The 101,111-nt window shown below is 39.4% G+C and overlaps 8 protein-coding genes and 1 long non-coding RNA gene across 17 annotated transcripts; 4 read left to right on the top strand and 5 right to left on the bottom strand.

The window, feature by feature from the left end:
- Positions 1 to 3,245: 3,245 nt before the first annotated feature.
- Positions 3,246 to 20,251, bottom strand: fxyd6 (FXYD domain containing ion transport regulator 6). Of its 4 annotated transcripts, none has more exons than XM_085379603.1 (8): positions 20,019 to 20,238; positions 8,275 to 8,328; positions 7,913 to 7,939; positions 6,836 to 6,868; positions 6,592 to 6,666; positions 6,332 to 6,368; positions 6,164 to 6,213; positions 3,247 to 4,927 (listed from the first exon to the last, which is right to left on the bottom strand). In XM_085379603.1, the coding sequence occupies exons 2-8, from the start codon at positions 8,321 to 8,323 to the stop codon at positions 4,890 to 4,892; spliced, it is 309 nt and encodes a 102-aa protein (XP_085235729.1). In that variant the 5' UTR covers positions 8,324 to 8,328; positions 20,019 to 20,238; the 3' UTR covers positions 3,247 to 4,889. The 4 variants fall into 4 exon arrangements, with proteins under 4 accessions (XP_085235730.1, XP_085235732.1, XP_085235729.1 ...); XM_085379602.1 differs by having other exon boundaries at positions 8,275 to 8,331; positions 20,019 to 20,237; XM_085379604.1 differs by lacking the exon at positions 7,913 to 7,939 and having other exon boundaries at positions 3,246 to 4,927; positions 8,275 to 8,331; positions 20,019 to 20,251.
- Positions 20,252 to 20,322: 71 nt separating this feature from the next.
- tmprss13a (transmembrane serine protease 13a) lies at positions 20,323 to 32,990 on the bottom strand. The gene is made up of 13 exons (XM_085379601.1): positions 32,810 to 32,990; positions 27,954 to 28,128; positions 27,701 to 27,808; positions 26,986 to 27,156; positions 26,515 to 26,641; positions 25,826 to 25,921; positions 25,693 to 25,736; positions 23,929 to 24,091; positions 23,493 to 23,668; positions 22,729 to 22,827; positions 21,331 to 21,473; positions 21,061 to 21,213; positions 20,323 to 20,978 (listed from the first exon to the last, which is right to left on the bottom strand). The coding sequence occupies exons 1-13, from the start codon at positions 32,825 to 32,827 to the stop codon at positions 20,964 to 20,966; spliced, it is 1,488 nt and encodes a 495-aa protein (XP_085235727.1). The 5' UTR covers positions 32,828 to 32,990; the 3' UTR covers positions 20,323 to 20,963.
- An 8,053-nt stretch (positions 32,991 to 41,043) lies between these two features.
- il10ra (interleukin 10 receptor, alpha) lies at positions 41,044 to 46,685 on the top strand. Its single transcript, XM_085379600.1, has 7 exons — positions 41,044 to 41,750; positions 42,255 to 42,378; positions 42,613 to 42,782; positions 42,880 to 43,025; positions 43,181 to 43,346; positions 43,648 to 43,760; positions 43,916 to 46,685. Exons 1-7 carry the CDS (start codon positions 41,663 to 41,665, stop codon positions 44,822 to 44,824), a joined length of 1,716 nt encoding a protein of 571 aa, XP_085235726.1. The 5' UTR covers positions 41,044 to 41,662; the 3' UTR covers positions 44,825 to 46,685.
- Positions 46,686 to 47,925: 1,240 nt separating this feature from the next.
- LOC146654077 (uncharacterized) lies at positions 47,926 to 50,403 on the bottom strand. The gene is made up of 4 exons (XR_014907196.1): positions 50,195 to 50,403; positions 49,360 to 49,494; positions 48,474 to 48,501; positions 47,926 to 48,356 (listed from the first exon to the last, which is right to left on the bottom strand). It is a non-coding gene; the product is annotated as an uncharacterized LOC146654077 (long non-coding RNA).
- A 4,921-nt stretch (positions 50,404 to 55,324) lies between these two features.
- Positions 55,325 to 72,972, top strand: tmprss4a (transmembrane serine protease 4a). 4 transcript variants are annotated; one of them, XM_085380328.1, is made up of 13 exons: positions 55,325 to 55,469; positions 68,118 to 68,172; positions 68,465 to 68,605; positions 68,714 to 68,866; positions 68,950 to 69,076; positions 69,184 to 69,303; positions 69,878 to 69,921; positions 70,191 to 70,353; positions 70,490 to 70,656; positions 70,872 to 70,967; positions 71,080 to 71,222; positions 71,332 to 71,484; positions 71,627 to 72,972. In XM_085380328.1, the coding sequence occupies exons 3-13, from the start codon at positions 68,494 to 68,496 to the stop codon at positions 71,636 to 71,638; spliced, it is 1,290 nt and encodes a 429-aa protein (XP_085236454.1). In that variant the 5' UTR covers positions 55,325 to 55,469; positions 68,118 to 68,172; positions 68,465 to 68,493; the 3' UTR covers positions 71,639 to 72,972. The 4 variants fall into 4 exon arrangements, with proteins under 4 accessions (XP_085236454.1, XP_085236453.1, XP_085236451.1 ...); XM_085380327.1 differs by lacking the exon at positions 55,325 to 55,469 and adding an exon at positions 57,771 to 58,154 and having other exon boundaries at positions 70,493 to 70,656; XM_085380325.1 differs by lacking the exon at positions 55,325 to 55,469 and adding an exon at positions 57,774 to 58,154.
- A 1,946-nt stretch (positions 72,973 to 74,918) lies between these two features.
- On the bottom strand, positions 74,919 to 83,343 carry mre11a (MRE11 homolog A, double strand break repair nuclease). Of its 2 annotated transcripts, none has more exons than XM_085380281.1 (19): positions 83,256 to 83,343; positions 82,734 to 82,797; positions 82,510 to 82,642; positions 82,254 to 82,414; positions 81,044 to 81,131; positions 80,315 to 80,456; positions 80,082 to 80,196; positions 78,722 to 78,907; positions 78,378 to 78,630; positions 78,174 to 78,300; positions 77,949 to 78,049; positions 77,688 to 77,858; positions 77,551 to 77,610; positions 77,310 to 77,481; positions 76,039 to 76,125; positions 75,842 to 75,903; positions 75,677 to 75,738; positions 75,485 to 75,581; positions 74,919 to 75,282 (listed from the first exon to the last, which is right to left on the bottom strand). In XM_085380281.1, exons 2-19 carry the CDS (start codon positions 82,751 to 82,753, stop codon positions 75,250 to 75,252), a joined length of 2,070 nt encoding a protein of 689 aa, XP_085236407.1. In that variant the 5' UTR covers positions 82,754 to 82,797; positions 83,256 to 83,343; the 3' UTR covers positions 74,919 to 75,249. The 2 variants fall into 2 exon arrangements, with proteins under 2 accessions (XP_085236407.1, XP_085236409.1); XM_085380283.1 differs by lacking the exon at positions 83,256 to 83,343 and adding an exon at positions 83,152 to 83,172.
- A 168-nt stretch (positions 83,344 to 83,511) lies between these two features.
- Positions 83,512 to 89,933, top strand: cep57 (centrosomal protein 57). Of its 2 annotated transcripts, XM_085380697.1 has the most exons (11): positions 83,513 to 83,784; positions 84,141 to 84,330; positions 84,609 to 84,809; positions 84,952 to 85,073; positions 86,721 to 86,849; positions 87,635 to 87,712; positions 87,793 to 87,888; positions 88,095 to 88,172; positions 88,272 to 88,501; positions 88,607 to 88,751; positions 88,862 to 89,933. In XM_085380697.1, exons 1-11 carry the CDS (start codon positions 83,737 to 83,739, stop codon positions 89,045 to 89,047), a joined length of 1,503 nt encoding a protein of 500 aa, XP_085236823.1. In that variant the 5' UTR covers positions 83,513 to 83,736; the 3' UTR covers positions 89,048 to 89,933. The 2 variants fall into 2 exon arrangements, with proteins under 2 accessions (XP_085236824.1, XP_085236823.1); XM_085380698.1 differs by lacking the exon at positions 88,095 to 88,172 and having other exon boundaries at positions 83,512 to 83,784.
- LOC146654073 (guanylate cyclase soluble subunit beta-2-like) lies at positions 89,144 to 95,031 on the top strand. Its single transcript, XM_085429284.1, has 15 exons — positions 89,144 to 89,194; positions 90,548 to 90,621; positions 90,781 to 90,875; positions 90,968 to 91,128; positions 91,234 to 91,333; positions 91,438 to 91,637; positions 91,716 to 91,803; positions 91,922 to 92,025; positions 92,161 to 92,377; positions 92,448 to 92,768; positions 92,867 to 93,015; positions 93,175 to 93,321; positions 93,553 to 93,707; positions 93,835 to 94,016; positions 94,312 to 95,031. Exons 1-15 carry the CDS (start codon positions 89,144 to 89,146, stop codon positions 94,665 to 94,667), a joined length of 2,400 nt encoding a protein of 799 aa, XP_085285410.1. The 3' UTR covers positions 94,668 to 95,031.
- A 131-nt stretch (positions 95,032 to 95,162) lies between these two features.
- LOC146654072 (coiled-coil domain-containing protein 195-like) lies at positions 95,163 to 97,025 on the bottom strand. Its single transcript, XM_085380957.1, has 3 exons — positions 96,595 to 97,025; positions 95,973 to 96,195; positions 95,163 to 95,766 (listed from the first exon to the last, which is right to left on the bottom strand). Exons 1-3 carry the CDS (start codon positions 96,923 to 96,925, stop codon positions 95,637 to 95,639), a joined length of 684 nt encoding a protein of 227 aa, XP_085237083.1. The 5' UTR covers positions 96,926 to 97,025; the 3' UTR covers positions 95,163 to 95,636.
- Positions 97,026 to 101,111: the final 4,086 nt, after the last annotated feature.

The following is a 101,111-nucleotide window of genomic DNA, read 5'->3' as shown; positions in this document are numbered from 1 at the left end:
CTGTGCCTGGGTTGGGCGTTTCCTTTCCGAGCAGACTTGTTTTTGTTCTTCAAGGTGTCAAATGTCAGGTGATTCTTTTAACTGGAAGGCTATCATCCTCTGGATACAATTTACTTGTTTTTATTCAGTAACTGCCTTTGTTGTTCACTTTAATATGAACACTTTAATACTGTCAGATTATACATTTTGCTGTTATGTTATTTTTTTAATTGTATAATTAGTTACTTTTATATCTTCTTCTTCTTATATCAAGCACAAACAAAGCGTGGTGGAATACACTTTATTTTTACAAAAGCCTTACATTTTTACACACATAACAGCTCACGGCAATGCCATGTATCGCAAGACATTGCCACAATGGTTCTTCTCGGATTAGTAATCTTCCTCATCACCACGTCTTGGCTGTTGACAAGAAAACAAATGAGGTCATTTTTCATGTAGGGGTTGCATCCATTAATGCCTTTTTCATATCATGTTAACATTAGCTTTATGAAGATTTGCACTATGCAGAAGTTAAAACAGAGTACTGTTTCATCATATAACGAGTTATTGTTTCATAATGACCAGCAGATGTCACTATAAACCCATCCAGCAATATCTTACCTTGGATTTGCCACAGTTTCTGATCTTGTTTCCTTGAGAAAAAAGCAAAACCAAGTGATAGTTAGCTCCTATCAAAACGTATGGATAGTTAAACTACTCCATTATTATTAGGATGTCCTAAAAACTCCAAAATCCAAAATACTTCAGTGAGAGTACTGACAGGGACTAGAAAAAGAGAGCATATTTCTCTGTATCTTCATTGGCTGTTCACACTCAGCCAGCCTTTCCAGCCATGTCCTCGGCAATCCTCACCTTAGGTGTTCCATTTGTTAGGGCCTTTGTTTCTATTTTCCTTTCTTTTCCATTGAAACACATATGAAATCTTATACAAACACAAAACACAGCACATATAGGATGGGAATGCTGTCTTACCTGCCAACAGAATGATGGAAAGGAACACAATGACCCCGGCAAAGATCAGACCTCCAATACGTAGCTTCTCATAATCTGCAAATTCACAAAGCGCTCTGTCACTACACCATTACTTTCCACCCCCTCACCCCCCAGACCCCTAATCCTAACGACAGAAACTGACTGTATCTTGCTTTCTACACACTATGATGAGATACACTTTTTTAAGACGTAGTTGCTTACCATATACAAAGTCTGCATCAAGGTCAACATCTGCACCTATTGAAGGACAGCGAGTGGAAAGAGATACAGAGCCAGTAAAAACTGTTTTCTACAGACACATAACTGCAAGCTGCATCAAGCTCAAATATTGAAGCTATTTTTCACTGTGTTGTGATTTGGACACATTCAAGGCTCAATTCATTGTTTTATTTTGTGCACGTTGTGAAAACAGGGTGACAGTCTAAATTGGTCCATTGTCTGAAGTTGTGCACAGACAACAAGCTCTTCTGGCAGATCGTAAGTGACTTTAAAAGTCCAAATGTTTCTTTAAATAATGATTCTGTATTCCATTATCAGCCTCTAAATTTGTTCTCATTTTACTGCCTCCACAAATGCACTGTCATATAATTTATTATATCACCTTATTACCAAAAAGCCAGAGGCATAACTAGTAATGCAGAAATTCTAAGTAAGCATGATTGACTGTGAAACAATGCTTAAATGCTAGAAGGTCATATTTTCCATGACCAGTGTTAACCTTTGTATTGTTGTTCATAATATTAATAACAATAAAAAAGGGAACTTTACACTCCCCTGATATATGACTAACATGCTCACTTGTGGTTCTGACTCAGAATCACAACAGTAAGTTTAGCTATGACCTTGCGAATGTTATGTCACTCGAATGCGTCTGTTTCCTTGCCCTGGCGTTTGTTCATAATGAGCAGTTCAGCTGCTGTGTAACTCACCTTTAGGAGAAGACATGTTGTCTTGTCTTGTTTGTGTGTTCAGCTGGTCAAACTGCAAAAAGATAATACAAATAGGTTTTTTTTTATTTAAAGTGTGCGTGTGTGGGGCGATGGGGGGTTGCATCTACCAACCGGTGATCCACCAAGGTCCACTGTTTTAAATTATTAAACACAAACCTTTGTATTAATAGCATTCCCACCATTGGGTCTGGTATGTGAAAGCGTGTGTGGGTTAAAAAGTTTGTGGGCATTTTGTTTCTACAGCCCCTCTCTTGTAATAAAGTTTGACTGTTCTAGTAGCTAATTTAACTGGGCTTATTCACTTTAGATGAGAGGCAGTTGAAAGGCTTGGAAACTTTATATGTCCTGAACAAATTGCCCTGTGGGTTGCCTACTGCAGTCTTAATGGCAAAGCGATTGCCTTGATCTTCACTGAGAGGTTAATGGCAGTATTGATTCTTCTTCCGCACCCATTCTGCCAACATCTTTCACCACCCCTCCCCACCACCAAAACCACACGCATTCCCACAAACAAGCGTTTCTTGTTTGATCTCCAAGTCTTTAATTGTTAACTTAAACAGATTAAAGAACTGAGACTTTCCCTGGCTCTCTCCACTTACTTCAAGCATGCCATTGTGTGCATTGTGAACTTCAGTTCTTTAATCCTTTATGTGCCTGGGCCTTTTCAATGCACCACTGAGCATAAGGGCATACCAGGCAGTTACTCATTAATATATTACAGCTCCAATATTCATTAACCTTGAACCTTGCACAGTCTGATAGAGGTTATAGATAGAACATGGAAAAGAAGCTGCTGTGACGACTGCCTAATTGATATATAGTGATTTTGGCAAATAAAGACAGCATCCCTAAAGTCAAGCACTACATCACTGCTATGAGATTTCTTTAAAAGTGGGCATCTAGCAGGATATTTAGTAAACAAACTACTGTCCTCTAAACCCAGCTTTACAACACATATTAACTGAGCCATGAGAACATGTTTTGGACTATTTGGACAGCCTGCATTCAAAGGTTAAACTTTTCATTGCAGGAATGCCGGTAATTCACATTTAATACAGAAATAAACACAGAGATTAACTTAAACCTATTAAAACATGTATCTTCCATACATGATCCAGCTCTAACATTTATTTAAATAATTTTAAGGTAACAGATTATTGTGCCACATTTATTTTAATATTTATTTTAAGAGAGCAGTCACTCACCTGAGCTGCAGAAGGCTCTGTATCATCACTGTCCAGGTGTGTCTGCGGGTGGCCCTGTCTGCATTTCCAGACCAGACTCCCACAGTAGAAATCCCCACCCACTAAACCACCCCTCCACGCTCAGGCATATTTTAGTTCAGCCGCTCAGTTACATATTTATAGTCTCATAAAATTTGCAAGCTGGTGCCAATAAACAAAAGCTGCTTCAACCTTTGGAATCGTAACAGAAAATGCGGCATGTTATAGAGTCTTCAGGTGGAGAAATCTTTCCCTGACACATGGTTTCATAGCCCCAAGTGACAGTATTATAACCTTGACTGACATTGATTGGAAAACAGCAGAGTGATTTCAAATGCTGTTTGACGTTTGCATGTAAATGAATGTTTATAGAAAGTTCCCTGAAGAAAACAATAAGAATCCAAATTCTACAACAAAATCAGGTTTTCAGCAAGATAAAAACAAAAAAGAAATAAACATAAAAATACACGTTTTGTGTTCCGCCACTTTTATTTATGCCAAAGCACAACAGGTTGCCACATAACAAGGCTCTTGTGTGAAGAATGAACATATTTACTTGTTTAGCTGTCATGTTTAATTTCAGACTTAATACTGGTTAAAACCCGACCTGGCAGCAGGGTGACAACAAGGACTAGTCATCTATACTCTCTCTATAATTTGGCTTACATTAGGCTACTATTAATGTAGTCTGGCAAACAAATAATATCAATATCACGACTCTCAAACTCCACAGACAAACTTAATCTCTCTTCCGGCAGTGTAATGCATGTCTAGTTATTTAAAACATCATGAGACTGACTAAACAAATAACAAAGAGAAAAGAACGATACCCTGGCTCGACAGATTTGTGGCACCAGTGAGTGTGTATGGGAAAACTAATTATAGCCTGCTGGAGACTAGCTAATCCTGACGGAGCCAGTGACAGAGCAGTGGAGTGGATATGTGGAGAAGGTGGCAGTGAGATAGCTGATGCAGAAGCTTCCTCCACTATGAACTGTTAAACACTGCGGTGGAGGGGCCCATGCAGGCACCTGCACACTACTGTGCTCCCTCAAGAGAGCTGTGGCAGTTGAGATTGTCTTATATAAGGCTCATCACACTTGCATGTAGAGATGCACATGCACTTGTGATGTACACACAATCATACACATACAGGATATGCATGCACACATAACTACACTCATGTGGCCACACAAACACACCCAGCCATTCACACTTAAACGTAAATGAAGATATTCATATTTCTGTGAACTGTCAGTACTACTTATACACATATCGTATTGATACATATATATATATACTGTATATATATATATATATATATGTATGTGTTATATTCTAACTGTGGCAAAATATGACGCTGGACAATTAACAAAACAATTAGGAACAGCAGGTCACACAAGATTTGAAAGTCTTCTTTTCTTTTAAAGACAATCTTGCATTAAAGGTGCTACTGGCTACGACAATGAAGTGGAGACACGGTCACAGAAAGGCACAGGAATGGACAAGAGCACAGGCAGCGAGGGAGGGACTGGCATGATCACAACGAAGAACAGCAGGCACAAGAATTATGTACATATCAGCATTACTCCTCTAAACATATACCTCCCCTCTTACCCTATCGCATGACCGGTTATAATAATCACCCACACCTTCACTATTATTGTAGACAAGTATCAAATAAAATCTTCATTTCAGAAGGTAGTTCTTTAGAGTTGCCTCAGTTCTCTGGTGGAGTCTCCTTGGCAGCTGCTGCAGCTGAAAAAGGTCAATGATGAGTGAGTTAGCTGAAGCGAACATGCAAAACATTAAACTTGCCTAGAGTTATTTCTTGTTAAATATTCCTCTCCTGTGCCAAAACATTCACTCACTTGCAATCACTTGAAGGTGAAGGACAATGCTCAGGGCTCTGCTGCTAATTGAGGGCCATTAAGTATGCAAGGAGTACCTGGATTTTGTACTTGTGACCTTATAACAAAGAGCACTACTGTAGAGTATATGTATTCACTCACTTAATGTACAAGGTATGCACATTTTAGAGTGGAAGATACTCTTATAACTCACACAAGTTAACTCATGCAATTCAGTAAAAATGCTATAAATATCATATCAAAATATTCAATTAAAACACATAGTCCATATGCTTTCTTGAAAAGGTGTACTTGAATTCAAACCTTGATTGTTCCCCAAACCTAAAGTAGTTTTGTTGCATAAGTTTAACCAATTTTCACTTTAAAACTAAAAATAATATCTTAAAGAAAAACTTTCTGGTCTAAAGCCTAAAGACAAACTTTCTCCCTGCTACCTTGTGAATCACTGAGCTCTTCTTGAAGACGGCATGAAAAGAAGCTAAGATTCACTAAGATTTAAAGCAACAGGTGCTGAAACATCTCTTTAAAACATGGGTTATATACAGTGGACTAAATCCACTTTAAAATGAAAAGTCTAAGCAATATTTCTAAGCTAAAACTTGAAAACCACATAATGGGGAAATACACGGTATACACCAACTTTTTGTGGGGTGTAAGAATATATGTCCTCTTCAAGATGTTATTTAAAAATATTTTGAAATATATCAAGCACTGTTATGTAATAATGACAGTAATAACACTGTTTATATTTGCACTTTTTCTTTTATAGCATATCGTAAAGTATATTTTTTGCTGTGATTTTTACTGGTTTTATGTGACCAAAGGATCACAATGCATCTTCCATCAGTAGCTTTAGACAAATGGATAACATGAGAGCAGAAACACTGCAAAAAATGATCCCACATTTGACTGATTGTTTAAAAGCCTTTTAACTGTAAAAAAAAAAAAAAAAAAAAAAAAAAAAGCAGATATTGCAGATATTCTGAAATGTAGCCAAAAGGAGCAGATTTCCCAGTTCCTGTGTTCTATGGGCTCTCTCAGAAGGAAACTTAATTATGGATGTATGTCAGAGGGTGAGCTTGAGGTGAGGAGGAAATGACAAGAGTTAAAATGTGCATCTTACCCTTGGAGACAATCAGATTCTCCTCCTGTGCCTCTTCATCTCCGGGGGCCCTGAAGAGAGGATCCACAGGTTGTCATGGTAACTAAATCAAATAGTATGACCCAAAAAAGCTCTTCATGCAGCAAAAAAAAAATCATTTCTGTACATCAGAGAGGGACACTGACATACCTGGGCTTCTGTTTAATACCACAGCGGCATCGCCGACCTGGAAACACATTAAACTGTCAGCTGTATTGTTCTGTTGTGAACGAAACATCTGTGTCATCACTATTAAAGTGTTATGTGAAACAGCGCGTAAGAAAGGTCATGGAGTAGAATGATGTGAAAATTCTATGAAAATGCAGTTTTTTATAATTAAATTGTAACATTTGGTTATAGTGGAGAGCGCGTGTAGACATGATGAAACGACACACACAAGGTTAACTTACTGAGGATTAGAAGAATGCCAAGTGTAAACAGCACCACTGCAAATGCCAATCCCCCAATCCTCAAGGTCTCATAGTCTGCAGAAGAAAGAAAGCAACAGCAGGGGTGTAATTTAATCATTGTTTATCGCAAATAATGCTTTATAAAAATTTTAATTTATTTATTTTTAGGGATTTACAATGAGTCTATGTCTATGTAATTACTTTCAATGTGCTAGTTATTTCAGAAGGTTTTGCTTTAACTTACCATAAATAAATGGGTTTTCAGATGTATTGGTTGCTGCAAACAGGGAAACAAACACATTTATAAAACCACAATGAGAAATCAAAACACATTGTCTCAGTTGCAAGCCTGTATCACTATTATCAATACACTTTTCTGAGTGTTTTGTGACAAAATCCATGTCTTTCTTCTTTTGTAATCTATATAATTATTTTTATGACTCATCTTGAAAATTAGTCAACTAAAATCAGCTTTCCTAAGGGTATTGGTAGTCATTCAGGAAATTATTGCTCTGTTAATGAAAATGAAATGGATATAGAAGACCACTAACTCAGTGATCTGTCTCTCTCCTCAGCTAATACAGACTGGAAGAGCATGTGTTTAAAAAGATAAATACTCTTTGTTTGTTTTTTCAGAAACAAAATGTTATTGTGAACAGGATGTTTATCTCAATAACAGTATCTCAGGATATCTCAGTATTTTTGTTTGTGCTAAAATGACTATACTAAGCCTAAGTCAGTGTGTTTCTAGTTTCAGTCTGGAGTGGCACTGTAAGCTGAAACTCTAATGTAATAACGAATTGTAACTTCACACATTATCATATCCAGCTTACATAAATATACACAATATAAAACACATGGTACTTATTTAATAGATTCTTGTTATTTATGTACAAATATTTATAGCTTTATATGTCAATAGGAGATAAGCTGGGGAAAGCTGGCATGAAACAATATTGCATATAATAATATCACATATTAAATAGATTTCATATAAAATGTCATTTACTTCAAGCAGTGATTTTTCAGTAATAGCATTATGATGGTTTGACTTTGAAACAGTGCTCTTTAGATGCAACACTTTAGATTTCATAGATTTTGAAATCCTATATATTTATCCTACTTTATCAACTCTATTTCTTGCCAAATTACTGCTCATATGTCTTCAAAACTAGAATCTGTTTGGGTTAATAACTTGGTCTGGTAATTTTAAGGCTCTATCAGTACATCCGAAGAGTCTGATCTAAACATGAATAGATCATCAGTAAAGCACTTAAGATCAATGTTTGACCCCATTAGAGACCACAGGAAGAGTACTCACCCCCCTCTGTATCAGTGTTTGTTGCAGCTGCGAGGCAGAATGTTAAGTGGTTAAAGTGAAAAGGTGGAAAGAAAACAGAAAGGGGAAAAACACAGGAAATTAGAGGGCCATAAGTGAAAGATGAAAAACATATCTTTGCAAATTCAGTCCCACACAATAAGAGACCAGGCATGCAATCAGTAAAATCCACACTTAAACTGATGTTTTTCTATGGATTTGACTTGTCCACCCCCAGTCCTTTTCCATGAAATGTCACCGCTTGCACCAACACTGCCTCCCTATGGACAATCGGCGAGTGTGCATGCATGTGTGTTTGTATGCATGGATGCACGTGTGTGTTGCATGAGCAGGGTTGTACTTACCAGTCATATATACAAGGAGTGAAGAGACGATGAGCAAAATAGTTTCCATGGCAACTGCTGACACAGAGTAATGAAAAAGAAAGGGGGGGGGGGGGGGGGGTGAGAGAGAATTGAAGAAAGACAAAATAGACAGTCAGGGGGATTTTTGTTGTTTGTTTGTTTGATTGTTTGTTTTCCCCACTCCACTCCAGCACATTCATGTCTGCAGTCTGGTACAAAAACAGCAACAATGAACATGCATTCAAGGTATACTGCGCAAGATGATGACCACACAATTACGCACCTATTGAGTGAGAGGAAAGAGGACTCACATCACGCACAACACTTGCTCTGTCCAGCCTTTTGGCGTATAGCAGATGTCAAATGCTTGTGGATACAGCTTTTATCTTGCACAATGATCTGTGTTCAGAGCCATACATGTTCTCTTTTTCTGGCAGAGACTGCTTCTTCGTCTCTGTGGGCATCACACAACCTTGACCTATTTTTATGTAGGCTATTCAGTGCGCACCCACGTGCAGACACACACCATGTCTGCTACAGAGATATCTCTTATGTTCAGGCAACTATAATGTTGTTATGTCCAGGCAAACTATAATGAGCTAAAATATTTTATGTATTTATTAATATTCAGTTTATTTAATTAATCATTTTTTAGACATCCAAGGTATATGGCTCCACAACTCGCTATGTTGGAGTGTCAATCAGCCGGTGGGTTCCCCACTTTGACCCAGATTAAAATATCTAGAGCGTTATTACGTGGGTTGTCATGACATTCTGCACAGGGAAGGGACGTTTGTTTTTCACAATATCATTAACACAATTCACGGTAACATAGAAATGAAAGGTATTACACATATGGATGGATGGATGGATGGATGGATGGGAAGTTTTAGCAGTTTCTAGACATTAAATGCTGCCTCATGTTGCTTGGTTTAAATCCACTGAGAAAAACTTGTGTGAATAATGTTGGGTGTCCCGAAACTTCTCAGTGTTAAAGTAAGATTTTAGAAAAGTTGTGAGATTGTAAAATCTGTCCTTGAACACAGTGCAGTAATCCAAGGACTACAGAATTGGGCTCAACTTTCAAGTGCTGAAAAAATATGCATCAAGTTGTTCTATACCCTCAATTAACAATATTTTTTTTTTTACAACAAGTCAATTTATGAAATTTCTTCCCTCCTAGTTATTCTGTGATCAGTTGTAAAGGGAATTATAGTAAAATTGAAACTCAGTTAATCAGTTTGCATTCTGACATCATCCAGACCATCTGGTGATAAAAATTCAGGTGTGTGAGAATGTGTAAAATGAACAGATTTGGTCTTTTTTGGCTGTGTTTTAGCATAATGAATGAGTCTCACCTTTGACCTCTAGTGTTTGAATCTCTGAGACCAACTTAGACCACTTTCTTGATTTTATTTTGTAGCATGTAAACAAACAAAACATATGGCAGGTTCAGTTAATCTGTTTATGTTTTTTGTCACTCTAATATCATGATACCACTGTACATGGCTGTTGAATGCAAATACGTGTCATGGATCAGTGTTTAGTGAGCAGTCCAAAGCCCTATCAAATTAGCTTGTGCAAATAAAGTGTCTGATAGATTGTTATACATCAGCTGACAGTGACTATTGACTATAATCCTTCACTCTAAATGAATATAGATGGGAAACACAGCATGACAGCAATGGATTTGATGGAGCAGAACAATGCTCTGTGTGAACTAATAAAACAAAACAAGTCTGCAGTTCAACATGCATGATCTATAAACAAACCATGGGATGTCTGCACTGCACCTTCCAGAGGTTTTATAACCCATACTTTAGTACTGTTAACGGAGAGTATCGACTACTAATTCTAAGAGAACTGAACTGGTCCTCTGATTGACTGGGTCTATTTATGTCCATCTAGCCATCTGTCTATTTGCCTGTGTTCAGCTGCATCACTTGTATAGGACATAATGCATTTAAGCAAACAAATTATCCCATTATGGTCATTAGTTGTAGTATGAACAACAGCATTCTTGCGCACTTGCAATTTGTATGTTGTGCTCCACTTATTTGATTTGTGAGCTATAAACAGATCTAAACAGCACAATAGTAACTGGGACATTTCTAAAATGATGTGACATAAGATGACGATGGAGGAACAGATGAAGCTGTCCCATCCAATAGAATGATACATCTGAAACAAAAATCCTTGCATGTGACCTTGAACAGAAGAAATATTTTTTGTTAAATGCCTGTTTCACACACAAGTACATTTCTATAGATTCCACCTTGTGATTCTCAAATCATAAGGTGGAATCATCAGTTAAAGATATTATCAGTTAAAGGTAGTGACATTTGGAATAATATTCCAGCTGTAATAGGAGAATGTACTACCTTCAAATCATTTAAAACTCATCTCAAATAATGGCTAAAGGGGAATCAGATTTGTGATCATGAATTTGATATTAATATATGTTATTTTTAATGTATTTTAAAAATTACAACATTTGTTGTTCTGCATTTTCTTACAGTCCTATGAAATTTTATGTTTTAAATTTGTTGTGTATGGACTAGATTGGTGTACATTGTTTGATGGTGTGTTGAATTTCTTATTTATCGTTTTAGTCCGACCTGCCAGGGACAACAGATGAAAAGTAGCCTTTTGGCTAACTCTGTTTATTTACATTGATATATTCAACAATATGCACTGTCCCTTTTAAATAAATAATATCAATGTATTCATTTATATGTTGCATTATTAAGACCTTTAAAGTTCTATGTAACATCCCAGTGATAGAAAAGAAAATAGCTTCCTTTAGCGCAGGACTTTTTTTCCCCACACCTGTTACTAAGCAGACAAGACAGAAAGCTCTGTCCTCTTTTTTCAAGGTGTGCATTTGAGAAGATTAACATGCAGTTCAACTTTATTAATAAACACTGCATCTGCTCACGTGCAGCATGCAACAGGCATAAAAAAAAATAGGTCATTCATTAGCTAAGCAAGTCATCTATGTTTATTTTGTCAAACACTCCTTGTTTCATGGACAATTGTTTAGTTTCTTTTTTTAATCTTTAATGCTTCATCTTTCATGCTAGTTTTACTGTGGCTAAAATCACAATAATCAAAGAGCTGACAGCCGTGATGATGGTTACAATAAAGGAAGGTATTTGACCGTGAGCCACCTGCAACTCCCTTTTCAATGGTCTTTCACTTTCATCTTTCACTCTTCACATGCTGTTAAACTGCTGTTGGAAAAACACTATCAAGGATGATAAATAAATAAAAAGGCAGATAGCAAGAAGCAACTGTGCTCTAAAAGATGTTGGCTGCTTGATGAGCCTTTATCAGAAATAATCAATAGTCAGTGAAAGTTTTTTTATCCTCCTGGGCCCACCCACAGATCAGATTTCCATTAAGCCTTTAATTGGTGATGACATCACAAAAATTACATTTATGAACATGATAGAGGGAGAGTGACCTGAATGCTTTTTAAAAGGCTTTTTAATTATAAAAGGAGAAAATGGGTTTTTTCAATGATTTGTTTTTTTGTTTTTGTTTTTTGCAATACCTCAAGTGGCTATTAGTAAATATTAGCACTTACAAGGTGGCATCATTCCTCCCTGAATATGTTACATTTGTTGATGCATTACCACCGGCTGTGCATCAGTAAACATTATGAGGAAAATGTATCATGTCACCTGTGTGTGTGTGTGCATACACAAGATTGCTTTTATATCAAATAGCATAATCTGAGGTCATACTGACATGGGGAATTGTTCACTTATTCATGTGAATAATGTCTTGGCATAATATGTCTCAACATAATACAGCAAGAGCAATATGGCGTAATGTGTGTCAGCCAGCTGCTCTCTTGCACTGGTAATCTAAAGCTCGATCTGTCACTTTGGTGCTAATGGAAGGAGAGAATTTTGAAAAAGTAGACAGAACCATACCAAGGCTGATGGAGAGAAGTTTGATGCTCTTTTGTGTCCTTCTTACTCAGGCACTTGCTAATGGCATAGATATGACAGTAAGTGCCCAGGGTTAAGTGGCCAGCCGGACAACCTCAGCTGATTTCAGAGTAGCCAAAGATAGTCTGAGGTTAAAGGGCACGCAATCAGCGTCACACAAAATATAGCAAGTTTATTCAGACCGCAACACTCATCCCTCTTTGTAAGGACATAGAGAGCTGTCCCTTGACACTGGGATTTCCAGGCTTCTACCGTTCTACCTTTAAAAGCCGGAGAGCAGTCAAATGCTGGAAGTGGAAGCTAAATTGGCTAGTCATTCATATGTATATTAGGTCGTTACCTAGGAATTCTGGAGGGAGGGGAGTGGGGGTGAGTGATTGAGGGGGTGGGGGAGTGGAGTGTTTCAGTTTGCCATCTTAGGGAGAAATCAACACATGTCCTTTGTATGTCCTTTGTTGCTGACATTTATTGATGAAAACAGTACAAAAAACCAACCATTTGTACACATATTTACAAATAATGATAAAAAGTGAGTGAGTACATTTCAACATTTTCAGCAATCACTCACAATCCTGGCACTGCCACGGTATCTGTCGTCTGCATTTACCACATGTGTACCTGTAGCAGTGAACACATCGCACAGTGGCCTGATTTTTTTTGCATCTGTGTTTGACCTGACACGTGGCCCTTTTTCCAGGGCTCGGTGTGGAGGGTTGTGTCCGAAGCAACTGATCTTTTCTTGCCTTCTTCGCAGCTACATGAGAGCGAGCCAACTCCCTTGCAAGCTCCACCAGGAAGTCCACCCGTCTTTCCTTCGTCCCGGTGCATGCTTGATACAGCACATGTGCATTCAGTGCTGCCATGTCAATCATGTTATAAAACACGGCGACTGGCCAGCGCCGTGTTCCTTTGCGGACAGTGTACTCCCGAACCATCTGGTCCATCACATCCACGCCACACTTTGTTTTGTTGTAAAGGGTGACAGTGTTTGGCTTCCTTTTGGTAGTGTTATCAGTCTGAACCACGCTGTGCATGCTGCTAAGAATATAGACTGTCTTCTTCCGTTTGGCCGCATACGCCGTCAGCGTGGCAGCAGAGGTTGAAAACACCTAAGAAATAAGATAAATTGTTATTTCCATAGCCCTTTTACACACAATGAAACACATAAACATAGAACCACAAAAGACCTGCAACATACCTGAGTGGTGAATTCATTGCGATCTGTCTGTCTAGTGGATTGAGGAATTTCCCTGCGAATCTTGTTGACTGTGCCGAGGATGGTGGTTTTCCGTCCAAGAAGTTTTTGCGCAAGTGAAAGCGATGTGAAGAAATTGTCTGTGGTAACATTTCTGCCCTTGTCTAGGAATGGTTCCATCAGCCTCATTACTACATTTTCAGAAAGTCTCTCCCCAGTGGGACGATTGGGGTCCTTGCCAAGATATGGGAAGACATTGCAAATGTACTTGGATTTTAGGTCGCAGGCCACCCAAAACTTGATCCCAAACTTGTCCGGTTTACTTGCAATATACTGCAGGAAACAGCACTGAGTCTTTGATGGGAAAAGCTGTTCATCAACGGTGATATGTAGACCAGGGTTGTAGCACGTGATGCAGTTGGTGACAAATGATCCCCACACACTGGAAATTGCAGCGAACTTATCAGTCTTTGCTCGATCACTGCGGGTGGACTTGTCATCAAAGCGTAGGTGTTGCATGATGTCTTGGAAGCGGTTTCGTGCCATAGTTCCAATTATCTGTGGGTTTCCCAGGTTTGCTGACCAGCAGTCATTTACCGATGGAACCCTGTAAACCCCCCGCAAGATGACAATTGCAATAAATGCCATTAGTTCAGGGAGGTCCATGAACCAATGAACATGCTCCGTTTGCTGTGCATGTTGAATAGTCCATTCTTGAATGCTATGAAGCATGTCAAGAGTGATGAAACACAGGAAGCTCTGAAGGCGACTCGAGATACTTCTCCTGGCCTTAGCCGTTGGCTCTCCATCTGCAGTGTACGGTTCTATTGGGGTGAAAGGGAGACGGGTCCCCACATGTTCTTCACGCCACACTGTGCCATCTTTCGCTGTCTCAGTCCCCAAACAAGCTCTCTTTTTCGGTGGAGAAGCAGTCTCCTCATCTGCAGTGTGAACAAATTCAAATTGTGAGCAATGGGAAGGTCAAACAAACTTACTAACTACATCCACTATGATTGTGCACCAATCAGAGCACTGGGTGTTTTTTGTACTGGGTATATATATGACACAATCTCACTGCACTTAGCCTAACCCTTCATTGCCCTGAAGAATTCTGTGGTGTACGGACCTCCTCTCCAAGGAAAGAAAATGCAGAGAAGACTCACTACTCAGCAGGCGTTGGAAATGATCCTGACGGAAGTCGACCCTTGTGACTCGGATGGAGAAGACCTAGAAGTTCAGCCGGATTCGGACTCAGAGCTGTCTGATCAGTCTTCCGGTTAGTTTCATTTCATGTTATTTCCTTTTTCATTTCAAACAAGTAAGTGGATGTAGTTAGTAAGTTTGTTTGACCTTCCCATTGCTCACAATTTGAATTTGTTCACACTGCAGATGAGGAGACTGCTTCTCCACCGAAAAAGAGAGCTTGTTTGGGGACTGAGACAGCGAAAGATGGCACAGTGTGGCGTGAAGAACATGTGGGGACCCGTCTCCCTTTCACCCCAATAGAACCGTACGCTGCAGATGGAGAGCCAACGGCTAAGGCCAGGAGAAGTATCTCGAGTCGCCTTCAGAGCTTCCTGTGTTTCATCACTCTTGACATGCTTCATAGCATTCAAGAATGGACTATTCAACATGCACAGCAAACGGAGCATGTTCATTGGTTCATGGACCTCCCTGAACTAATGGCATTTATTGCAATTGTCATCTTGCGGGGGGTTTACAGGGTTCCATCGGTAAATGACTGCTGGTCAGCAAACCTGGGAAACCCACAGATAATTGGAACTATGGCACGAAACCACTTCCAAGACATCATGCAACACCTACGCTTTGATGACAAGTCCACCCGCAGTGATCGAGCAAAGACTGATAAGTTCGCTGCAATTTCCAGTGTGTGGGGATCATTTGTCACCAACTGCATCATGTGCTACAACCCTGGTCTACATATCACCGTTGATGAACAGCTTTTCCCATCAAAGACTCAGTGCTGTTTCCTGCAGTATATTGCAAGTAAACCGGACAAGTTTGGGATCAAGTTTTGGGTGGCCTGCGACCTAAAATCCAAGTACATTGCAATGTCTTCCCATATCTTGGCAAGGACCCCAATCGTCCCACTGGGGAGAGACTTTCTGAAAATGTAGTAATGAGGCTGATGGAACCATTCCTAGACAAGGGCAGAAATGTTACCACAGACAATTTCTTCACATCGCTTTCACTTGCGCAAAAACTTCTTGGACGGAAAACCACCATCCTCGGCACAGTCAACAAGATTCGCAGGGAAATTCCTCAATCCACTAGACAGACAGATCGCAATGAATTCACCACTCAGGTATGTTGCAGGTCTTTTGTGGTTCTATGTTTATGTGTTTCATTGTGTGTAAAAGGGCTATGGAAATAACAATTTATCTTATTTCTTAGGTGTTTTCAACCTCTGCTGCCACGCTGACGGCGTATGCGGCCAAACGGAAGAAGACAGTCTATATTCTTAGCAGCATGCACAGCGTGGTTCAGACTGATAACACTACCAAAAGGAAGCCAAACACTGTCACCCTTTACAACAAAACAAAGTGTGGCGTGGATGTGATGGACCAGATGGTTCGGGAGTACACTGTCCGCAAAGGAACACGGCGCTGGCCAGTCGCCGTGTTTTATAACATGATTGACATGGCAGCACTGAATGCACATGTGCTGTATCAAGCATGCACCGGGACGAAGGAAAGACGGGTGGACTTCCTGGTGGAGCTTGCAAGGGAGTTGGCTCGCTCTCATGTAGCTGCGAAGAAGGCAAGAAAAGATCAGTTGCTTCGGACACAACCCTCCACACCGAGCCCTGGAAAAAGGGCCACGTGTCAGGTCAAACACAGATGCAAAAAAAATCAGGCCACTGTGCGATGTGTTCACTGCTACAGGTACACATGTGGTAAATGCAGACGACAGATACCGTGGCAGTGCCAGGATTGTGAGTGATTGCTGAAAATGTTGAAATGTACTCACTCACTTTTTATCATTATTTGTAAATATGTGTACAAATGGTTGGTTTTTTGTACTGTTTTCATCAATAAATGTCAGCAACAAAGGACATACAAAGGACATGTGTTGATTTCTCCCTAAGATGGCAAACTGAAACACTCCACTCCCCCACCCCCTCAATCACTCACCCCCACTCCACTCCCTCCAGAATTCCTAGGTAACGACCTAATATACATATGAATGACTCCAGCATTTGACTGACTGCTCTCCGGCTTTTAAAGGTAGAAACGCAAAATGATGACTCCGCGGGGGTCTAAGGTAGAAAACCAAAATGACTGCTCTCCGGGGGTCTAAGTGTTGAGCAGTAAAAAAAAATCATCTTGGAAAAAGTTCTGCAACGGTTTCAGCAATTGAGGCATTGATTTTAGATTGATTCTAGATTGATTTTAGATTGCCTGCAAAAAGTCTTGATTTTTAATGGCTGAAAAGCAGAAGAATATTTATTTAGAGTGCTAGACATAAAGATGAGATGTGTAGAAAAATAGTTGATGCCTGTTATTTTACACTACCTTTTTACGATATTGTGTTTGAAGGAATGAAATTCCTTAGATTTGAGTGTTTTATATATAACACTATATATAATCTAGTCAGTAGTGGAGTTTTTATACTTTGCTGCTTACTGTTTCTTTTCGGTTTCAGTCACTGTTCAGTTTAACAGTTTACTCACTGTTAGGTAAGGTTTAGGCACTAAATCCCATATGGAAAAGAAATAGTAAAAACTTATATGATTTACTCATGAAAGTGGCCACTTTCTCATTACTTTCATATATTGTTTTAGTAAGTATCCAAAACATACAAGTTTCATTATATAATTTTTCAAGGGATCTTATATGTGTTTTCACTCTTGTATGTTTTTCATACAAGTTTCACACAAGACAGATACAAACTTTATAAGATTTATATATATCTTTTCCATATGGGATAACTTGGTTATATTTAAGAAAATATCATAATTTGGTTTACAATGTACTTGTATATGACATAAACCAGTAATCTACCAAGTCCTATCAAATATCCCACAAAAGGATGAAGACAAAACATTTATACACCAGTACTAAAATATCAGCTTCATAGGTTTAGCTTAAAATTACTTACTTCTCTGGCCAATATCCATGACCATCAGATGAGTACAAAAATTACAATGACTTTTGTTTGAGTTCAATTTGGCTTCCTTCTGAAGTGTAGAACTTTTGACCTTGGGTGGGTCAGTGTCATATTTTTCCTGTGAGAACGAGTTAGACATTTGGCACAATTGTACTTCCCCATATAATGTATCGTTTGATTGTTTCTGCCAGCCTTTTTCTCCCTGTGTGTGAACATGACACCTGAGCAGTTGCCTTTCCATCTTTCCTCTGTCTAATCTGCACCATTGTTTGGTAATATCAAGTTCCTCAGCCAGGCTTTCTATTTTCTGAGAGTACAGAACTAGAAAAGGGCAGACGTGGTGATGATATCTGTTTGGAAAAGGCAACAACATTGAATGGAGGCTGTTTCCTGTAATGTTGGGACGAGGAAAGGGCAAGCTGAAAGCCAGTGAGACTGGGAGACAGGCTGACAGGGTTAGACATTGTCTGGTAGTACAGGTGAAGGGCATGCAGAGGAGACACTGTCTGAGGGGAGAGGACTGTGGTAGGGCAGCCTGTTGTACTGTAGTGACATTTACAGTATAACATGCAAAGAGCTTTAAAAACAAAGGCCAAGGAGGGACAAAGCAATAACAGCAGTGAGATAGTGAAGTACACAAGGGCAGCAGAGTGCTCCAGAATCACAGAGACATGAAAAAAAATAATGGTTTAACCTTTGACATTATACTGCTTGGCAAATGTGTAACTCTCATGCAGGAGTTGTGGGGGGGGGAAACAACAAGGTCATGAAGGAAAATCCATCCTAAAATGACAGTGTGTGTTTTTACAGATGACCACACCCCACTAACACCAACACTCAGTCAATTCAATTCAATTTAATTCATATTAGTGCCAAATCACAATAGCAGTTGCCTCAATGCGCTTTATATTGCAAGATAGAGACCCTATACTGTAATAATAGTATAGTAGTTCTATCAATAGCCTATCATGTACCAAATGAAACAGAGGTTAGGTGATATTTGAAATTATCACATGACAGATGTTTTTGTTCTTGTTGTTGTTGTTTTCCCCCACTGGCATTTCCTGTGTGCTTCAAAGTCAGGGAAGTGCAAATTCGTGTAGTTTTCATTTGCACCTCAATTTGCACTTCCCTGACTGATACCACACTATTTGCTTTGTAGATCTATTGGTTAGCTATCAGGCGTACCTTTTAACACAGTTTTAAAATATTGTCTGGGATAACTGGGCCATATCTTCCTGTTTCACTTTACACTTTGGAGTAGTGCGGGTGTCTGAAGGAAATTAGTTTGGGTGACTAATAACCCTGAGGCATTATCTAAACCCAATAAATCCAACTAAATATGAAAAGAGCCCTATATATTAACATCAATACAATGTGGGGCAGCTGTACAATGCATGAATCCAAAAAACAAAACAAAACAAAACAAAAAACAGCCTTGACCTCTATATCTACCATTATAATGATGTTACACCACTATGACAGCCATCGTAATTTAGTGTCCAGTTATCGCCATGGTAACTGTCTCCAACTGACAATTGTGGCGCCGAAAGAGAAATGGGTTAAAGCAGAGACAACACTGACTCCACTTAAACAGGAATAAGGGGTGTGGCGTGCATCTTTAAGGTCGAAATCTCTGGCCTACATTGAGACGATTTCTAAGATAACTGATTTATAAATAAATAAGTAAATAAATAAATAATGAGCGTGACCGTACATTCAGCGGTTGTTTCCAGATAAAGTCGCCTGTCGGGGACAAAGGGAGACCTCAATCACACACACTGATAACCTCTCTATTACTCGTGACGATCCATCAAGGCTCTGAGCTAAGTTACGTGTTGTTTGGTTTGACTGACATAAAACAACAACAAAAAACACCTTGCACAATATGCCTCAATATCCGATGCGTGACGTCTTCGCATTGATCCACTTTTGCGTCTCTCAACCTGTGGATTATCTGATGATTGAGAAAACCCGAGCCATCATCCGCCTGGTGATTTTCCTTTTCACGGAAACAGCTAAACAGCAGTGTCATAACGAACGAGTTCATTTTACTTGAAAATGACAAGTGGATTAATAATGGTTTTTATCCCGTTTTTGCAATATCCGCGTAGCCAGCGATTAGTGCCAACAGACACACCCTCGTGGTACATGTTCGCGTGGTAAATAACAAGCAGCCTTGAAAATGCCAGCTCGATTAGTTATTGTGACCATGTACACCAGACAGGTGGTTATTATTGAAAACAATAATAATAATAATAAATGACACCGCACGTTTGCCTAAAATAATTCCACAAAGAAGTTTGCACGAAAGACACAATTTATGCACACTGGAGAGGCGTTATGAATAAAATTGCCTTGCCTTACAGTCCTATTGCACTCATATTCTTTTTAGACCACTGGATCCCTTTTTGTCTTTATATGAATAACACAATCAAATATGTCGCTTATTAACTTACCTTTTGTTTCTCCAGCGGACCGTTGGTTAACAAACTGATATCCACCTGCAAAAATCAATCAGTTTGTCTCACAAGGACTCTGCTTCAAGTATTCTCATCTGTCAATATGTGCAACCTGCTCATATGTACTTCCCCTGGAAAAATAGATGTGATGACGACAACAGTGTGACTCCTGGAGTGACTGCTTATTTAGTGCGTGGAATCGTCCCTGCCGCTCCCTTTCTGCATCTCTCCCTCTCTCACACACCAGGCACGCTCACCACAGACCCTCCTGCTCACAAAATCATTAAACACCACAACAAAGGGGAGTGGATGGTTCCTTCTTTATCTGATATATGTTGTGTTTGTTATTCGCGCAATCCTTCACAAACTTATGACATGAACATAACAAAGAATACGGAAAAATGGCATACAATCAAGAACAATTTCAAGAAAAATCCCAACATGAGTAGTGGCTTAAGTGCACTGCTTAGTGACTCAAGTGCAAGGTAATGCACAAAATGTTTTGATTTTAATATGGTACACAACAGTTAAAATTGTGTTCCTGGGAGAAAAAAACACCTTCATAATAATTAATCATACACAATCATACATTAATCAACCACAAACTGATTAAGGAAATCTCAGTAGAACCTCAGTAAAGCCTTTCATTGAATTACAATAAGATACAATTGAAAAAAAAAATCTGCTTTTAAAGCTCACTTAAATTAAAAATAAGCTTTAGTACACACAAAAGAATAAAATCAAAATTGAAAGACTGAAGTCAGTGCACTGATTAGCTTGTATACATGTGGGTAGTGTAAAATATATTAAATCCATGTGACCTGGGATGAGTATAGATGATGAGCACAACATTAATGAATGTATGTGGGCATTTCTGTCATGCTGCTACTCCCTCAAGACAACTTCATTGGGAGGAAAACACCAGCAGGAGGCAAAGTGATGTCACACCATAGCTCTCTGCAAGAGGCAAAGGAGGAGTTAACATAGAGAAAGCCTTCCCCTTCTAGTTCTTATTTATTCTTTTTGCTTTCACTCTTACATGCATGCTTGTGTAGATCCAGGGCAGAACACTACTGACTCTGGTGTAAACCCCGGGTTTGTTTTTTTCACCACAGCCAGCTCCCCAGCTGGTAATCCCCACCAGGTAAAAGCGACTCTCTCCCTGGCATACCAGAGGTCCACCACTGTCACCCTGGAAAAATATATTATACTTGATTAACAGAAATGTTACTCCAAAGTTTGCTAGATGGTCAAATCCATGCATACTTATATGATTTCTGTTAGCTGTTCCTTAATACTGACTGCTCACCTGACAGGAGTCTTTGCCTCCTTCGAGTTTCCCAGCACAAAGCATATTATTGGTCACCAGACCTCCATAAGCATCACGACTGTTACACACCCGTGTATCAATGATGTCCACACTCACTTCCATCAGATCCTTCGAGACAACACCTTTAAAAAAAAAAGAAAAAACAAAAAAACGTCATTGTTTCCTTTCCATGGCAATATAATACCCCACAATAGTAGCTTGATGTAAATATTATACATTATTGTGAGTTGCACCGTCTAAGCAACAGAAATTGTGCATTGTTTGTTTTCTTCATTTTTCTTCAGTTTTTATGATTAATAATTTCGCAGTCTTTTGTTTATTGATTGAGAGTTGTCACCCACCCATCAGTCGTTAACATTATTTTTTCAAGCATATTTTTCATCAGATGATTATATAGACAACAGATACTGGTTACTTTCTCATCATTCCCTGATGTTGCTTTCTTGTAATCCTTCCCCAGTCTTTCTCAGCTTGCAGATTTTTTTTTTTTTTGTTTTTTTATTGCATCAGCAATGTTTAATAGTTTGCCTTTCACTGAGGAGTGGGTTCCGTCTGGTCATTCTGCCTTACAGGCCTGACTGGTGTAGTGCTGTAGAAATGGTTGTTCTTCTAAAAGGTTCTCCTATCTCCACAGAGCAAAGATGGAGCTCTGTCAGAGTGATCATTGGGTTCTTGGTCTCCTCCCTAACTAAGGCCTTTCTTTCCCAGTACCTCAGACTGGCCAGACAGAGCCCTGATGGTTTCAGACTTCTTCCATTTATGGATGATGGAGGCCATTATGCTCACTGGAACCTTTAATGCTGCAGAAGTTTTTCTTTTTCTTTTTTTTCTGCACCTTTCCCCAGATCTATACCTCCATACAATTCTTTCTCAACAATTCATTAGCACCATCAACTATGGGACCTTATATAGACGATGTGTGCTTTTCAAAATAATGTCCAATCTACTGAATTTACCACAGATGGACTTCAGTCATGTTGTAGAAACATCTGACATATTTTGAGTGCCATAGCAAAGGCTGCGAATATTTATGCTCATGTTTTGTTTTTTTTTTGTTCTATCAATGCTTTGGGTGGGTGCTAACTTCCTACAATTTAAGGCTTTAGTTTCAGTGAGTAAAATGGCTAAACGTCACTCATAGACCAAACCTAAACTTTTAAAGCCTTATCTACAGTAAAACAATCAAACACTACTGGAAACAACAGCACTTAAACATGTAATGCAGACGCAAGGCAGACTGTATTGCCCAACACATTAGTATGGAAATCATGGGAATTCAGTAAAATAAATTACATTCATGAATAACTAAAACTTGGTCATTTGCTAGATTTCTAGTCTAGATTTCTAGATACTTAACATTTCTGAATTTCTGCTTACCTGAACCGGCCTGTGTGGTGCCAAAACCCGAGGTCCAGCACTGAGTTCCTTGGACAAAGTTCTGGTTATATGCTGGCAGACAAGCAGGCTGAACTTTATCTGGTTAACACAAAAATATGTATTTAAATTTTGCCAACACATCAGCCGCCTTGTGTGCTCAAAAGGATAGTATTGTAGATAGATCTGTACATATACGGTAAAACAACTTCACTATGTAAAGCAGATTAACAGTTTGACTGTGAACTCACAGGCTTTCAAAGCTCAGACTGAGCAGCAAAGGAAATATTTTCATTGCTATTACTATCCTGCACATTGTTTTAGTGTCCTGTTTTTGTTAATAATCTACACAATCTACTGTAGACTATATACAGCAGAGAGTAAGAGAAATACTTATTTGATCCCCTGCTGAATTTGGAAAAACTTTATGTAATGTGTATGGTTGCTTAAAATAAATCTACCATAAAAATTAAAGACTGTTCCTTTCTTTGAGCAAATTCAGCATGGGATCAAATAATTATTTCCCCCACTATACTGTGCAGAATATATATGTATAACACTCTCCATAGTGCTATTAAACACAGGTTTCATCATCGAAGGATTTCTGTGCTGGATATTTCCATGGAGGAAGCAATTAAATCCTTCACACACTCTGCTTTCCAACATGATGCCCACACACATGCTTATGTGATTATTAAAATCTGAACACAGCTATAGAGGTTGGATGACTACACACATTTGTTAAAGAATGTAAAGATGCAACTAACCATTGAAAGTGACTGGGGATGTAAGTTTGAGAAGAACAACATCTTGGTCATTTGTTTTAGTGTTATAGTTCTCATTGACTATGATCTTCTCAACAAAGTACGGAACAGGCAGGTTGTTCAGCGACACCGTTCCACCATATACTCTCCAGTTCTGAGGGGATAGAGCCGAGTTGTCTCTGAAACCCCGAAAAACACTCTTCAATGGACAGCAACAGATTAATGTAGATTTCAGTACAGAATAATTGGCATTATGGTTTTTAAAATGTATGAATTTTGAATTGTTAACTGCAGCTGGACCTTAAAATATCTACAATTACAATGTACAGACTCTAGGAATCAGAGAGTTTATTAAGGTAGACTATGGTCAATTTAAGAGAGTGTGATAAAACATTTACAAAGGTATGTTTGTTTTATTTTATTTTATTTTTTTTGTCACCTTGGGAAACAGTGGGCAGCAGAAAGCACAAAATCAGGGGAGATCAGGACTCCTCCGCAGACATGGGATCCTCTGAACTGTAGTGACAACTGCCAAGGCCAATGACCTATTTTAGCTATGGTGCCACCAATGATCCGGGACGTGGCCTGCTGCTTACCACAATCTGGACAACAATGCAAGATACCATGCAAAAGAAAGAAAGGGAAACAAAACTATTGTCAGCATACAGTTTTATCCTTGATGAATGCAGAAAAAAATACATTGTATGTGCCAGCGTTGCTGCTGCAGTGCTGTTAGATCTTCATAGGAGTCACAATGTTTTATGTTATCAAGGTCACCTAACAAAACACCTTGTGGCCATAACTTAAGAACTCTTTGAGTAATTTTTACACAACTTTAAACAAGTCTTAAGATTTTATGAGGCCAAATTTTAGCCAGTTAAGTAGCAGAGGGGTTTTCTTAACTGCTTTGATGAGGTCCTAACATCCACTATTGGCCCTGTGCTCACTACCAGAAATTGCAGACCCACCACTGGCACCCTGTGCTTTTCGCAGGTAAGAGCAGGTTCACACTTACCATATCTGAGAGACATGAAAGGGTCTAGAGAAACCTGTATGTTATGGTGATATGATGGTTTGGAGAACCATATCAATGAGAGGATGAACAGACTTCTGCAGGCTAGACTATGGCCCCCTGACTGCCATTAGGTATTGGGATTAAATCATTGGATCCACTGTTGCACCCTACACTGGTGCAGTGGGTCCTGGGTTTATAGTTCATCATGATCTATAGAAATCTATAGAAATCTGGAATCGAAGGTATGGCAATCTGGAGATGTTATTGAAGCTCAAGTTACTTTGCTTTGGCCTTCAGGTCATCTGTATTTTGGGGGTTTTCTTCCTCTTAAATGTCTAATAGATTCTCTTTGGGATTCAGATCAGACCGGTTGGCCAAATGCAGTAATGATTATCAGCATTCTGATCACGATTGGTAAACCATTTAGCAGTAGTTATGGCATTGTGGATAGGTTTTTATTCCGTTAGGAAAAGGAATCGCCAACTAGAAATCAAGTCCTCATGAAGTTCTCTCTCCTGGTATATGGCTGCATTAACTTTTGATATGATAAAATATCACTGACATGATTTGGTGCCCCAAATCATCATAGACAGCAAAAGCACACAGGACTTCAAACACTTTGGATTCTGTCTCTGTCCTCTCTTTCCTCCAGACTTCAGGACCTTGATTTACAAATGAAATGCGAAATGCAATTTGATCTTTTAAAAGGACGTTGGACATAAAGTCCAGGTAAGACATTTTTGATATTGTTTCTCACATTCCTAATATCAAGATGTATTTGGTGGCTCTTAATGCTAAAATAGCAGCCTCTTTCCCAAATTCAAAGCTCTGCCAAGTTCTTTGACAATCCTTTCAAAGCTTCATCTTGCCTGTTAAAGTTAGCCTTTTCAGCAGTGACCTTCTGTGGCTCACCCTCCTGGAGGTTGTCAGTTATCATCATCTGAATAACCGTACAGCCAGCAATCATCCCCATGATTGCGACTGTGTGTACTGACCAAAGCTATCAAAAATTCTAACAGAAAAATGCTTGAACCTTGAAATTTTCAGAAAATGATTCAGATACTTTTGTTAGTATTGCACTGGCTAATAACTGCATTTCAGTCATAGGTACTGGGTGTAAGGCAGACATAGAAAAAGAAATAAAAAGTGTGTGACATATGACTGTAGGAACAGATGGAGGCTCCTTACCCACACACTGCAGGGAGACAGTCTGCTTGTTCGGACAGGGAGAACTGCATGTTGCCACAATAAGGGAAACATGTTAAAATGGGTACATGCAGTCAACCAATGCTAATGTTGTTAACCAACAAATCATATGTACCTGACATTTACCCGAGCCTGGATTGGAGCAGATCTTGTACTGTTGTTCAGTGTTAAACCTGTGGAATCTGATTGAATTGTAGCTGTCATATAGACGCTGGAGACAGAGAGAAAAATGATTAGATAAACGTGCACATATAGAGACCATTTTCTGCAGTCAATATCTGAGTGAATCTGTAAACTAATTGCGCTTCTGTCATACTGAGATGCCCCACTGGTAGTCATTCCTGTGGAGAATCAATTCAACCCTAAACACAGCAGCAGATCAGGTGATGTTTCATGAACCTCTGTGGGTAATTACAGGTTGGGGTTTGAAGCCCACGTGTTTAAGGGCTGTTGTTGAAATCGACCCTTCCAAATGACAAGCTAAATCACTCATTCATGAAGCCCGTGCTAGGTCTAAATGATGATAGATAATGGTAAGATATATTATGAAGATTACCTTTGATCCAAATTTTTTCTCAGCTGCCTTTAAACTTTTTAGCCTTTATTTATATAGGGCACTAGAGAGAAGACAGCTAGTAAAGGGCCTCAGGGTGTATGCAAACCCAGGCCTCTGCAATGGTCTGGGTTGCCTGTTCTACTGAACTATACCAGCACCCAGCTATCTTTAAACTTTTTTATACATGATGTTCAATACATTTTAGGTGAGCTATGACAATAATAGGCAGGGTAAAGTGGTGATCATACTTTCTGAATCCTTGCCGCTTGCAGATCTGCTTGGCTTCATTGTCATCCCACCCTTGGTTACACACTGGTAGGAAGCGGCCATCTGTGGCTGTTCTGACCTGCAGACTGTTTCCCTCACCAAACCTCACTGGAGAAGTAATAACAAGAAGGGATAACAAAAAGAATACACCTTAAATCTCCTAAGTCCATTATGTGCACATGTGATTATTAGGCAATTTTAGCTTTCATTTTGCAGAAAATGTTTAATTTGCCAAGACCTTTCTTGTGCATTCTTCTAATATATTTACCTTGTTGTTAGGCATTACATAGAGTGTATAATATGAATAAAGCCAATACAATTATACATGATTCAGATTTAAGTTGGATCCCCTAAGAATTCTTACATATATTGATACATATTCCTTCCATAGATTATTATTGTTATTTTCCAATCCTACTTCATCTTCTTTCTTTATGAGTGTGCTGATTTACCACAGTATGCTTCGTCAGTGCCATGTTGGCAGTCCTCTTTTCCATCACAAATTACAGTATTGTTTGGGCAGTTGTCCTTTGGCAAAACTGCACTTTGGGTTTTCTCATCATTGCTCCCATCATGCTCATCGTAGTGGATCGCTGATGTTGCTCTCCTGGTGCCGTACACAACTGTGGTTGGAGAGTATGTAGTAATGATTTTAAAGTAAGTAGAGGTAGAGTGTGCCATTATTGTTATCCTTCACACAAACAAAATAATGAAATAAAATAAGAACAGTAATATGCATCTTAAAATTGACTTTCCATCTCACTTAATAAATATCAGCAACTATTTATACGTACTCCAGTTAACATAAATGATTTTCAAAGTGAGCACCGCATGCAACGGACCACACAGAGAAAACATTTTGTCAGTGCCAACAAATCTCTGTGGAAGTAAAAAAATTCATATAATTCCATTCCATTTTTATTTATAGTTGCAAAATAATGTGTTATATACTGGTAATGACATTTAATAACTGAGTTTATGCTTCATACTGTTTTTAAATACCAACATACACAAAAATGAGCAAATGAAAATAGATAAATTCTTACACTCTTAGGACCACAAGGGCACAAAAATACTGTAAGTAACTGAGATTCACATGCAGATACAACAGGTTCAAATAACTTAGTTCACAAGTTTTGATGACACTGTTCAGTGATCAAAGTATACCTCCAAGCCAAATGGCCACCCCCAGCAGAGCAAGCAACAGTAGGACTGACACCGACACACCAATGCACCTTTTCTTGCTCTCACAGCATCCCTTTTTCTTCTTTGGAACTAAACACAGTCAGAACAAAAGCATATAGTGACACACATATTAATGATCGTTGGAGCGACTCTGACTCAGCATTTATTTTGTTTGTACATTTGCAATACGTGGATTTTATTCCTAGAAAATATGGGAGGAGCGGGTATAACTCACTTGTGATGGGCTGTGAGACTTGGGGAACAGCCACAGATGATGGATACCGAGGGATGTAACGTGGCTGGGTTGGGGGCATCATCCCTGGACCGAAGCCATACACCACCTCTTCATAAGACCTGAGGGGTGGCTGTGTGTGGACAGCAACAGAGTAGTAGGGAGGAGGGGGGGTGCCCTAAGAGAAAAAGACAAAAACAATGAGGGCAAAACAAATACTCTGCAAGATTTCAAAGATAAAATCTCTAACTGGAATAACAAACAATGTCATGTGAAGTCTATGTCCAATATTATGTAATCACTCCTTGGGCACAAGATGTTGTTTGTTTGCTTTCTATGTTTGCTCATCTTGAGAGTAGTTTTATTTTAATGGGGAGAACCTGAACGTTCTGAATTTCAACCAAATTAAATCAAAGTTATTAATTGTTTTGCATGTCAATGAGGGAAATTAGTATTTGGTCCTCTACAGCCTAGCTAGAAACCTGACTCTGACCACCACCATGTGCAAGACCATGGTCAAGGTCATGCAGGGGCATAGCCAGAACTCACTCATATAGAAAATCTGTGGAGAGAGCTGAAGTTTCAAATTGCCAAGCAGCAGCCAAGAAAACTAAAGGATTTGATTCTGTAAAGAGAAGTGGGCCAAAGTGGGCCTTCCTGAGATAAGTAAAAACCTGGTGACCCCTGTGCTTGCCAACAAGGATTTTTCCAGTACTAAGTCATGTTCTAAGGCATATATATTAGGTATAATATATACAATTAGACATACATGAGCTAAAATGGTAAATCATCCATATGTGTTTCTTGTTGTTAAGACTCTGCACATTTGTGGTTGTCAAGAGTCTGCATGTAACCTATTGTCCTCCATGATATCCAAACACTGTTATCAAGTCTACACCAGCTCAACAACCTTATAGGCACAAAGAAAGACGTGATGTATCCTGGCAACAGTGTCTAACAGATCAGATTTAGGAGTATGTTCCTCATTTCTCAGTGATATCGTCTCTGCTAGTAGCCATATCAAGAATTTCAAACAAAGGTCTTAATCCATATTTGGAGACTTGCATGGGACAAGTTGGTGCAAAATGATAGTGGGAAAAATGCACCTAAGAACAAGTTTGTTCGCTGGGTTTTTCTTAGAGGAATAAGTGGCTCAAATACTTTAATCCACATGGGTTAAAGGTCTACCATGTGTTCATTGGGAGTGACTCATGGCACAGACTACTGACTAGTTAGATAGCCACCTTAGTAAAAGAATGGTGTCTAAGCAGCTGTCAGCCGTAGTGCGTTTCCCTACTGTATCTACCAAATAACTGGTTTTGGTATCACTTCGTTGTTAGCAAGTGTTACTTTAATAAGTTCTCCCAAAAGTGTTGGAGGTTAATCTGGGCAAAACAAGGATGTTGCAACACTTTCTAATGCATTTTTTCTTTTTGTTTGTTTTAAGAGGGTGTGGTATTGTTTTTGGTCAACAAAAAAGTTCCAGTAAGCATTTGTCAACCTTAGGGTGTCATTGACTGGAATCACTGCATATAACAATATCTCTCTGATTGCCTTTCTACTACGGAACAATCCAGCAATCCAGCACCCTAACACTGACCCGGTGTCTCGTTTTCTTTTTTCCTAAGATGATAAAGTTAGTCTGTGGGCCATACCTCCCCATTTTTATCAATTATTAACAATGATCACCCCTGGCCCCCATCCCACACTTTGAGAATCACTGCACCAACACATGCTGTGTTTATTCTGAAAGGAATTTGGCCTGTGCTGCTAGTGTTTCAGTGTCACATGCACCATTTCCTTGAAATAGTGTGCAATGGCATTTTAGGTATGTTTTCTCTTACTGGCTAGGTGATTCAGGTGATTCTGCTACCCAGTCAGGAGCAGTAAAAAACCCTGTGAGTGTGCACAATGGACTATAATTGCCATAGGTGTAGCACTTGTGTAACATAGCATGGTGTTCATTGCCCATTGTTTCGCTTTAAAAGATGTTTGTCTATTTTTTGTCAGGGATAAATCTGAATCTGTTGGTTAAAGAAAACCCTTTTTTCTTTGTTATTTAAAATATTATTTTTTTCAATTGAATTCGGTCATAAATAATGTTGAATCTTAATTAAGCTTTAAAATTAAGATACATTTATTTATTAGAAGACTGCACTGGTTATAGACTGCAATTTTGTTTTAGAGCAAACAAGTTAAAAAAGATTCATCCTCATGTGTTCACACCAGGTATGCAGATAGAGTCAATCTTTACCTAGTTATATGGTTACAAAGTACTTAAAGTCTTATAAATTATGTCCACTGTGCTAAATCAAATTTGGGCAGAAAAATGTGAATTTGATTTGTTATTTTCTTCATCAATAACAGCATGATCTTTGGTTTTAAACCAAGTTTTCTGCTGATTTCTTCAATATTCATGTTTTCTTGTTTTAATGACAAATGGTCTGATTAATTTATTAGATTAATTTCACCGGAAATTAATCTAATAAGAATAACAACACTGGTCAACAAGCATTTTCCTTCTGAGACTCTTTCACCTGTATTTTAGCAGATTTTACTGGCTGACACCAAACTGGAAAATTATGTTCCAAGTACTCGCCAACTTCGATGATGTTTCAGCATTTAAGAAATAAGTTTGGTCTCAAGAAAAGTAAAACCAAAGCTAAGGAAAGCATTTTTGCTGGTCCTGAAATCTGTGAACGGATGTTTGATGATTGGTTCCGAATGAAACTGAACCCAGCTCAACTAGGTTGTGCAGAATTTTCTTAGCAGTCACAGAGGAAAAAGTTTTGCTGAGCTTGTGGATAACACACTGAAAGTGTGTGAACTACTAAGATTTTCCCATGCTCATTGCTGGAGCATGGCTCATGGATTTCATCAAAATAAAAAGCCAATATCAACTCTTGGTCCCTACAAAGACAAACAGATATGCTGTACAAGTGAAAAACCAAGAGCTAAATTAACAGAGATTTGCTTTAACATATCTCTAGGAAACAAATTAAAACAGTCTTGGCAGAAAATAGCTACAATTCCAAACATTGTGTTGATATATTGATGTTCAGCAGTATCAAAACATGAGTGATGTGTATGTCACAAACCTGACACGCAAGCTTTAATTTGATTACATATCTGAAATCACTGTAAAACAATGGATAAAGACCTGGAATTTCCTACTAGCAAATAAAAATATATTTTGTAGATCAGTCTAATGAGGCAAACCTTCTACTGGTGCCTGGTTGTGTCTAAAGGTAACAAAATCTACCAACCAACATGTCACTAACTTACATGTGAAACTATTTTCAGCTAAACTAAGCAAAAGTATTTTTGTACAGCAATTAAAACGTGTGCTAATTTTAGTACTGTGCTCTTTATGCGACATGTGGGAACGCAGCTGGTGATATCAACGTTTGCAAATGCTAAATGCTCTGTGGCTGTACCTGTTTGAACACAGCATGCCTTAATCACCTGTTTCCATTATCAACTAAGCCTCTGTAGAAAGTCATACAATGTGAAAAAACAAGTTTCTGATGAGTCATTTGACCTCCTGACATTCTTATAGCATGAAAGAGAAACATTTGTTTGTTTTCACATACATACATACATTATTTAAACAGTTTTTGTCACGTTGTAAGTGATTTCAATCCTGAAACTGCTGCTATGAGCAGTTTGCAGTTTGTGTATGAACCGCACCAAGAAATTGAGAAAAAATAAGATGTGCTATTAGGGTAGGGTCACTGGTAAATAACCCTTAAAGAAATACTTTCCTTTATGCAGTCTAAATTTTGGGCTTGACCATTGCCTTTCCTCAGCTGTTGAGACCTTTTTCTAATATCAATGTGATCACACTTCCATAAACTGGGGAGACGAGCATATAGTTCTCAAAATTTAGATTTGCTATTAAACCTGTTTCAAGTTAAGTTCAGTAAAAGTGTGAAACTGTGAAGGCAAGCATTACTCACCAACAAAGATGTATAGTTTTGGTTTTTTTTAAAGACCTATAGGCAGCATAAACCTTACTTTATTGTAATCAAATGCCTTAGCAGAATTAGGTGGAGGTATAGTCATATTTCTCAGCATAGTGCACACGGTCATATTTCACAGTTTGCTCTCAAGCTATTATTATAAATAAAAGGTGGAAAAATTAGAGGATCTATGCAACACAAAGGACAGCATCACTCACACAAACCATGTCATCTAAAATTACAAAATCCATCCATCCATTTTCTTCTGTTAGCACAGTTGAGGGTAAGCTACAACATAATCTGATATAAAATGGTAAACTAAAACTGTCCCCCTTTTTTAATCTGCCAGCCTTGTATGGGCAAAATTAATAATTCTAGATTCAAACACAACATCCAGAACATACAATGAAATGCAGAAAGGTGCAATTACAGGTATCTCTCTCTTTATTTTATCTAAAAAGACAAGAGTTAGTACAATGAAAATGTGAAGTTTAATAACATTATTTCCTCCATCATCACATCAGGAATATACACAATTTCACAGACACAGGGATTTGTTTATGTGTTCGTGCATCTATACCATATCTCTATATTACACAGTCTAAAATTGAATAAAGAATACAAATAATTGCCCATATAGACTATATAAGCCAAGACAGAAAGCCTCTATAACACCTGAAGGAAAGTGAAGTCAAATCTTTCGCTCTGTAATCTCTTTACTGAACAACATTCTTCAGCCTTCTGAAGAATGCAACATATACTCACAAGCAACACAGTTCTCTAAATTCAAAACAATGCAAACTGAAGCAGAAAACACAGCCATCATTCAGGTGAACAGTAATTAAGTGGGAAGTTTGACTATTGAGTGAATACACGCCAGCAAGAATCAGAACCTACCGGGTCATGTTTATCCATTGGACTCAGGAAAGCAAAGTGTGTAGAGTGGAGGTGAGAGCAGGTGGGTGGAGCTTTTTCAGTGCAGGTTTACACAGTCTGGAGCATGGTGGTGAAACATTAAGCACGTTTGTTCTCCTTCCTTTCGTCTCCTCTGCTTTTTACTCAACTGTGTTTCCCACTCAACTTAAACCAAGCAATAGGTAGGTAGGCCTATCTTCCCCCTCCCATCGTAATACCTCCCATGTAAATCCTTCCTTCTTTGCTTCACAGAGACGGGCGTGTCCAGTGCACCAATATCCTACCTGTCAGACCAGTTTTGTAGCAGCAGCATACTGAGATTGATTCACAGTATGAAGCTCAAATAACCTAAGCTGAGCTGTCAGGGCCCTGGACTCAACTGGCCTCTTCTTCCAAGAGTATGACATGATTTCTTTTTCAATCTGGAATTCATGGATGTAGAATTCACCACAGTGTATTTAAACCCTGGAGACAAGCAGACTGCCCGGCCCCACAACAACAGAGCAGCCCATCAGCCTGGACCCCGAACAGACGACCAGCTCCTCCTGGCTATCTGGTCGTCTGGTCCATGACTTCTCTTGGAAGACAGCATCTCGTTCTTGGCTGGGGAAGAGAAACTCTGGGCCTTCTTTCTGACTGTAGCGTCGAAGCACCAGTCAGTGTATTCCTTCAGAGCATCCAAATTCTCCTTGTTGTCCTCCAGGGTGTTGGACATTATTATGCAGATATGTGTTGTTGTCTGTCAATTTTCTGGTGTGTTTTAAGCTTCAAAAAGTGTCTGTTTAATCTTTATTCCCCCAAGTCTCCAGCGTCTGACCTCACCTAGCATTTCCGTTCCACCTAGCATCTACCCAGGAAGACTTCTACATTATTAGTGCGATTTCTCCCTCTGAAAAATATAGGGGGGTGGATCGATACAAATATTGATAGTTTATTTGTCAGGATCTGACGGCGCCCTGACCGGTCGACCTGCCAGTGTGTGTATATCTGTGTGCGTGTGTATGTGTCTCTCCTATCGCCCTGTCTTCCCCTCCGGCTCCGCTGAGATGTGTTAGGAGGTAACCTAGCAACAGGCTACCTCCGACCCGGAAGTGCTGTCGCCCGGAGCTGCCACACCTGCAGTCAATCCACCAGCTGCTGCCAATCAACTACTATCTTCAGCAGGGCTACTTAATGGTGTGGCTGAGCGACAGACAGCGCTGGAGTATTGCACTAAGCCTGGTAGTGTTTTCGAGTCGCTAACGTTATTGAAGTGCTGTCTGATCTTCGTACTCATTCTGCTGTCGTGTGTGTGTGTGTGTGTGCACCCAGGGATTGACGGAGGATTTACGGACACTAAGGAAGCACTTGGAGGAGAGACGGGCACTCACTACCACGCACGGGCTTACACGGAAGGAGGGACGCACTATCACCATTGTTGCACATTTGAACTGTTGTCACCTTGCTGCACTGTAAATAAATGCACTGTCATTATTTCTGAGCTCCGCGCCTGAGTCCACTCTTTAACAACCGTGACAGAATACTCCAGCCAGCCATGGACTCAGCGGACTCAAACCCAGTTCAACGAGAGCTCTCCGTTCAGGGCGAAGTTTTGGACCGCCATGAGAGCATGATGAAACACATCATGACGGAACAAACAGCGATGCGACAGGTGCTTGCAAACATTCAAGGTATGTTACTCACCGCGCCCGGCACCTCAGCTAAAAATCCACAACCCACTCCATCAGTAAGTGTGGCTGCAGCTTGCCCACTACCCCCTTCGCCTCCACCACCTCCACCTAGGCGAGAACATACATTACTGGTTCCGGAGAAGTTTGATGGAGATATAACAAAGAGTCGAGGCTTTCTGATGCAGTGTTCATTGATTTTCAGACAACAGACACAGGCTTACGGCTCAGATTGTGCGAAGATCACGCTTATGGTGGAACTGATGACTGGCCGGGCGCTGCAATGGGCACAAGCCGTTTTAAATGTTCAACCGAATATCTCCTACCAGGATTTTCTGACCAAGTTCCTCTGTGTGTTTGATAAAGGAACGGATGCAGATGGCGCTGCTAATCGTTTGTTTACCCTAAAGCAGGGACATAAGAGTGTCGCGGATTTCTCCATTGACTTTTGGATCCTGGCCGAGGAGACGGGCTGGGCAGAAAACGCACTCCGGGGAGCCTTCCTGAACTGCCTAAACGAAGAACTCAAACATGAGTTAGCTACGAAAGAGCTACCTAAACCCCTTAGCACTTTGATTAATATGTGCATTCAACTGGATAATCATATGAGAGAGTTTGGGAGACGGGCAGATGAAGAACGACAGCTGGCAGGAGGCGCCGATGCGCCTACCGGGTTGCTTCCTTCTCACTGGCGAGAGGAAGAAGAAGACCCAGCGGAGGATGAGGAACAGCCGATGCAGCTGGGCCGGGCTTGGTTCGGTGCTTCCCATCGGAGGAGAAGACAGCGCACGGGTGAGTGCTTCGTGTGTGTGGGAAAAGGGGACACTGGGCTGATACCTGTCCGAAGCGAGTAAAAGACTCCGCCCGCCAGTAGCTGTGGGGATACTGGCGGGTGCTACGGCTAACTCTGTTCCCCATCTCAGTTGTCCGGCCAAGCTGATTTTTCATTCCCTTACTCACCCGTGTAGCGCGCTGATTGACTCTGGAGCTGAGCAGAGTTTTTTGGATGAATCACTAGCTCATAAATTAGCCGTACCCATTGTTCCTCTCCCTGAACCTCTCCAGGTTTCGGCTCTTGACGGCAGCCCTCTGACTACGGTCACTCACCGCACTCGTACCATCACACTCACCCTCTCTGGCAATCACTCGGAGCAGCTCAGTTTGTTTCTTTTTAAATCTCCTGATGCTCCCCTTGTGTTGGGCTATCACTGGCTGCGACAACATAATCCGCAGATCGAAAGGGCCACGGGCCGTATTTCGGGGTGGAGCAGTCAGTGTCACGCTTTGTGCTTGCGCTCCGCGACTTTTGGTGCGACGGTCGCTGGCTCCGTGGAGCCTGTTGTGCCTCCTGATTTGTCTGGTGTTCCGCCTGAGTATCATGACCTGGCCCAGGTTTTTAGCAAAGACAAAGCCTCCTCACTTTCTGCCCCATCGCCCGTACGACTGTGGCATTGATTTGATTCCCCGCACTCCCTTGCCCACCAGTCGACTTTATAACATCTCCAAGCCCGAGCGGGAGTCGATGGAACGGTACATTAATGACTCCTTGGCGGCCAGCATCATTCGACCCTCCACTTCCCCTTTGGGCATGGGATTTTTCTTTGTGGCGAAGAAGGACAGGTCGCTCCGGCCGTGTATCGATTTCCGGGGTTTGAATAAGATCACGATCAAGAACAAGTACCCCTTGCCCTTGCTGGCGTCCGCCTTTGAGCTCCTCCAGGGCGCCACGGTTTTTTCCAAATTGGACCTCCGCAATGCTTACCACCTGATGCGGATTCATGAAGGGGATGAATGGAAAACAGCATTCAACACTCACCTTGGACATTTCGAGTACCTGGTGATGCCTTTTGGGCTCACCAATGCCCCTGCTGTTTTCCAGGCTACGATTAATGATGATCTCATTAACCACTGTGTTTTTGTCTACCTAGACGACATCCTTGTGTTTTCCCGGAGCCCAGCAGAACATGTGGAGCATGTGAGGCTCGTACTGCAGCGCTTATTGGAGAATCGCCTGTTTGTGAAGGCTGAGAAATGTGAGTTCCATGTTCCAACTGTGTCTTTCCTGGGCTTTGTGGTGGAACAGGGGCGGCTGCGTGCGGACCCAGGTAAGGTCAAGGCGGTGGTTGAGTGGCCAGTGCCCAAGAATCGCAGGGAGTTGCAAAAATTGCGATTGTTTTGGTGGCCCACTCTGTTGCAGGATGCTGGGGAGTACGTGGCGGCTTGTCCTGAGTGTGCTAAGAACAAGATGCCGACCTCGGCGCCTGCTGACCTCCTACGCCCTTTGCCTGTTCCCATGCGTCCCTGGTCGCATGTTGCTCTGGACTTTGTTACGGGACTGCCTCCGTCCTCAGGTAATACTGCTGTACTCACTATTGTTGACCGGTTTTCCAAGGCTGCCCACTTTATAGCCCTGCCACAGCTTCCTTCTGCTCTGGAGACGGCTCGCCTTCTCACCCAGCATGTTTTTCGGCTCCATGGCATTCCTCGGGACATCGTGTCTGATCGTGGTCCCCAGTTCACGTCCCGGGTGTGGAGGGAGTTCTGTGCGGAACTAGGGGATCAGGTCAGCCTGTCCTCGGGTTTCCATCCCCAGACCAACGGCCAGACGGAACGGGCTAATGAGGTGCTGGAGGCTATGCTGCGCTGTGTAATCTCCTCCAACCAATCGACGTGGAGCGAGCAGCTCGCATGGGTGGAATATGCGTACAACTCCAGTACGTCGGCGGCCACCGGTGTGTCCCCGTTTGAGGCGTCCTTGGGCTATCAACCCCCGCTTCTTTCCATCTCTGAGGGAGAATTGGCCGTTCCATCTGTCCAGCTCCACATGTGGCGCTGTTGGAGAGCGTAGCGCGCCGCCAGAGCGGCCCTCTTGAGAACGGCGGCCCAGAACAAGAGACTGGCCGATCGCTGCCGCGTCCCGGCACCGGACTACCAGGTGGGCCAGCGGGTGTGGCTCTCGACCAAGCATGTTTCTCTCAGAACTGAATCTAAGAAGCTTGCTCCTCAGTTCATTGGCCTATTTCCTGTCCAAACTGTGTTGAATCCAGTGACGGTTCGGTTGAGCCTGCCTCGTAACATGCGAACTCACAATGTTTTTCATGTCTCTGTATTTATAAATGTCATAATAAGGAGGGGTAATGCTATACAAAATTATGAATTAAGTACATGTTAATGATTTACTAATATCTTAACAGTAGTTAATACTTTGACATTATTATAAAGTGCTACCAATTTGAATTTTATGGTAATTATTTCATTGTTTGGGCTTTAAAACATTAAGAAAAATGAAATACTGGTGGCAAAATCACAAGGAACCAAATCGTGGTAATACAAGTAATTTTGGATGTGCGAGAAAGCATTTTTCTCACGAAATTGGTGCCTTTCTGCACAGATGTGGCTCCTGGGTATTTTTGATTTGCACCTGCCAGATTCACTTTATATATGATCTCTACTTCCTCTTGCAGCCACACATTTCTTCACTTGTTCTTTTTTACCCCTTTCAATTTGAAACTAAAACATAATTTTCATCGCTGTTTTCACTTTGACCGTGCAAAATGTATAACTGACAAGTCAAGTCAGGTCGGAATTTATTTCTATAGCAGATTTTAAACAACCTCAATTGTTCTACAGGTTATAAGAGATATACGCTACGCATAAAAATCACTAAATCAAAAATAAATATACACTAAAATCATGAAATGAAAAATACACATAAGTCTGTGTTTGCATAATAAAAACTAGTGAACTCTGCTCAACTAGAACTAATAGCAAGCAAGAATAAGGTTTTAAGCAGTGTTTTGAAACGACTAAGAGAGTGGGTGGCTTTTATGTGAAATGATCGGTTGTTCCTTCAATTAGGAGCCACAAATGAAAAGGCTCTATCACCTCTGCTTTTAAGGTTTGACCTAGGAATATTGAGGAGCAGCTGGAAATGCAGCGACACAAAAGTCAGTTGAATAAGGTGGTGCCAAACCATTGAGACTCTTGAAAATCTGAAAGTCCCACCAGGCTGATCATCCTCAGTATTTCCCACTTGGTTGGGAAATACTGGTAGGTTGGTGAAAATTAAAGAAAAAACTCAAATCTTCCCTACAGTGATGGAATCCAGCAAATGTTTTGCTTTGGGTGGCATTTTGCTGGAGTGTCTTTTGAACTTTTACACTCTTCATTACCCTCCCGATGGAATATCTTTTAAGCAAAAAAAACTGCTTCTTTTCACCTGTAGAGTTCCAGAGGCTTATAGCATCAATACAACACACAGTGAAGTTGTTATGGCAGCACATACTGGTCTAACACAATGTTAATACCAACTTTGTCTTAGTTGTGGCTTTAATTTTCTCACTCATCTGTAGTTTAGTGTAGTGGATACTATTTCTGCAAACTCTTTGCATCTCTGTTGCTCATCTTTGCTGAACCGTTGTTGAGCATGTTGCATAATATGTATCTTACAAACTGTAAACATGAATGTCTTCACGTATCCTCAGTCATCCAGGCAAGGGAATCACAGGAAGCTGATTCTGTTCATCTGGACGTTGAATTTCCTTCGGGATTAATAAAGTATTCTGATTATGATTATGAATTTACAGTTTCAGAAATGTTTCATGACTCATCCAGGTGACTTCTTCGGGCTCTGAATGCAAAATCCAGATGAACAGAATCAACTTTTTGGAAAACATGAATGTGAGACATTCGCAAACTGTAAACACAGTTTTAGATCTGAATCTAGATGATTTGTTATACGTCATCTGCCTGTTATCTTCCCCCAAGTTTCCTTTGTTGTGACTCTGCATGACTGTAAAACTGATGCATAAAAGATAATGACCTTAAAGGAAATGTGCTTAAGTGTAATCCAGGTGTTGTAATGTAGATCTATATTATGAGACCTGATGTTCAGCATTTTAATTTGTCTGCTCATTAGTGGTTTATTCATGGCTGATATTAATGAGATACTTAATGATGCACTGAGTTTGTGATACACACTAGAGAGTATATTCACTGTTATGATGCACCTTTTCACACCACTAGAGGGTGATCTTATTGTGCATGAAGCCAAAGGGCACTTATAACTTAAAAAGTGACTTGCAAGAAAGTCCCTGTTCTGAACAACAGCAGTTGATCTTGTGACCTTTTAAAAAAGACTCCCTCCCCCAAAGCTCACATTTAGTCAGCGGCTCTCTGTCCACCTGACATTATCAAATAGAGATGTGGTGTGCTTTGCAGAGACCCTGTTTGCATTTACTGGGAAGTAAAACTAAAACGAAATCACATGAGAGGAGGAGGTGAGAGAACATGGGGGTATATATGGCTAACTTTAAGAGAAAGCTACTTCTCAGAAATGGAAGGCACTCTTTACTAAAGTATATCTAGATAAAAGCTCCTTGAATAAATCAACATCCCAATGTATTTCTCTTTGGTATAATTTAGATATTGAGGTTTGTGCTAGATCCAACCAATCCTCTTTCTCATACAGTTTCAGTGGACTAAGCATAAGTCACATGCAATCACAATAAAAGAAAGAGTGTGGTACTCCCATGGGCACCAGACTCGTTCTCTTGTTGGAAAAACTGGGTAAAGCCTGAAACAGTTTAAAAAGATGAGGAAGGCTAGATGACATTGCAGGTTCAGCAGTCTATGTCCTATTTGTTTTAGGGAACTTATGTTAAGCAGTAAATCAATACCCTTTACACATTTACAGTAACGAATGAGCAGAATCCAGCAGACAGAGGAAGAAAAGTAATTTGTATGTGACGCTTTTAAACCTTGATATGCAGCAGAGACAATGATGGACACAGTGAAAAATCTGAGAATTATGCAGGAATAAGTGATTGTTAACGGTTTAACAAGGGGTATTTTTATGAGTCATTTCTTAACCAGAAATCGATATATATCTACCCATAACACACATTACGCCGTCAGCTTTCTTTGTTAATCTGCAAAACAGGAGTAATGAACTGAACTACTGAAATTTTGTGTAGGATGAGGTGTAGAGATAAGGCCTGATAGTCACTGTGGTTTCTTGCGCACATAGATAAAAGTATATACTTTATTCATGTGATATTTAAAGATATAGGTTGCCTTGCATCCCTCATGTTAGATAATGTAAGTTTCTAAAGAACATGGAAAAATATTGCTGCCTAATCACACATAATAACTCGCATGCCGGCGACATATTAATATGGCTTAATGTATGATGAAGCTATATGCCTGTTATCCACACAAGCTAATGATTTATTCTTATCATCAAGTGAAGTCTGACATTCAAGACCTTTATTTTTGATTTATTTAAGTGTTAGTACAGAAAAGTAAGCACATTCACCCAAACTGGGGCTATAATCAACATAGATCTTTAGTTGTCTCTGTTCTTCTATCTTCAGCCATGGTTAAGTGCAAAAGAAAAAAAAAGAAACAACATATGCAATGCATCAAACCACAAAGGAGGTCGTGCTGAACAAAGTGTCACAGGAAAAGGTAGACAAAGCCTAAAAGAGGAAACCAGTGATAAGACGAGTTTCCTGAGTTTAAATTTTATATTTGTCAGTGAAAAAACAGAAATTACATAAACAAAAGAGTATACAAAGTGAACTGATAAACACCAGAATGAGTCTTTGATAGTAACTACTGCCTACATTTAAGGGAGGGAGGAAAGTGAAAGGGGAATTCCTGAAAGCTTCCTCTTCTCATATCTGGTGTAGACACACTCCAACTGTGTTTTTTTCTGATAGTGCTCAACACTAATTACATTATGAGCCCGGTGAGAGCATGGAAAGGGGAAAAGAAAAAACAAAAGAGGAAGAAAAAGGCTCTCTTGTTGAGAAAGGCAAGAGCAAGCGAGAGATGAAACTAGCAGCAACGTCACGGATATAGTCACAACAGGAAACTCATCATCTGAGAGGGAGGGGAGTTAGGCGAGCGACAAAGGTACTTGGTGAGAACTATGTAAATAAAGTCATTTTCGAAAAACAAGGGGCCTCTTCTTCTTCGTACCGCAGATGTGTGGGCAGCACAGTATCAGCAGAAAACAGCTGCTTCCTCCTTGTTAATATTAATCAACAGTTTAGTTTAGCTCTTCTGTACAGTTACACAGAGCCACTGTGGAGGCTGGATGTTTCTGTCGGTGATGATTGGAATAAGGGACTCTGTTGGCGACTACTAACCGGATTCTAACTAAATGGTGTATTTCCAGATACTTGAAATGGATATCAAAGCCAAATTGCTGGGTTTTGTCTTCTTAATGATCTACATGAGCCTTGTGTCAGGTAATTAAAAGCTTTTCTTACGCTCTATTTGTAATCTTACTTAGTATGTCCAGTTACGGAAAAAAGTCACAGTTGATCATTTACTTAAATAACAATTTAAAAAGTATTTAGAAGGTACTATATTTTTCCTTCATGATCATTTATAATATTTGTATTATTTCTATGATCAGATGAAGCCAGTAAATGAGCTGAACGGCAAGAGTGGAAATTCTGTTCCCTTTCCAAAAAACCCAGAGTCACTTAGTTGGAGATCCCATAAATCAAAGCTTGTCAGCATCTTTTTCTTCTTTTCTTGACCACAAGTTTCACACAAAAACGTCTGGCAGTAACACTTTCGGAATATGTTCAGAGGGTTTTACATTACCATTGACTTTATAGCTCATTCCCTATATACAGGAATTCGTGTTTGAAAAAGATATGTGTGTATATATATATATATTTTTTTTTAAACTTCCATTATTGTAACAGTTAATGTACGTCTTAACCTCTTTTTTTCTATATCAGGAGCCGAGGGCATTCCTGGTCCTGCCAAAGTGATGGTGAATATTTTGGATTGCGATGTAACACTACATTGGGACACACCTGAAGATGCACCTTCAAACTATTACTACAATGTGGAAATGGCAAAGTAAGTTTAACTTACATATCAGTAAGAATCCTATTACAGACTTACAATATGCCAATCTCTGAACTTCCTTATCCTTATTTCTTTTTAATTACATTTTTATTCTCTGTGACTTCATTTTGATTTTGTCTTCAGTTCGTTTTTCAAGCATTTGATGTTAATTGTTTTTCAACTAAGAGTTACTAAACCTTTTTTTAAGTTCATATTTTTATTTTGGTGACTGTTTTCTGTCCTTAGGTACCAAGATGACTGGGCCATGTTGGCAAGTTGCACACAGATTAGTGATACCTACTGCAGCCTTAACAGTTTTATAACTGATTTTGAATCTGGCTACAAGGTCAGAGTTCAGCTGGTAGCAGGGGGCGATGAGTCTATTTGGGTTCGTAAGAAATTTCTCCTGAATGAAAGTAAGCACAATTTGTTGTGTTATTTTTAGATTAAAATGCTCTAATTAATAATTCAGACACATAATAAGATTATTTCCTTTCCCTTCTCTGATCATAGGCAAACTGCAACCTCCCTCCTTCACATTGTGGGCTACATTCAGCACTATAACCGTCTCTGTTCACCCAAAACCCATTTTGAAGAAGATTTTTCCTTTTGGTTTAAAGTACACCATCTACCTAGAGGAGAAAGGACAAGATAATAAGGTAGGTTAGGATTAGGTTAAAGCAATAAGGTTTTTACACCTTTTCCAACAACTTCACAATTTAAGACTGGAAAATATAATGATGAATTGCCCTTACTTTTATTATTTAAAGCTTATTTAAAGAAAAAAACAGCTGACTATGTTCTTGCCCTACAGAATACCACGGCATACTTGAAGGATGACATGGAAGAGGATCAGAAGACTACTTTCACTTCTCTCCATTGGGGTAAAGAGTACTGTGTCAGCGTCAAGTTAGAGGGCAGTGGAAATCTCCCCACCAGCAGTGTTTCCAAAAAACAGTGTCTGCTGTTGCCAGAGCAAGGTAAAGAAAAAATGGTAGATTATTTAAGAAGATTATTAAATATGTCACCTATAAATCACATTTACACAGGGCCTGAAAACAGGGATGGCAGCTAAATGCCAAACATTTGAAAATTTTTCAGCATTAAAACAAATCTTAATAAAGCATCTATCGTCCACTGCGTGTGGTAGATTTGATTAGATTTAGATTACACCTTTATGAAGTATCATTGTTAGTATGATAAAAGCTCAGCTATAGCCTTGCTTTTTTTCAGCAAGACACTCACATTTGGTAAATTCTTTGGTGCTTTTGCTCTTTTCAGAGTATTACATTATTGCCGTATCATCCCTATCATTTGTGGGTGGGCTGGCATTAATTGCAGTCATCGCAGTGCTGTGTTACCTGAAACGTCCAGAGAAAACACCTGCTGCACTGGTAAGTACAGTAAACTATAGACAACTGTGCACACTTGTAGTGTCAACTATTTGGAAAACAGAAAAACAGTATTTTGAAAAGAGATCTTACAATGTGCACTAATCCAATGTTTCATAAATCAAATCTAATTTTCTTTTTTCTTTGACTCACCTTAGAAATCCCCTGCTAGTGGCTGGCTTCCACTCTATGTTGAAGATGGGACTGTGGAGGTGGTTACAGACAAAGGATGGTTTCTGTCACCATACAGAAAAGACATGAAAGATGGTGTGAAAGACCCAATCAGTCATCTTACAGTAACAGAGGACAATGAAGAAGAGGAGAGGAGGACCAGCATGGATAGTGGGCTCAGTATGGAGTCTAACTCAAACATTGAAGAGAATCCACCAATGAGAAAAGATGACAGTGGCTGTGGAAGCATGGGAGGACCTGAAAGCACAACTAGCAGCCAAACAGATTACCCACTTGAGAATGAGCGGGCTGATTCCATTCGGAAAAGAGAGGACAGTGGGGTGGGTCTGGGCTGCCAGATGATTTCTTGCATTAACCTGGATGGGCAGGACAGTGGGCCTCTAAAAGAGTCTGCTGCTGGAGGCAACTATCACAGCCAGAGTCCTTCAGATGTGCAGATGCAAGCTTCTGATGATGAGGAAACATTTAAACAGATGCTTCCCAACTTGGTTTTGGCCGAGGTGGTCACGGGCTACAGAGCTGGGCCTCAGTCGTGTATCTGTTCAGGAGCTGGTCAGTGCATTTGGTGTCATCAGCAAGGCCACGATGAAATCAAAGTCATCAAACAATATAGAAAAGTGTCTATTGAAAATGGACTACTTGTAAGCCAATCTGATTTAATAGACTCTTACAAAGGAGATGTTACACATCCAGGTTACTCTAGAGAGAAACAAACTGACACACACATGATGGATGACTTAGAATCAATCTTTCCACTGAGGGATTTTCCTCTGCTGACCTCTCTGTCCCCGCTGCCGTTAATGAAGTGTGGGCAGGACTTCAATATGAACAATGTGTCCCTTTCTCTCTGCGATGTACAGCTGAAAATTGACTGATAAACTGTGAGATGTGACAAAACACTTTATTTAAAAAGGAAAAAAAATCCTGCCACCGCATGTTACAGTGCAATACTGGAGCAATAAACTCACATTTTCTACTTAATGAAACAGAAGCACTAGAGTGAGGTAAAATGTTCCAGTGCCAGAAACTGAAAAAACATGCGGAAATCTTGGGGATAAAACTGAGTGGTTAACAGGCAGTTACTGAACATACTGTAGGAAGGAAACAGAGGTTAGATTACAGAGCTACTGACTGGTAACTGTTGGAAGGAGTCTTGGGAGATTATGAAGACTGAGAAGATTCTAAGAAACGCCCTTTTTAACCCTGTTTCACTGAGTCTATTTACAACTGACTAATGTGTTGTCTGCCGGAAGTGAAACTGTGTGGGGAGCACTGAAGAGAAACGGCTTGATAGTTATGTGCTCTTGGACATTTTGTGATTTCATCGCCGCCAACAATGAACTTTATTGCAGTTGCCCACATGAGAATGTTCTTATTTCTCAGCAGTGTGTTTAATTCACACAGTTTCGTAATACTTAATCAATCCACAAACTTTTTACAATAACAAGTGGTTTCACCTTACTTAACAAGCAAACTTTGATATAAAGAGCATTTTGTGTCTGATTCTCTTTCATGTTTTCTTACATGGCAAAATATTTTCATGTTTGTGCTTATAAGACCAGCTACTTCTTTGTTCAATCTATTTATTAGTCTATTTATTTAATGCCTTTGTTGATACATGTGCTACTCATGATTAAAACTTGGACTAGTCTGTAAAATTCATATGTTGCCAAGATTCCTAAAAACAATGCCTAAACCTAGCTAAACAGTGAGTGAAAAGTGGAAAAAGTGAAAGTGGAACATGAAAATATTTTTTGAAAAGAATTATTAAATTAAGTTAAAAAGTCAAACTCTTTTCATTTGAATTTAAGTCTTATCCAGTCACCTGCAACTTTATGTAGCATTGCAAAGTATTTTGTTGAAAGCAAACGTTTTATCCAATTTAGATTTAAGCGAAGATTATTTTTAGACATTCACAAGTCAGTGAAACCAGCTGACAGACGACATGCTGTTTTCAGAAACTATGACTAAAGAAAACCCAAGGAAAACCCTGAGACAACAAAATGATACCTTCTTTAAAAAACCATTACACAAGACAATCTGTAGGCTACTAGGGATCTCCATATGCAAATTATGTACAGGAACCAGGTCAGTGGTTTTGAAGCTTCTAAACTGAGAAACAAACACTTCCTCTGTCAGGCCTTACCCCATTTCTAAAAAGTCCCGAGAAGAGAATGAATATTGTCAATATGGGTTGATTTCCATACACCAAACACAGCATTAGGGAAATCCTGTGACAAGTATAAACTGCATACAGGGAAGTAAGACAGTTTCATGCAACTTATCATAATATTTTTACATATACACTGATGATTATTGTAGAACGTTAACATGTTGGGAATTCCTGTGGTAAAACTTTCTTTTTGCGCTCCTACTGTTCCCCTACTTTTTTGAATGTCTGTGCATTCTCCAGGTTGGTAATTGAACTTGAGGGGAACTCCCAATTCAATTACCAAAACTGGAAAAATATTTGGCTAATTTTAAGACAATTAAAATGCAACACAAAACTTCCAAAACTGGGTTTTGTCCTCTGTATGATTTCAAAATATGCCTACACCCACATTAGTTAACAAGGAGAAACATGTCACTTTGTTTCTCCCATTATTGCTAGATTAAATCCTTCTCTGTTGAGAAGTTACTGTACTTACAGTACTAGAGCAAATGCAGGGTTATGGCAGGTATCACAAGAACTATAGTGCAGCTTATGCTTTATCTTATGTTGCCAGCAAAGACTAACATCACAGAAATAAAACACGTTAAAAGAAGAGTCTCTGTTTTCATCTTTTCATCAAAAAACTGAAAAGCCTTCCTCACATGATCGCCAGCTTAATTCCCAATGAAATAACGAAAATATGGAACTGTTCTCCATTTAATAATAAAACACTGTCACTTGAATCACTGAGTCAATAAACTACTATCCTACTATAGAAAATCCTTAACAATACAACTGTTCAGTGCTGAGAATCTAATATTCCTGCAATAAAACAACAGCAAATCTAAATCTGAACCCAAGTAAAAAAAAAGAACAACTTTTATTTACCTAGTTTTGGTGGTGTTTACCAATAAAAACAATAAATATTAAATGTTAAATGTTAACCAGAGTATTCGAACTGTTTCAGAATTACTATTAGAAAAGACAGTTTTGCATGTAATCTTATATTTACTCTTTGCTGACTCATTTTTTGAGACTTGTTAAACTACGTGAAACATCTTTATCTTAAAAAAAAATATCTGAGTGATGTTGTGAAGATATAAGACCTCAATGTCTAAAACCAGAAGGTTTATGCATTGCCCTGGGGTTTCATAGCTGATTTTTGTCAGTTCAGTAATCCATGCATATCCAATGATCAGTGACTGCAAATATCTTCACATGCAAATTTATGTGCAGTCAGTGAAATATTTTGGGCACTGAAAAGTTAATACATTATATTTTCTATTTTAGAGCTTTAGTAGAGAATGTAAGTGTATTGTTGTACAGATATGAATGTTTGTTTTTACAGTTTGAGTTAAAAACCATCTAAAACTATTTCAGTTGTGAAAAACCTTTGTCTTTTGTGAGATATGACTCATTTTCACTGAATTCAAAAGATGACATTTAATCACCCCCACCTCAGAGAGGTCATTGTTTTTTCAATACATGAGTTAGACAAGGTTCAGTTTCATTATGGGAAATAAAATGATGAGACTATAAGGACTCTACCAACTATCACAAGTATCAGAAAGGAACCATTATGTGCATGTGCATTAGGAGGGAAGTCACCTGCAGCTTACCAGAAAACTGCCGTGTTGCTGTGGTTGAGTTGTTGATATTCTGCCTTCAATGCAAAAAAAAAAAAAAAAAATCTCTGCAATACAAGTGTATATATGCTTCCTCCCATTGGTGTGTGTGCATATGTGTGTGCATACTCAAATCTGTATCACGGGACACCGCAACATCTTGTCAGTTTCTCATGACACATAACAAAACTGCCAGTGCGAAATTGGACGCAAATATTTATTTCCATGTATAATTTTATATTCTTAAAATCACATGATATTAACATAGTTCTGCATATACAGAAAAAAATGCAACACCTCTCCTTGTTTTAAGAAAAAGTTCGCATTTTCATAAACATAACTATAGAATAAAGTTGTTGCATGATACAAATATAATCAAAAGGAATCAAAAAGTAACATGGTAAACAAACTCCTCAGTCTGGGTTTTCCTCAGGCTTTTACACCAACATAAAGCAGCAAATAACAAGCAGGAACAGAGCCATACATGTTGAAAAAAGGTAGGTGGTGTGTAGGAAAGTGACAAACGACTGAATGCCTTCCATCAAGGTGATGATCGAAACACAGACAAGATGTTATTTCATGCTTTTGCTAATGGAGAAGGGAGGGGGAGCCTTCTTCAGGCCGACTTTGCTGTGAAGCATAAAATCAAAAGCACCCATGTGATCATGAAGCAAAGGAGGAAATAAAACTTTTAAAATGATGTGAAAGGTCTACACTCAAAGGTCATTGTGGAAAAAATCTACTTACGTGAGCACTTTGTCTTTCACCGACGGAGCTACAGAATAAAAGGAGACATAATAAGTAAGGTTTCTAAAGCACAATAGTGTGGTGGCTTTATCATGCTGTAGCATTACTGCTGGGCAGTGATGCAGTCAAGCATTTAACCACACATATGACAGTTTCAGAAGGATATTTAGAGAGTTGTTTCAGTCAAATTATTACACCATGTGGATAGTTTCTTTTATTTTCCTTTTTTGTGCATGTTGAAAACGATGTTTCTGAAAAATAAGCGGGTTCATTCCACTTCTGTGGAACTGACTCTCTCTTGCCAATCCAGCAAACAATCCTTTGCTGGATTGTTTCCTCTTTCTTAAGAACGTGACTTTCAGATTCTAAATTTATGCTATGTCTCCATACAACACTGGCTCATCCCTTGAGTTAGTTGCTTTTTTTATGCTTGAATTACTCAGTGTAATTTACTTCAGTTTGAAGTGGCTTAGCAAACAAAACGAGCAAACAAAAAAATCTGAAAATGGGAAGGCACAAGGACTGGAGCTAAAGAGCGGATATTGTCCAAAGAAAAACTTTGAAATTTTTTCAGAAAGCCTGGGGAACTATCCCCGAAGGCAACTTTAAAACATTACAAGAAATTCTGGCTCTTTGGAAGCAAACTATAAAGAAATGAGAATTTCACAATTTGTGATGCAAATTTGTGACGCAAAAAAAGTTGATTTGTGTTATGAATTTAATACCCTTACTCACAGTCAGCGGTTAGTATAATGACTTATAATGACTGTTAGACTTGACTAAGTGTACGTTTTTTAATTGGGGAAGCAGCAGAGATGCTGTAGACACAAGCTATATTCTTTGTGACCAAAAGGAGACAAGAAGAAGTATGCTTTTGTTATCTCACCTTTTTTCTTGCAGCAATTTTTACACTCTTTACATTTGTACTTGCAGCAGAATTGTACAATCCCTATGGTTAATAGAATGAACAGGATTCCAAAGCCAACAAGAATCCCAACGGCCGTTGAGTTTACTCTGCTTTCTGCAAATAGAAAATTAGTTAATTAGATCAATACTACAGACTAATACATTTTCCAATAGCCTTACAGGCATGTAAATAATAATAAACAAGGTTTTAAATGACACGGAAATTGAATTTCATGGGGTATTTCTAACAAAAATTAATTACCAAACAGCCTGTCTGGTTTCTTGGGCCTAATTAGATCAATATATATATGTGTGTGTGTTTGTTTTGAATGAATATTGTCCCTGATTCTAATTGGAAAATCAATCTGTAGCAAAAAATAAAACTGGCCATTGCCATTGTGGTTCTCTTTGATGCAAAACTGAGAGACCAAGCGTACAGACAGTTAAGAGTATTGCTTTCAATAAAAACAAGTATCACACCTTAAACTTTTTATAAACTTCCAGAACCGTTAACAGCTTTCAAGAAAGATCTCTGTAAGTTAAAAGTTGACAGCTTGTAATACATAATGCATGTAAAACGCTTAGTCACTGTATGAAACAGAAAAGCAAAACCAGCAACACATTTAAAGGCAGTGTATCTATAGAAAAAACAAGAAAGAAAAGAAGTTTGAAGAAAACTTTCTGCGAAAGTCCAGTACGTGACAAGAAAGATAAATCTGACTCATTACACAGAACAGTTTTTGATACTTTCTCGCGTGTGTCACATTTACTGTAAACAAAACTAAAAAAAGGTATCTCAGCTTAAAGAGTCTTACCACCATTCCCCATAGTTGATTTCTCAGGATGACTGTTGTTATCACTTTTCTTTCTTTGAGTCTCCCCTGTCTGTTTGGAGTTGAGCTGTGTCACTCACTTTCTCGACTTTACATCAGCCTTTTTTAAGTTATTTGCCTCAACTGTGAACTAGACCAAAGGTTCTCTGTCGTCTGCTCTCTTCGCCTGCGTCTGCTTTTCCATGTCCCCATACCAGTCATGCTTTAAAACCAGTTCATCTTCTTTCTATATTCTCCACCTCTTCAACCCTACCTTCATTAACATTTGCTAGAACAATAGAAGTGGTTCTACTGGCCTGTCATTCCTTTTGCATTGTCACTCTGCGAGCAGGGGAAAACCTTTTAACAAATCAGTCACCAGTTTGATGATTAAATAACCGGACACGCAAACTCAAAAATAGAAAGTTAAGCTTTAAGAATACTATGTTGAACATAGAGCCTTACATTTGTGATGAGACTATTTTGTGACTTTAAATCAGGACATAGAGCAATCTACTAACTGTAAGATTGGTAGTTAAATCTCTGGCTCTCTTTGCCATTAAGATAAAGACTGCAGTCCCTGTATTTGCCCCTGTATCAGTATCTTAGGCATGAGACTGAACCCCAGGATGCTCCTGATATAAAGTACTTAAATGTAGGAAAAAGTGATTGTATGAATGGGTGAATGAGGCATGTTATACAAACTGCTTTAAGTTCTCAAGCTGAGTAGAAAAGTCTTCTACATAAAATCCTGTTCATTTACTATCCATCTATTTGACACCTGAATTAGGTGATGCATTGGGACTCCTGCTGGATGGCTGAGTTATCACACATCTTTGTGACAGCAAACAGTAAGTGAAACCAAATTTTACCTGGGTGAAACAGCAAATGAATGGATCTGAGTCAAAAGGCAGTATTGGTATTGAGTCACAAGTTGCATACAAAGAAGTCTGAAAATACAACATGCTGCAAAGGTTTTGTATAAGTGTAAAAAGTCACAAGTTTAAAATAAAAGTTTCCAGCCAGAAGAGAATTTTTTTTTATTGGCTAGTTGTTTTTTTTATTTTCAGTTTTTTCTCTGTGAAAGTGTCACATAATAGGTGGGCTTCTGTAGAATATACAAGGAGAATCCAGTGCAGTGACCCACCAGCTCCATGACCTTAAAGTGAACCTTTTGGGATTCATTTTTATATTTTTTGTCCTTCACAAGTTTTCTTGATACTGAGCCTAATATGTATATTGTATGTTGTTGTATTATATTGTGCATATTTTGTCTATCTGTGTGTTGTTGTATATGAGAATAAAAAACGGTTGCTATAAACTCACCACAATTTAACAAGTACTGTGCAAAACAAGTCTAAAAGACGTGCTGACACTTATGCACGAGCCATTACCAGTGGTTAAATGTTTCCTGTTATTAAAACTGTCTGAGTGAATCATATTCTGACATCACGAGCCTAATCACAAAATGCAAACCACAACGCTGCACAGCAAGTTAAATGCCTTCCCTAACTGCATATCTTAAACTGATAAATGTGACACATTCTCTTGCTGCTGACAAATCCAGATCAAAATGTCTTTAACACCTCCACATTTATCTGGAATTTGAGCTAAATGTGTTACCTCAGTAACACATAATGTGTTACCTCAGTAACACATTTAGCCCTTTTATTTTTCTTTCCGTTATTCAACTTTTCTACCCTTAATGCTGTTTCATCTCCAGGTATTTATGACGTGGAATCGTAGCATTTACTTGTGGGAAAATTCCTGCTTATTGAAAGGAACCAAAAGAGAGCAAAGAAATTGGTGTTGCAGTTGTGCTCCACTTTTGAATTATTAGTTTGCGTATTATTTATCTCGCTTAGCCAGTCTAGTTTGACTCAACCAGCCACATTAACAGTATTTGTCCTCAGTTCTGTCTCCTGGGGGTTTTTGTAGTTCACTGACTTTACTTGCGCAGCATCATAAGGTCACAATTTTAAATCATCCAAAATTTTAACCATAATGACATTTACTTCCTGTTGTTCTTAAAATAAGATAATCATCACAGTAAGCATTAGCTTTTAACAGTTAAATAAGTATTGAAACTATAAGACATTCACCCGCACTTCTTACCATCATTGATCTGCTGTGGAGGGGTGACAAAATATCTTGCTCTACTGGCTTGTTGCTTATATTTTTTTTGCACAAATGTATTTTTGGCACTTTGCATGTGAACAGTAAACAAGAAAGTTCACATGTATCGAGACTAACAGTGTAACCTGTAGTCCCAAACCATCTGTATGTGCACAGTGATACTGACTGCAGTTTTATCTGTTTTTGACCTCTGGCAACGTATTTTCCAGTCACTGCATTCCTGTGGCTGCACGTTGCTGATGTGCTGCTGCTTGCTTATTAGAAGCTTGGCTCACAGAGCAACGCTGCCGGGTGCAGTACCTACACCCAAAGCCAGATGTCTGACTGAAATATGCAGGCAAAACTAAACCTGATATTTGAGCACTTAACTTTGCAATTTCTATCAAACAGAAAATGTTAGTTTGATGTTTATTGTTATTTGTAGTAACATGATTTACAGTATTTTTTATTTTGAGCCTTATTTTTTTATCTTTCTTTTTTTTTCTTTTTTTTTTCTTTCAGTAATCTTTTTGCAAAACTGTAGTGCATATATTGGTTTTCCTAACAACAATATGGTGACTGTTGAGGCCTTTCTTAAGTTTTGCATCTACAGGATGGGCCATTTATATGGATACACCGTAATAAAATGGGAATGGTTGGTGATATTAAAGTCCTGTTTGTGTCACATTAGTATATGTGAGGGGGCAAACTCCTCAAGATGGGTGGTGACCATGGTGGCCATTTAGAAGTCGGCCATCTTGGATACAACTTTTGTTTTTTCAATAGGAAGAGGGCCATGTGACACATCAAACTTATTGGTGATGTCACAAGAAAAACAATGGTGTGCTTGGTTTCAAGGTAACTTTATTCTTTCATGAGTTATTTACAAGTTTCTGACCACTTATAAAATGTGTTCAATGTGCTGCCCATTGTGTTGGATTGTCAATGCAACCCTCTTCTCCCACTCTTCACACACTGATAGCAACACTGCAGGAGAAATGCCAGCACAGGCATCCAGTATCCGTAGTTTCAGGTGCTGCACATCTCGTATCTTCACACCATAGACAATTGCCTTCAGATGACCTCAAAGATAAAAGTCTAAGGGGGTCAGATCGGGAGACCTTGGGGACCATTCAACTGGCCCACGACGACCAATCCACTTTCCAGGAAACTGTTCATCTAGGAATGCTCGGACCTGGCACCCATAACGTGGTGGTGCACCATCTTACTGGAAAAACTCAGGGAACGTGCCAGCTTCAGTGCGTAAAGAGGGAAACACATCTTGAGGAGTTTGCCCCCTCACATATACTAATGTGCCACAAACAGGACTTAAATATCACCGACCATTCCCATTTTATTACGGTGTATCCATATAAATGCCCCACCCTGTATTTTAATATCTATATATATAAACATGATGTTGACAAATGATACAATGGCCATCAGTAAGTTTCAGAAGTTACAGAGACTGTGGAGGCCATTTGAGTACAGTGAACCCATTATCAAGTTCAAGAAACAAGTTTGATACACCCATCAGAAAATGGGTACACTGTAGTCATAAAGGGAAGGGTATGATCAGCAGTAATGATCACATAGGCTGTGGCATTTAAATAACACTCAGTTGATGCTAAGGTGTCCAAAATATACCAAGAAAATATCCTTCATAGTATTATACTACCACGATCGTGGCTCAAGAGTTGTAATCGGAAGGTTGCCGGTTTGAGCCCCGGCTCCAACAGTCTAGATCATTGTGTCCTTGGGCAAGACACTTCACCCATTGCCTACTGGTGGTGGTCAGAGGGCCCGGTGGCGCCAGTGTTCGGCAGCCTCGCCTCTGTCAGTGTGCCCCAGGGCAGCTGTGGCTACAATGTAGCTTGCCATCACCAGTGTGTGAATGTGTCGATGACTGAATGTAATGTAAAGTGCTTTGGGGTTCATAGGGACCAAGTAAAACTCTACACAAATACAGGCCATTTACCAGTCCGATTCATGAGTTCATGTTGTTTATTCTTAATTCTGACATCTGAATGCTGCAGCAGAATTGACGGTCATCAGACCAGGGAATACTTTTTCATAAATTTCAGAAAAATTCCACAGGCATCAGCAATCCAAATCTTCAAATGTAACCCTTGTTTCTGTACTGCAGGAAATAGTTGATAGAGTGGGAATCCATTCGTTTCTTGAAAAGAATCTTTTAAAAAAAAAATTATTGGAAATAAGTTAGCAAATTTACAGTAAACTATTTTCCTTTACTATTACATCACACTGAGAAGTGTCACTGATCCTCTGCAATGACAGTAATCATAGGAAACCAGGCTGCGCCGCCCTGCGTCTATAAAGATATAGTCTTTCACAATCAAGACTACCTGCTTGCGGCACACATAAGTACCGTAAAAGAGTACACTTCTCGGCATAAGGCAGTAGTCCTTATACTGCGGGTGGGTGGCAGGTGACACAATAACACAATTGAATGTGTTCCCGGTAGAAATAGATACCAGAGTTATGATCATAGTTTCTGGAAAATCTCCACAATAAACCACACAGCATATTTTACTTTCCACGGCTCACATATTTAGAGTTTTGTTGAGATAGACATTCATATTCCAATAAGAAAATGATTTGTCTATTTGCTTAATCCAGTCCACTCATGTTCCAAAATAGCACTATTTATCTTAAAATATAATAAATATCTAAACTGATTTATCTGTTTGTGTCTTTTCAGTAAATTTTCTCTTGAGCTAAAACAAATTTCAGTTTTATTTAATGATCCTATTTTTACAAAAGGATTGATTTGAGATGAAAGTGGAGAGACCTGGGAACTTGAAATGTGAGATTGTTAATCATTAACGGTTTATTTTTTTGAGTCTCGCAGGTTTCTTGAGGCCGTATCAAGTTTCACAAAATACACACCTGTGTGGACAAAGGAGGGCTTGCGCTAACTGGTGGGGAGGTAGTAGTGAAATAGCTTTGATGGTACATTGACCAGGCATGTGAGGGCGAGAGAGAGTGAGAGACGGAGAGAGAGAGGGAACATTCAAGTAAGCGGGCTACAGAGTGGAAGTTTGCATACCAGGTGTCACTTCCAACCAGGCTGCTCCCTGTTCTATAGATGCTTTACTGAGAACTTCACTGAGAAAGACTGACAGCAACAACCATTTCTCAAGTAAGGAAAAGCAATATATGTTTATCTGTGTTAATGTAATAAATTCTCTCTTTTTTTCTTTTTTTTTACAACTTTGCAATCGTGATGGCATCTAGGTCATGTCTACGTCATTATACGTGTTTTATTGTATTCATCCAGAAAAGGGAGAACTGAGGAAAGAACAGCATCCTGTATGAGTTACCGATATGGGGAACTTCACCAGCTCAGAGAAAACTTTCATAATTCTGTTTCCAAGTTTCGGCTTTACTAAACTCTGATAAGAGCATGCCTGATAAAGATGTCTTAGCTTTAAAGGGGATTCCCAGATTTTAAATTTCTGTAGTCCCACACATTTTAAAGTTCTTCATATGAACATTCTTTCACTGAAATTTCATGGAATGATAAGATCAATCTCTGACGTCATTGAAAAGAAACGGAAAGCTGTGCGGAATTAACGTGTATGCGTTGCGTCCATTCGTGATGGGCTAAAGTTGGACATAGTCAAATACAACATTATCAGCTGTTTTAACAGGAGATTTTTGGAGTTGTTTCTGCAAGCATATTTTAATTTGTGCAAATTTGGCATTGTAATACTCGACACCATTAATATGTTTTTAAACGACCTAATATGTGAAACAAAATCACTCTGCTTAAATTCTTCTGAGGTTTGCACAGAATTCAAATGTGCTGCTAAAATAATTGTTGCTCAACAATGCTTTCGTAGAATAAGCGATACAAACGCTCGAAAATAGGAAGTTCTCTTATTTGGTTCATGTTCATCATCATTACGTTTGAGTCTCAGCAGAAACACACATGTATTTAAGTTAATATGTAACTTATTACCAAGATGTTCATGCCGTCCTTGAGCTTTGCACACAACTAGATTTAAAAGAAAACAGAAGATACAAACAACAGGTGGCTTCCACAAAGAAGTTAATTAATTTTATCTGCATTAGACTGGATGTCACGTCACAGAACTGATAGGATCATCAAAAAAAAAAAAAAAAAAAGAAGCAGTCTTTTAATGGAATCAAACAAGGGCGTACAACAGCTTTATTAGATCACTGGCTTTCTCTCATCTTCTCTTTTATTGTGTGTGCAAACATTTTGTCAGCTGTTGTTTAATCATGTCAGACTGTTGGAGAGGGTAAATACTGTGACTGCAGCATTCACGCAACTTACATTGTTTGCCTGTGAGAAATGTAATATAGCAAAGGGGATATAAATGATGCCTGATTTTCTTTGGTAAAAAAAAATGTGGTAAAAAAAAGTGGCAGTGTGTAATGCTGCTTGATGACAATTTTCCACAGGCTTCAATGGGTAAACTCACAAAAAGACTTCATGCATGTAATTCAGGGTGGAGGCTCTAAATGTCTTATTAATTCTACCCCAGCCTGAATTCCAACAAAGTAACAGCAGTTATTGGCTGAAAGAGACCTAAGCAAAAATGATTAGCTTCAAACTGATTCACTCCGGCAAGTCTACCTGTATACTGTAGCAGCACACCTGAAGTACTATCAGTCCCTCCATTTTCTTATATAGTGTATGCTGTGAGACAACTGATGATACCATATGAGAGTCCAAGTGATGAAGGGTTATTTCTTTTAGTAGACCTGGTCAAACAGCACAGTCAGCTCCTGTTTATTTACAATGGTTCTTTCTCTTCAGATGACCTTATCAGTCTTCTCTCTCGCACACTCCCAATGAAGCTTTTTTTCTTGCTCTGCCGTCTATGCTCAGTGTCCCATTCACAGTGGCTTCATTTTTAGAAACTCTGACTTAGTGACCAGGTCGGTCACTGAATGCACCTTTAAAAGATAATTTAGCTCTTCAGAATATTAAGAAGAGATATTCTGCGGCATGGCTGAAACAGACGGGGATGTTGGACCTTTAGTCACAATCTCAACAGTCACTACAGTTGTCACTACAACTGTGGTGTGCTTGTACATATAGTATTACAGTAATCTAAGTAATCAAAGTAATCATTAAACTGTCAAAAAAAAAACAGATTGGAGACACACCTAAACCTCCGAGCGTACGCCGTGCCACTGGAAAATTCAAGTTTTACTGGTTTGTGTGTTACGTTTGTGTTTTTGCATCCATTTGTATACATGGAGATGGTTTGCCACATGAATGTGTGTTTGCGTAAAATTTGAAAGCCAAAGAATGACTGAAAGGGGGGTAAAGAACATGACAGGAGAAAAATACAAAGAGAGCATGCTTTGTGTCGCAGAGGCTAAAGAAGTTTAGATATGGAGGACGGTGTGGGAGGAGGGACAGAAATGAGAAAAGCGCACAGGTAGAGAGAGAGCCAGAAAGCAAGGGAAAGAGGAGGGTTAAAGTGTCAGGTTACCTGGACTTTAGTTTTGTTTTGTCAGTGGGAATCGATCGTTTAAAAGAAGCTCTCCGTGTTGATTTGAAAGGCTACGTATTATCAAGCTTCATTGCGGCCTTGGGGTTTTGAAGAGGGGCATCTGATTAAGTTACTGTAATACAGAAAGAAAACAGGAAGGAAGAAGGAAGACAGTGGGAGACTCAACTGAGCCAGGTTTTGTAGCATGACGGTAAGAGGAAGGGGACAAAGATAGCCAAGGGACAGCAAAATTTCTGAGGAATCCCACCTCCTGAAAGGGAGGGCAGTGTTTACTCTGTACTCTGTGACAAGCTACATCAAGCCTTACCAAAAGAGACACCTTCACCATGTGGGTAAGTGCAACTGGAAGTACAATCAACATTATTTACATCGTGTAGGTATACAGTCAATGGCTTGCCTTTAAGAAGTGATTTGAATAATGACCTCTGGATATTACGTGGTAATAAACTTGATATTTAACGTAATATAAAGACACTGGATAGACCTGTTGCATTGATATTATTTACAACAGCAGCTATGTTGAAAGGATAGCTCATACAAAACCAGAACAGATGTTGTGTAGTGACATATTTTGAGGACCTTATCAACGGTCTGTGACAAGTAGCAGTAACACGCAGGAACATTTCACATTCATAATTTTGCCAATAGAATTTTTGATATTTGAATGTAGAGCACGGCCGTATGAAGAATACAATACTTTTCATAATAACACAGCACGGAAAAGACAGCCACTAATGTTGGACCCACAAAACTGAGTAACACTTAACGCAAACATGGGTATACAAGAAGTGTGTACGTTTACTCATTTCAGGGTTCATAAAGAATAATTCCAGTCAAGTCTTTTTTTATAGAGAGAGAGAGATCTAGGTATTTGTTATATTAAAATTAGTAGCTTCACACTCATCCCAAGCAACAAGCGATGCTCCACAATGGCTCTACAGGAAAGATCAACATGCACTGGCTATTGCATAGAAAACTACATATTATATCAGCCTTATTAACATCAATAAACAATTAATGGTCTTATGTTAAAAAGGAAAAATGACAAAGTATCACACACGTTCCCAGAGGATGACTCTTGTGTGTGTGTGTGTGTGTGTGTGTGTGTGTGTGCGTGTGTGTGTGTGTGCGCGCGCGCGCGCGCGCGCGTGTGTGTGTGTGTGTGTTACTACAACAAGGCAGTAAAGGAAACATACTTGAGCTTACCGTACCAACGGCTTTTTTCTGTTAAACTTGACCCAATTATACTTTTTCCCTTCAAGGCTTTTTGGCAGCAGTCCACTGTATGAATCAGCTAGGCTTATTAAAACTGGAAGCTTACTGTAGGTGGCAATACAGAAGGAATCTCACCTTATTGCGATCGCAAGTTATACCCTTAGAAGGAGTATCCTTAACTCCAAACACAAAGCTGTTGGTTTTTGTTCTGGGTTTTTTTGTTTGTTTGTTTTAAATTCATGTATAAAGGACATTTATATTTACATACAGTATTTTGGTTAACAGCCAAATAAAACCAAGGACTTCTATTCATATCAAGTCATTGTTATCAATGACTTGATATAGGCTGTCATTGATAGAGCCTTGGTTTTATAGGCTGTCATTTTTTTCCCCACTTGTACTTCACCACTGGCCTTTTGACGAGCAAACATTACTAACAGTGTTTTTGATCCAGTGCAGCACTTCCAGTGTTTTTCATAAACAGGTTAGTTGTTGCTCTGAATAACACATGACTAACTAGTACTACCAGGCTGTTTTGAAATACTGCCCTGACTCATAAAATCGTTTATATTTGTCTTGGTACCAATGACAACATCTAAGTTTCCAAGTACACTGTCGTCATATCTCATGGCATGACAATGCATTTTTACAGGAAGGTCCACTCAAGACAAATTTCTTTAGCCGGCTTCTTGGTTTCCCATGTTGTATGGCCTGCCCACTGTTTTGTTTATCCTGCTTTTATTACTTCCCGAAATAACTGTAATTTACACCACAAGCCGATAACCTACTTTCTCCTACTGTTTACTTCCCCCCATAAACGTTACTTCCAGTTGGTTTCAGGGATGGGTGTGTCTGGTTCTTTTGTGACTATGTATTGACTAACAGTGGTTAAAAATAAAATAGTTAATTAAAATGGTGAATGTTTTATTTTAAATGAATAAGCCAGCCAGATGAAACATGGTGAAACACAGTGTTTAAATCTCAGAATCACCTTATATTGCTTTTTTTGCTTCTTTATTTTTTAAGTATATGGATGTAGACTAACTACAGCTTAACAGCATATTTACTGTAGGAGTGTAAAATTCTCATGTTATTTGCAAAGTGCCACTGGATACTGGATTTCTATGTAAAGTGAAATCTGAGAATTCTGAAATGTCAGTAAATGAAACAAAGAGGAAGGTGTCACATTCTTTTATACACTGTATTCAACTCTTGTACTTTAAGATGAAAGCTGAATGCTGAACATGAGCACATGAGCAAAACCAGCACAGAGCTACTGAGCTACTGTTCAGAAAAAAAAAGAAAGAAAGAAAAACCTGCCCAACAGCATTCTTCGCCCCTCTCTCTCCGCAACTTGTATATTTCCACTGACAGACAGTGGCAGTTATGGGATCTGTTTTCAAAATTTGCCTTCATACTTCTCTGTAGCTCTACCAAATTAAGTGATACTAGTGACACATAAATGTGCAAATAGAAGGGTGGATTACCTGATATTTCTGCATCAAAAATAAGCAGTAGTGAAAATGAAAGAAAATAACTCTTCCCATTTTTAATCTTTGTCTTTTGTTTTTTCTTTTGGTTCTGGAAAGTCCTCACTGGTTAGTGACCTGCATGTTATGTTTTTGTACCAGCCGATCTGAAGCATACGTGCTACGCTAAATGTATTTGTAATCTAGCGGTTGAAGAGCTTTGAGGACAAGACAAAGGTAGAACAGCAGGCTGATGAAAAGTGTTCTTCGAGCTACCCCTCTGTAACAAAATATACCGTATACTAAAATCTTCTAATAGGCCAGTCAGCAGCCACATTGATGTGACACATGATCTACAGTATAATGCTACAGGTGAAACCACATGACTAGCATAATGTGTGCCAAATGTTGGAAATGCAGTGAGACTAACAGTCATAATTGAGCATAGCACAACACAGATAACCTTTGTTTGTGAAAGGCATAAAAGTGGTTGAGATTCAAAATGTTGACATATGTTGTTGAGATGCTGGGGATAAGCAAGTAAAGGTTTGCATTTTTCGAGGGGGGACAACATTACAGTAGCATTTTAGGAAGTTTAAGAGGGAAGTTGAAAATGTAGTTATTATTTCACACAGCACAGTACAGAAAGAGATTTCACCAGTTTTGTTCAGTAAAATGTTTATTTAATTCCCATTAAAGACTATAGAGTTTTACATTCATATTAAGAACACAACTTGCAATTTTAATTGCAAAGGTGACTGGACTTGAGGAACAGTAATGGCAGTCAAGCATGACAATCACTCTAACAGATACTCCGAGCCGAAGCCATGGGAATTTTTCTGTGTTGTACACTTTCACCACGGTATTTTGCTCGCTGCTGTGTGAAATTCATGAACGCTCTACATGCGTGACTGAGCAGTTTACACCAGTATGACAGAAACACCATACTTTTTAAATAGATTTTTTCCCAGTCCCTTTATTGCACAAGAAATAAAGAAGCGAACAAGTTTATCAAGTGTTTTTTGAACCTAAACAAAGCTAAGATATTTTACCAGTATACACAGTGGTGTGAAAAAGTGTTTGCCCCCTTCTAGGTTAAATTTTGTTTTTTGCTCTTTTTTTCTTTTTTTTTTTTTGCATATTTGTCGCATTTATATGTTTCATATCATCAAACAACTTTAAAGATTAGACAAAGGAAACCTGACTAAATACAAAATTTATGTTTTAAATGATGATGTCTTTGATTAAGGGAGAAATTTGGGTTAAATCTACAGATGCAGATGTTGTTATAATTTCTGAAACTTGGTTAACTAAATCTATTACTAATGAAGACATTAACATATATGGGTACAATGTATATCGCACTGATAGGCCAAAAAAAGGAGGCGGTGTAGCTATTTATGTCAAATCAAGATTTAATGCTTCGATTGTTCTGTCCCAATCGATATGCAAACAAATGGAGTTTTTGGCCTTGAATGTAGATATTGCTAATACTTTTTCGATAACCATTGCTGGGTGTTACAGGCCCCCATCTGCTTCAAAAGAGGCATTATCTTCATTAAAGCACCTTTTGGCTAAACTAAATTATACCGAACTACTAATGGCTGGAGACTTGAACTGGGACTGGCTAAATGCAACTTCTGGTGAATTTAAAGAATTCTGCGATTCAATTAATCTTACCCAGCTAGTCTATCTTCCTACCAGGCCAAATCTTAAATGCCCTGAAAAGTCTACATTAATTGATTTGGTTTTAACAAATGTACCTCATAAATTGTCTTCACTTGGTGTTTTCTGTAATGACCTAAGTGATCACTGTGTTGTTGCTGTTTGCAGAAATGCTAAAATTCCAAAATGTAAGCCACGCATAGTGTGCAAAAGGAATCTTAAACAATTTAATGAACAGGCTTTTCATCATGATTTGTCATTAGTTAATTGGGAAAAAATCGGACTATTACCAGATGTAGAGCTAGCTTGGACATATTTTAAGGAAAGTTTTATGGGAATTGTTAATAAACATGCCCCCTTACGGAAAGTTAGAATTAAAGGTCGAGAAAATCCTTGGTTTTCGCAGACACTCGCAGATAGCATACACAAGCGTAATAGAGCATGGGACAAGGCGAGACAAACAGATACTTCCACTGATTGGTCTGTTTTCAAACAGCTTAGAAATAAATGTACTTCTCTTATTAAAAAGGCCAAATCTGAATACTTTTTGTCTGTCACCACTGAGAACCTCAATGATCCACAGAAATTTTGGAAAGTAATCAAGTCTTTTTCCGCCAATAAAATGACTCAAACCTTTCCTAAATCTGTTGTAAAAGATTCAGTCTCAATTAATGATAAAACTGAAATTTTGAATTGTTTTAATGAACACTTTCTATCAGTGGGTTCCTTGTTTGCTTCTGCAGAAACCTTTTTAACAAATACTTGCCCAGAACTCTCTATGTTTTCTGGAGACCGTTTTAACTTTGTACCTTTTAGTGTTTATGAAGTGCATAAAGCTTTAAAGGCTTTGGATCACAGAAAACCTCCTGGTCCAGACTTGATGGAACCTTATTTTTTGAAGTTGGCAGCTGATTTTATTGCAGAACCACTCTCAATTCTATTTAATTTTTCAATTAAAACCAAAGAAATTCCAGCGGTTTGGAAATCAGCTTTCGTTTTGCCTTTACTGAAAGGAGGTGATCCATCGGTGTTGACTAATTATAGGCCAATATCAAATTTGTGTGTTTTATCCAAAATCCTGGAATCTCTAGTTTGTGACCAGTTGAAAGAGTTTTTGTACTCTAATGATATTGTCTCCAAATTTCAGTCAGGCTTCAGGAAAAAACACAGTACTAACACTGCCACTATGAAAGTGATAAATGATATTATTGTGGCACTTGATAAGAAATTGTACTGTGCGTCACTCTTTATTGACCTCTCAAAAGCTTTTGACACTGTTGATCATGCAGTCCTAAAAAACAGACTGCTCAGCCTTGGATTGTCAGAACATGCATTAGCGTGGTTCTCAAATTATCTGAAAAATAGAACCCAGTGCATTAAACTTGAAGGTCTTTGTTCTAAATTTGTTGCTGTCCACAAGGGGGTGCCACAGGGCTCAGTTTTGGGTCCCCTTCTGTTCCTTTTATATATCAATGACTTGGGTCAAAATGTCTCAGACACAAATTTGCATTTTTATGCTGACGACACAGTTATTTACTGTTATGGATCATCTCTTGCTCAGGCCATTGAAACTTTACAGAAAGCCTTTGTTGCTTTCCAGCATTCACTTATTCAGCTAAAATTAGTTCTCAATGCTGACAAGACTAAGCTAATGTTGTTTTCCAAGTCAAAGAAGGTCCCGGAGCCTATTCCAGTGGTGTCCACCCTTGAAGGAAATGTCATAGAGATAGTTCATGAATATAAATACCTTGGTGTCTGGATTGATGACTCCTTCACCTTTAAACCACATATAGAGAGACTAGTAAAGAAACTGAGACTTAAACTTCGTTTTTTCTTCCGTAATAAACAGTGCTTTTCTTTTGCAGTAAAAAAACGTCTTGTCACTGCAACCTTTTTATCTGTGTTAGATTATGGTGACATTCTGTATATGAACGCTTCTTCTTCATGTCTTCTAATGTTGGACACGATGTATCATGCTTCCTTGAGGTTTATTACCAATTGTAAATACCTGACCCATCACTGTGATTTGTACTTAAGAGTAAAATGGCCTTCTTTGGCCATTAGAAGACAGGGGCATTGGTACACTTTTATTTACAAAGCTATGCTTGGATTGCTGCCTCCTTATATTTGTACTTTGGTCACAAGGACAAATAGTGGTTCTTACTCCTTGCGCTCAAATGATCAGCTGCTGTTGTCTGTTCCCCTTGTCCGCACAGAGCTGGGTAAGAAAGCCTTTGTCCACTCTGCGCCTTTTTCATGGAACGTGTTACAGAAAGACTGGAAACTAACTGAATTGTTGTCTTTAAATGTTTTTAAAACTAAACTCAAAGGCCTACAGGCTGCCTCAATAATGTGTAATTGTTTTGTGTAATTTTAACTTTGTTTGTTCGTATGTATTTGTCTTGAAATGTGCTGCCTCTTGGCCAGGACTCCCTTGAAAAAGAGGTCTTTGATCTCAACGGGACATTCCTGGTTAAATAAAGGTTAAATAAAAATAAAAAAAAAATGTTATCAAAACCTACCTGGTCCTAATTTTCTCTCTTCTTAAATGATGAATTAACTACATTTCATGGAAATCTGAGTTCAGTTCCAATAAGCACACCCAAGCCTGATTACTGGCAGACCTGTTGAATCAAGAACTTCTGGTTTCTGGTCTATCAAGACATGGAGGAGAATGTGCAGCCATTTGTTTATGTTGAACCCAAGTGTGCTCTGCAGCAGGACAATGATCCAAAACACACCAGCAAGTACACCTCTGAATGGTTTAATAAAAACAACATGAAGACTTTGGAGTAGCCTAGTCCCGCTGTGGTATGACCTTAAGAAGGTGGTTCATGCTCAAAAACTCTCCAATGTGGCTGAATTATAACAATTCTGCAAAGATGAGAGGGCCCAAATTCCTACACATCTCTGTAAAACACTCATTGCCTGCTATCATAAATGCTTGATTGCAGTTTTTTTCTGCTAAGGGTGGCCCGACCAGTTCTGAGGTTTAAGTCCAGTCATCTTTTTACACAGGACCATGAAGGTAATTTTTTTCCCCTAAGTAATAAACACTTTCATTTAGAAACTGCATTTTGCGTTTACTTGTGTTATTTTTGCCTAATATTTAAATTTGTTTGATGATCTGAAACATTTAAGTTTCAAAAACAGGAACTCAGGAAAAGACAAACACTCCTGTTACTCTCAGATTATGAACTATAGCCCTGATAAAACCCGTAAATGCCAAACAACATATCACAGTTCTCCTCTTTTTCTTCTTTTTTGACTGTTCATATACCTCCATGTCATCCTGATGCAATCCTCTTCCTCTGCAATGTTGGCAAATCATTCTTCACTACTTTATTCCACTGTGATATTCATTTTCCTCTTGTTGATTTAATAGTTAGTAAATTATTACTTGAATCTGAAATCTGTAGGTCCTGATTCTTCAGATAATTTGTTACCTGAGTTTCTTCACAGATTAGTTGTTCTTGTTGTTTTCTAAAAGTAGCATGTCTTGTCAACAACAGCTAATGAGGGCCAGTGAAGCAGGAAAGGGACTGGTTAGATGTAATGAATATGCACATAATAGCTTAATGGTATGAATGTGAGAGACACCTCAGAGCTGAAGAAATGACTGAGTGAATGAGAGAATAAAATAAGCTACTCTGACTTATAATTGAACAAGAGACACGTATCTTGGTAGTGACTGACTTTCTGGTGTAGTACAGGCAACGAATGAGTGAAAGAAGAAAAATGTGTATATTAACTCGTCTGCAAGTTGAGTAATAGCTTTGGAGCATCTATTTTTAACCACAAAGCTCTGTAAAACTCTTCAAGCTCAGCACCAAATACCTTTTTAATGTCTTTGTAATGTGAATGTAACCATTCGCTGGCTAAACCCCAAATCTCTCCCATGACACATTTGATAATTAGCACATGTAGCACTCACTCTACCTTTTGGAGGTACACTGATTGTCAGTGTTGCCTGATTGTTTGCTGTTTGTATGATGTAAAATCAGAGGCCAACTTCTAACTACCCCATAGAGCTCATTTGGAACCAGCCTCATTAGTTATCATTACTGACCATCAGAATCAGCTTGATATAGCAAATATGTGTACATATACAAGAAATTGATCTCTGGTTATTTCTTTGCTCTCCATGTACACAACAGACAATACTGACAACATGGCATCAACATGACATAGACAACACATAACAACATGTCGCATATTTATGGTGCAATGGTGCAGAGTGGATAAGGAATGGATAACCGGTTACTATATATACAGTAACTATGCCAATAATATTACCAAAAGTCATCTTTGAACAACTGTTATGTATGAGCTAAAGTAACATCTTGCTATGCCGCGGCTAATGTAAGCTAGCCAGCCACTTTGTGTGTTGTTAAGCAAAAAGGTAAGCAGGAAAAAAGGATTATTCAAACAACTTATGTCAGAGTCAAAGACCATCTGCTCCTATTACCCCTTTGGTGTTACCGATCTCCACTAAAGAGACCAAAGTAAAATGAGCTTACTGAAAAAATATTCATGTTTCTAACTGCAGTCTGTGTAAGGTAAACATTTTTAAAAAGACACTGCAGGGCTTTTTTCAAGCACAATTCAACCTTATGAAAAATCACAAAATCAAGGTGTCATCAGTCATCAGTAAGTGTACTGATTTGAAATCATGGATCTGCTGCTGTCTTAAGTCTTCTGTAGTTAGGTCATTTAGACACATTTCCTAATCTGAAAGCCAAAGTATGAAAATGAAACATAGGCATTACTCGTGACTGAAATTTCGTGACTGAAATGGACTGCATGCACTTACACAAGCTGTTTGACTTGCATAATATGGGCCTTAAACCCGATTCATTTTATGTGAAGGACACTCACCCTGATCTATCAGTTTATACTGTTTCCACAGTATCAGCTTCAGTTAAACAAAAATTTCACTGGGCCCAAGTACAGCCTGTCACAATACTCCTCAGTACACAGGACACTTTGTACTGTTGGTGTATTTTGTGCTTGGGCAATTATTCCAAAAAGACACATTAAAATGTGAACATCACATTCTCTGCCATGTTTCCATAACTTGTCTTTTTCTGTGATCCTCCACTAGACAGATTGTATTTTATGCACTGATCTACAAATGCAGACCCATAAAAGACAGATCCACCGGTTTACTGTTAATACTTAGAGAACTGAAGAAATGGTAAAACCATGAGTATGCAGGGAGGAGATGTTGGTTACTGGCAGAAGGGCTAAGCGAGCTGAAATGGCAGCACTTGAAAAAGCTGTGAAAACAGGTGGGGCAGGCCTACTGTGGTTGGCTGAGTGAGGGCTGAAAGAGGAAATGGGTTAGGGGTTGATTGGCTTTAGCACTGTTGATTAATTGAAACATACTGACAACATGGCAGATCGTGCTGAATTACAGGAATGATGTTAATCAAAAAAAAAAAAACAACCCTAGCTAAAGCAACAAAAGGTAATCAAAGCTAATTAGTCCGGTGGCCTAACGACCACTGATACCATCATGTTAGTAGACTGAACAATGTAACAGAGAGGAGATGAAGGCCCACCTTTTATTCACAGCTGTCTAGATGTGCAGATGAAGGGCAGGTGTGATCAGTCACAAGTAGACTAGGAAATTGGGTCTAGTGTTTCACACACAAACATCCCAACTCAGACGAAGACAAGACACAATGGAGAAGAGCAAGGCACTGTAGGAAACTTAAGTTTAAGAGAGCTATTTTTTACACATATTTAAACACTTATCTGGAACTAAACACAAAAGCTCTGCTGAAAGAGTTTGTGCAAGCTCAGCTACTTACACTGACATTTGCATGGTAAATAAAGCATGTCCATGCTCAGGGAGTTGAAGGAGGTATAACCTAGAGACACAGGCACCTGATGTGATTACACCCCAGTTTTCACCTTTGCTTTTGTCTCTTCTGTCCTCAGACAGCTGCTCAGCTCCCTGAGGAAACCTCAAGGCCATTAAATCCTACAAACCCAGGTAAGCTATAAGTTTGTGTTGGTTTGGGATCAATATATGTATTTTTGCTGCACTGTAATAATGTTTGCATAGTATGATAAATACTTGGAAACAGCCAGGCCAGGCAGTAATTAGAATTTGCATGTGCACACTTCTTTTTTTTTTTTTTTTTTTTCCATCTTGACAAATTTTCTACCCTTTTTGGTCTCTGTTCTGCGGTTTCTATTCTGCTATCGCAGTTTCCTGTTTATTGCGTCCTTACGTTTCTTTTTACATTCTGTTATCTCACTTCTAATTATTCTTCTTTCTGCAGTTCCTCGGCCAGGACGCCACAGAAGGCCCATGACGGCTCCAAACACCCCGAAAGAGAAGAGAGCGAAGATCAAGAAAGTGTTGATCACTACACTGACAGTTATGTTGATACTGGGCATACTGGCCATTGCAGCATACTTCAGTGAGTTACAATTCCTAAAAAATGTACTTCCTCAAAACACACTTTACACACTGCAATATGTAAAACTGGCCACACCCTTGTGATCCTGTCCTTCTCTTTTCTTTTCAGTTAAAAACTTGATTGAAAGCAAATACTTTTTTTGCACACGGTCTGTGAAATTCATCCCGTTAGACAAAACCTGCGATGGGCACATTGACTGTGCAGGAGCAGAAGATGAAATTACCTGCATGACGACCTTTAAAGTAAACACTACATTTCCAGGTAGAGTGCACTCCCCACTCTTTCTTTGTCATCATAAATAAACGAAAAACTGAAAAATGCCTCCCCCTCATTCCTCTCTCCAGTGCGACTCCAGTCGAATGATCAGGTCTTGCAAGTTTACGGTCCAGACTCAGGTTGGCGGACTGTTTGTTCTGACGACTGGACCCAAGCGCACACACAGACGGCATGTACACAACTGGGATACACAATGTGAGTTTACAATGACAAGGTGTTGAAATTTGAGGAATACCTTGCAAATTTAACATCCCTGTTATGTGATCTGAAATCAAGCATAAAATCCCCCCCTGCTTCCACAGGAAGCCTACTAGCAAAAACATCTTAGTAAGCTCCTTAATGTCACCGATGAAAACTGGACCATTTACAGCTGTCAGGCCAGGGACCTCAAACACACCTATACAACAAGCCACTGCTGACCGGTAAGGAAGATGTCATCATATGGAAGCCAAATCATGACTTCATGTTTTGCCATTGCAACATAAACTACACAAAATAGAAATGCTAATAAGGGAACTTTCAGTGTGTCTCTTTCTGCTAAATGTATTCTTACAAAGAAGCACCGGCTCCTTGCGAGTTGCTTCTGCATTTAGCTTAAAAACAGGATGTCAATATACACTTTCCATGCTTGGTATCCCTGTTTGTTAGGAAAATCTTCACTTTTTCTCTCCTTTTCTTTTTTAGATTTCATTCCCCCCCCCCCCCCCCCCCTTTTCATATGCAACCCCTTCAAATGAGTCTTTAGTTTCTATTCCTGAAAGACAAAAAGTCCCACAGTTTTTGTTCCTTCTATCTTATCCTTTACGAAAGTGAACAAAACAAAGATTTTACTTTGTATAAAACCCCAGCAGAAATGCAAACGAAATTCTGCACGAGGGTGAAGACAAGTTAGCAATTGGATGTGTGTTTTCTATATTTGACTAATTGTGAGGCTGTTTTGTGATCATATGAATAATGTCTGACATCTGACCAACTCCTCTTACATCTCTTCAACAGTAGTGTATGCCAGTCTGGATCTGTGGTATCTTTATCCTGTTCAGGTGAGTTTTATTTTTACAAAGGCAGCACCTGTCACTAATATTGTTTACAACACCTAACAAGGCAGAGTGAAGTTCTTGGCTTTGTAAGTGGAAGACTACTTGTTGTGTGGAGAGTTTCACACTAACAGGCCCATACATGTCTCCAGGAAACAGCAGAACTATTTCCTAGCGACATATAACAAAGTAGCAAATAAACAGACATAATATAAAATGCAGTTTGAAATGAACCACGGGTCCTTGCAAATAACAATATTATAATATCTTATCAGACTGTGGAAATGTGGGCGCTGATGATCGCATCGTTGGGGGCACTGATACATCCATTGACCACTGGCCATGGCAGGTCAGCCTGCAGCGGTCTGGCCAACATACATGTGGAGGCTCACTGGTGTCACCGCGCTGGGTAGTCACTGCTGCCCACTGCTTCACTGGGTCAGTATAATTACCATACTATATCATTTCCACTAAATTTGCTTTGTCTTATTCTTTAGCCTCATGATCCCGCTTCCTTCTTGCTCTCTCTCTCTTTCTTTTTTTTCTTTTTATTTTATTTTATTTTTTTTTGCAGAAGTAATAAGGAGTTGAGGCAATGGGCAGTGGTGTCAGGCCAGACGAGCATAATCACACTGGGAGGCTCCTCTGTGGACAGAGTTATAGTGAATGCAGACTACAATGCAGAAACAAATGACTATGACATAGCACTGATGAGACTCACTAGGCCAATCACAGTGTCAGGTTAGTTTAAATTGTATTCGGTATGTATTCAGTAGGCTCAACCACCTCTCTGTTGCCCTCTAGTGGCTATGCGTCAAATATCAAGCTTCTCACTACGTAGTAACTTATATTCATTATATTGTGTGATTAGCTTATATCTTTATATGTATTTTCAAACTCTCAAAGTTACATAAAACAAATAAAAATTTCCACTTTATTAAATGTTTTTCTTCTAGATGTCAGAAGACCAGTTTGTCTGCCTCCTAAAGACTATAGCATTACAGCTGAAACCTACATGACAGTGACAGGGTGGGGATACCGACGGGAAAATGGTGAGAAATCCTACATGTAACCTATTCTTTATCACCTAATAATGCAAATAGAAAAAATACTTTTGCCTGTCTATGAGGTTGCAAACATTGTGTGCTTGTGTTCTGCCTTCAGGTGCAGTTGCTGACATACTGCAGGAGGCCAAAATCCCTCTGATAGCTCAGTCAGTATGTTCCAGCCCCACAGTCTATGGTAGTATCATAACAAATAGGATGCTCTGTGCAGGCTTCCCAGAAGGGAAGGTTGATGCCTGCCAGGTAACAGGCCTCCAATTTATTTTCTAATTTACATTAGATTTTGTATTCTGGGTATTATAGTTATTTTTGGTGAACAAACTTCATTTTTAAAATGTATTTTAAATGTCAGGGGGACAGTGGAGGCCCTTTGGTGCATATCAGTGACTCCAGTTGGAATCTGGTAGGCGTAGTGAGCTGGGGTGTTGGCTGTGCCCGAAAGGGAAAGCCAGGTGTTTACACCAACGTGGAAGTGATGCTCAACTGGATCCAAACAGTCATTGAGGTACTGCATATGTTGAAACAAAGTCACATCACAACATGTTTGTCACTTCACTGGCTAAGAATTTGCCTCAAAAATATTAAAAACATAATATTGTAATTTAATATATACAATCCTCAAGATGATTTCTATTTCATCTCTACAGAAAAACCCATGATGTCATCCACTGTGATAAACAACCACCATGAGAATCCAGTGCGGTCTACCTCTGATAGACTGTGAAACTGTCAAACCTGGTTTTGTTTTGGTTTTTTGAGGGGTTTTTTCCATTTTGGTTGCCAAAAGGTGAGAGAAGGTTGCAGAGAGAGGGGAAGTTGAAGATCTCAACAGCAAAATGGAAACAGAAACACAGCCATATGCATAAACAAAGTGTGCGCGCGTGCACACGCACACACTTCATCAAACACACACGTCAGGTGCTGCTTGTGCCATTTCATATTCGTTATCTCAGGGGACAATTGTATTTATGCCTGTAGCTGTGTGAACTAGTATGTTTGGGATCTTTATAGCAGAGTGTCATACATGTTTTTTTGTTTTTAAAGCATTTTTGTGTTCGTATGTGTCTTTGTCACACCCAAGTAATTGACTTGTGTTGTTGTTTTGTTTTCCTTAGAGAAGAACCATCAAAGTTTATTTTATTTATATTGACACTAATTGCTGCAAACGCTTTTTTTTTTTTTTTTTTTTTTTAAGTGTCTTTTATTTTTGGAGTTTGTCCTGCAAGCCTCAGATATAATGTACTTGATTACTGTGTGCCTTGACTTTTGGTTATGAATGTGTGGTTAGGGTTAATATGTCCAACTGCTACAGAGAAAGGTAACATACCTTATTATCAGGTATCGGTAATATTTTAAAAGGGACAAAAGGTCTGAGTTTAATGCATTTATTGTGCTATTTTAGATGATCACTCTATTAAACGGCAAAGGCACTTTCTTTTTCTTTTCTTTTTTTTTGCAGGACTGCAGGTGTGATACTTCTGACCTCAACATGATTTAGCACTTTAAGTGGAAAGTGAGAATTAAAGGACCTCACTTTATGCGCAGAGGATTTAGGTCACGAGTCTACACATAGATTTAATACAAATATTCATAGATCACACTCCATGTTGGCTCCATCATGAGTAAGCAATTCACTCTCACTATAACCAGAATATTTCAACTAGTGTTCACCAAGTTATTTCCTTCACTGCAAGGGAATTTCTCCCAAAAATACTGCAGAATTTGTTTTTGTCAAATTTATTGCAGTTGGTTAATTTTTGCACTCAACCAAAACTCATTCAAACAGGAAATCAACCTGAATTTGTTATAAAACTGTTTCTTTACTAAAAAAAAAAAGTACTTTATTATATCATATATTAAATAGAGTTGGACATGAGTATGAGTGCCATGAGGACTAATATTTGCGAATATTTTCCATTTTGTTGTTCTTGTTGTTGATGTTGTTGTTGTTTAATCTATGAGACGTTTGCAAAGACAATAAAAACAATGTTAACTTGGTAACTGGGACAATTGTTCTATTCTTAATTGTGTGTCGTTAAATGTTTGTGTCATCCCAGCCTCAAAGAAACACCCACAGACCTTAAATTAAAGTGATGAAGAAATATTTTTTTATCATTATTTACATTATGAACAAAAGATGAAATATTAGATCAAACTTTTAATTCAAACTTTTTGCACAATCAGATGATAGCCCACCTTGCTTGGAGAAACAATCATTTGTTCAGCATGATTGAAGATTAAAGAAATACTGCCCCCTTATGGTCAACAAAGTACAGGGACTTTACTCCATTAACCCTTTAAACCCTAACCCATCTTTAAAGCAGGGGTGCGCAACTCCAGGCCTCAAGGGCCGGTGTCCTGCAGGTTTTAGATGTCAAACACCTGAATCAAGTGATTAGCTCATTACCAGGCCTCTGGAGAACTTCAAAACATGTTGAGGAGGTAATTTAGCCATTTAAATCAGCTGTGATGGCTCAAGGACACATCTAAAACATGCAGGGACACCGGCCCTTGTGGACTGCGATTGGGGACCCCTGGTTTAAAGGGTTAATACCTGACTTCTAAAATGGTGTTATTCAGAATTCGTAGAATATGGCTAGATTGTGTCAAGCTGATAGAAAGGCAACAGTAACTTATATAAACACTTGTTACAACCAAGAAATGCAGAAGAGCAACTCTAAATGCACAACATTCAAACCGTGAAGCAAATGAGCTACAGCTGCAGAAGAGTCTAAAGCTGGGCAGACACTGTGCGATTTTTTCAGTCGCGCGATTCAGCTCCTGCTCAAACTGCACGATTGACTCGCAGGGGTTAGAAGTTCATAGGTCACGATGCAGGGTCTCACACTATACGGCCGATGCTCTGATGAGACCTGAGTGCTCACACTGTGCGTCCATAAAAATGAAGGTTATAACAGAAATTCTGTCGCTCGCTCTCCCTTTCTGTCTTTCACTCACACAGACACACCACCACCATCAACTTTGCTAAATTGCTAATGAAAAACATTGATCAGGCAGCTGTGATTGAGCAGCAGTGTAGATCCAACTATTTTCACGGTTGTTGTGGTCGTGATAATTTTGTGAGGCCACATCGAAAAGGCTCGGATGAGCTTTCCAAAGTTCTACAAGTTGTGCCTCCATCGCTTGTGTCCAGATCACACGCTGCACTGCCGTGCTGCGCCGTCTTTTTCGCTGACATTTGTGTTTGCGCGTGCGCAGTGTGACAAACTGCGGTGACACCCTCACGACCAAGCGATTGATGATCGGGAGCTGGTCGTGAGGTGTTAATCGCGTCTCGTTACCCCACGTATACTACACGATGCACGACGCACGATGAAGGCTAAAATCGGGCCGATCGCCAAAACGGTCGCACGACTCAAAAATCGGCTCAAAATGGGCCAAAAATTGCACAGTGTAAGCCCAGCATAAGGAGGCCCAATGTCTCCTGCAGAATTTAGATGGTTGGGTCAGCCTTCCTGCCTTGTAGCAATGGTTCGAGCCGTTGCTGCTGGTGTAAAGGTGTCGAAAATGGTTTCTTGTTATACTTAATGATTACAGTACACCCATCTTCTGGTGGCTGTTTCCAACAAGGTAACACTCCATGCACCAAAGCTCAAACTGTTTCTTAAACATGAAAATGTGTTCATTGTACTCAAACGCCCTCCACAGTGACCAGATCTCAATACAATAGAACAACTCTGGGTTGGAATGGAATTAAGAGACTCGTCATGGATATCTAGCTGATAAATCTGCAGCAACTGTCTGATGCTATCATGTCCAAAGTCTCTGAGAAATGTTTCCAGTATCCTTTTTGAATCTATGTCACGAAGGAGTAAGGCAAAAGTGATTATCGACCTTGTACTAGTTAGGAGGACCTAATAAAGGGTCCACTAAGTGTATGTGTGACTTTGAGTTATATTGCAAAAATAAAACACTTGATTACATATCAAAAGCAACATTTATTTTTCAAGAACTACAAAAGTACTACAAAAGCCAGAGATAAACCCCATTAGTGGTTACTGTTGATGTACAGATGCAGTCCACCACCAACTGACAGGCACAGTCTTACTGTGCAAACCCAGGACAAAACCTCCACCTTGCCCATATGTACCCTTCAATCTAACCTTTCACCAGAAAACAGACTGATATGAAAATCTTAACATTAAGAATGAGTGATGAGGAAATTGAATGTGTATGGACCTTGAAATCATTCAGAATAATACCGGAGCAGCTAACTTGCAACTTTGGAAAAATTAAGATGGACTTATGGTTATCTTCTGGTCGGGGCTTTGAATGGATCATCCTGTATCAAAAAAAAAGAGAGATGAAGAAAAAAGGATTAAGGCACGAGTCAGAGAAAACTAAAAGATGTAACAATGTTGGATAAATATATGTGTGATGTCATGAATTCAGATGCATTTTTATTGCACCTAAAATTATATGATTTAATGTTAATCCCACTTTACACGACACATCCTATACATGAATTTGCCTTCTTGTTTTACCTCATCATCATCGCTGTCCTCAAATGCAATTCCTCTTGACTGGCTCTGGCTCTGAGAGCCGTATTTAGAGAAGGACGATGATGATGAGGACGACGGTCTGGTGTAGAAAAGAACAAAGATTTTAAGAAAAGCCATTGCTCTAAAATACAACACTATATAACACTTCTACAGTCTAGGTTTAAACAAACATACTTTGGAGGCGGCCGGGCAGCTTTTGTTACAGGTATATCTTCATCTGAGTCATCAATGATCACCTAAAGATGGATAAATATGAGATTAAATGTTAGTGGATGGTATGCTTCACTTAAAAATGGAGATGTGTGAGTTTATGAGTGTTACCGTTTATCATTAACTCACTTCATCTGTGTAAGATTTGGTGGCTCTAGTCCGAGAAGGCTTTTGAGAGGATGCCTGAAATGCTGAAGAGCGAGGGAGGAAACATACAGTGGACGTGGGACAGATTTCTGTGAATTTTCTGTGGCTCTTTTTGTGGATAGACAAGTGCAACATGTGTTTACAGACAGTCACACTAACAGAAGTTTACATTCCCCTACCCTGCAAAATGCTCCTGCTTTGGGATGTTGTTGAGGACTTCTGGGACCGACCCCGACCAGCTGGCTTTGGTTCAGAGGCAGTCGCACCTGAACAGCCCGAAAAATAATGGAACAAGTCATTGAAATCATGGATTGATATTGCTTTTTCTGTACTATCACATTAGCCTATAATGTCTATAATATTTATGCGAAATGTCATCCCATCATGACATCATGTTATCATCAATGTTCATTTCAGAATTATACAAAAAGCTCCTTTTTCATGCAACACAAAATGGGTTAACAATTTAAAGTTGTTCTGCAGCAATGGAAGTCAAAAGCTGGTGCTACAATTCCTACAGGTGTTTCAGATTTTCTAGATTACTTACAACCTCCTTTGTCTGTATAAAGCAGTGTTGGAACACACTGTGGTACCATACCCTTGTGAGCATCAGTTGAACAGTACTGTATTGCAGAAACTAGTGTGTTGCTACACAAATGGTGAGAAAAAAGCAATTAACAATGGAAGAGAGACAGAGCATCATAACACTTAAAAATGTAGGTCCTTCCTACAAAGAAATTGGAAAGAAAGTCAAGGAGTCGTTATAGTTTCTTTCACCATCAAAAGCTACTCAGAAATTGGGGCAAACTCTGACAGGAAGAGCTCTGGCAGACCCAAAGCCACAACTGAATCAGAGGGCAAATTTCTGAGAGTTAACAGCTTGCGTGATAGGCGGCTCACAGGACAAAAGCTTCAAACACAGCTTAATAGTGGTTGTAGTAAACAAGTCTCAGAAGAGAAGACTTTGAGCTGCAGGTTTGACAGGACGAGTTGCAGCAAGAAAGCCACTGCTAAGATGTCAGAATAAGACAAAGAGGCTTGCCTGGGCTATGAAACACTGTCATTGGACTACTGAGGACTGGAAGAAGGTATTATGGACTAATGAATCAAAATGTGAAATCTTCGGTTCATCGTGCAGGGTTTTTGAATGCCGTCAGTAGGTGAAAGGATGATTCCACAGTGTGTGGCATCAACATCAAAACATAAGTCCAAGCTATGCCAGAACTCCTCACGAAAAATGAACAAGATGGTAAGCTTGAAAACATGGAGTGGCCAGCACAGTCTCCAGACTTAAACCCCATCGAGCTGGTTTGGGATGAACTGGACATAAGAGTGAAAGCAAGTCAACCTACAAGTGCCACACATTTATGGGAACTTGTACGTAGTCACTGCACTGTTGCATATCAAGATTTTTAAATACACCTTTACTGCTTCTCTTTATCGCCCTCACCTCTGCCCCTCCCTCGGCCACCACGGCCTCTGCTTCCTCGCCCTCTGCCTCGTGTAGGTGCAGCAACTGGAACCGAGCCTTCGTCAGAGTCCATATTAACATCTGAAACATCCTGATCTGCGAAGTCACCATCACCACGCTCCAACCGGTGAGCCTTAGCTCTGTTCATAGCCTGAGAAAGAAAGAGACAATTAACCAAACACAGAAATGAATTTCAGGCTTCAGTGAAGTCATTACTTACTTCTTGGATGTCTTTCTCCTCCTCAGCTGTGTTCTTTTTGGAATCTCTGAATAGCCGAACCTGAAAATATAAAAACATGAAAAATATATAATATGACAATAATTACTCCACTTCCACTACATGCTACGTTCTTTTACCTCTGCATCTATATCCTGTTCTGTGGTTACTCCTCTAGACTGAAGATGGAGCTGTGTCTTCTGCAACTGGTAAGTGATAAGCTCCTCGATGGCTTCCTTCTCATCTTTGTCAACAAACTCCTGAATGGCCTTACCCATGCCTTGTTCAGTCAGCAGGGACAGCTGTACCTTCTAGACATACAGAAAGAATACAAAGATCAAATGCCAGATGAAAACAAGAGATTCCATACACTAAACATGCCGGTTTTAAGATGAGCACACCTGCTCTGCTGCCTCAAAGTACTGCTTGACAAGGTCCTCCACTCTCAACCCTTCGACAGCAGTAGGTTTGAACAGCTTCCCATAGTCAATACTGCTCTCATCTAAAAAGCAAAATGAATTAAATCAGAGGGCTGAATGGTCAGTTTACTCTCTGAAGCAGAGCTACATTATGGGATTTATCCAGTGCTGAGTTAATGGTGTAGAGATTCACAGCAGCAGCCAAACCTTTGATTTCCTTCTGCTCACGGCGTCTGATAAAGTGAATTATGTCTTTCGGGTTGGCCACACGATCCACAAACTTCTGGCTGAACCGTGAGGTATTGAATGCCTCAAAACCGCCACTGTAGTCCACCTGCAAAGAGAATTTCATATTTAGATTTCAATTAAGCAGCAACATTAGGATGTATGCACACAGTGTATCCATCTTACTCTCAGGCGAATAAGAGGTTTCTCAGGTGTAAGCCGACATCCAAGTCTTTCCCTTTCTGCTTCGTCCAGCATCTCTGTGACCTTTGCAAAACAATAGTCCTCCACCTTCTTTGTTACATGAGGTGTATCTGGTGTAAAACAGTCCTGATGATCAGCCAGCACCACATCCTCAATGAAGAACTGACGCACAGTCTTCAGGGGGATCTCTTGCAATTTCATTTTACGACCTTTCACCCTCAACAGACCAATTTTCCTAGATATGAATAAACAGACAAACAGTGTTTTGAGAACTGACATTAAAATACATTCAGAATGTGATTCATTTAATGTGTGTGCATTCATACTTCTTGGTGGCTTCTCCAGGAGAAAGGGATGTAGCTACAGAGCTTCCAGGCTGTGACACATAGAAGAGCTGCTGTTCATTTAGGGTGGGTTTAATCAAACACTCATGTTCATGACCCCACACCACCAGGTCAAGGAAATCATCCAGGAACTGCTCAGGAATGTAGTTTGTAGGACCATGTTTACTCCTTGACAAAATACAAACACAGAAAAAGTTGTTGGTATTTTTACATAATTAGGTGATCAAATAAAAAGAAATTTATGAACAAGTTATACTAATACAAGATTTTTTTTCATGTCACAACTTCCCTCTCATATACACTGTTAGGTTTAATGTATGTGTTGTAAGTTGCCATTTAAAAAGCTAGAATGCTTCTATTTGCTCTCTATGTAACCCGCGCATATGAGTACGTGCACGACCTCGATAAGGGGAACAAGCAGCCTTGAGAAGAACAGATTCTATTCAATGAAGGAAGCCACCTGGCTGGGACGAGATGCCGACATCTGTGTGTAACCAATAAAAACAACCTGCAGGAGGAAAGCAAGTTGAAGTGGGTTGGAGACAACTGCTTCCCTCTTGCAAGTGAAAACTTGAGCTCTGTGTGACCTCGTTCCTGAGTGAGTTTCTGTTTATCCAGCAGTATCAGAGGTAAGACTCTGACATACAGAACACCCTGTATGTTTACTGAGGAACACTTGGAGACAGACTTGTTTAGTAAATGAAATAAATGAATGCACCATTGTGTGTTTATTTAATTATTGAATTAATTAATTAATTATAACACATATTAATAATTCATGATAAGACATCATTATTTAACTGTATGACTAGTTAACTAAGATAGGAAATAAATTCAACAAATTAATAAATAAATTCAAAAGAAAATAATTACTTAAATGTGTCATTAATTAGTTAAAAACATGTTTTACTATTTCACTATTTATTTATTTTTATTTCATGGTTCCTGGATCATGAAGTCATTTAAACTATCACAACAACTCGTCAACAGACCCACACATCTGCTTGGATACCCTGCACAGCAAATCAAGATGGCCCAATCCCAGATTATGGATTATGGATTGATGCAGTGTCAATGTCAATAGGTGGTTATATGGATTTGGAGTATCCAGGTATCCCAGAATACATTTCAAATTAAATCGCCAGTAGCATTGTTTACTTAATTATGTACTTTGTAAATTATTTATTATGTATTTCAAAATGTAATTATTATATTAATGACCCGTTTAACTGATTACATGATGAAGTATTTATTTATGTATTTATTTAATACTGTTTGACCCTTTCAGCACTCCATAGTTTGACACAGCTGCATCTCAAATGCTTTTAAATGATGTAGTTACCTGTTCTGATGGATGGTGAAGAGGTTAAACCAGCCATCTTGGTCTTCTTTCGGGCGAAGCATGGATACCTGTTTGTTGACAAACATCCTGTACAGGCGCTCATCTGGGATAGAACCTTGAGACATATTAATACAAAATTAAAATCAATCGTTGATTGATTGACAAATCTTAGTGAAACAACAAGATTATTTTAGGAATGGACACTACTGATCCATCTGGAAACATGAACCTACCAAGACCATATAAGGCAAGCTTGGTGATGCCTTTCTGTATTAAAATGGGACTGATTTCTATCTTCTCCACAGAGTGGGAGTGGCCAAAATGATTGACAAGTCCGGAAGCACTCAGCAGATCCAATGCACACAAGCCTTCAGCCTTGGAGAAAACATACAGAAATCCACATACTTGAATATTAGTGCATGGGTGTCACGGTCAGGTGTATGAGAATGGAAAGAGAGGACCCAACTGCAGGACTCACAGATTTATTACACAAACAGGATGAACTGAACATGAAAGGTTGACCTTAACTACTGAACTAGACTGTAAACACACACGATGAGTTGACGACAACAAGACAAAGAACTGAGATTTATTACACAAACAGGATGAACTGAACATGAAAGGTTGACCTTAACTACTGAACTAGACTGTAAACACACACGATGAGTTGACGACAACAAGACAAAGAACTGAGGGAAACTGAGGGCTTAAATACACTGGATAACGATGATGAGTGGAAACAGGTGAGAACACAGCTGAACTAAATCTGATTAATGACAAAGAGGAAGTAGAACTTAACAGAATGCACACAGACAGAAGACTAACACAATAAAACAGGAAACACACACGTGAAAACAAACAATGACAAAAGGTCCAGAACTGAAAACACTGGGTCAAAGGAACCCTGACAATGGGTGTTGTATCTGAATTCATAACTTCCTTTGTCACTAAAAGCAACTCACTCCAGTTGGGTCATCATGGTTCCCATGAATGCTGAACACAGGAATAGAGATGTTCAGGTTTTCATCCTGATAATTAACCCAGGGGAACCTACAAGATATCAACACACACATAACATTTATACATAACAAATAAAACAGTGTGTTATAGAAGTTTAGCACATGTTGTGATTAAATAATTTGAAGTGCCTCAATAATGCTATGCTTTTTTATTAATAAGGGTTATAAAGTTATATAGTATAGTATTAAGTGGACACGGCCCTGAAAATAAAGGCATTACACTACGTGTCTTTGGGGGGTTGAATGCTGCAGACTCACGCTTGCCTGGGAAAAGGTAGATAACAGGGGACCATCTTCTAGTGGAAAGTTACTGAGACACTGTTTTTTAGACTAGAATGAGAGAGCTTCTATAATAAAACTATTGGGGGCACCACCATTTTGAGATCCGCGGCAACGTGTCATGCAGGACGCATTACCCTTCTAGAAGTCACTGTGTAAGTGTGAAATGGTCTACTAAGCAGTGTTTTGTCTTCCATCGGATGCCTATGAGGAATCAAAAGAACTCGGTGAAGTGTTGATATTTAACACAGACACGTGACCGTTTACCATGTGACACTAACTTGTTTTTTGGGCTTGTAATCCTGAAATACAGTTACAAACCTACTAAACATTCCTTAGATGAGTAAAAGAGTAAAGAAACCAGTATATATACTCTCTCAGAGAAAGTAACACACTTTCATAACAAGCTTCTTGCTGTGTAACCCTTGCATTCCCCCTGACTGCACACCACATGATTTAGATCATTATGTTGTTTAAAAACGAATTATATTGGACAAGATATGAAGGTGTATAAAAGTTTAAATAATTATCAGTATTATGTGTCAAGATGGGTAACAAACCCCAGTTACTGGCCTGGAATTGTAATCACTGGATCAAGTGGACCACAGTTATTGCTCAGGTATTTACCTGATTTTTATTGTATTTATATTATAATGATACTGACACATCTCTGTACATTATCTCTTACATCGTCAATGAGTCAGCATAGCTCATTTCTCATTAATATCAGTGATAATTTGTATGTTAAGTGTATATGAGTGATTGGATGTGATCGCCACCATTTATCAGATCCAATATGGCGAACAGTTCTTAAGCGACCTGCACATGACATTACGTGCAAAACCTCTATAGGATGACACCAAGTGAAACTGACTGTGTTGTGTTGAAGTTGACTTTCTGGTCACTGAGGATTTCGAAGCGTACAGGCGAGTCTCCCATGCAGTATTTTCGCAGCATAGTGAGGCACTTGTGAAGGCACTGGCGTGAAGGTTTGTTGTCATGGAATAAATCGCCACCAAGGAGGATGAAATCTACCTGTTAGCAAAGAAACAAGCAAAAAGAAAAGAAATGGATACTTGAGACATGCGGAGGTAATGGTCCATTCAGGTCCACTTACAACAAGCACGCACCTCATTTTGCTTGGCACATTGCAGGATTTCATCTAGTGTGGTGTATGTGTCATTTCCACGAATGGCATCCTTCTCAAGGTAACCAAGGTGAATATCTGTAGCAATCAGGATCTTGAAAGTATCCTCATCATCTCTAGAAAATGGAAACATATGTGTACATATTACATGGATATAAACATTACATTCAAGAACACGTTCAAGAGGAAAGACTTAAAAGACCATACGAGGTATTCTCTGAAGACATGATGATGTGTTTACAGCTGGCAGGGGCTCAGCAATAAGGCTTTTCTGCAAAAAATACAAACAATATAAACAATTCATATTTATTTTAAAAAATATCTTAAGGAAACTTACGATATTAAGAAACTTAAGAAAATGAATCACAAACAATAACAATAAAAATAAGTGGATATTTGTAAAAAGTTCAGAATCAAAAATAGCACTTTTTTTAAGAGTCCCTATGTCCCAAAAACATGCTAACGACACACTATGCATGATGAACCGCCGACCTAACTTATTATTATGTTAGTAAGACCGTAGCTACAGCTAAGAGTAACACGTTATCGGAAAGACAGCAGGTTAGCTTTTGCCTGTGTTGGAAAGCGGTGGGTGAAATGTATTAATAGCATGACTACAACAAACCTATCATGTGTTCGTAAATTTGTTGAATGTAGCCTACAGTTAAGATGCCCATACGGCCTAGGTAACGACCCAGTTTGGAAAAATAACACGACCATCCCACTTACCTTCTCTAAAGTCTCTAAACTACCCAAGTTGCCATAAAATTCCCGGCAACTCTTGCAAACCCTTGCTCCACCCCTCAAGGGTGTCTGAGAGTTATTGTAGTTTCATTCCTAAACATCTCGATTCTTCAAAGCGGAATCTCCGCTGAGGAGAAACTACATTTCCGGTAAGCCCACCGTGTGCGCTTGTTTTATGGATATTGGCACTCCGGTCCGCGTCTTTTATATGTCCTTAGTGTCTAACGAGTCATAATGTGATTTAAACCATTCGTACCCTTCAGAAACCATGGACTGTGTCGCTTGTCAAAGTGGTGTTTTCTTTTGCACAGCCCATATTAGCACAAACGGCTGTACAAACTGTGCTTAGCTAGTAATCTGTCAGTCGTAATTAAAAAGCGATGTGCTGTAGTTCTACTCTCAGCTAGCATTGCGTCATTTGCATTTCTTTAACACATGCGAGACAGGCTGGAATGGTTGCATTTCGATGGAGACGCTGCCAAAAACACTCGCAGCTGATGCTACGCGGGAAACGGTAGTATTACCAGATTTGGGTGAATTTCAATTGAAAGAAAAATTAAAAGCAGGTTGCCACCGTTTATCTTGAGTTAGCTAGACTGCACAGGAAGCTGCCTAGCAGCAGTTGCTACAACTCAAACTAAACGATGTTGCAAACCTAATAGTGGGCTGAAGTTATTCTGTGTTTGACGTGAACTGGACGGAATGAATATAGTTTTTTTTCTCACGGTCATTTCACTTTCTGTACTCCATTTGTTGTTTTTGGCCCTATTCTATTCGCTCACTGTAAAAAATGTAGATGCCAGCAGTTATCTAAAGTCTAATATGGAAAATGCAGATAACTAAATAACATTTAGTCCTGTTTCCCTGCAGGAATCTTATCCACCACCACCACCAACCTGTGGACCGGTGCCTGACAGTCTGTCTCTGCCATCCTACAAAGACTACCCAGCTCACCGACCTTTTATCAACACACTTGTGCATCACAGACCTCAAACACACACTCATCAATCATATGTTCCATCATCACCCATCAAAGCCTTCCCTGAGACCAACAGTACTGGTACAATTAACTTGTGCATCTCTTCTGTTGCCTGTGTAGAGTTTCCATTCAGGCATTGTAGTGTTTCAGAGCTCCATGGTTACACATGCAACATGATGCTGCACTACTTGAATGTCTCAGCTTCACCAACATCTATTCATTCGTCCAATCATCCTTTCTTAGCTCCTGTCATGTTATCTTCTTTTTCCTTTTAGACCCCAAAAATATCTTGTTACACCAGATATGTCACGATATGCAGACCCTTCCTGTAGCTAACTTATATTTTTATGTCTGTGAAGTGATCTTATCTGCCTTGAGGAACCTACAAGAAAAGATCAGGAGGTTGGAGATGGAAAAAGGACATGCAGAGCGGAGTCTGCATGCACTGGGAAAAGATGCTTCACAAACACTTCTACAGAATGAAGATATTACACCGAGACTCTTAAATGATCAAAAAGACCCAGAAAGACAAAGAAGTGCCCATTCCAACTGCAACCAAGGTGAGTATAGATAGATAGATAGATATATGGTGATAATAATTTAATTACCTTTTCATATACTTTTATTACTGTCTTGTTTCAAGCTATAGTCTTTTTTTTTTGTTACCTACATGTCTTCTGCGTATCTTCTCTCTATTTCTAGTGCTGATCAACCACCTTGCTGCCGCAGAGGCTCGCTGTTTGAAGCTGGAGCGACAGCTGGATCACATGAGGAGGATGCTGCGCAATGCCAGAACAGAGAGGACCAACCTGCTTAAACAGCAGGTTAAATGTCATAGCCTGTAGCTTTTCATTTAAAATATACAGTGGTCCCTTGTCTATCGCGGTAGTTACGTTTTAAAAATAACAGGTGAAATCCACGAAGTAGTCAACGTTATTTTTTACAATTATTATAGATGTTTTAAGGCTGTAAAACCCCTCACTCCACACTTTATACACTTCTCTCAGACAGGCATGAACATTTTCACACTTTTCTCTCTTGTTTAAACTCTCTCAAAGTTCAAACCTTCATAGCAAAATAAGTCCAGTATTATAGAATGAAACCAAAGTCACCCGCGGTTGCCTTTGACGGTGCAAAATGTTTCGTCGAAATTGTTGTGTTTGTTGGGGAGAAAACTTAAAAACATACAGTACAGCACCTCAGAGTCACACTGCTAGCGATAGAAAATTGATGTAAATTTGACAAGCTGAACGCATTCTGTACTGTACAGGAGACACAGTACAAGATTGATTGACAGTGGTCTACAGCCAATCAGGACGCAGAACACAGTGCACTGTAAAAAAAAAAAAAAAAAAAGCATGCAAAATTGTACAAAAAAAATCGAAACAGTGAGGCCGCGAAAGATGAAAGATGAACCGCGTTATAGCGAGGGACCACTGTATTCATTTAAAAACTTGAAATCAGTAGTCCGTAGATCCATATTCTTGACGGAGGCGCTCGCACTTTCTCCTTCTCCCTTATCTTTCCTGCTTGGCTTCTCATGTCTTTTGTATAGTCTCGCTTAATCTCTAACCCTAAGTGAGTCTCCCAAACTTGTTCTCTAAAACCTAAAGAAGAATTATGGATTTGATCAACTGGTCCCTTAACGAAACTGACAACTCTGGGCTTGGGAGAGCCTGATTGTCCTGCGGAGACATTTGCTGCTGGATACTCGATGGTCGGCTGTGTCGTGTGTCTAGCGACACTCGATGGAGGACATTGAACGACATCTACCAATTCGGAACCATGATAACAGAGTTCTGGCTGATTGGAGCTGGCTCGGACCTGGCTTATCGAAGAACAAGAAGCGGCTACAGCTGTTCAAAATTCCACAAGGCTGGCTGACATGATAGAGGATGGGCAGGGCTGTGAGTACTCATACTGCTTTTGAACACAATATGGATAAGATCTTGGAGAAGCTCATGGCTCTGCTATATGGATAACATCTTGAAGAAGAACAAATGGAATTGAGAGACCTGTTGATCAGTGACGGACATTAGACCAACTGTAAAATTGGATGGAGTTTGTTCGCACTAACCAAACTAACTACCCTCTTCAACTCATGCGGCCCCCTGGCGGCAGCTGGATGCTCAAGGCAAAAGCTGACAGGAATAACAATCCTCCTTTAGATAATAAGACTGTGTTGTGACTTTCTCCCTCCTCATTCAAGGCCACCCACGTCGACCGAAGATTGTTGATCTCCCTGTTGGAGCTCAGTCTGGGGGGAGTTATTTTTTCTCCTCGTCTTTCCTCATGTTGTGCATTTTCCATTGTTATACCTCTCTGACCTGTCTTCCCCATGTGATGTTGTAATGTATGTATGGTTGGAAGGGTAAGATGGCACTGGCGAAGGTCGGTAGCCTTAACCCAACAAATTTCCCACATGTGGGACTAATAAAGGTTATCTTATCTTATTGTTATCTTCCTTTCAGGACATCCTGCAGAAAGCCAAATCAGCTGAGTGGCAGTCTGACACAGCATCACAGTATGCTCAGTTTGACAAGCTGGAGAGACTTGAGCGGGAGTATCTCAGACTGACACGTACACAGAACATTTCCGAGGTAAATATACAGACTTGTTGACGTAGTGTCAGGTACACTGAAATTATCTACTGAACAACCCATGCTCTTCTGTCATAAGGAAGAGAATATTGCCATTAAACATCATAAAATCCATGGCAGTGGCATCAGGCTTCCCCAGATTACCCACAGCTTGTTTTTGTTCAAGCATGGTTTGATAAATCAAAAGTATGAGTATCAAACTGCTGTCCTGGGGGCTCTAAATGTCCCACTAAAGGGTCTGATTTTGGCCCACAGTTAGCTTTGCAAATTGGGGAAATTGCAGTGAAGCAGTGCATAATTTGTTGGCTATTTCACTGTACTACTTACTTAAATATAGATGAAGCAAGTGGTTCACAAAACATTTAATCACTAAAATAGGTTGTTTTTTCATGCCAGAAATAGGACTTTAAAGCATCTCAAGCTATTCATCACCTGGTGGTGTCTTTTCTAAGATTACTGAACAACAGTTTTAGTGTAATTTTCAGTTGAATTTCCCACAGCTCATATTAAAGAAAACAGATAAATGTTCACAAGAGTTTACAAGAAGTCTTTAAACAGACCAGAACAAGACAAAAAGAATACTGGTTCTTAAGGGGAGCTCAGAATTTAAAATTCTGTATGCTGTCATGGACCTGGATTAATCTGCACATTAAGAAGCTAAGAATTATTTTCAGGTTTGTTCTTTATTTGTCAGTATTTTCTATTTTTACTGGACTTAAAAGTGGTAACAAGTAAAAGTTAGTGTTTTGATATATTCATCGTATGATGGGTTTGTTTGTCTTCAGATGAAGATCCTTGAGTTGGAGATGAAACTACAGGAAGAGGAGTACCAAAGAAAGCTCATCCAAGACAAGGCCAACCAAGTAATGAGACATGAATTATAATTTTCATCTTTGCTCTCTCTGTTACTCACTTTACATACTTTCTTCTTTCCAATGCTCAGCTACAGACGGGGTTGGACGCCAGTAGGATCCTGCTGCAGTCTGTGTCACCGTGCCGATCCGCCAAGAAGCCCAAAGAGAAGAAGTCCAATACAAAGGTTAAGACCTTCACATGCTCAGCTCATGGTTTTACTTCTGTTTGAGACTGCTAAGGTTCCTTCTTTATAAGTAGATGGTAGAAGAGACAGTTTTGCTCACAAGTGTAGATTTTATTAAAAAGGTTAAACATGTTCATCAGGGAAACCAGATAAAAACATCAATCCAAATTCCATCTTCCCTAGTTTTATTTCCATTTCCTTTCCAGAAATCATCGCAGCAATATTCCCACACAGAGCCACATTATAGACTGAGCCTGAGAGATGTACCCTTTGTTGCTGGAACGGTATAAAAAGACATGCCCGTGTGATGGAATACAATGGTCTACCATATTTAACATGCACTTCCCTTATGCTGACTCGCTCTCTTTCTCTCTGACGTTTAGTCAGTAGGCTGCAGCCACTCGGTCAGAGCCAACGTCCAGTCAGTTTTGTCTCTCCTGAAGCGACACCAGCCCCACCTCTGCAACAGCCGCGTCCTCTCACGCAACACGAACGGCTCCGGCACAGACGGCCACCGGCATTCAGACAGTTCCTCTTCTTCCTCTTCGGCTAGCGGGGAGGAATTATCGGAGCTGCTGCAAGCCCTGCAGGAGGAGCTGCGACTCATGAGCTTGTGAGCAGTATTTCATTTGATCTCGACACAAGGCAAGTCACAGACGACGATTATCAAAAGTACTTTGGGGGGTTTTTTCAGTGTGTTTCTGCGTGTGTGTTGCAGGGAGCATGATGAGTTAATGAGGCAGGTGGAGGATTGTGTGTTTGAACAGGAAAGAAAGGAACTTCGGAGGGTGCAGGAGAGGCTGTTGTTGAAAATGGAGAGGAAAGGAGAGCAGATCAGTAAGCTGTACAAGCACAAGTCGCAGGTGTGTTTTCACATATGCAGTCACTAGTTTTCTTTCTTGTTATTTATTTTTTATTATTATTATAATTTGTTAAAACTTGTGTCTCTTATCTTTTCCTGTCTCTCTGCCAGATAAAAAAGTTAAGAAAAGAAGCCAATTGCAGGCAGAGCAATGGGAACGAGCTGAGGGTGTCTACCACAGTGTCCACCAGAGGTCACTCTGCGGCAGCAGTCAAGGCTAGACCAGGAGACAGAAGCAAAATGAATCTGAGGCTCCTGAGGGACATGAAGGCTCTGCAGACCTCATTACGGACCTGACACTTGCCCACACTTTAGGTCACTCTTGTTGGTGCTATTTACCTCCCCTCAGCAATTACTTCAACTTCAAAACAGACACTGGCTGAAAAACACTAGATGAACACGAAGAACCAGCCTGTGTTTACCAAGCGTCTGTTTGATGAGCAGGTTCAAGAGCATATGACCTGAAATTCTTTAATATGTTTTTACTAGAATATTTGAAAAGACTGGTATGAGTCAGATTTTAGATGTCACTGATGATCAACACTAACTGACTTGTTTAAAAGCTTTGTTGTTTTTTCTTAATAATTTCTCATATTACTGTCTGACAATATGTTGAGAATATTTTAAAGAAAACTGGGCTTTAAATGGTACTTGATTTATTATTTACAAGTACTATTAAAGAGACAGTGTCTTGGTTCACGGAGCATTTTACCCCCAACATTTTCCTCTTATCTGTTTTTATGCAAGTAGAGACCATTGAAGTCTCTCTACATCTGTTTTAAATCCTGCAATTTGTGTATGTAAAAGTTACACTTTTATATTTTCTATGCAGTTGTAAAGTCCATGATCATTTCTAGAAATGGCCCAAATGTGAGGGGATTTCTTTTTACAATCAGGAGTAAACTGGATCTTAGTGAAGACACGTTTATGTTTTTATGTTTGTGCAGTATTGGTCCAATACATGGTTTTGGTTGTTGAGATTTTTTTGTGGGGGTGGGGCCTGGATACTGAAAGTTTCCTCAAACCCTCATGTGCTTGAGGTGCTCCTCTTCCAAAGACTTGTCCTTCCTGCGTTTGATGCTGGTGTCCGACTTCAGTGAAATCACAACATCCATCAAATAAATTCTCCATTCCTGATTACTTTTTCCCATAATTGTGTGAATCATTATACCATTGCATTAAAGGACCATTTAAATATCTGTTTCTGTTTCCCTTTTTTCAATCCAAATTAAATTCTGTTATGATTTCCTTCATTATCAGCAATGTAAATAACAGTACCCTCTAGCTGTTATTGATTAAGGTGGTCCAAATACAAAGAATTGTTTATCTGCACACATATACAAATATATGAATCAAAATTACTTAGATGTGACAATAAGAATACATGTTTTAACCCTCCTAAAATGGGTAAAAAAGAGAAATTTGGCTGCTACAATTGTAACTCATTCTCAGTTATGAGTTACAGTGATTTTCGAGTCCCTGTTATCAAAGTGTTATTTATAAGAGGCTGTATGTCACCCAGACCCCAGGGGGGGTTGTTAGCACCAGGCTGGACTGGACAACTCCTTTGTGGAGATGAGACTGGGAAGTCTCTTAAACAGGCTGGATTTTCTTGTTGGTTATTTTATGAGAGAAGAGACTGGGTGTGGTGAGAGAGCGGTGTGACGATAATCGTGAAGGGGAAAGCTGCTGGTGGACAAACTGCACAGAGACATGGTATGCTGCTTTTCATGGTATGCTATCTTTTATTATCTTAGTTTCTCAGCTGGCCTGATTTGTTTGTTGTATTCCTGACAGTATGGATTTATTAATGCCTGTTTGAAATCGCTGGTAGTGGAAAAGTTTGGCGAGGAGGCGTGGGTCAAGCTCAGGTAAAAGAAAAATTTCTCTTTGAGAGAGTTGAATTTTTCAAAATCTGTTTGCTTTATTAATGAATTTTTACAGCAGAAACACATTTCTGTTACATTCTTAAAACATATCAGGAAATAAACATATTGTCTTCCCAAAATCATCATCATCATCATACACAGGGATGAAGCTGGAGTCCAGGACACCTTCCTGACACATGAAGTCTACGAAGATGAAATCACTTTGCACTTAGTGGCAGAGGCCTGCAAGCTTTTAGGTGTCTTTCCATTCACGAGTTGTTTCAATATATGAAATTGAAAATTCCAGTCATACATGTTTTTATTTATTTATTTATTGATTTACTTTCAGGAGTAAAACCAGAGGTAGTCTTGAGGCAGTTCGGAGAGTATTTCTTTGAGTTTTGCAAACGCTCCGGCTACCATCACATGCTGCGGACTTTAGGAGGAAATCTGTCTGAATTCACGGAGAATTTGGATGCACTTCACAGCTACCTGTCGCTCTCCTATAAGGTACTTGCTTTCACATCTGTCTCTCTCTCTCCCCCCCCCCCCCCCCCCCCCCCCCCTCTTTTTTATTGGAGATATATTTTATTTTTCCATGCTTGATTCTTGCAGGAGATGAATGCACCTTCTTTTCGAGTGGAAAGGAACCCTGATGGAACCATGCTTCTCCATTATTATTCTGACCGCAGAGGACTTTGTCACATTGTTCCTGGTTTATTTGAAACATTTCCTTTAGAAATAACAATTTTGAGCTACATTACTCTCATTCTTAATATGGAGTATTTGGATCTAAATACCAAGTGTTCTCTTTTGTAGGTATTATTGGTGCTGTTGCTAAGGATTTTTTCAACAGTGAGATAACAATGGAGATTGTTAACCAGCTAGAAGAACTGGAGAGAACTGGAAAGAAGGAGCACGTGGTTTTCCTAGTTAGCAGTAAAACTGATGCTTCCTCAAAGGCCCAGATCCTTCATTCTTTGACTGATGAACCTAATACCACCGTCGGGATCAAAAAGGTTAGATTTTAGAAGTGGTAAATTAAATAACAATTTTATTTTACTGGAATTCTAACTCTTTTCTGTTTATTCAAACAGTCTGATCATGAAAAGAAAACAAAGATCAGTTTCACCATGCCCAGGAGTCACTGGCAGACATCAAAGGAGTTGGTTCACATCGGAAAAGGTACAGTTAACATAAAGCCTTGGAGCAATGGGCTGTGCCCAACGACTCCTATAAGACATTTGCATTTTTACATTTGCATGTATAAATAAATATTTACAACATTTATTTTGCTATACAGGCAAATCATTGAAGAATTTTGAACCTGTGTATCCCATGAAGCTCAAAATTGACCTGCAGACTTTCTGCCATGCTTTCCCTTTTCATGTAGTCTTTGATGAGCAGGTAGAATTTACAGAAATATATACATGGTTTAGATTAGCGATGAACAGTCTCTGCATAAACCAACTCAAGAGTCATAAATAATTAAGTCATATAATATTAACGGTGAAAACCTAATGGTGGTGGTGTGTGGTACAGCTGGTGGTGCATCAGGCTGGAGTGAATCTCCAAAGGACTGTCCCTGGGCTGCAGATTGTGAATATCCATTTAGATGAGTACTTCAGCATTGTGCATCCTGAGGTGACTTTCACAATCTCCAGCATCCGGAAGTTCATCAACAGCCACTTTGTCATGCAGACTCGCAGGGAAATGATGCCTGAGACATGGAAAGGCCGGCCTATGCTTCAGCTCAGAGGTAAAAAGAAAGAAACATTTTCTTTTTCTTATGTGTGTATTTTTTTCCATCTTCTGTTATTTGTCTTCAGGTCAGATGATCTGGATGCCTTCTCTGCGCTGCATGTTATATCAAGCCTCTCCTTTGCTGAGAAGCCTTCAGGAGCTGGAGGAAATGCACATGCACATTTCTGACATTGCACCCCATGATGTCACCCGAGACCTTATCCTACTCAATCACCAGCGACTGGCTGAAATGGAGCTATCCAGTCAGCTGGAAAGGAAGAAGGAAGAGCTCCGCATCCTGTCCCAGCACCTTGAGGAAGAGAAGAGAAAGACAGAGAACTTGCTGTATGCCATGCTGCCTAAGCATGTAGCCAACCAGCTGAAAGAGGGCAAAAAAGTAGATGCAGGTTAATAGATAGTTAAAAGATATAAATACTGGATAATTTGTTTGGGCCTATCTGATGTGGCTGTTTTGCATCTTAATTTGTGTGTATGTGTCCTACAGGAGAATTCAAGGAATGCACCATATTGTTCAGTGATGTAGTGACGTTTACCAATATCTGTGCCATGTGTGAACCCATTCAAATCGTTCATATGCTTAACTCCATGTACCTGCAATTTGACCGACTCACCACTGTGCACAATGTCTACAAGGTAAATATGAATGGTGTAACCTGGTTTTTTCCATGTACATTTCACTGGAAAAGAAAAGAACCATTCATGCATTTCCATAAAGCTTTTGGTTACGGGTTGTTTTTTTTCCCATCATGTCATCTGTTTGAACCTGACAGAGTATTTTTCTGTTTTTACCAGGTTGAAACCATAGGGGATGCCTATATGGTGGTAGGTGGGGTTCCTATACCTGTCTCCAGCCATGCTGAGAGGGTGGCCAACTTTGCTCTGGGCATGATTATAGCTGCCAAGGAGGTTATTAACCCCATAACTGGAGGACCCATTCAGGTGCAAGGAAGTTTATAGAGCACTTCTTAAGTAAATGGTTGTGAAATGGGGGGAATTTTACTCAATTATTGTGCTACACCATTACGGTAGTTCTGCTGTAAGCAGCAGAGACAAAAACACACTTTTGAGTGGAAGGAGTCTTCTTTCACTCCCCCAAATGCACCTGTGCCAGAGTTTGAATCCAAATATACATATGTAATTCCATCTGTGTGATGTTTTGTATTTCTATAGATCCGTGTGGGTCTCCACAGTGGTCCTGTATTGGCAGGTGTAGTTGGGGAAAAGATGCCACGCTACTGTCTTTTCGGAGACACTGTCAACACTGCATCTCGTATGGAGAGTCACGGCCTCCCCAACAAGATCCATTTGAGCCCAACTGTATACCAGTGAGGAGACACATAATATTGCACAAGAAAACCTGCATCCATACACACTTTCATGTGCTATGAAACCTGTGTTATCATCAGAATGATTACTGCCTTTATTTCTAAGTCTTGCCTTCATATATTTCAGGGCTTTAAAGAACAAATGCTTTGTCATCCAGAAACGAGGAGAGATAGAGGTGAAGGGAAAGGGGAGTATGACCACTTACTTTCTTGAAAGAAACACCGGAGTGAGCGAGCAGCAGATTATGGGTCTCTGTGACCTGGAGGCCACAGACGGAGAGGACAGCAGCCAGGGAAGCTACCAGCCAGGTCTGTATAGACCAAATGTAGTGATTTGTTGTGTGTCTTTGAAATTATAACTGGTGGTTGTTTGACATTTCTGTCTGTACAATTCCTCCATCTAAAGCACAAGTGCACACTGCAATAGATGCACAGCCTTAGTATCACATCCTCTACAGAGAAAATAACAAAATCAATATGATAAGAGGGGCACCTCAATTTCAACTGTATATAGAAACAGTCTTGGAGCAAATGTGACCACATAAATTCCTCTAGATTGAATAAAGTATTCTGATTCTGACTGTGTTTTTGTCCTCTTTTACAGGTTTTGAAACAAAGCATAAAGATGAGCCTTTCTTGATCCCAATGAATTACAAAGACAGTCCAAGTGAATCTCTGCCATCATCAAATATGTCTGAGATTCAAATCTGCCCAATTCTCAAGCCCACCGACTCAGAAAGCTATGGAAGCCTCGACACTGAAAACCAATCAGAGGATGGAGCTCCTGACCAGTTACAAGCTACTGCTAAATTTGGCCAAACAGAATACACAGAGAAAAACGTAGAGGAATTAGACAGTGATAGCCACGTGGACATGCAGGAGCAAAACTTGATGAGTGATTCTTTGGAAACTAATATTGAAAGAAAACATAGCCAAACCCAGTTCTGTGTAGTTCTCTGAGCTGCTAATACTAATGCATAATAGTTTACAGGCTGTAAATGGTTTATCAGCAAGAGTGGATGTAATGATGAGCATGAACCCTTGCAGCTGACACCAACTACTGACAAAACAACTTTGCTGCAGAGATTATGTTCTGTACTTCATCAGTTAGAGTGATTCGCTGCACTGTACAAGGTTTTCTGTTAATGTGTCATTTATTGGATGTTGCAGATCAAATGTTGAAGTTGCAGGTGAAGTTCAAGTAATGATTATATGCTTTGGTTGTAGCTCATGCGTCTTATATTAGAAGTTTTAATTGTGTCTGCCCTGCACAGTGACAGCGGCACAGTAAGCAAAATGTTTTCATGTTATTGAGAAATGATTATCTATCTATGGAATAATAAAACAGTCTCCTTTAAACATGACTTTCATACCATTTATATTTAATATAAATAATCCAAACACTGGATTCTTTTAAGAAGACTTTTATACATGAAAGCAAAGATTGTGATTTGGTTTTGAGAAAACAAAATACATGCTCAGGAACAGCAGGTCATCTTCAGGAGGTCCATTGACCATCTTCTTCAGTTTACATTGTGAAAAGAAACCAAGATGAATAAATAATGAATAAAACATCGCTCATGAGGTCTGAGTCAGCGACCACAGCTGTCCGTAAAAGGGTTGTCACCTGCAGGTGTGTGTGTCACTCTCAAGCAACACCCGGGGTCAGGTGAAGAGACCAGATATCTGATCCTCGCTCCGGAGGGCTCTGTGCTTCATCACTGTTGACCATGGTCACATGAAAACAACACCTGTAACCAGAGTCTTCTGTTTGTGTGGTCAGGTGTGATAAAAATCGGTCTGCTGGCTCACTCACTAAGAGCCCAGTCTACATTGGCCTAGATGAAGAGGCCAACCTGTCACCTGTCGCAGGCCACAGAGGCTCAGTTCATGTCTGAATTTTGCCTCGTTTAAAGTCTGGTTGTTTTCTCAAGAATCCGTCTCAGTTATGGAATCCAGGTCAGACAGTCTAGGATCCCCCTGGTGTTTGGTCAGAGCTGGTCGACTGGTGTAAATGTCATCCACAGGTAGAAGGAAGGTGACAGTTTTCACCTTGGACCTTAAGGTGCAAAGAAAACACAAGAATAATTTTGCTGCAGTTTCAGAGATTCTGTATAAAGACTAGCCTTTTGAGGCAAAGCAATGAACAAAGTACTTTGAAATTAGCCATTAATGGAAACAGTAGTTAAAGCCTCTGTGAGGTCAAGTTTAAGATGAATATTTGTTTAAAGCTACAGTTGGGGCATTTATAGTATTTATCTCTACCTGTTTTTATGAACATATTCCTGCAGGGAGTGCCGGTTGGTAATTTTTCCCACATCTTCCTTTGTTGAGTTACCGAAGACACCTTTCCCATGTTGGATTTCTTCTTGCAGTCTTTCCCAACCAGAGTTGCTTGGCCGGACCCTGTTAATCCTTCCATCCCGTACAGTCACACCAGACAGGTTGGAACTTGTAGAGTACCTCCGAACAGTCATCACAGTGTTTTCTGTGAAACAGCACAAACATGATGGATTGAAAGATTTTTATTTATTTATTTATTTTACAGGGCAGGGATGCCTATAGACAGGAAACAGTAATGTCATGTTCTCAGGTGTCTCTAAATATTACGTTTTAAAGTTTATATAAAATTTACGAATATTATAAAAGGCTATAATTAACATATTTTGATTTTTCCTTAGATACGTTGTTGGCATTTATTGTGAATAAGGAATCTCCACAAATCTCCTTAAAAAAGGATGACCATTGAATCAGAACGAGCCTATAATGAGCCCTATTTCTAGTTTTAAAGTAAATTTTAATATAATAAAGAACCCTAAGAGATAGCCTATCATACTATTTCATTAGTTTAAACTCAGTCTGATGCCCCACTCGACTTCCCTCTTACCCTTGTATTGTCCCTCCAGGACTGGCGCAGACGCATTTCGCCTCAGGTTCACATAAGGGTTATCATCCTTGTCAGCCTGCTTCTTAACTGCTGATGACACGGGACTAGCTTCTCCTGGCATGGCTGCAAGTGAACGCTGACCAAAGTCTCCCCGCAGCTCCCGGTTCTCCGCTTCCAGCTTCTTGATTTCGTCCCGCATCTCCATGATCACCTGCGCCAGGCTGCGGGTGCTCTCCATGGTGCTGTTGCTGCGTTGCCAGTACCACGGCTTCCCAAACACCGGCAGGGAGTCGCGCAGTAGAAGCTCACTGTGCTCCTGCGGCTTTATCATTGCAGTCCCCAAAGCTTTTGTGGTCCTCCTGCTTAGAGGCTTTCCAGGTTCTCTGCGTCTGTCAATCTCGGTCCAGATCTTGTTATGGGGAAGATTACATCGCCTTTCACCACTTGTACACCTGAAAGCGCTCCGGTGATCATCCAGCAGCACACAAAGAATGTTTTATTCATCACACCCGGCGTCCGGTTTCAGGAAAACTAAGCAGGGGTCGGAAATGAATTGTGCACTGCACAAAAGCTAGAGCGGCACTTAAAAGGAGTTTTTGACATCGTTTTTGTGCCTATAATATTTGTAGCAACTATATGTTTAAGGTGTACGAATGATTTTGGCATCCCAGCTTTACTGTGTGGGGGTCATTTCTCTGTTGGGATTACAATGTCCTCCCCCTGAAATATTAATTAAATCTGTCAGCCAAGACAAATCTTGGAGTGAGACTGAATAGGGGCCTGTTCTGTTTCTTTGGTGTGTGCGTGTGTGTGCCCTGATTTTGATGCATAAGATCATTTAGAGCAGAGCATTTAAAAAAAACAAGTGTAATTGATTATTTGCACAATGACAGTGTGAGTGTTTTTTCAATATGAGCAAATTCACTCAGAAGACAGATATTAATTAAAGTCTATTTAATAGGCTATATGATCCTCTGTCTCATGAATATGCATGTTTGATGAAAGGGAGGAAGGCGGTTAAACCAGAAATTGCAGGCAGTTTTGAAGAAAAAGACAGTAGAAAAAAAGCAGGTGTTTGATGATAATAATAAGAGAAGCAACAAACATGAAATGCAACAGGATGCACTCCAAAGAAAATTTCAGCAAATTACACTCAGTGGGACTTCCATAGTCAGGATGAATGGTCCGGTGTGCCAGTAGAGCTCATGTGGCAACAGGTTGTGATCCCTTATAAATAGACCAGAAAGTCTGTGAGTGCACGTGTACCCTAGCTGGCCCGACTCAAACAAAAACCGAGGTTACCCACATAATTTAAAATGGCATAATCCATAATATACAAGTGGTGTAAGGAAGGGTGTTTAGCTAATTAACAAATTAAAATAGAGCCCCAGTTGGTTTTCTCATGTGTGACTTGGACTGAATGGTGGTGGCTCAGGGCAACCCGAGCCTCCCAGAGTCTAGGCCACTGGGACGGAGACAGGCACACATAAACTAGTCTGTGGAGGAGAGAAACCCAATAAGCTCCCCTTTCTGGTTCACAAAATAGGCTACAGAGAAGGTGGGAGGTGAGAGAGATGAGACTGAGGATGGGAGTACTGCCGATTGGCTGGCAGAAAAACAGTTTGTGTAGAGGACTTTTTGTAGAGGGTCAGTGCAACTCAATCTGCTGCACCTCAGGTGTGGAACAGAGGGAGTGTGAAGAGACAGACATAAATGTGTCAGCTGTCTTGTCAGACTGCGATAACAACAACAGACAAGTGTGAGAAAGAGATGGAGAGTGAGTGAGTGAGTGAGTGAGAGAGAAATAAAGGCAATATTTTGTCTTTTACCACCAACTGCATTTTCAGAGCCACTTAACCTCTTTTTATGTGCCGTGTACAAACCCCAGGCTTAGCATCAATTAGTAAAGAACCACTCTGCTGCTTTATCTCTGCATGGTCAGTAATTATACCCAGTGTGGAAAAAAACTGACATCAGATCCGTTGGAAAACTGGTCACTGTGGGAGCACACTAAATTTTAATGCCATGTCACTTTCAATGAAACCTCAACCACAATTTTATACCCTAAACTGTGCTAAAATCAGTGCAACACACTCTACTGACAGATGCATTTGTGAGAGTATGTGTCTATGTTACTTAATTTCAACTGCCTATGTGGGTATAGCTTTTGAGTGTCCTTATGAATTAAATCAAGGAATTCTACCTGATGACCAGAGATGGGCAGTAACGCGTTAGTTGTAACGCATTACTGTAATCTGATTACTTTTTTCGAGTAACGAGTAAAGTAAGGGATTACTATTGCAAAAACGGTAATTAGATTACCGTTACTTTCCCGTAGGAACGCTCCGTTACTGCGTTACTAAAACCGTGATTTTTTGTGAGAATGTCTCACGACAGTGATGTAAGCAAGTGCGACGTTTGTGACAACAGCTGTGTGCAGATCAACAATGGATCACATATCGATTGTGGGAGAGAGTATGAGCGTGCAGCGTTTAAAGTGTGGAAGTACTGACCTTACTTTGAGTTTGATTCCATAAAAAGTGACAAAAACATTAGCGTCCATCGTGCGTGGGAAGAAAACTTCTTTTTACAGCGAAAAAACCCCTAAACTTCCAAGCAAGCACCGAGTGCGCAACGATGTAATGGGAAACTCACAGAGAAACTCGCGGATTCTTCAACTGACCGCGGCACACCTGCACCAGGGTAAACCTCCGCCTACCCCAGTCCTGCTTTACAGGTGAAAATAGAGCAACAGGACTGCTGAGTCTTTGACTTTATTTATTTTCTGCTGTGTTTTACTTGCATCTATTTGAAAGAGTGAGTGTAAACGCAAAAAAATAATAATTTTATTTTATGTGCTGGAATGTGTAGAAAATAGGTTTAAATGTTAAACTAATTTATTCAAGTCAGAGAATGTTGCATATAATTACATTTTTGCTTGATGCATAAAGTTAAAAGATTAAAACTGATAAAACAAGTAAAAAAAAAGAGACTTTTCCATTTGATTACATTTTGTATGATGGATTATGTAGAAAAAGTAGAATTGGGCTGAAAGATCTATCGCTTTATCACCTCTTCAGGTTGTAAATCGTGTTTTTAAAAAGTAACTAAGTAATTAATTACTTTTGAAAATAAGTAATCAGTAAAGTAACGGGATTACTTTTTTGGGGAAGTAATCAGTAATTAGTTACTGATTACTTTTTTCATGTAACTTGACTAACACTGCTGATGACAGTTGTCTGATATCAGGCTGTGTTGAAGTATTATATACTGAATAATAGTTTTTAAAAAGGTCTGCAAAACCATCTCTAGGGTTTATAGAGAATTATTCAAAAAGACAAAACATCCTATGAGTGGCAGCTCTCTGCAATGAAAATGCTTTGTTGATGGCCAGACTGCTTTGAGCTGATAAAAAGGCAACAGTAACTCAAATAACCACTTGTTAGAACCAAGGTATGCAAAAGAGCATCTCTAAACATGGCAAGGTCAAGCCTTGAAGGAGATGAGCTACAACAGCAGAAACTGGGTGCCGCTCCTGTCAGCTAAGAAAAGGAAACTGAAGCTACAATTCACTCACCAAAATTGGACAACAGAAGGTTGCTGCTGATGGTATAATGATGTGAGGATATTTTGTTTGCACACTTTGGGCCCTTTCAGTTCAATTTTATTTAGATAGTGTCAAATCACAAAAAACAGTTGCCTCAAGGTGCTTTATATTGTAAGGTAAAGGCCCTAAAATAATACAAAGAAAACCCCAACAATCATATGAGCCCCTATGAGCAAGTGCTTTGGCAACAGTTGGAAGTAAAAACTCCCTTTTAATAGGAAGAAACACTCAGCAGAGGGAAGGCCATCTGTCGTGACCGGTTAGAGTTAGGGGAGGAAAATAGGACAAAGACACACTGTGGAAGAGAGACAGAGATTAATAAGAGCCAATTACTAATACTCTAAACCTTTTGTACCAAAGAGTATTATTTATAGACCACAGTCTACCTACCTAAGAAGTATTGTGGTGTACCATGTCCATGCCTTTATGATCACAATGTAGCCATCAGTGTTAGGGTACTTGGGTCGTTGACCCAGTGTTTTGTGTCTTTTGATTCATTATGTTCTCGGTGTATTTTATATTTCCTGGTTTTGTTTACTTATTCTATTGAGTTTACTCAATATTTCTAGTTTTGGTGATCTTAGTTAGTATTTGGTCCTGTTCATGTTTTGGTCTTAGCCCTGTGTTTCTTCCCCAGTCATGTCTCTGTGTGCATCTGCGTCTCATTGTGTGTTCCCTGTATTTCCTGTTTTACTTTGGTAGTCTTCTGTCGCTGTACTCATGTTCTGTTTTGCTTCTCCAATGTCTCGTCTGTTTGATTAGTGCCAGCTGTGTTTCCCAGGTTAGTAAAACTAGTAAAATGCTCTGATTTAGGGGAAAGAAATATTTGGATTTGGAAAAGATGTGGTTATAGTGAAATATATGAAGTCAACATTGAAGATGTAGGGAAACACACACAAAAAATATAATA

Source organism: Rhamphochromis longiceps, linkage group LG14 (genome assembly GCF_057381845.1).
Source record: "Rhamphochromis longiceps isolate RC_006_pf linkage group LG14, R_longiceps_female_GT1.1, whole genome shotgun sequence".
Classification (NCBI taxonomy): Eukaryota; Metazoa; Chordata; class Actinopteri; order Cichliformes; family Cichlidae; genus Rhamphochromis; species Rhamphochromis longiceps.
The sequence above is the reverse complement of the archived record's forward strand: the minus strand, read 5'-3'. Positions and strand labels throughout refer to the sequence as shown.

Coding starts and splice junctions, on each gene's coding strand:
- fxyd6 (XM_085379603.1), bottom strand. CDS start 8,323: ATGGAAACTATTTTGCTCATCGTCTCTTCACTCCTTGTATATATGACT. Junction 6,667..6,835: donor TGAAAACCCATTTATTTATG/GTAAGTTAAAGC, acceptor TTTCTTCTGCAG/ACTATGAGACCTTGAGGATT. Junction 6,369..6,591: donor TGGCATTCTTCTAATCCTCA/GTAAGTTAACCT, acceptor ATGTGTTTCCAG/GTCGGCGATGCCGCTGTGGT.
- tmprss13a (XM_085379601.1), bottom strand. Junction 26,642..26,985: donor CACTGACGAAGCATACTGTG/GTAAATCAGCAC, acceptor TTACTTCTCCAG/TGAGGTTTGGTGAGGGAAAC. Junction 21,214..21,330: donor GAGGCAAAGACTCCTGTCAG/GTGAGCAGTCAG, acceptor ATATTTTTCCAG/GGTGACAGTGGTGGACCTCT.
- il10ra (XM_085379600.1), top strand. CDS start 41,663: ATGGTGTATTTCCAGATACTTGAAATGGATATCAAAGCCAAATTGCTG. Junction 42,379..42,612: donor TACAATGTGGAAATGGCAAA/GTAAGTTTAACT, acceptor TTCTGTCCTTAG/GTACCAAGATGACTGGGCCA. Junction 43,761..43,915: donor AGAAAACACCTGCTGCACTG/GTAAGTACAGTA, acceptor GACTCACCTTAG/AAATCCCCTGCTAGTGGCTG.
- tmprss4a (XM_085380325.1), top strand. Junction 69,922..70,190: donor GGTATCTTTATCCTGTTCAG/GTGAGTTTTATT, acceptor ATATCTTATCAG/ACTGTGGAAATGTGGGCGCT. Junction 71,223..71,331: donor GGAAGGTTGATGCCTGCCAG/GTAACAGGCCTC, acceptor TTTAAATGTCAG/GGGGACAGTGGAGGCCCTTT.
- mre11a (XM_085380281.1), bottom strand. CDS start 82,753: ATGTCTTCAGAGAATACCTC. Junction 81,132..82,253: donor GTCAACTTCAACACAACACA/GTCAGTTTCACT, acceptor GATATCTTGTAG/GTTCCCCTGGGTTAATTATC. Junction 78,050..78,173: donor TGAGCAGAAGGAAATCAAAG/GTTTGGCTGCTG, acceptor TTTGCTTTTTAG/ATGAGAGCAGTATTGACTAT.
- cep57 (XM_085380697.1), top strand. CDS start 83,737: ATGGAGACGCTGCCAAAAACACTCGCAGCTGATGCTACGCGGGAAACG. Junction 84,810..84,951: donor CCATTCCAACTGCAACCAAG/GTGAGTATAGAT, acceptor CTCTATTTCTAG/TGCTGATCAACCACCTTGCT. Junction 88,752..88,861: donor TGTACAAGCACAAGTCGCAG/GTGTGTTTTCAC, acceptor TCTCTCTGCCAG/ATAAAAAAGTTAAGAAAAGA.
- LOC146654073 (XM_085429284.1), top strand. CDS start 89,144: ATGAACACGAAGAACCAGCCTGTGTTTACCAAGCGTCTGTTTGATGAG. Junction 89,195..90,547: donor AGCGTCTGTTTGATGAGCAG/GTTCAAGAGCAT, acceptor TATTCCTGACAG/TATGGATTTATTAATGCCTG. Junction 93,322..93,552: donor TAACTGGAGGACCCATTCAG/GTGCAAGGAAGT, acceptor GTATTTCTATAG/ATCCGTGTGGGTCTCCACAG.
- LOC146654072 (XM_085380957.1), bottom strand. CDS start 96,925: ATGATAAAGCCGCAGGAGCACAGTGAGCTTCTACTGCGCGACTCCCTG. Junction 96,196..96,594: donor CCTGGAGGGACAATACAAGG/GTAAGAGGGAAG, acceptor GCTGTTTCACAG/AAAACACTGTGATGACTGTT. Junction 95,767..95,972: donor GAATATGTTCATAAAAACAG/GTAGAGATAAAT, acceptor TTGCACCTTAAG/GTCCAAGGTGAAAACTGTCA.